At 40.6% G+C, this 144,179-nt stretch overlaps 3 protein-coding genes across 3 annotated transcripts; 1 reads left to right on the top strand and 2 right to left on the bottom strand.

Annotated features, from left to right (window-relative positions):
• The first annotated feature begins 51,678 nt into the window (after positions 1-51,678).
• On the top strand, positions 51,679-101,708 carry COL3A1 (collagen type III alpha 1 chain). Its single transcript, XM_050339946.1, has 51 exons — positions 51,679-51,872; positions 69,415-69,620; positions 71,329-71,367; positions 71,938-72,054; positions 73,697-73,768; positions 76,806-76,871; positions 77,464-77,517; positions 77,678-77,731; positions 78,449-78,502; positions 78,660-78,713; positions 79,028-79,081; positions 79,503-79,547; positions 79,729-79,782; positions 80,696-80,740; positions 81,478-81,531; positions 82,039-82,137; positions 82,261-82,305; positions 82,428-82,526; positions 83,275-83,328; positions 83,483-83,590; positions 84,769-84,822; positions 84,933-85,031; positions 85,875-85,928; positions 86,249-86,347; positions 86,503-86,556; positions 86,712-86,765; positions 87,309-87,362; positions 87,722-87,775; positions 87,971-88,015; positions 88,106-88,204; positions 88,297-88,404; positions 88,902-88,955; positions 89,908-89,961; positions 90,071-90,124; positions 90,727-90,780; positions 91,002-91,109; positions 91,281-91,334; positions 91,818-91,871; positions 93,142-93,303; positions 93,433-93,540; positions 94,324-94,431; positions 94,808-94,861; positions 95,022-95,129; positions 95,752-95,805; positions 95,922-96,029; positions 97,212-97,265; positions 97,495-97,602; positions 98,218-98,500; positions 99,016-99,203; positions 99,342-99,584; positions 100,530-101,708. Exons 1-51 carry the CDS (start codon positions 51,794-51,796, stop codon positions 100,674-100,676), a joined length of 4,383 nt encoding a protein of 1,460 aa, XP_050195903.1. The 5' UTR covers positions 51,679-51,793; the 3' UTR covers positions 100,677-101,708.
• Positions 101,709-108,228: 6,520 nt separating this feature from the next.
• COL5A2 (collagen type V alpha 2 chain) lies at positions 108,229-133,849 on the bottom strand. Its single transcript, XM_050339866.1, is given in 35 exon segments — positions 108,229-110,006; positions 110,939-111,163; positions 112,924-113,111; positions 114,125-114,416; positions 116,859-116,966; positions 117,649-117,702; positions 118,455-118,562; positions 119,815-119,868; positions 119,985-120,092; positions 120,416-120,469; positions 120,616-120,723; positions 121,697-121,804; positions 121,918-121,931; positions 121,934-122,078; positions 122,927-122,980; positions 123,196-123,249; positions 123,359-123,466; positions 124,291-124,344; positions 125,294-125,347; positions 125,469-125,522; positions 126,239-126,292; positions 126,417-126,524; positions 127,401-127,499; positions 127,920-127,964; positions 128,299-128,352; positions 128,917-128,970; positions 129,474-129,527; positions 129,626-129,679; positions 129,782-129,880; positions 130,400-130,453; positions 131,153-131,251; positions 131,963-132,016; positions 132,483-132,590; positions 133,577-133,630; positions 133,838-133,849. Coding segments are annotated over 35 exon segments (3,093 nt in total). The 3' UTR covers positions 108,229-109,859.
• Positions 133,850-136,310: 2,461 nt separating this feature from the next.
• On the bottom strand, positions 136,311-142,830 carry LOC126652757 (maestro heat-like repeat-containing protein family member 6). Its single transcript, XM_050339865.1, has 16 exons — positions 142,530-142,830; positions 141,033-141,183; positions 140,701-140,765; positions 140,442-140,591; positions 140,109-140,257; positions 139,708-139,855; positions 139,276-139,463; positions 139,049-139,186; positions 138,660-138,774; positions 138,352-138,489; positions 137,921-138,097; positions 137,637-137,792; positions 137,377-137,478; positions 137,134-137,236; positions 136,809-136,865; positions 136,311-136,510 (listed from the first exon to the last, which is right to left on the bottom strand). The coding sequence occupies exons 1-16, from the start codon at positions 142,785-142,787 to the stop codon at positions 136,311-136,313; spliced, it is 2,295 nt and encodes a 764-aa protein (XP_050195822.1). The 5' UTR covers positions 142,788-142,830.
• Between the last annotated feature and the right edge of the window lie 1,349 nt (positions 142,831-144,179).

Genomic DNA, 144,179 nt, shown 5'->3' with positions numbered 1-144,179 from the left:
AGTGCTACAGGGCACGTATCACATTGGGAGACACCTTTTTTAAGTCTGTGACTGATTGTTAGTGTAAATAGTTGTTCTAAAAGTCCCAATGCTTGGTGATACAATCCAATGCAGAATTGGTCATTGATTTATTCCTCCTGTAAAGTACCATAACATCACAGTATTTGTTAGAAGTGTACTATGTATATTTGTGGGACAGACAGTGAAGAGATACCTGCAATTCCTACCAAAAGCTGGCCTAATAATTGTGCAGTTGGTGCCAGTGTTATTGGGAAAAACTGACACTTTTGGAACAAGAGCAGCAACTGCATTATTTGTTTTATCACTTAGGACAGAATCTGTGTTTCTCTGAAATATCTAAGAAGCAGTAACAGGGCTAAAACAATGTCAGCCACTGAATTCTATGCAGTGAAAATACATTTTGTGGTTTAGAGATATAGATGCTGTTAAAAAACTTAATGAGTAAAAGAACAGGTGAACAAGCTGAAAACAATGTGCCAGTGCCACAGGATCAGCACAGAAAGATCAGACACCTGTGTGTTATCATTCAGTGGAAACTTTTATAACAGAAGCATTTCCTGGGGGCTTCATTTTGGGGAAGTCATTGTCCTTTAGTGATTTCAGATGGCACAAGAATTAAGTCAACACTAAGAGCTCGGGGAATTGCTGTTGGTTATGTTTACGGATATGTTTAACCATTTTGATTTCCATTTATGGCGCTGTGGGATTCTGCCTCGTAGTGAAAATTGTCCTTGGTTTTCACCCATCGTCCAAGACACAAAACCTTCAGATTTTCCATGTAAACATAGATGAAAATAATAAAAGGCTAAAAATAAAGAGGGTGGGCAATTAACGCTGTAAGACAGAAAGCGGGAAGAGATTTCTGAGTCAGGAGCAGAGACTAAATGTGAATGGTTTACTCTGAAAAAGCAGCTTGATGTTGTATAATTATACTTATTAATCTTCCTTTTGTTATAATAAGATGATTAGCTCTCTGATTAGTGTAAGCTAAGAGGAGTTTATTGACTTCATAGCAAGGAATCTGGCAAACAATATTCAGCATAATGACCCAAAGGTTCGTCAGCCTCCCAAAGATAAAATCAAAAATTTGCTTTTCAATACACCTTGCCCTTCTAAGTTAATTATTTGTCACTTTGTGAACCAGCAACAATATCTTTTTGTTATTTAATTAGCCAAATATGTACAACTTCTTTTCAGCTGAAACAGTAAAAGTGAAGATATATAAACTAACAAGCTCAGTTTCTTGTAGCTACAAAAAGTAAACAATACAATAACCTCAATTTTGCCATCTCACCAAACCTAATGGAGAACAGATTTGTTGTGTGAAAATGGGTAAACACTAAGGTGTCATTTCAGGGTTTGATCCTGACCATCATCATGAGCTCTGGTATGTGTTTAGCCTTCTTATTTAGGGTTTAACTGATAAAGCTAGCCAAAATATATTCAACATATCTTCATTTTAATAAAATATTCTCCTTTTGTCAAAACTGCCTGTTCTGCAAAGAGAGCTGTTTTCATTAATAGTTTGGTTTAGAAGATACTTAGTCTGGGAGACTCCTCTGGAGATTTATGACTTACCATATAGCAAAGTAATCTGGAATGTGAAAGTCACAGTCCTAAACATCTGCCAGCACTGGAGTAAGAATGGAAGGATCTTTCCTGATCAAACAAGTCAGAAAACTTATCCTTTTTCCTGTACACAGGACCTCTTCCCAGTTTCAAAACTCACATTTTTGCTTTGAAATTGTGCTATTTACGTGTAACACAGGGTAGGAAGAGCTCTCCAGAATCAGTGATTGCAGTCTTGATGTTTGCATTCTACTACTATGACTGAAGTAGAATAAATGGTTACTAAATTGATCAAATCTCTCCCCTCTCTCTCCTCAATGATATAAATCTTTATTAGTTCATACTCTGAGTTTTTTATTGTAACTTGCAGTTATTTCCTTTTGTTCTAGCTATAAACTCTGCTCTAAACAGCTGGGCTTAACTTTTTTTTTTCCCCACACCATTTAATCTCTTTAATAAACTTCTAGATTGCAATTACACTCTTTCTAGTCTTTCTTTCATCAGGCTGAACAGGCAAAATTTCATTTCACCATGTAAGACAGCGGACTGTTTCTCTGCAATTCTAAAAATCCTTCAGTCTATCCTCACTTAAATTCATCATTCTTAAAAAAGAACAATCCACACTCTGCTTGTTCAGTACTGAAGAAAGTTTCCAACGCTATCAACTCATAGTGATAGTTCATATTCCTACCATGATGATTCCTGTTGCATCCAGGTTTTAATCCTTCTCTGGTTTTACCTAATGAGATTGTCCTTATTTTTCCTGAAGTGCACTTTTATGTACTGTTCTTAGTCCCATTTCTATGGCACCTGCTGTTGAGGTATCAAACCTGTTAGGTCCTTTTTCTCTCTGTTTACTGGCAATGCTTCCCACTTTAACTCAGCGAGCTCCACAGTTTGCTTGGTGTTAACATTATAAAAATGGGCCTCAACAATTATCATTTAGGGAGTCCTATTTCCTCCTTCAACAGTGCCACCAGTTACCTCCCACTTAGCCAAACTTCCTTTCTCATAACTACCTTTGTGTCTGAAATCCAGGACAATTAGCAGTACACTGTGTGATGCAGTATTAAATACTTCAGTAGAATCTAGAAAGAGTAGATCTGTTTAATTTCCTTTGTTTTGAGTACCATCTGTTTTATGAAAGATACCCACTTAATCTGGTGTGACATGCCTTTGTGAGGTCTGTGTTTCATTCTACTTCATTTTCCACTAATGTCAGTGCTTTAAAATATTCTCTCAAATGAGCCCTGACTCTCACATACTGTTGAGGTCAGTCTAATAAGACTGGAGGTGTCTGCTGGAGCAAATTGCTTTTCCATTCCAATATGCAAGAGTAATACTGTAGGTTTGGAAATTTATTCTTGTTTTATGTCTGGTACAAAAATCTGAAAAGTTTAGTCATGCTGAAAAAAAAAATAAAAAAGAAAAAAAGAAGCAGACACTTTTTGAGGCGTTACCATCATGCTGGGAAAAAAAGATGCAGCAGCCCTTGAAAAAACATTGTGTGGGTTTTCATCATCTTTGTCATTTTTCATGTCAAATATTTTATTTTCTATTCAAACTGTTGGTAGTCTCCTTATTATCCTATATGGAGACACAACAGTGCCTATATTTGACTCAAGGTTTCAGAACAGTACAAGCAAGAAGTGCAGGAATAAAAATTACATAGACTCCCAATAAAATAGAAAAATAGGTAAGCACACCAACGACTCAAGTCAAAGTTGTGTTTAATTTTTGTGGAGAGTGAGTTCTTGAAGCCGTCACATGGTGGTTTTTCTGAACCCAAAAGTCCTATTATCCCCTACAAAAGTATATTCTTTATTAGGCCTGGCATTTCTTTTACACCTGTGGCACGTGCTTGACTCTGTAACACCAAATTTTATTGATAGGTAATCAGATAAAAATTTTTGCATTACTGGAAAGAATTATTTTTTCAGAAGTAAATAGTTGAATGTTATATTTCAGTGGGGCCTGTTGAGCCTCACTTGTTGGAGTTGTTGTGACGAGAAAAACACGAAAAGGAAAATGTCCTTAAAGCATAAAATGCAGGCCAAAAAGCTTGGTGTCTGAGTGGGTTTGAATGCGTTTTTTTCTTTCGTTAAACAATTGTTTCACATAAATAAATACTGTTCTATCCCCTGTTTTGGAAGTTTAGCTTTGCTGGTGAATATGTGAGATGGTTTTGATGCGGGTCAGGACTAACTATTTTAGTGCAACAATAAACGTGGACTTGTTGCTTTCGGATAGGGTTATGCAGGCTTTTGGTGAGTCATCTTTCATTTACAATGGAGGGAAGAGTAAGTCTTTCCAGTGCAAAAAGTGAAATTCTGCGGCTTGAATAGTGCAATTCATGAGACTTTAGCTCTTGTTTCATGGAAATCAGTAGAATCCAGAAGAGGAACAGAGAATTCTTCTTAGTGTAGCTAGCTTTGTGTGGAAATATTTAGGACAGCTCTGGATGACTCAGTGGTTGGTGGAGGATTAGTGGTCATGAGCTGTAGCATCTTAAATTCCTTTGCAGATGATCCTGTTTGGATTTCAAATATGCTTTAACTTATGCTCATTAGCTTCACACAGCTAATTGGGTCTTTCCTGAACATCTCTGCATAAGCAAGCCCAGCTGTTCTTTCAAAAGATCATGAGAAAATTCTTTTAAAAGACCCTGAGAAATTCTTTATAGTCTTTCACATGTCTGACAAGATGTCTATTATGTAGCAGCCATCCAATGTCTGTGTTAACCACAGTCTTAATTACCAGGGCAAAATGAGACTATTGCAAATAACAGCTCTGCCAATCACAAACAGCTTGTGTCACTCCATATATATTGTGTATATATATATATATTTCATTTTGTCTGATTTTCCCTGTTGCTCTGCAAGTACTAAGTAGATGTGTAACCAAGTATTATGAATTGTGTATAAGCTTTGCTGCATATTTTTGGGGGAGAAAATATGATTCTTGGTGGTATCATTGAAAGGACAATAACTCACAAACTTGCTGCCCACTCAGCCTAAATGTGGGTCATACATCAGAAGCTGGACAAAGGTAGAGAGAAAATGAATCAAATGTAAGAAAGGAGATTCAGTGTGGACACGCCTTGAAACCAACACTGACATTATTATTTCCAGAACACTTCAGGTCTCCTTACTGAGAGCCAACCCAGCATGGGTTTAGGTACCCACTCAAATATTATTTTGCATATTCTGAGCCTTCCTTGAAAATTCTGCACAGAGAAATGAGGATACAAGTAATCCACAGATTTAAGCAGCATTAGAAGGCTTGTTATGCCAGGCACAGGGATGGCAACACAAGCAAATAAGGACACAAACTCCCCTGCCCTTACTCAAACTGGCTGTCAGAGCTTGGCTTTGGCCAGAAGCTGTTTGGTGTTGTGTGATGTTCCTGTTGGGTGGTCTTAACTCACCCAGAGTGCTCTGTCCATACAATTATGGAGCTTTTGTGCTGGAGCTTTTTGAGGTGAATTGGCCTGCTTGTCGTGCAGATTAACACACATTCACACAGGAAAATAATCCACCATCAGGTGGACTCCTGACAGTGCTTACTGAAGTTGATGTGATTGCTCTGTGATATTACCTTACCATGCTGCTAATTTCCTGCAAACAGCCCCAAAGTGATGGGAAGTGAGGATAACAGGATCACCATTTAAACTGGTTTCTGATATGGAATTTTTCCTGCATGAGGCAGACTTGTGATCATATAAAGATAACACTGAGGTGGTTGTGTAAATTAAGTTGCTGCAAAACTTACATACTTTCCTAATGCTCATTAATTAGGGGGAGCAGGTTCTCTGTATTTGTTTTGTTAGTGACTTAGTGGGCACAGTCTTTTCATCATTAGCTTAACATGCAGGGCCTTTTATTAAGTTAATCTGCACCAAATTTTTGCTTGGAATGGTTCAGTAAGATGTAGTATGGCTTGTTAGTCAGCTTCATGTTGGAAGTACTGAGTGTGTGGTTCCTTCTCTTCCTCTGTTTCTTGGGAATGCAAAGGGTCATCTACCTAGTTGAATTTTACTGACAGTGGATTTGGGCAAGAAAGAAAGCACCTACAGATTATTTGAAGTATTGGGGAAAGGGGCAATCTCACCTTCATGTTTTTAATACACCCACATTTACATCACTCATTCTACCAGTTCATAAGGAATGGCTACCAAGACTGCAAACGTTCTGGACTTTCTTTGTATAAACCTGAAATGAAGTTCTGCAGCACTAAAATGAGACCCAAGTTCAAGACTTCAAAGCTCAGTATTTTGCTGGGAAAATACACCAGCTCTTCCTGTGGGCTTCCTGCAGAGCTGAAAACACAACGTGCTGAAAGGATATAAGGTTTTATATCCCTAGCTCTGCAGGGTTAGATAGTTCCAGGGATTTATAGATTTAATTGACCTTTCTAAATAACAACTAAATAGCAACTGCCCCTTGTCCCCAGCAGATGACAAGATAAATATAGGGAAAAGCCAGTCTTCCCCATGGGAGTGAACGTGGGAATTAATGTGAGGGGAAGAAACAAACCCAGAAGGCTTGCATCTTACTTTTTTTCCTGTGTTAGGATTTCAGAAATCAGTAATGATTTCTGAATTGAATGGCATGTGCCATGTGCTTTGTTTGCAAGGGGAAGGAGTTTTGCTCTGGAGTTGAAATACACCAGGTAGGTGGATTTGACAAAGGCAGATGTCAGCAATGTTGAGACAGAAAAAGGAAATTTAATAGTTGCATCTTGAACGTTCTGCAAATGCTTCACTGCAGTGAGACTGAGAGAAGTTATCTGTAGCCAGAGAGAAAGGTGACTACAAATGGGCTGAGGGTGACAGAGTGAAGACAGTGAAAAAACCCATGAAGATTGAAGAATATGTACAGGATCCAGGGAAACAGAAAGGGAGGAGACTTCTTGATCCCATCAGAATTATGATCCAGGAAAGAGGGGGGGGAATCTTTTTTTTTTTTTTTTTTTTTGAGCGTGGCAGGTGGGGGTGTTTGTTTAATTAGTAAATCTTTGGTTTTTAAAAAGGAGGTTATAGACCTACTGAAATACTGGAAGCTCATTGTAAAGAGAATTAGTCAGAGACAGAACTGCTACATAGAAATGTGAGGAGGGGAGTAATACATATTAAAAACACTAGTACTAAAAGGTGTTGCTGAAATTCCTGAAATATTGTAAGAGGCGGAAGAACAGGTGGTTACCAAATTCAGTGGCAAAGCTCTCATTAAAACCATCGAGGCCAGGTCAGACTCTTGGGACAGAAAAGGAATGGAACAGTTGGCAAATTGCAAGGATGTCAATAGGAGGAATACCTAGGTACAACTGGGATAGTGTCAAGTAAAAAAAAAAAAAAAATCCAGTACTGTTGATGTTTTTCTTGAAGCTGCCACACAACTGCTCACATACATTGGTGGCGTAAAACTAAAGATCTATACAGAATTATTGTGCTTGTTCCCCTGAAAAACATGCATATTCCAACTAGGTAAAACTGCTATTACTATTGTCACTTGGATATTTATAAACCACGTTATTATTTCATAGTCAGGAAAATATTTTAGTGATTAGCTGTGGTTGTCTGTGCTAGGGAACACCTCATTCGTTCTGTCAGATAGTCCCTTCCTGGCAGTGGAAAGGACTGCAAACTCTTTCATGTCCCAAATGGTTTTTTGGCTTGCTCTTGTGTTTTCCAGTATCTCCTTTAGGAATTCAGCTTCTTGCTTCACACTTTCCCATTTGATGTAATGGGTTGTCTGCAATGTGGTAACTGCATTTTACTTTATTTTTTTTTAAAACAGAAGATTTGTAGAGGAAAAAAATGGATTTAAATATTTGGGGGAGAGTTGAGTTGCTTCTCTGCTTCAGATTTGTGCAGAGTAGGCATTGCAGTATTTTGTCTAAAATTGATATTGTTCACTTAATTTGGAATTCTCAGTTAGGTGAATCCATGCTGTGAGTTCCTCAGAATGATATTGTTATTCCTCCTCTTGTGTTCTGTCTGTGCCAGCAACAACTTTTACTCATGTTAAGGTTCTACATACAAAATTTTTCTTTCCTTTTTTTTTTAAGGGGCTCAAAATATGCTATAATATTTCCAGTCTCCTATGTCATCATTCTCTTTTTCTTTTAAGACCTCTGCTTGTACATTTTCAAACAGCCACAGCAATGTGCTCTTAACTAATCTAATGACCTGGAGTCCTAAATACAGACAAAACTAGAGAGGAAAATGTGTATATTCATCAATTTCCTTTCTAAATTAATACATTTTTTCCCAATTTTTAAACATCCATTTTTGGAACTAAATGGTAGGCTTTCTGCATTTTCTGAATTTTGAAAAACTTGAGGGGCAAATTTAAATATAAAGCCTAAAATGAGCAGATTTAAGCACTTGCTGATAAGCATTATAATTTGTTAAAAACAGGAGAATTTGGCTTTTTTTTCTCTAATGTTCTTGTACACCAGAGAGGTCACTACTGCAATTGCAGCCGTTCTGGCTGGGTTTTTTGCAGATGCCGGATGATGGTGGTGAGGTGATCACTGAGAACACAGTGGGAGGCTGGGGCACATCTTGTAGGACATTCTCTGGTTGGGACTGGACACAGAGACTGACTCTCAGCCACCAGAACACCCTGTCCAGAGAGGGCACTCAACAATTAATTATCCGGTTCAATTTCGAAGCGTATTCTGCATTTCAGAAGACTGCTTTGTGAACCTTTTTGTTTCAAACTGCTACAGATTTGTCAAATCCAGCAAATACTTGCCTGGGGCCCTAGGATTTATGCCCGTGGGATCAAGCACAGGCTCTGTAGTCGACCAGTTCTGAAGACAGCGCCACAAAACGTTACAAAGGGTCTGCTGGCAAGACGGTCACAGCTAATAAAACATCCTGTCTTCCTCGTAATGTGTGAGTACATGGAGTACAGGAATCCCATCCTAACAGTGATCTTTCATGATTGCACTGGTAACTCCTGATTCCACTGTACTACAGCTCTTCCTCTTGGGAGCCATTCAGTGATGAGTCATTGCCCAGAATGAAAGCAGCTGTATTTTGTGTTTTGCTGTGGTTCTTAGCAGGAATATGGAGAGAGAGAGAGAGGGCACCCAAAGTATCATTATTTATTGTGAATTAAATTATTTAATACAGTTTTACGGAAAAGGTTATGTTAGACTTAAAAAAATTACAGCTTCCTTTTAATGGCTGGTCAGTCAGATGGAGTGGTGGTTTTTTAATGAGTCAATCAGTGAACAGAAAATCTCTGAAACTTTAATGCAGTTGTTGCTCAAGGGCCAAAGAAAATTCTCCTTCTTTGTGGAACCACTCAAATGTTGTCAAAAACATTTCCCTTGCATGTATATACAAAATATTTTACTACTGTATCTGGCATGGATAGACAAAGTGACCTTCAATTTTCTTGTTTACCTACCTTTAAAATGAATAGTGTAGTTACATAAACCTCATCTGTAGAATCCTTTCAAACCCTGTCCGAAAATAACATTTTCTGAAAGGAAAAAATTGCCTCACTGTAACGCTTCATGACAAAAAATATGAACAAATATTCCTTGCAAAGCAGCCAAAGGCAGGGAAACCAAATTAAAAAAAAAAAAAATGTATGTATAACTTGTAGAATTTGGAAAAGACTATGTAAGCATGGATCATTTAAAAATATGCTTAAATGTAGAAGTTTGTAAGCATGACAAATCTAATCATAATCCTTCTAGAGAACAATAGTGCACATAATAAAAAGAGCTCTCCAAAATGGAGGGGAAAAAAAAATCAATTTGGAGGGAGAAGTCAGAAAAGATGAGTTATATAAAGGGAGAGAGAACAAAATAATTCACCTGTGTGCATTGTCCACTTGGCCACAATGGTGGCTCAGCAATGCTATCTATCTATGCTATTTCACTGCACCAATAGCTGAAATTTTTATTTCCTGGTAATGCCTGAGATGAATTCTGTGTGCCTACAAATACAGAGGCAGCTCATCCACGCCTGCACAACATCCACGTCCCAGCACAGCATCAACAGGATGCTGTGTACAAAGAGAGTTGCACGACACTGTGCTTTTGCCTGACAGATTTTTTGTGCACTTCTAAACAAATTTTGTAAAAGCCAAGCACGATTTTTTTCTATCCAAGCAAGGGAAGTTATCTGGAACCAATGTTTTACAGACATCAGCCAAACTGAGGATGATTTTCCTTCCCCGCTATCGCAGTAGAAGCTGAAGTGTTCTCAAGCCATCTGTGGTGTGCTGAGCCAGAGCCTTTGGAATAAAAAAATGTGTGCTCTGACCCAGGCAGAGTCATCAGGCAGCTGATAAAGAACAACAAGTCTTTCCTAGGAACAGCTGCTACCCCGAGCCAGGGTTCAAACCTTCCCAGTGCAAGTGAGCATTGGTAGGCCCTGCTGATTTAAAGAGACCTTATTAACTCCAAAAACTGCAACACTTCTTCTGAGGAACAGTTTCCTTTGCAGACTGCTTTGAGGTTCCCAGAGGTGTGATCTCCAGTAGAGAACTTGTCTCCAAGACTGTCCTCTAAGACTAACTCCCAGCAGACCCAGCAGTTTAGTCCCACCATTTGTGTGTGTGTGTGTGTGTAAATAGCAGATTTTAAGCAGTGTGTTTCCAGTCTCTGTGGTAGTGGTAGCATCGTGTTTGCTGAGGTGAATACTCAGCTCTCCAGGAGTTTTCCAGCACGTTTTCCCAACATGGGCCAAGCAGAATGAGGTTCTGGTAATGGCACAAAGTAATGGGCAGCAGGGATAGTCAGGAGAGTGTGGCCAGTGCAAGGCAGAGACCTCCCCAGACACACAAGTTGTAGTCACATAAGATCCTTTGTCCACTGCAGATACAGCCAGTTCCTTTTATCTGCCCAGTCACATGCCTGTTATTAAATTATTGCCATCTGTTGGTTGGAAACTCCCTGCAGAAAGACAAAAAGGCCAACTACAGAGATATCTGTCTTTAGAGAATTCTGCTTTACCTTGCAAAAGCATTTTTCTCTCATAATGTGTCACTCTTGTATTATCATAACGTAAATGGCACAGTAATAGTGGTGGGAAATATTCAGAAAGATGTTAATTTTCAGACTTTCCACCTCAAATGGCTTGGCTTAATTTCTTTTTTTTTTTTTTTTTCCAAAACAGTTCCATAACTGCAGTAAAGCACAGAGGGATGTTTTTTGTTGGTTTTGTTTTACTTTATTTGTTTGTTTTGGGGTTTTTTGGGGGGGATATTTGTTTGGGGGGGTTTTTTGCTTGCTTGTTTGTTTGTTTTGTTTTGTTTGGGGATTTTTTATTGTGTGTTGTTTTCATCTGAAAATACCAGAAAAAAAAAGGAAAATTAGGTTCATGTCTTCTGCAACTTGACCTTCAGGAGGTTGTTAAGCAATATCTCCTGAAAATAAGGTCTTTTATTATTGTCAACTTTAGCACCTGAAACGATCAGGTAGTTTGGAATATCTTGGCCAAGTAACATTGACTTATGTATTTACTCTCGTGCTTGACAAGAAAAAATCTTGTCCTGTATGCAATGCGCTTTTTATTGATTATTTTTCAAATGCAAATAATGTGGGGTTTGGATCAACAGTTCAGTGCTGTGGAATTACTCACCATGCTCCCTCAGCAGTGTTCCTGCTCTATCCAAATACTCAAACATTACTTCCTACCCACCTGTAGCTGCCACTGTACAGCGGGAATGCAGCTGCAGGGATACATCTTGTACACCCCTCTGTTGAAAACGGCACATCCTGTCTCTGCACGTGAAACCTCATCCTCCTGCCAAACCAAAGCCTGCAGGTTGGATTTGTATCCCTTCACTGATGTACTGTAGGGATGGGTTGTTTCTTTTGGCTCTCATTAATCAAATTCTGCAGGGCTTCAAAGTTTCCTCCCTTTGCAGTGCTCTGCATAATGGTAGTTAACGTCAATAACTATGATTTATGATTTTTAGTAAGCATTTGTTAGGGAAACCTAGCATGTTAGAGCCTGTATTTAGCATTTTATGTGTATGATATACTATAAATTACCTTAATATTTTTCTTTGTGTCTTCCACCTGTTTACTGTGATGGTGGCACAACATATTGAATTAACTGGGGAGATGCTTCAGCTTTTAGCAGTCACTGGAGTCTGATGATCCATGAGAGGGTGAGCCATTTTGACTCACTCTGTGAAGACACAAAATTTTTTTCCATTAGTATGGTATTTAGTACTTTTTACCAAGCAAATGTCTTCTAACTTTAACTTAGTCACTTTTTAGTTCATTTTTAATTTTTAATGTGCATTTTTATCCAAAACCTTTCTTCCTGTGATTCTCGTCAAGTGTGACCTCATCAAGGTGACAGAATTTCAGAATTTATCCATTCCTTTTTCCTAATGAATTCTCTCCCGCCCCCCCCCAAAAAAAAAGGTGCAGACCATTTTACACAAGTAACCACTTTACTTAAGTAACTTCACTTAACTCATTTCCGTCTTAACCCATTTTTGTATTTCCCAAATTATCTCTATGGCTTTTGAAACCTGAGCAAATATTACTTAGAAGAGCTAAATGAAGGTGCTTTGAAATAACCATCATTACAACGGTGAAGTTTGTTGCAGAAAACAATCAAAGCTGGAGATGCAATTAAGCCCTTCTTCCCTCCAGTTCCCCCCAGATTTGTGTGCTGCTCAATGGAAACTCGTTCTGGCAAAGACAAAAACCTGTGGCTAAACATTACTGGATGAGTCACTTAAAGAGAACTGGAAAAAAAAAAAGAATGAAAAAAAACCCAAGAAAACACAAACCTCTGCTGCTTGATAAGAACAAAACTAGGTCCAGATGGTCTCTGTCAATCTTCCCATAATTGCCTGAAGAACAGCAGACAGAAGCATCCAGGGGCATGATTGCATTTTCAGTGGTTCGTGTTTTCTTGGTGCAACAGGAACTTTCAGGCACTTGGGAACCCTCTTCATCAGGTTTCTGCACAGATTAAGATCAATCAAGCCATGCTGAGCACCGTGTAGCTTGCAGAGGTGTTGATAGCTTAATAAGGATTATAACAAAAGTTATTTGAAGTAACAGTTCAATGACTAAAGACCAATGTGAATAACTGAAAATACAGGGGTGAGAACTTGCCACGACTTTGCAGAGATCAGTGCAACCCAGAGTTCCAGTTGCAGAGGATCCCTGTTGAATCCTTGGCAGGATTCCAGGGCAGATGGAGTCTCTGGAGCAATGACAAAGAGGCAAATCCTAGTAAGCACGTGCAGGCTTAGTGTTTGAAATGTTTATGTGTTCAGCAGGTTTTGGTGGATTTTCACAAGAAAAATGAAGTATGTTAGGCCACGTCCTGTGGCATTTCAACACTTGGTCCCCAGTTTGGAGATGTGAAAGGTTTTCAAACAAAGAGTATTATTCCTCTCTTTTGCTTTGCTTTCAGAAGTGCTTTGTCTAAGGTTGTTCCCTTTTCTTCTCCTGCTTCCATATCAGCGTGAGACCGTTTGGTCTTGGATGATTTCAGCATAAGGAGCTAGAACTGTACAAACCTCCAAAAGTGGAGCTGTGTGATGACACACTTGGCACAAGTGGGATAAAGATGTTGCCTGCAATGTGTGTGTATGTGTGTGAACCCGTGTTTAGGGCAGTGCCTGCCCTGCATCAGCATTGTAAATGCACTGTGCTCTCCACTATGACACTGTCAGGAAAACATCCTTGAATTAAGGAGTTAAGGGTCGTTCAAGAAACTGTGCAGTGCTACCTTTATAATTCTAATTTATGTAGATTAGAGCTTCTGAGAGTGTTGGTTGATGATTAAAACTCTGTCAAACAAGACCCTTCAAGTGTAACTTGCCGTTCTCCACTGGCTGCTGCTGTGGCCAAGCATCACTCGCCACTTCTTAATCAGTCCATTTAAATTCAGTGCAAAGGCAATGCAGGCTGGAATATATTTTTGAGGAACAATAATGTTAGGAAGCATAACTGTTTCATGGAAACCATTGTGTAAAAACAAGGGTAAATCACCTTTGAAGTAGCTCAAGTCAACGGGTTTGGGCCTGGAGTTCTTGGCTGAAACATTTCTCGCAGATTGGTGTGAAGAAGTGATTAGGTGTGGGCCAGAACGAAGTAAAACTGCTGGTAGCTGCTCTTGTGAATTATCCTACTTTGACTGCAAGCTGAAAACTGATATTGTAAGTCACAGTTTTCACCCATCAGAAAAAAAAATAAATAAAAAAGGAAAATAAGCTCTACTTAGAACTGAAGCACCAGTGTGAGGAGCACCACAGAGGGAAAGGTGTTTCGAATCGGCCTTTTAACCTGAGTTTAGCTATGGACATTGGGAGGTTTTTGTTGTTAGGTGGTTTTTCTGTTTTGTTTTTACTTGATAAAGGAGAAAAATCTTATATTCAAAAGAGGCTTTGCTTTTGAAAAGCTTGCTTGTTCTGGAAGAAAATCTGTAGGGGAAGAGGCTCAAGAAAGTGAAATGTTCATGTCTGATGTTCAGCAAGTTCATTCTACACGTTTATGGTGTTGATAGGTTGGAGATGCTTGAAAAAGCAGGTATTGAGGTGCAAAAGGCTTTTTTTGCAACAAAAGTGAACCCTCTTCTGTAACACAGCTGCATGGAAGAAGAGTTTCTTTAGTTATTAGCTTCCTTCCCAGATTAGTGGGGTTTGTGCTCATTTTGAAAAATTCTACTATGCTTTCTTGATTGCTTCCTTAGATTTATCACAGCATTGCTATGCTTCTTGGAATGTGTCAAAAGGAAGATGGGGAGAAATGGGCTCGACTTTTCAAAAACTTCACGAGGTCAGCCAAAACCCCATAATTTATAAGTTCTTTTTCCCGTTGCTTAAAGGATAAAAAGGGTGTTAAGGAAGTGTTGTGAGCATTCGTACTCAATCAATAATTTGATCTCAGGATGAAATAAAAAACTTAAGAGTTACAAGCTGATTGTTGTAGCCATATAAAGCACTGGTTTAGGTTGTTTTTGTGATGGTGGAATAGTCATCAGAAAGTGATGGTAGGATTGTCATTTGAGATATTTAAAGAATGGAGGGGGGATGGGGGGAAAAGCTTGTTCAAGCACTGCTAGAGAATAATCCAGCTCTGAATTTGGCTTTCTGCAGGATTCCATCATAATAGTTAATTCCCTGGTCAAGAGAGAGTGCCTTTTGCATCCACTGGCTGCTTGTAACATATTCCAACTAGGAAGCATAAGATGCAAAAGTTCATTCTTTACATAACTCAGATGCTGCTAAGAAACAACAAAATGCCATTAAAGTTAGATAGCAAATACCACAAGCAGCAGAATCTTCTCTTGCATAACATTCTTTCTGAAGAGTTCTGCTACAACACATTACAAACCGTAGGGGCAATATTTATGGCATACAGGGCACGTTAGGTTAAGAAATATAAATTAAAAACCATGAGGGACTTAAACTGAGTCACTCTGATTTTTCTATGGTGCATGGAGCACTCACAACATCTGTTCACACTGTGGATTGATGATGGTTTACTTCCAGCTGACAGTGGGTATAGAGCTGATCTCACACAGCCTCTCCACGTGTAAAATGCAAGTTTTTTCAAGCCAGGTCAGTCTGACTGCTGGCTGCTGTGCTTCTGCTCTCATCCTGCTTTCCAAATAACCCCTCCTTGAGACTTCCCACAAGCTGGTTGCATCTTGAACTAAGTGAAGAAAGGCTCACCCCTTGCCAGCAAGGATCTGGAGAGCTGAGAGGCAGCAGGACGGGGCAGTCAGGATCAGGACAGCAGTCAGATGGATACAGGTGCCTGCAGATTTATGTCTGCTGTATCTGTCTGTGTCACTCAGTGTAGCTCTTTGATCCCATATGAAAAGTCTTCAGTTATGATTAAACTAAACTCAAAATTTTTAGCTTTCCCAAAGAGCTTTCAAAGGAGCTAAAGTCATTGTTCTTTCTTTTGGGCTTTGACAGGCATCACAACCTTTCTACAAATGTAGAATACAGATAGTGCTGAGGGGGAGAGACAAATACAGAGAGAAGGGAGAGTAGATGTAAAAATTAGTAAAACATACTAGAATGACAATCTGTAGAGCAGATGTAAAAATCAGTAGAAATGCTACAATGGCAATCTGTAGAAATCGTCTTATGCAAATTCATCAAGGGATAAGATGCAAAGTAGAGGAATGGGTCAGGTTTGCAAAATTTAACATGAATTAGGTTTGTAAAAATGGTTAAAGAACTGTATGGCAACATGAATATTCTATAGGATCATCAAACTGATGTAGCTTCTACGAAAATTAAAATTATGATGTATTGACCTGAGGGAAAGTCTAGTGGGAGTTTAGGAGAAAATTGTTTCAAATCAAATATACACAGGTCTTCTTGAAAAAAGATTCATCAATGACAGCTGGGGAAAGTATTGTATTAAAAATGAGTCCAAAATTCCACTTATTTGGCACCCAAGAAAGGACAAATAATGCAAATTTGCTGGGTCCATGGATATCTGTGCAAAGACCCAGACCTTAACTGAAAACATCTTAGAAGAGTTCATCTTGTAACTAGGAGGGGCTGGAAGGCAGGTAGCAACTCATTTAATCCGGATAAGAATAATTTTATTTGTTGCAGAACTTGTCTTTGGAACTCGGGGCTTCGTCCCCTAGATAGCCATGTCTATGTACATAAGTAGATATGAGTAGAGTGAAAAGGGTTAAACAGATGATTGTTTATTTTTATCCTACCTGGTGTGATTTCCACGGCAGTTTGGAATTTGGAAAAGGAAAGCCAGCCGTGGAGATGTTGGCATTCCAGTGTTAACGCTTTTAAATCCGAATTGTCTGGCCTTTATTATTATTGTTTTATTTTTGGTTACTGTATTTCTCTCTGTTATAGTAAACAAGCTGTGTTTATTTTTAAAGAGCTGTAAAAATAGTTAAGTCTTAAAATAGGGGGAGCAAAACAAGGCTAAATGGGAATTCTTATTTAATACAGTCATGCACTCTAATTCCTATTTTGCACTAGGGTAGGGGCTGTTCCACAAACAGTTTTAGGGAGCATAAGTAGTCCCATTAATTCATGTTTACATAAAAATCTACTTCACTTGAAAGGTTCTTCTGCAAAACATTAGTGCCATGAGCAATGGTATTATTTTACAAATATGCAAAATTAGAAATATTTGGAATTATTTTGAGGATGTAGTTACATAGAATAGTTATGTTTAAATTCTCTCAGTTCTGGATGACATAACATGGTCTTAAAACGTGAAATGTACCCACAGTTTCTAAAAGACAAAGCCAAGGAGGAGGGGATGTGGGAGAGGATAAAAATGCCACGGAATGAAGCATCAGTTTAGCAATATCTCAACATGATAAGGAAATACTTCTGTAGCAGACATACAACTCTTCTGCAATATAAACATTAATTTTTCCCTAGGGACTTAGTTTTTCTTTCTCTTACATCTAACTTAGTGCTTCAGCAGGGCTGAAATTTATTAATAGAAAAGTATTTAAACTTTTTCCACCAAGAAACGTTCACGTGTAAAGGATAATATCTGCCTTTTTTCAAAGAGGAAATTACCATTTCTATCCATTCATTTTATTCTGAAATCTAATGAATCTTCTCCTAGGCTGAATTCTTTTTTGCTAAAAGGTCAATTTTTAGGGCATATCATACTCCCTTGAGGTCAATGGAATTAGCCCATTGGCCAGTAGGGTCAATTGATTCTGGTTATGTGTTTCAGTTCAACTTTCACTCATATAATGAAACCATTGGAGAAAATTTACTTTTAAAAATTCCACTGGTGTCTCCATTTATTTTTTTTTATTTTGGTAAATTTGGAGACTATTAAGAATGCTCTATAAAATGAAGAAAAAAATCATTACAGTAATATCCTAGAATTACTGAGAAAAACAATTTCTGTGCCCCATGGCAAAGCAGAAACACTGCTCAGAATTCTGCTGTTTTCCCTTCAAAGATGAGAGTTCTCATGATCTCTGGATGATTTAAGAACAATGCTACACATGCTGTGCACACACTGGAGTAGCAATCATAGCTTGCAGGAAAACATGTAGATAAACAGGTATTCTTTGGAGAAAAAAAGAATCAATAATCACCATGATATTATGAGAGTTTTTTCCTTTTTGTTAGTGGATCCAATACTGCTTCACTCAGAACTTTTCTGGCAGGCCAGCTAAGTGAAGGAGTGCATGATTGTTTTCTGTGAAGAAAGAGTGTTTTGAGAGGGATTCAGAAGAGGGTCTGGATGATAAACCTTGGGAAATAAGGGAAGAGGCATCTCAGGTGTATCCCCAAGAATAAAGAGGGGAGAAAGAGGGATGGAACCTGCTCATCTCCAGTCTCAGCTGCTGGACACTCTTGGCCTCTGCAGGTATCATGATTAAAGCAGTGACTGCACAATTTGTCACTGGGACTCTTTCTTTTTTGTGGGCTTCTCTGTGTCTTCCCCACTTCTCCAAACTCTGTCCTTAAAACTTCATTTTAGCCTAAAGAGTGTGGGAAAACATGAAGTGTTGGAATAAGCAGAGCCCAGGTTAGAACAGCAGGAGATGACGTTTGTAGCATTTATTATTAATGAGGGAAAAAGTAGAATTTAATGGAAAAGAAATAAATAAAAGGAAAAAAAAATTACCCAGTCGAAGAAAATCAAGGCCACAACATGTGAACAGAAAGAAACATGACACTTTATGGAAAAAGGTTTTTAAAGAGAGAATCTGTGATTTCACAAGAGTAAATCCAAACATGTTATATTTTACCCCATCTGTTTATGTTGAAAGCTAAGTAGTAGCACTCAAATTCCTATCTCTAAGAGCTTCTGAGCTCCAAAATGACAGTTGCTGTTATGTCACTGCTGTGAGTCACCCTCTTCCCTTCATACCTACCTCTAACTACTTCAGATTATTCAGTTGTCTTTCCAAATTAAGCATAATCCATAGGCAATTTAATAAATGTTTTTACTCTAAAATAGTAACAGTTTGGACATTCAGTCCTGCAAAAATGTCAGATCCTCAGCACATTTTTAATATGTCTGTCCAGAGGATTTTTGGGGCTTCTAACAGTGTTAAGCAGTGTTGTACCTGTGAGGATGATTTGGATCAGACCCGAGGTGAGCATCTGGAGCTCAAGACCCCACTCTGGAGTGCCCACTGAAGGCAGTGGAATTATAACTGGGGTGGATATCCGTGGTGGAGGGTAAACAAACAGGGAAGCAGCTGAAAGAAGGATACAGGGAAATTTTGGAGAGTTATTTATCAAAGAGAATTGTCTGATATTTGTACAAAAATAAAAATATTCGTCTTTTTTCCTTTTCTAGTGTTAAGTAGAGATGCTTTAAACATTCTAGAAGCACAAGTAAATGATGAGCCTTCTTTTAGTGCTTTATATATAATTTTCTTAGTGAATTAATTGCTCTGTTTAATGTAGTAACAGGCAATGCTTGAAATGGAATTTAGGAGCACTCACTTCCATTCTGTTCAGCTATATATGCATGGCAAGCAGGAAGAGCTAATAATGACATTTTACCACAAACAGCTTTCAATATGCTGAATTTAATTTTTTTTATTTGCTTCCCAAAATATTTTACTTAAAATTTATATTAAAAAAAAGAAACATACTGAAGAACCATAAGCTTTTCAAAAACTTAACTGATAGTCTTGGAAGTAAATTACAACTATCAAAACATTTACAATACAGCACAACAAGAAACAAGGTTTGGAAGGAATTATATATGGTTGTATATAAACAAAGCTTTGGCAACGTCAAATCAAGAGGAGAGATTAATTTGAGGGTTTGTAACTCTGTAGCTGCTCTGCAAGAATGCTTTATGCTTTTCTTGGAAGCAAGTGATACCAGCAAGTATGGGAGATGGAAGTTAAAATGGTTGGGAGTTCTGATCTGACACAGCAGTTTTATTGTACGACCAAAACCTCTTTCCCATTTTTTTTCATGCCTTGGATATGATGTTTAGTTGTGACCCACTGGCCAAATGTCCAATTCCTGCAAGAGTACAACAGGAATGAAATGTAAAAACTACCTTACACAAAAAGGCAGATGGCCACCACTGAACCCACGTTATTTCAGTGAGTGAAAACTGAGAAATCTTAAGATTGTTTGAATTTTATAATTAAAAAAACTCCAAGGACATTCCTGAACATGCAGACTTCTGGAGTGACACGAGATCCCCTACAGTTTGTGACTAATCCATAGACTGATTAGTTGCAGAATGAGATGTAAACACAATCTAAGCTTGGAACTTCTCCTGCCATTGCAATTTCGTGTTTGCAGAAGCTGCCTGAGAAAAGATAAACAGTCCTGAGAGGAGGAAAGAACTCTTTCTACTAGGCCTTATAAGATTAAATCCTGAAAGGTAACAGCATGCTTAACATCTGCTTACCAATCCATAAGGCTGGATTATAGGCTTACATTATAGAATATCTGCCAGGGGAGGCTGAAGAGCAATGGCACATCAGATCTTTTCTCTGAAAATAACCTGGAGTGTTCAGAGGTTACATCTTAGTCTGTGAAAATATAACTCTTAAATATTCTTTTCTAAGGATTTCAAAGATAACACGTTCTATGCAAAGACTGAGGGTTGATCTAGGCTGGTCTCACCAGTTATGGGAGTTCTTTGTTAGGTTCTCATTTTTTGAGTGGCTGAATTAAAATTCAGGTACAAGTGGAGATGGGATTGGTAGCCTGAGCTACCTGAGGGGTACTGAGCTACCTGAGCTGTACAAGTTACACTGCACCTTGGACAGCCCCAGTGCTGAGCATTATTCCAATATGAAAATTGATTGTAAAAATCCTATGTATTTTAAGAGTTTAGTTTTCTTTTGCTCACTTAAGACAAAATGCAAGGACTTCATGCAGTCAGTTTTGGCAGCTTAGGGGTAACTGTGTCTGTTTAGATAACCAGAACTTGCAATATTAGCGCTGTTAAAATAGGCAGAAAAATAGGATTGAAATAAGGTATGGTGGAGTGCCTACAAAACTGAAAAGTGATAGAGGATCTCTTTAAAGTTTTGTTTTGTTTTCTTTTAACAGTAGTAATAAATTCATTAATTGACCTATTTTACTGTGAACCTTGGGTGTACTGGGTCTGGCTGAGCTGGAGCTCATTCCTGGCTGGGAAAGGGAGTGATAGAGCGGCTGGGTGGGCACCTGGAGTCCAGCCAAGGTCAACCCAGCACACTGGGGAATTTCAGTTGTGGGTTTGGTTACTCTTTTTCCATACACACACATTCATGAATCGGTTTTCAGTTGGAATTTCATCGTGTTGTTCACTGATCTATAGTTATGATGCAATATGGCTTTGCAACTCGAGTGCTTCACCACGTCTGAGTTACTCTCTCCCCTAAATCCTGTGTGGTATTACCATCACAGCACACACTTTCCACATCCTCGCTGATGGTTGTGGCAAGTGCTCTGCTTGAGATGATCCACAGCATCTTCAGCCTCCAGGTGTAATGAATACTGGCTTAAATCCCGTGTTTCCCTCACCTGGAACAGCTGAAGGAACATCTGTTTGCACTGTGTACATTGTTCATGTTTGTACACTGTTGAAAGTGATAACCTGTGGCAGCTTTTCAGAACAATTTTTAATGTTGATGTTGGGCTCTGTAGTCTACCTTCTCAGAAGTCTTTTAGAGTGTCATTTTTAAACACTATTCCTCTTATATCTTTCATTATCTGAATGTTGACCCTCTGATACTCACGACTGGGAGCACAGAAATGTTCTAAAATTCACTGGAAGTGAATTATTTGATGTTACACACTGATGTCATGTTAGGCACAAATCCTCATGAGTTCATTCAGATTTTCCAACTTTACTTAAGGTCTTTCACTTCAAGGAGGTTTTGACTAAATGCAGACTGAATCAAGCTCAAATAATAGGGGAGGATATGGGGGGTGTTTACTTTGACTTTAATAGAGCTGAAGCCCCACTTTTATTCAAAGCCATAGCTAAAAAAATCTTAAACCCACTATGTGCTAGCAACACATCATGCTGAAGAAAGAACAAGGGATAATAAAAACATTATTAAACCCAGTCTTCTGCTGTATATAGGAAATTTTACCTAATAAGCAAAGACTGATTTAGCTTCTATACTTATTTCACTACTAATTCTGCTCTTGGTTTTATTTTATCCACCATTATTATAAATCTTTGGCAAAAAAAAAAACAACAAATAGTTCCCCACCTGGTATATTCCATGAGACAGGGGAAAGGAAATAGCCTTGCTGTTTGCACAGTGATGGTAAAGGCTGTGTGGGGTCAGACACTTGAGTCTTCATCATTAGAATCAATATTGCATGGGAGTGTCAGAAATATACATAAATAGCAGGATTAGTGTCTCTGAATAAAATACAGGCTGAGAAAGCCATCCCTGTAACCCTCTGAACCCCTTAAAAAGCATCAGTGATTTTCCATTCTTTCCCATAAAACTCCTTACAGCCATGGAATCCCGCTCATCTAAGAGTGCAGCTTGACTCACTGAACCAAAAGTAACGTAAATGAAATCTGCATTGCATCTGCGTTGCGTTCTAATGAATAACGTCTGCTTGCTAGGACACTGAGTCAAGGGCCTAGCTCTCCCTGGAAGGAAAATATTTGTGTGTTGCACTGGAAAAGCTGACAGGCATACATCTGTGTGCTCTGCTTCACATGCTGAACGCTAGAAATAATGCAAATTGTTGATTTGGCCGGGAGTAGGAAAAAAAAACATGGTTCGAGAATCACACCACTTTCTGCGTGACTAATTTTGAGAAGCAAATGCAAGTCTTGAGTATTTTTTTTATTTTTTTTTTAATTGAAGTCTACTTAGTCTGCCTTTCATATTTTGTATTGCTTGTGGTATCAGCTTCAGTCTGGAATGCCTCAAGCAAAGTTCAACGTGTAAATCAAGGGTTGTTTTCATCCAAGATAGATAACTGATTAGCAGAGCAGGATATGAAATAGGATATCTTAATATGGTCCGAATTTTTCATGCATTTGCATGCAGCTTTAAATAAACACTTGAGCTTCCTGAACAAGCAGCCCTGGTTACAGAGTTTGAGAGGTCTGTATGATTTATATGGGGGGGTGTTCAAAGCTCTGTAAACTTTTCTGATTTTTGAATTTCGCTGCAAGGTCAGCTCTGAATGTGGACAGACTTTAAGCGTGACACTGCACTTTCCTCTGTTCACGTGGCCCAGCTGAATAGAGACATTTGAGTAGGTACAAGATTCCTTTCAGAGTAATATGATAAACAGCACATCAAAATTTCTTAAGAAGTCATCTCCTAAATGTAAACTCTCTCATCCCTTTCATTTGTGTTTTACATATACTCACATGCTCAACAGTGGTTTTACAACTGCAATCACAATTTAGAAGGCATTTGAAAAAAGCGTGTAAAAGCACTGAAAACCAGTATGACCTTGTAACAGATGGTGGTTCAATTAATTTTCCAGTGCTCAGATTAAAAAATGAGAGTTTTGTTTGGAATACAAGGGAAATGCTTACTCACCAGGAGCAGTTGCTCGGTAGTTGCTCAGCCTGTTGCTACCAGAAGGAAGGATGGAAGATTCTGGGGTATTGAACCCTGTGGACTGGCAGGACCAGAGGAGGCCAAAATGTCAGCAAAACAGAAACAGTGTCAAAAATCCAAACTGATACTGCTTCTCCTGGTGCTGTACTTTCCTCAGGCCCTGCTCGACTGACTGTGCTGATGGCTGGGGGTCATATGCCCCAAAATTTAAGTCTCATCTTAATTACAGCACAGCATCCAAAAAAGACCTGGGTAAAGAGAACCAAGTCCAAAACTGTATTACCAACAAAAAAAAGAGAGAACAACATAGTAAAAGCTGCTGCCAGATATCACCCAGGCATCTCCTTGTTTTGATACTACAGTTCCTCATGTACCTCATGCATGCCCAGAACTGCCTTTATCTGGGTAGCTGGAACCTGTTTTCTCCCCAGACTTGATTTTGATCCAAGAACTAAACAGCTGAACAACTAAATAAGAGGGAGCCCCAGTGCAGTGCATGCCCCAGGAGCACATCTAACACGTTCTTGGGAAGCTGAGGACTTTACAGTTTTAATAGCTGCAGTAATTTAAACAGGGCTGTATGGAACACTCCTGCAGGAGTACACGTACAGGCTGCAGGGCACCCCTTTTGACCTCTGTTTATCCAGGTTTATTTTTAAAAGCTCTAAGGAAACTTCTGCTCTAAGTGTTAGGTAGACTTGCAGGTGGGGTTTCCATTTCCTTATCAACCTGAAAGGACTCATGACTTTATTTCCCCTAGGGGAGAAACTTTTGCCATTTGTTGCCTTGGGCTTTTTCAGTGCTTTCTTCTGTGTACCAAAGGCTCTTGGTTTGTTCCTACTGCAGTCCCCACAGCTTTGCTATTTGTGCAAGCAGGAGGACACCCTTGCTGAGAAACTACTGTTCACTACCATAAATTTTTTTTTTTTTAATCTGTAGTCCTCTCTGAGTTATAGATATGAAAATGTAATGTGCTACACACATGTAAAACATTTGTAGAAACAAGCGTTAAGTCACTGCAGTGACTTAATGCTAAGGTGTATAAATCATTATTTCAAATAAAAGCACTACAATTGTTATGGCCCACCTGCCAGGCATTTAAAATGGCCATAGCACAAACCAGTCTTAACAAAAAGATGGTGCTTTGTGAGTATATTTGATTTTCAGAAAATTTTTTTTTTGCTTTAAAGGAAATATTGATGCAGTTCATATGCTATGCTTTTTGTAAATGATATTGCCATCCAAACTTGATTACACTTTATTTCCTACAGCTCTGAACCCCTGAGATGGATTTTCTTTTGCACACTATGCCATTAGTCCAGTATTGGCTTCAGTAGTGTCAGTGGACACAAATGAAATCCAACGAAATCTTTTACAAGTGTTAGAAGCAAAATTTATGTTAAAGCAAGATTCAAAGTTGCTTGGACTTTGTTTCCTACTGCAAAATGCAAACAATTTCACGGAGAGTTTTTCTTACCCAGAGTCTGACAGTGAGAGAAGTGGCTGTCTGGCTTCTTTGTAGCTGATATCACTGGATCTGGGTTACAGCATCAACTGATTTCCCACAACCAATCCATGTTCTATTTCTGCTTTTTTTTGTTGTTGTTGTTGTGGGGTTTTTTGTTTGGTTATTTTTGTTTGTTTGGTTTGTTTTTTGCTTTATTTTTTTAACCTGAGTATTTTTTTTCCTGAAGTTTAAGAAGGGTAAACCAAGTCATGAGAAAAAAAATTAAATGCTGCTTTTTATGCATTAGCTTGGAAAAGATCTCTTCAGGTGCACAAACCAAAATACTTGTGTTTGTTCCTGGAACTAGTACTGCTTTAAATCTGCTTAGGTTGTTCTGCTATTTATTCTCCTTGAAATGAGATCTCTGTGTTGTAAGTACATGTTTTAAAGCTGCCATGTGGGACAAAAAGGGGCATTCTCACAATCTGCAAAATTTTTTAATATATCAGAATAATTTCTAACTTCCTTACATTTAAGTATTTCATAGCTTTCTACTTGGAACAATAGTTAATTTTTCTAGATTTAAGCATAATTAAATATTACATAAGGGTTTATAATTTCAGATGTAAAACAGGCATAACTATCATTTAATTTAGGCCATTGTTTGAGTTTCCTTCCCTCCTCTGCACTTTTGTTCATTTCTTCTCTTTCTCTTGACCGTTTACACAACATGATGTTTACAATTAAACTGTTTGTCCCAGTAATTTCGTTCAACATTTTGGATTTTTGGCATATACAGGCCTATATTTGGACACTTCTCTCTTACTTTTGGCTTCTCAATTGTGCCACACAAGCCATTGCTTCTAGCACTTGCACAGATGTGTGCATCTGTTCTGTATTAGCCTATCTTTTGGTGCTAATTAGTTGAGAAAGGAATAAAAATACTTTGATTCAAATCCTTTCAGTATTTCACCCTTAGTTGGGTGGCCAAATTTGACCGAAAATTGTATGTCCTAAATAGTCTGAACTTATATACACTCAAACCCAAATTAAAATTTTCTCAGAGAATCTATTGGGTTGGTTTTTTGGGTTTTTTAATACACATTAACTGTATTTTCTCCCAATCACCCCAGTCTTCCTTGGCATTACAGTGACAATTTCAAACAAATCTTCTTGATTTATGTTACCTCTAGGCAGGCCTCATGAAATTCCCCTGAAGCGAGACAGGAAGACGACAAGGACAAAACGATAATTTTAAAATATTTGAGTGAAAATAGGCAACTGTGGGAAAAAAAAGAAAAAAGAAAAAGAATAGTCTATGAGTTTCATCACTTAGAATATCCCAAATAGATATCATACGTTTCTTGCAGCATTTCAAATTTTTCTGCTTCCAGTCACCCCCCAGTTGGTATCAGAAGCCACCCTAAGAGGCTGAAGCTACAGCTGGTGCTTTGATACACTCCCTCATGACAACACAGTTCTGTCAGATCTGATGTCGTGAGGCAACATTTTGGTTTTCCCCGTAAATGAGAAGAGAGAGGAACAGACAGACGTGAACATTAATTTCGTCCTTCAAATCCCTTCACGCTCAGCACCACTTTCATTTCCATTAAGCCTTTTTTACTGCAAAGGAGAAGAGATCAACCCCTGGGTTTCACCTTCACGTGGACTACTGAGTGGTGACCTGGAAGTTGGGATTCTCTGCTTTACCATGAGCGGAGTCACAGAGAAAAACAAATTCTCAAATTTGTGTAGTGTGGAACTGAAATGTAACACAAGCCTGAATCCTGTGGTTTAATTTTACCCCTCTAGATGTGATCTCCCAATCACTGCATCTTTTTGTTGCTTTTTTGCTGTTAAAAGTTACCACTGCAGAGGTACAGGAAAGCTCTTACAGCAGCCAAGTGTAACCATCACCTCTATTCTCTGTTTTATTCACCTTTAAAAGATTTTGTGACTGGCAAACATTTGGATTGTCCCAAGTATTTGCTCAAGGGGTGTGCAAGGATCTGTGCTACAGAAAAATCACACTCAGTATGAGTTTATCTTCTTTGTGTCTCTAAAAGTACAACCATAATGGAAATACATCATTAGTTTTACTGCTCACTAATCTCTTGCTTAAAATCATCAGTCTCACAATGAGAAAATAGAAACACTCTTTTACACTGCAGTAGAAATGAAGCACTCAAAGAAAATACTTTGAAAGCATCCTACCCTCTGAAATCACATGTAAAATTATCAGGAATGTAAAACTGGCCAGATCCTCAAAGGTAAACGTTTTTATTCTCTCTTCTCTCATTAGGACGGTCTGTCTGTAAATAATAGAAGTAAGCAAACCTGAAGAGTGGCTTTTAGCAATATTTTGTTTCTGGTTGTGGGTTTTTAAAGCATAAATCAAATGCAAGGTTTCTTTATGCATTACACTGCCACTTAGGAAACTGTTTTCCAAATTTATGTCAGTCATAATTAATTATTTTTTTAAATACCTTTTTTCTCTTGATACTGCTTAAAATTATCGTGTATCATGGCCTGGTTCTCTCTTTCTTGAGTACTTAAATACAGTATATAATTTAACTCTAAGCCAAATCTCTGTAAATGCCATCAAATAACCTAACCTGGACTTCTATAACTAACTTTCCAAGTAGCACATTCTGATTTACTGCTTTGCTGGTAACATAGGAAGGAACAATAGGGCTAGAATTTCTTTCAGGTCTGCCTTTTAACAAAATGGGTGAAACATTCTTACTAAAAAAGTCTTTGTAGAATTTGTCATCTCTTTCCAAGATTTTTTTAAAAGTCTAAATCTGAATTTACTTCTTTTTGTTCACATATCTGTTTTTTATATAAGTAGCAAGTTTTTGGTGGGCATAGGGTAAGATTTAATCTCGCTTCACAAATTATGTCTTTCAGAAAATCTTGCTCTCTCTGGCATTTTCCATCCCAGGAGTTCAGCAGTCAGCTGGAAAGGAGTGAGAAGGGAAAATTTCTGGGGGCTGAGCAGCAAAAGTTTAATATCCAAACCTGAAAAAGACTCCCAGATGAATACAGCAAACCAGACAACCCAGTAGACACGAACTCTGGCCCATAACCTACAGATAAATCTGCTTGCATGGACAATTACCTACGCAGTCCAATGATGTCAGTGGAAATCCATGCAGAGGTAAGGATTTGTGGGCAGAAGCTTGGCTCTGCTCAGGTTAGGGAAGCTGTTCAGGTATTCCATTTCTTTGCAAAGTGAGACAGACTGCAGACTCTTGCTGCCATTCCATACTTTCACAGTAGATCGTGATTCAGTTCAAGCCACTAAGAATTGCTGGCTGTCAGGCTGAGCTGGATACTGCATTCATCCTTCACTATTGGGAAGTTAGCTCCACATCTGGGACAAGGGCATGAGTGGAATTAAGACTTTTTTCATCCTCTTATTATCTCCCTTTTCTTGCCACACAACAAAGCTTATTGAATTTTGCCCCGATTTTGGTCATGCATGAGGAGACACAGACAATGAAAAGGTGAAATTGGACTTCTAGCAGAGTTTTGTGGGATATTTGATTATTATGTAACTAAACCAAAACAATGATGCTGTAACTATTTTACTTTCATGACAAAATTCGATTCACAACTAAATTATTTATGCCAATTTATAAATGTTAAAGGCATATGTTCTATGCATACTTCATTATAATCCAGTCGTCACTTATGAAATACAGGAGAAATGTGTTTTATTCATTTGCTTCACAATGTTGTTACTCCAAACTTAGATACACATTTTGTAAGTATTTTTAGTTCTGTTTCCTCTTATTGTCTCCACTTGCTTTCTCCTGTCCTGATGTTGTACATGCTTAGCCAAAAAGCAACAGATGGCCCAATGATTACTAATGTAGAAGACTGACTTTATATGCTGATGTTTTAAGAGGAAAAAGGAGAAGTCCTCTGAATAATTCAGATTTCCTGGTATATCATCCATCACTCTATCTTTGCTTCTACTTTCTTTCTTTAACCCTCTTCGCTTCTTAAAATCTTTTTTTTCTCCCTGTGTTCAGAATGCTCTTCTGAAAGTATTTTCTCTCAGGAATCTAAGCTAGTTTAGACTAATTTTTGATGGGCCAAGGGAAAAAAAAAAAAAAGTGATTGCCTTAAATTTTGTTTGTTTCCTTTGTACTTATTGAGTTCCACAGGCAGCACCTTAATTGGTTTTTAGTATGGAGTGTTTGCTAGGAATAAATCCTGTGACTGAGGTCATGGCTGTTGTTCTGCCTGACATTTTGGGTCAGCACAGGCATCCCTTTGAAAACCTGGTTCTTCCATTCTACCACCTCTAACACAGTTGTTTGGAAGGATTATCTGTGTATACACGTTGAGATGCTGCAGTGAAGGCACATTAAAAAGCAATATAAGAACACTATGGCCACTCTAGCCTTTCCTCTTTAGCCTCTAGTAAAAAACATAGAAGGCTAATAATGTTCCAAAGCTTTCAATTCCTTATTAAAATATGCTTTTGAGTCCATTAATTTTAGCTGTTATCTGCACTGCATAAAAACCACGTAAGGAACATCATCAGAGAAAATGAGGATGGTAGCTCAGTATTTCCTGGAGCATCACTGTTGTCTCTAGTGCTTCCCATACCACAGCCTTGCAGTTCTTGCAGTGTCAACGAGGCAATGAAGGGCTCTTAGCCTCTCCAGCAGATATTTCCCTGCTTTATTCACTTTAGGAAGTCCAGACTCCTCTAAATTTGGCTATTACTTTTCTCTGGCACGGTTGAATTATTTTATAGGATGCAAACATTCCCACACTTCAGCTCATGCCTCAGCAGCTCTTCCTACAGAGCCAGAGAGGATGGAAGGCAGCCATGCAGCTGACACAGGTTGATTTAAAAGGCTGTGGTGGGAGAGAGTGAAGCAATGAGTCCTCCAAAACAGGAGGCTCTGGGAAGAAGCTCTTGCTGCTGCACGTGACTGACCTTCCCGTTCGTTCCTTCTGGTCTCTGCTAGCAGCATCTTGGCCTCCCCAGAACACACTCCCAAAAAACTTGGACTAAATGGGGAGGAAAAGCTTTTTGTCTACGCTATGCAAGCTTTTTGCTTCAGGTGTTCGTTTGCCAGTCAGAAATCCGTAAGAAACTTCTTTTTTTGCCACAATTTTTTTTCTCTTTCAAGTACTTCCCAACCTGGACTACCAGGGAAAACCTCAAGACCCTTAGACCATGCTATTTGTTGTGCATATTTATGAATTGCAACATGGATATTTGTGAATGTATGAAATGCAATTTTGGATAGATTCTTGCGAGTGTCCTGTGTCCTGTCCTTGTGTTTCCCTTCCAGCTCAGGGCATTCCATGATTCCATGACAGTTATTGCAGTTCTAACCTCCTTTTTAGTCTCTTGTCAGGATGCATAACATGAATGATAATAATGGAGAAAGACACCTTTTACTGCTTAGATTATGTGCTTGTGTTTTACTGCTAATTGGGTCGTACATGGTGAACGATGCCTCCAGGATAATCTGTGTTTTAGTCCAGCATTGTTACCTGTTGGGTGCTCTCTGCACACACAAAAAGCAGAGTGTTCCTCTAGACTGCTGTATTTCTTCTTCCAGGTTTCGTCACTGATTCATCTAAAAAGATATTTAGCCCAACCACATCATGATATGAATATCTTAGTCCAATTCTTTCAGCACACATTTTTTTTTCTTTGCATAGAACTGTCCATATCCTAATAAACAATCAGTTTAGAGTATTTAATTAAGAATATTACTTTTAACCTAATAGATCATGTTAAAACAGGTTAGTTGAAAATCCAGGAGGTATGGCTTTAGACCATGAATAGCTCCTTTATGAAATCTTGCCTGACCTAACTGGGATTATTCAGGTATTTAATATTAAGTGCAAAAGCTTTGCTGAGCTATGACCTTGTGTAAGCATAATATCCTTCTTGCTTTTACAGAATTAGGGGGAAATATGAGAAAGCTAAACAAGACAAACTTATGAAACACGTGCAGCTTCCCTGGAATATTAATCTGTAGACAAAGAAGAGAAACAAAATCAGATGCAGCGCCTAAGAAATTGAATTCAAGGTGAATGTGAGTAAAAATCTTCTCTTGACAGATAACACAGAACATTTATGATTATATTTAAGCCAGAGACTGTTTTTGTTTCCTGTTAACATTACATCCCAATAGCCCATATGGAACAAAGAGACGGTTTGCATTTTTTTGTGTGATTTTAGGACTACAAGTTGAGGCTGCCACTTTATCCTGTGGTGATGGGCTTTTAATTTTCATGTAATAGATAGTTATTCTGAAAATTTTTTGGTTTTTTGCTACTGCAATTAAACTCCCTGTGTTTAAGACACGTGAAACTAGAAGGTTGGTGCATCAATGCCTTTCCTGTCTGGGACTTCTGTATATTTTCTTTCCAGTATCCTTTTTTTTTTAATAACATAATCTTTTATTTCCAATCTCAGAAGGCAAGGCTCAAGTCTTCTGTAATCCATTAGACTCCCATGGTATCTTTTCCAAATTTCAGCCATAAATAATTTCCTATCTAATTTCTCAGGTGTGAGAACAATAAACATTTACTGTAGGCAGTCTCAGTAAAAAAATCCAGGACTATTGGCTCATGTTAACAACTTAGAACTTTTGACAACCTTGGAAGAACAAGCAATTCTAAAGCTCTCAGTTTTTAGGTTAGAATTCAGCAAATCCATGTACTAACAGATATCTGAGACTGATTATTCATTCAACATTTTGAAATTCTTATTCTTTCTGTATATCCTGATTTCTAATTTGCCAAATGTAGAAAAATACAGGTAAACTGAGGCAGGACTGTCTGATCTGTTTGTGATGAATCACCTTTTACAACCTGTATTTATTCTCTGCTTGCTTGAAATTGTCAATCTTTTGGGGGCATTAAGTATCATTTCAGTGATTAAACCTATCAGAAAACACCCACCAGATGCAGCAGGACCTGAAATGGAGAACTGAGTTGAAACAGGTAAGATTTGGGTCTGAAATGTCCATATCCCTTTCTGAACACAGCATTTTAAGCATAGCTGAGGCGGTGCACACACAGAAGGGACAACACCCCAGAAGCTTTAGCTCGTGACTAGACTAAGGTTTAAATGTTGAAAAATAAATGAAATTTAGGAAATATTTTAAAAGGACAGAGTGAAAGTATTGGTTATATGATATTGAAATAGGCAGCAGGCAATAACTAATTGTTTCTTGGTTAGAAATTCTTTTCAGAAAATTATTGTTTGTGTTTTGGTATCTTCTGATGAGTCTACCAGATGATTTCTTTTCAGCCTAATTGTTTTGAGCAACTAAAACAAACCAGCTAATTTTTGCAAAATAAAATATTCTGGACATTCTGGTAATTTCAAGCAGTCATGTGACCTTTAGGGTTATGCAACCTTGCACTATAATTTTTAAAGATTAAAAAAATTGTTAAGAAAAAAACAAACCAACAGCGAAAGAAAAAACAAGCCACAAGGAGCAACTTAAAAAATTCCAGTGATCCTGAAAAGAATGAGTTCAGGTGCAGTTTACATGAAATATTCTGGCTCTTCTTTACTGTGGCCTCACTGTTACTTATGGTGATTTTCTAAGTTGATCTTAAAACTCAGAGAACAACTCTTGTTCCTGGCTTGATGATCATTCTTCTGTCCACCAAACAGTGACAAGTTGAGCTCTTTTGGTGAGAAAACATGAAGGGAAACACTCTGTTTCTCTCCAGGCACAGGGAATTTTTGTGCTTGTGTCTCTCAGTTGGCAGAGGAGGTTTTGAGATCACCCATTGCTTACAGAACGATGATTTGAGCAGTGCTCCTCAACCTGAAAGGCAAATGCTGGAGAAAGATTCTGAGTGGTTTATGAAAATAATGAGAAGAATGAGGGAGATAAATAAGGAATGGTTCTCTGCTGCCCTGAGCTAGAGGGCATTGTACAAAACTAGCAAATGGCAGTATCAAACTATAGAAATAATTATTTATTTAAATTAACTAGAGTTAATAACCTCATTGGGCAACTATAGGACTACATGACAATATGAATAGTCAATAACTATTATAACAAAAAACAGTCAAGGTTTTGGGTTTCTGAAAGTCTGTCTAAAGCACAGAGAAGCAGTTCTCTCATTACTGAGTTCTTAAAATTGAAATCAAAGTCTTGTGATAACAGATTATTTCAGGGAATACTAGGAGAGGAATAGAGAGAGAATAAAGGAAATTATATACTTATGCATACTTTATAGTATAAGTATATAATGTAGTAACCATATATCTATGATTACAGAAATAAAACACTCTGGGTTTCATAGGTTTGTAGGGCTTTGTGTATGTCATGGTTAATGGTGACAAGAACACAACCAGAGTATTTAAAATGTTGCTTTTTAAATTTATGAGTGTGCTTAGATAGGAATAGCACATATTACTGTTTTTTCCACAATTATAGGAATTTGCAGAACTCAGAATATGTAAAAAAACCAGAATAAAACTGAAGTGCTTTCTCATAGAGAAAAGAGGAAAGGAATTTTTAATGGTGACTTTCTCTTAATTGCAGAACACGAAGCAGTCTGCCTGCATAGAAGCCAACAGCAGATGAAATTTGTAGTGGAGACAGAGAGAGCAAGACACAGACCACATAAATATGCACAGTATGTTATTTTTATTCATTCCAAAGCCTGTAATTCAGAAAAGATTTTCAGCCTGTTTTTTTTATTTACCAAATAGACCCACTTCATCCTCTTCTTCATTATTTATAAGACTAAAGGGTGATTGGCTCTATTTGTTTTCATTGTTTCTAATCAAGTCTTTGGTTAAGTGGTGTGCATTTGAGAATAGGAAAACCTTATATGGATGTAATTTTCACAACAATCTTGCTCCAAAAAGTAGTTAAGCTGGTAGTCAACCACACATGGGTCTTGTACCCTTTGCTTTTTAGTTAAGAATCCTGATCTGTTTCCTCACTAATTAACTGATGGCTTCATTTTGCTTTAAACCATTTTTTTTCTATTCTGCTTGAGGAGAAGACACTGCATTGGCTGTTTTTATTGTTTAAGTCATGTCTGCATTTTAATATCAGGTTCATTTCTTTTGATAGACTGACATGGGACTTATGGCTCATTAGTACCAAGTTGGGACAACAGCTGTTTTTTAAGGGAATGGGTTTTCCTTTCAGTTACATATTCTCTTCTCCCATTATCAACCTGTCTTATCACCATCACCTCTGGTTTAGAATTGTTTAAATCTACTCCCAGTTTACCACATGTGCTGTAATCCTGCAAGGAGTCAAACATCAGAAGTGGGACGAGGTATCTTTTATTTTCTGTTATCCTGTTCAGTGCTTTGAAATATCACCCATTGGATTAGTTCATGTCTTTTTACCCCACTCTGGAGATTTAGAAAAATAAGTAGCAGTGTAATAATTTCTAATAATGTGTATTTACTGGTTTATGAAGTGTGAATACAGTTACACAGTCTATATCTATGTGTGTTGTATAAACAACTCTTACATCCTGAGTGACCATAAATAAATACTGACATTAGCTGTGGTGTAAAACATGCATTTACTAAAATCTAAATTTCCCAAAGTCCTACTAAAATTCCTCGACAATCCTTTTGGAGAACTACTCTCTGACAAAGAAAGCAACATGAATTCAGGGAACAGTTCTATCTAGCAAAGCTGAGTTGTGGTTTTTTTCCTGGCTTCTACAACACAGACCTTTACAAAAGGTTCAATATAAAACTTAATGCTACCCACGCTGTCAGGAAATACGTTTTCCCTTAGGTAGCATCCCACATCCCCTAAGAAAACATATGGTCTAAGACATACAATCCTTTAAGACCACATCATGTTGCCTTAAATTTATCAAGAGCAGCCTTAATTTAACTGTTTATAGTTACAGGATACATGAATTCTTAACTTAGTCCTATTACTTTGAAACCCTGAGTCTTGATTTCTGAATCAACATCTTTTAGAAATCTTTTTAAGTTAGTGAGTTTGTCTCTTGCCAAACCAAGCAACAGCTGCTTCATTCATGGTATTCAGTTTGCACAGAGAACACCTCCACATTATCATCCTCTGTAGCTGCTCACAGCTGCAGAACAGCCCCATCTGAGGAGACTGGCTTTACATAGACATCTTCCAATCCAGAATGTCTTCCACAGGGCCCAGTGGTGATAAAGAAATTAAAAATGAAAGCCCAAAGCAAAAAAACAAACAGTTGTGTGTGTTAGGATCTGGAGAGGAAAACAAACAAGCAAACAAACAGGAATTTATTCATTATCTCTGGTGAAGATTGCTGTCCTTGCTAACAGCATATGGTGCTGTTATTTATAAAGATATTTACGCTAAAACCATAAAGTTTTCATGTGAGAAATGCTACTAGACTTTTGTTTTACAGTGTTGTGAAAGAAAGTACAAATAGGAATTGGAAATGGTTATGCCTAATAATTTATTCACTCCCTTTTATCCAAATCATGCACAGAATGAACTGTAGCATTTCCTAGTGATAGTGGCTCTTTTCTTGCCCACTGTTTGAGGAATGATCAGATTTCTGACTGTTGTACCTTGGAGTACCATTACATTCAGTTAATATTTCAGGTACTACATGAGTAGTAGAAAGTGGGAGTATTATCAGTGGAACATATCAGACACAAGCAGATTTTAAGGATCCCATTTCAGTAAAAACTGCACATTCAGAACAGGAAGTGTTACACAATTTACTCAAAAGCTCTGCAGTGCAGCCATTGCCTTTGTAACAAGTATTACATGAACCATTATAAAATGTTGCCCAGATTACTGAAAAATGAAAAAGTTGATGTGTTGTGTGCTGTTCTCTGCTGTTCCATCTCTGTTGGCATTTGGAGGGGGAAATATTTACTAGGTTTGCTAAATGCTGTAGTCAAAACAACCCTCTGGTTTGGCCTGCCTGTAGACATTGCCTGTTGCTCTGGATGCTCTCAAATGCTGTGTCAACAGCTCCCAAGCCTGCATGGAGAATTATTCCTCTCTCCTACAAAAGCTTGAAATTTTCCGAACAGGCTCATCAGTTTTTAATTCTTTGGCTATTGCCACTTTGTGCCATTTACAAAGTGAAGCAGAATGTATCAGTTTAGACCAAAAAAATTCTGTGGAGAAAGGGCTCTCATTTGCAGATTCTACGTGTCTTGTCCACCCTAGCTAGCAAAGACTGAGAATTTTTGCATATTCTCTTTTTTGGCTGATGCTTTTTGGATTTTGACTGGCTTAGAGTTATTGTGTCCCTGTCAGTGAAATCTTAACAGGATTCAGTTCTCAAAAGCAGGCTCCAGTAAATTTTTCATCCACATAGCAAGGTATGAGGCAGTGAAGGATCCTCGGAAGATCTATCAGAGCTACTGTAAAAACCGTAGCTTGCTACTTAAAATCCATTTGGGCATAAAGTTTTTGGACAGCAAAAGATGTGCATCCATGGTTGGATGTGCACAGTAGGTCCAAAATTTTTGCCTCTGTGCTCTCAAAGTTGTAGAGGAAACACAAATGCTTTAGTGTATAGATCTCCAGGGCCTGTTCTTCCATCTTTCCTATATCTTTTAAGGCAGTTGCAAAGAAACTGGAACTGTTTTGTTCCAAAATGTAAAAAATAATCTCATAGTTCTCTAAATAACTACTCAGGTCATTTTTGGGGGATTCTGAGTAATTTTTTCTTGTTTCAGGACTCAGAATACAAGCCCTCAGAAATTGTGCTTTGCTAAGTGTTGATGTTCATCCACCCAATCTGTTGCCTAAGCTGGTCACATATTGTGTCCCAGTAACTCCCTGTATCTTTTATTTCAGTTCTCTTTAACTATTTTAAAAGCCCTAGTGGAAAACAAACAAACAAACAAACAAAACAAATCAGCATAAATGCAGAATTGTATGAAGCACAGTTACAGAAGTGAACACAGTTTCTACACATGGTTAGAAAACATATTCAACAGTCTAAAGATATTTATGCTAAATTAGACCTTATAGGCAGAATCCACTTTTGTTTATGTATGTTTATGACATACATAAACACAGTATTTCCACAATCAGTTGCATTGTCAATCCAGTTGCTTACAACCTCTCCTAACATTAAATTCCAGCTTGCCTTGATTGCTGGGATCCATGAGAGCAAGTGAAAGAGAATCATCAACAGAATCAAGACATTCTTGTTTCAAAATACCTCATTTAACTTGAAAGGCATTTACCCAGAAAGCAGGAGACTCGGTTACAATAATTCCACTGAATCAAGAAAGTAATTTTGAACGTTGATCTTCTAATATATTAGTTACAATTATAAAAATGCCTTATTTTCATATTTGAGATAGGACATAAATCTCGAACTTCAAATTGCAAATTCTTGCCTTTTTGGTTATTTTAATAGGCTCTGGGGAAAGGGGTAGGAGCTATTCTGAGTATGAGTGCCTTAAAAGAATACCCTATATTTGAAAAAAAAATAAATAACCACAAAAAAAGCGCCCCAAAGTGAATCATCCTGAAGCTGAAACCCACAAAACTTACTTTATTTATAACATGCATTTATTGGTCATTATAATATTGAAAGTTACTGACAGTTCATGTGTTTTCTAGAAATAAGAAGCCAACTGTTCATTTTTTCCCAGGCTTTTACAGATCTCATTGCTATCTAATCTCATGTCCACAAAGCCACTGTAAACACAGACTGATGGAAAGTAAACATTGAATCCTCAGTATCAGATAAACAGAACACTGAAGATTCAAATTTTTTCCTACATAAGTTCTTCCCAACTTAATTTACAGAAAATTTTCCATATGTATCAATTTTCATGGGACTTTATAAACTTTGCATTGTTTTCTTTGACGAAGTCTAGAGTTTTGCTGTTTATACAGAAGCTTTGATCATACTTCCAGTAGATGGGAATTTGGAAAGTAAAGAAGGTGCAATAACAAAATGCTTATTATTTAATACAGAGGTCAAGAAGCAAATATTTTTCGCTTCTTCCAGAGAAAGAAATCTTTTAAGACCGATGTTTTAACTTTTAGGAGAGCTTTTGTATGATTTTTGTAAAACTTCCATGCTTCTCTGACAGTAAGACTTCCAAAAAATAGGGGAGCATTTGGGAACTTTGGTAGACATGCAGGAAAAGTTGTGTCTAAACACTGCTCTTTTGCTTCATCTCCCAGAAGCCAGGCGGGAAAAAAGCCCAGAAAATGTTATTTTTTTTTTTAATGAGTTAAGTAAAGATACTAAAAGGGCATTTGATAAATAACACTGTAGAGGAAGATGGTGAAATGTTTTGTAAGCAAAACGATGTTTGGCCAGTTGAAGATTATAGTATTAGGGAAAACCAAAGTGACGAAGTGTGAAACCAAAAGAAAAGGAGTTATGACCAACTTCATGTCCAGACACTTCTATGGGTGTTTTAGGAAAAAAAAAAAAAATTTAAGCATAGTAAAAAAATTAATAATTTTATGTATGCCAGCACAGGCAGAAGCTAATTTTTCAGATACAGTCTAGGTATCTAATACCTGGATTTTTTAACTGACTCGGAAAGTTCAGTCAGCAATAGTCTGAAATTTTCTAATTAGGAAATACCAGGGATGTTTTTATTGAAAAAGTTGCAGGAAATGATGCATTAGTACTATGTTTAAAAAAAAAAAAAAAAAAAAGAGTTATATTTCTCCCTGAGTTATCTGAATAGAAGACACAAAATAGAAATGTTGAAAATGGATATTTGAAGATGGATGTTGAACAGGACAGAAGTGTAAAACTCAGTCCAAAGTGGAAAAGGCAGATGTAGCCAGGACAAAGGAACTGCAATCCAAACATTCCAGAGAAATGTCTAAGAGCTTTTGCAAACACTCCCCTACATAATTAGTGCTTCATTTTGTGTGTTCTTGATCATCAGAGGGGTTTTCAAACTGAAGAATTCAGAGACCTTCAGCCCAATGCAAATTCCTAACCTGCTTTCACCCTGATCTTAGTTAGGCACTCAGTAACTGTTCAGTCAATGTTTTCAAATACACTAGTGTCCATTTCTTGCATAACACGAAGGTTTCTCCATGTTACTGCATATGCATATGCCTGCAGCACCAAAAATACCAGTTTATGCAGGTGAAGTAGAATAATTCTGCTCCTGATAAGTTTATGAATAAACATTGGAAAAGCTGCACACCCTAGAAAAGAAATGTCCAGGCCTTTTTTTAGGCAACATATTGGCCATGAATTTTCAAGGAACATTGAAGCAGCTTTTAAATAAACATGTCCTTCAGGAAGATCATACGCCAGAGATGCCAGAAATTTGATTATATATAGGTGGATTGATGAAAGGTTAGAAGACAGATTGATACCTCTCTGCTTCTGCTGCAGCAATGTCTAAACTAACGGGCTGGTCATTTTGTGGGTGGTTCTTTTGCTTTTCAAATTCTCAGCTGAATAGTTGTGACTCTCTCCAGGCCCTGTCCTTCCCAAAGTACACAGAAACTGGGGAAAGGATAACTAACAACTGTGAAAATAGCTTGAATATCCAAATATGCTTTCCAAGGCAGTCATCTCATGGGGCAGAGCAAACCTCTGAAAAGCAAGGATGGTTTATAATAAAATATATAAAACCATATTTATTTAAAGTAAGTTATTTATAAAAAGAGTTTTAAAAAGCAGAAGGGAGAGGTACACGTTACAAGTAGTTACATTTTTAAAAAAATATATTGTTTGTGTCACTGGGATAAACAGAGTGAAAGTTTATGCTCTCAAATAGGTTCAGATAGATCCATCAAAAGCAATTAGGAAAAAGACCTGGTCCAAGAGAACTTTTTAAAACCATAAAATTATATAAATAGGCTCATAAAATCTACAGAAAATTATAATTGTTATAGTCCTGTTCATTAAGAAATTAAAATTCATTTTTCTGATACTCCAATATGTAATTTTAACACCCTAAAAATCAACATGATTAAAAACCACATCTGATTTTCGAGGTCTTTTTATTAAGATAATTTTTTAAAGCTCAAAATTTGCACATCCCAAAGCTTCTGTATGCACGATGTTGCAAAGGGTAAAGCTCCTTGGAGCGTTTTTGTGGTAGGGTTATCAAATCCCAGAGTGTGATCTGGAGCACAAACGGGTCAGTCCTTATATATTAACTTATTTCAGACATCACTCGTTTTATTTCTTCCTTTGCCAAAATGCCTTGACTCCGGTTCAGCTCGATGGGTGGAGGTTGTCATGTGTAAAGAAAATAATGCTGCTCTGTTGTTGCTGGCTTTGCCTGGGGAGTTTGGAGGCTGCAGGCATCGGCAGAGCTCCTCCTTCACGCTCCCACAGAGGCTCTCACAGAGCAGAGAGACTCCAGGAGGGCTGGCAGGGCTGAGGTGTCAGCCTTCCTTGCATGTCTGCTCTGTCCTCGTGTGATCTGATGCTCTACTTTTCTTCCATTCGCAGAGTCCGTGGCTCGAATTATCAACCTCTTGCCCGCAGAACTGCTTGGTCTGGATCCCACCAAAACCCAAGGGTCCTGTAGTCCCTGAATCCCTTTTCCTGGTCACTCCAGCAGTGCCCATCCTACATACCTTGACAGTGCACTCCTTGAACAGCTGACACTCTGTAAGTTTCTGCAGTTACCTCTTTTGACAGGTAATTGTTTTGATGCTTAAAATTATTCGTGTTTGAAGGGAGAGCAAAAAGGCAGAACTGCCCAGTTAGCAGAGGCTAAATGGTAACTCACAGCAGACAAACCTGCTTTCATGGAACAGAGCTGGCTACAGATAAAGATCACTGGCTAAAATGTACAAAATATTTGTATTAATGGGCAAATATATCACATGTGAAAGGAGCAACTCGCAATCCTTATTTTACAGCCTCACGTGCGTGAAGACCGTTTTGCAGGACACCTGGGTTAAGAATTCTAAAGGGTCTTTAAAAAGACAAATATATCTTGTATCTGAACACTGAAAGGGTGAGAATCGAGTAGTTAATTTGAATGTGACCTAATTGTCAAAGCAAAAGGCAAAGAAGAAATACTCCGAGCTCTTTGGGGCAGACTTTTCTGTTCATGCTCCAAACGTGCTCACAGTGAAACAGCAGCACACAAGGAAGCACCGCTTTAGATGCCCTTAAATTTTTATTGTGCTAAGTAGTTTTTTTAAAAAAAAAAAATGATTAGTGTGATGACTGTGAAGCTCTGAAATGTCAAAAGAGCAAGCAGCCTCTAGTTCTTGATTCCCTCAAGATAGCTGAGAGACTGCAGGGTCAGCCAAGTGGTGACTTGTTGATGCAGAGTGTCTTGCTTGTTCCTTGCTGGCTGTCTGTGTGGTTGCTTCACAACTCTCTGGGGACAGGGGTGAGGGGTTTGGAGAGCAGGCTCTTCAGCTGTCACAGGTCGGAATAATTCATCAGAAGTCGCATTGTTGGGGGTTTTTTTCCTTTTGTCCAACTTGACTCCGGATGTTCCCGGTGCTCCCTGTTAATCAAATGATGTGCAATTGGAATGAGAACTAGATCAGGAGCTCCAAAAAAGAAATGCAGTAAGTGAAAATGGAAGGTATATACACTGTCCAAATGCTATTGGGAGCCTTAGAGGTGGCCACAGATTCCTACTGTTGGAAATAAGGCAATATGTATCAGGGTCCTATTTCTACCTCATAGTAGATGCTCTCACCAGACAATTTGATAGCAATTTTTTTTAAAAAGTCATCTTTTTTTCTTTTTGCTTTGTGCTTGTCAAGGCACAGTTTGGATGGATTTGAACCTGGATTCCCAAAGAGATCAAGGCAGCAGAGATATGGTAAGCGTAACTTTTGGGAAATCAAAAGTGCTTCGGTCGACTGTGGAAAGTCTCTTTGTATTGACATGACGGGGTTGTGATGTTTACGCTGTGTCTGACATATTCAGGTGTCTTAGGTGTTAATCAGCTCATTGAAAAGAATACACTGCATTTAAAAATTGAAGAACCCAGTGTCTTCTCATTTTCTTCTATATCCAAAATTGCTTCCCACAGCCATTCCTGAAGTGGTAGGAATAACTCTATGGTGCAAATATATCTTTCATGTGCCATTTTTGCCCGACACTTCCACAGAAGCAGAAAATAGAGAAAGATTCTTGCATGTTTGTGCTTGCTTTCCACTATTCAGCTCATTAAAAAGACCTTGTTGTGTCTATAAATGTATTTCCTATCTACTTTATCACTGGCATAATGAGCTTCTCTGTGTTTTGAACTTCTGATTCATTTTAAACAGAATCTTCAAAGTTTCCTTTCAGCTTGAAACGTATCAGAATATCAGACTTCAGTGTCAGTTCCAGAAAGAACCAGATTCAGACTTTCTGGGAAGGATTAATAGCTATTTTTCTCTTTGGAGGGGTCATTAGCTCTGCATGAATAGATTAAAGATTCCTTGCTCATTGTATTCCAAAATAGCCAGTGCACTGGGTCCAAAGGAAAACTAGTGCACATTGTTAGATTGATAACATTACAAGTTATTCAAGGTCAAATTCTTTGAATTCTTATGGTTTGAAATATTTTTTACTCTTTGCTTAGCAGAAATTTCGATCCACCCTACTTTTCTACTCTCACAATTACCACATTAAAAGAATCTTATGAATATTAAAGTATTGCTGTTGACAGCTTTGTACCTTTTCAAAGATCCTGATGAAATGAATTTTCCTAAGAGTCATTTCAAAAAGGGTTTAAAAATGAGCTCTGAAAAGACACCTCATTCTAACTCTGAAAAAGTTTTTAAAAAAATTAATGGGGGAGACTTCATTCCCATTCTTACCTACAGGAAATGTTTGATTTACTTATATGTTGTTTTTTCACCCACATGAAATTTTATTTACAGGTTAACAAAAAAGGAACACGACCAAAATCCTCTGTCAACATTTTGCATGCTGGCTGTTCATCTTCATTAAGAAACTGCTTTAAGGTAAAATTCATGGATAGTCTGATCACTAAAATTCTAGTGCCCTAAGTTTGCACTCAAGATGCACACACCTCATCCTACAGGGCACAGCTAAGAGAACCTGTTCACGTTTTCCTTTGTCTCAAGGTTCTGGTCAATATGATAAATAATGCCTGTATGCTCCAACTCCACTTGCAGAGTCATGTTCAGATCATATGCAGCTTGCCATCTTACTGAATGTCAAGTTCTCTGGGGGCTGGGTAGCTACCTCAGCCCAAACAAAATAATGCTGTAAGTAGTGTTTTATTTGTATGATAATATCATCTGCACTGAGGGGTAGGCACACTTAGGCTTTGCCATGACAAAATCCGTGAGAATTTATTTTAAACGGGAGGCACTGATGCTCAAAACTTTTTCCTCATTACATCACCAGGCGTCAGGTTTTAATCTACACAGCGTAGCTGCTACAAATTCTTACCAAATATGTCAGGAAACTTCCGTTCTCTTGATGCTTCTTGAGGATGTGCTCCCCTGCCCTTGGATCTGTCGAAGCGCACAATGCCTGCGGCAGCAGGAGTCTGGTGTGGCAGGAGGGGTGTCTGCTTTGAAGGCAGCTGTTAACACAGACAGCAGCTCCAACTGTGAGGATAATAAGGCTCTGTCCCATTAGGAGTTTATAAACCTTTCCATGATATTTCTCTGTCACTGATTTACGCAGTGACACGGAGCGGTGGCACATCACGCTTACACACTGAGCCATCTTACAGCAGAGGGTGACCACAAAGCAGCACAAAGGTCTCACAGCAATGCTTACACCTTGGGCCACCCCTCTGCTACATGTTGCAAATCTGATGCTTCTTTTCCTGTTGAAATTCCAAGGTGCTGCTGTGCATTCCTTCACCTGGGCAGCTCAGAGGGGCTTTCTCTTTCCAGCCCCCAGGCCCCAGGGCTGGGCACTTTGCCGCTTGGTTGTGCATGTGGAGGGTGTGTAAGGGAAAGCTGCAAGGCTGGATCCTTTATTCTGTTTTGCAAAGTGGAACCAAGTAAATATTCTTGCCAGTATTTTTTTTTTCCATCATTAATAACCTATAGGGCTCTTGTTTTCTGTCACACCCAAGCAAACGTGTAACGATCTTGAATCATGACAGTGCAAGGAATTCCTCTCACTGAGAAGAACAGGCAGGGAGTGAAAAACCATTCACCATTTGTATTGTAATTTTTTCTATCAGTCAGTGAAATCAGTTAGTTTGTTGATATATTTTGCATTGCCATGCCTGATTTAACTTGGAATATAAACATGAACAGCAGTGCAGTTCTCTATAGGTTGTACCCATGCACATTTTTAGAGACGTTAACCATTATAAGAATGTTATTTAAATTAATCCCCAGAAGTTTGTTCTACATTGTGACTACATGTGTGTATTTAAGAAATGTCTTTTTGTTTTTTTAAGAAATTCAGTCTAACTTATAGATCTGAATCTGGGGACCTGCCCTGCCTGGACATTGATAGAGGACCAAAGAATCTGCAGCACAAAGATCTAAGATGTTTTACTGTTTCACTCCATGGTGGCACAGTTCTGTTTCCAAATGTACCAAGAGTTTGATGGGAATTCCTGTTATGTTTCTGCAGAATAATGGTAAGTGTCATTTGGCTGGTGAGGATCAAGTTTTAAGTACGTGGCAACCTCCATGAGCTGTAATTCACTAAATATGTCACTGGGTCAGGACCATGTTTATGCTCCTATCTTTATTTTGTACTTTTAGAAATTATTCCCTCTTCTTTATGTTGTAATTTCCTATTTGATTAACACGAGGATGGCACTCAGTAAAGTTCTCAGGGATCTAGAGGTGGTAAGCATGTAAAGTAAATAGTCATTTTGAAATTTCATTGCTCTTCCAAAGGAAAATCTTTCCTCCCCTTTCTAAGTAGCTAAAATTGTCATGGATGATACATTGAGAGCTGGAAATCTCATGGTGTGAAGTGATTCTGTTCAAAATGGCAAAACATGAAGAGGCACAGTAAGGCAGCTTATGGGAAAGATTGTACAATAACAACACTGACCTCCTGGCCTTTATAAATTAGGAAGTGCATTTTCTAAATCAAAACCATCACCAGAAGCTCTGGGAATGGAAAGAGGCTTAATTCTCTGCTGTACAAAGAACCAGAGGTTTCCATAACAGTAGGTCAGGCTCTCAGTCCCGTGGACGTGTCCACTTGGTTCCATGCGTTCCCGAGAGCTGTGTGCTCTGCTGGAATGGGAACAAGCAGAAGCCAGTGGGGGAGATGTGGGGTGGGTGGCAGAAGAGATTGGCACTCTCACCATGCCAGGGAGTTGCAGAGTTTCCCAGGAGAGGTGGAATTTGAATGGTCTTTGGTTCCCACCAGGGGATCTCCTTGCAACTGAGGCTCTCCTTCTCCCTCATAATGCCAACTGGACTGGCTGGATGGTGCCACTGCAGCAAACATCAGGAAAGAGTGACCCATCCTAGACCTCCAACCTTAGAACAAAAACTAACCAGGCAGAGTGCCATTCACTGAGAGATTCTTTCCACTGCTGCTGCTTCTAACTTTTTGCCTACAAGATTTCTTCTACAGTGTGGGTCTTGGAGCTTGACTGATCTCCAGCAAGAGTTTGGTGGAATATCCCTTTGGGAACAGGGAGTTCCCAGCTGGGCTGGGAAGGTCAGGTTGCACATTTCCTCATTTATGGCATGCTCCTTATTCCTTGCCCTCAAAATCATGCCTGTGGTACTCTTCTGTAATCACAATACTCACCTTATAGTCTTGTTTTTCAATATAATCATACCAGGCTATTCACTGTTCTACCATTGAAGAAAGAAAGATGATTACACCATTCAAATATGGATTTAATTAAATGTAGCGGACCCTATTCTGATTTTTTTTGTGTGTGTAGGAAATGATGTGCTGAGAAGAATACATTCTTCTGTTAAGGAATAATAAGATTTCACACCTCAAAGCTGATTATTAAAAAAAAAAATTATATTGTTCCAAGAAAAAAATCCCTTATTTCTCCTATTATATTTATTTCTACATTTCCATGAGACACAATTGTTAGGAAAGGAGATAGAAAGCATCCCTTGTCTTTAAGAAACAAAGAGTAAATGGAACTCAAATGAGGCATAACAATTTCTTAATTCACAGAATATTTTGACTCCAATTCATTTGCATATGTGTTTCAACTAAAAATATGAAAATAATTATTATTACCACTCTTCATGCCACAGACTTTGCAGGGATGAAAATGAATGAATGTGTGGTATTTTCATTTGGTTTTCCAGATGACTCTTCCTAACTGCTTAACTTGGTCTCCAGAGTCTACCACAACCTGGTTGTTAACACTTTGGGGTGGTTTTGTGGCATCTTTTTTACTCAGAGTATCTAACAAAACTTTCCCACAGTTGCCTGTGATAGCCCAAACAGTTCTTACTGCCATACAGTTGATCTGTTTGAAGTAGGGTTTTCTTTTCCATAATATTAAAATAAAACCCACAATATAGTGCTCAACCATAAAATTGGTTCAGATTAGTAGTAAAACTACATAACTATTTCCATTTTTTTTAACAAGCTTTTTATATGCCATTAGACCTGATGTTGTCAGTACAGACCTTTAGGCTCTTAAATACCAGGTGGTGATTTTATGGATTCATCTTGAAAGGAAAGGTACTTTTACAGCTGCCTAGGAAAAGTGGAATGGATCAACCCACCTACCTAAATTAGGGTCCCAGGTTGTTGCTCTGTGCCTGACATTGGGCAGATGAATTTGTAAGCGTGGCCACTCTCCCACAGCAGATGTGTGATGGGCTCTATGACAACAGGCTGGACTTAAAGAAGAGAAAAGAATGTGACGAGGTCACGGAGCAGAAAAAAAACCCATCAAGCCCAGAGAATCCTTGCAATCAGCTCTCCAGGCCACCCACCCACCAGTGTGAGCATCATCAGGGCTGGCCCCAGCGTGGTACACTTTCCCTTCTTTCCAGAAAAGCAGCTGGATGCCGTTCCTCCGTTCTAGGAAATCAGTGTGCTCTGTGGGACACGTGGAGCGCTTGCAGTCCAGAGGAGAACGTCATACCTGCCTCGCACTGCTGGCCAGTGAAAACTGCTCTGATGCTATTCCTGATGACTGCTGCTTCATTTTTTTTTGGTTTTTTTTGGTTTTTTTTTTGCAGACTGGGATTTAGTTGTTAGTGGAAGACTCTTGTATTGCAATGTTCTCTGACCTACTTGCACATTTCCAGTGGCTTCATTTAGAACAGGGTTTGGGGTTTTTTTCCAAAATTCAATTGTTTTGCCTCGGTAATTTTTTTTTGGTTGTTTTTTGCTTCCCAGCATGTTAATACTGAACAGATCAAGAGTTAAAACATTTAATCCTGTGTCCTTCTGTTTTCTGTTTTTTCTAAAGGGTGAGTCATGAGTACGGATGGCCTTTTGTTATTCTTTGGTAAACTCAAACAAGAATATTTATTCCCTCATTAGACAAAGAAGAAATCGCCAAACAGAAAAATCCAAAATGGTGATTTTTAAAAGATCTTGGCTGTATCTTACAGCTATTGTTCTTTATTATTATTTATTTATTTATTATTTATTTATTTATTTATTTTTAATTTTTTCTTTTTTTTAAGACCAAAAAAACCAAAACCAAAAATTGGTTCAATTAACATGCTGGATTGCCCATGCCTAGAGCCTGGAACCTTTTGATGCTGATGTCCCATATGAACCAACAGCTGAAGCAGAGTACACTTGAGCTCTTCTGGCATCCACATGTACTGTCTGGAACTACAGTGAGTTGAGCACAGCCAGCAGTGGCTGATTTGCACAGTGCACCTACCAACGTGCCACACCAACCCCCAGGAAGAAAAGACATCCTACTTTTTATAATAATTCATTCTCAGTCTGCCCTTCTGATGAATTTAACATGATTTTGCTACTTAAAAATATAGCAGAACAGGGTTGGGGTTTTTTTTGTGATTATGTAAAATCACACAATCACAAATGCACAACCAAGTTCACTCTTAAATTTATAAATATTTCCCACTGTTTTATATTATTTTGGTGTGCAACAATCACAAGCTGTAGAGCACAAAAGCCATTAGGAGTCGGTCTCCTGCCAGAAAGTCTTGCAGCTGTTTCATTAAGCACTTCCTTGGGTGTATAGGACTGTGGTGTTTCTTTAAAAAGTGAATGTCTGTGCTTTTTTTCCAGTTTTACAGTGGAATTCTGGATTGGGGACAAGAAGAAAGGGTTCTTTGCAAAAAAAAATTGTGACACCTCGGTGAAAAGGAGGAGCATCCTCAGGAAGGCGTTGAGCCAGCGCTCTGAATTAAGGATTCCATCACTGGCAACAGGAGTGGGTGCGTGTTCAGTACAGAAAAGCCACGCCCTGGCCACAGATTTTGAATTCCCCAGCTTTCAGTACACCCAAAGGTCATTAAACTACTTTGGCTGATGTCCCTCCTGCTGTGAGGAGAAAATGCTGTGGGTGCTGTCTGCTTCACCCATGTGCAGTCATAATGTTGGCTCTGCCTTTAGAGCCTCCACAGCTGTGCTGTAACACAGTTAGTTCCCAACATGACTCAGATGAAGGATTTTATTTAATCTGCACAGGACTTTGGAAAAAAAAATAAAATAAAAGGAGGATTTTTGTGTGTGGAAACCTTGAGGATGTGCACAGATGAAAAAAGAGCCCATGTGGACAAGAGGCTGGATCTCAAAAGCTGATTTCCCATTTTCTCAGGATAGAAGTTCAGAAAATGGAAAAACGGGAGAAGAATGAAACCATTTCATGGACTTGGCTACCTTAACTCCTGGAATTGTCTGTTAAAGCAACAGTCATAATTCGCATTTCTTCTGGCTCACAAATGGGAATGGTTAAAAAGTGCATGGGGTTTTGGTTGTTTGTTTTGTGTTCTGGCTCTAAATTCAGCTGTTCTTTTAGGTTCTCTCCCCCACTGTGCCTTCTGTCATTATTTGCACCATTTGCAGTTCTTTATTTCTGTGAAGCTACATATTCCTTTTAAAATTTGGAGGTTCTTCACTATCATTAAAATCCAAAAAATAAATATCTTGTTCCTGACATAGGGATGACTACAGTGACAAAATCTGAAGGCTCTTTGTTCAGATTAAGGTCTCTTGGAAACAAAGAAGAGCTGCCAGCTGGTTCTACAGACCAGAACATCAGAACTTTTAAAGGTAACCCTTATACCATTTGCATGAGGACTGACCTTTCAGGGAAGGAGACCTGAAGTCACCTGATAAATATGCAGGAATATGTCTCTCATTTGTCTTTCTGAGGCAGAATGCCACTAACACAAGACTCAAACAGGCACAAGCAACCCCACCTTGGAGGAGCAGCATGAATATTCCAGTCATCTGATATAGAGATTAGTCAATAGTTTTGATCTGCATGTGGTAGATGATCTTTCATGGTATCTACAGTAGAGCACAAATATGTTCAGTATCTTCTACAACTAATTATTCCAAGGCCCTTCATCAAAAATGCTCCAGTTTACAGTGCTCCAATTTAAAAATGCTCCAAAGTACAATGAGTACTTTTTCCAGTTCAGTCCAGATGGTGAGACATTGCATCCCCAGGAAGCTGAGTATTAACCAAGAGCTACTTACTAAATAATCCAAAGCTGCCTGCAAGACACAGGAGTCAAGACAGTTTGGTTTCTAGGGGGGCTGTTTCTATGCAGAGGATGTGAAAAGGCAGCCTTTGTTCATAAAGTGTCCATGGATGTTCCAGGAAAGTGGCTGTGCCACAGTCTGCTCAGGCCATATCATTAGAAGAAAGTGGGAAATGCCAGTCAAAAGTAATTTACTCATGACAGCAAATGGCAATTTTTGCAGTGTTTTACACTAGAATGATACAATCAATTCACAACCACCGCTTAGGGAAGGTAGCACTAAATGGGAAATTCTGGTGTGGCTGAACACTTGCTATGTGTTATGTGTTTTACCAGAGCAAATATACTGCAGAACCCAAGGAAGATAAGGTCCACAGGTTGTTGTTTTTTCTGGGATGTAATCATTGAGTGATATGGATTATGCTTCTCTACCTCAGGATTCATTTCTGTACAAATTCAAGGACTAGTGTTGATACTCCAATGCCTATGGCAAATCATGGATAAATTTGTGTTCATAATCTAACTATAGACTAGAATATAACATACAATGCAAAGCTGTTAGTGAAAATAAGGAAGTCACCAAGAGCGGGGTTTATTTTTGAAAGGTTAAACTTAAGAAATGTGGAGAAATGTTTATTGTGATCAAATGGGCTGAAAACTTTGCAGAACTCAAGAAGAAAGTGGCTTTAAGTCAAAGACCATGAACTAACTTATCTTCTTTTTTTCCTTAAATGCAAACACCTATCACACAGCATTCATATATTTCATGAAAATGAAATTTTTTTGATAAACTTAATTTAGTCTAATTTTCATTCCATAGCTGAGAATGCTTGTATCCAGTGTTTGATCTGCTTGTGCATTTCTATTGAAGAGTGCCAAAGGGATAAATCTAGAATTTATCTTGAATTCATCTCTTGTTGTTTTATGTCCTGAGCATAACTCCAAAAGAGGAGAAAACCTTATAGACCCGTGCATAAAAATTTGAAGTATATTCCAGGATAGCTCAACAGGAGGCATTTATCTCTGTTGGTTGTAGCTACCTGAATGTTATAAACCAAATAATCTAATCTGTTAAGTGATATGATACTGGACATGAAAACCCAAACCTACAGGAAATACTTCTGCCATTGCAACACAGACAGCGTGGGATATTGGAAGGTACTTAATTCATGAAAGAAAACGGTGTGTAATTCCTTTGAGATATATCAAGCCATTCATACCTTGTAAGTATTTAAGACACAGAAGAAACTCTTGGCGTGTGTTGAAAGTGACATCACATTATTTATTATTATTTATTTATTTATTTATTTATTTATTTATTATTTCCTACTTCCTTCAACCTCTTCCACCTCAAGTGACCCCACCAGAAGAGCGTGTTTCAGTTTAAGTGCAGATGTATCTCAGACGAATAGGTTTGGAAATGAGACCCAGCATATATCAGATTAAATGTTCACCTCAGGCTGCTCTTATTTTGTGATGCATACAGGGATATGGGTCCCTTTTTCTGGATGGCAGTCCATGGTGCTCACGAATTACTGACAGGAGGGATGGTTGGTTCCTGGGTCACTGTAATCTCAGCAACAATAAGAACAAATGAATGGGCACCTCTACAGTTAATGGACCTGGATCACGTTGATGGATTGAGAGCAGCAATTAGTTTGGTCCTTGTTTCAGCAGAGGTGTCCTCTGTGGCAGAGTTCTGCATTCACTTTGAAGTATCCCAAACTTGCACTGAAAACTACACTGCCAGCAAAACTACATTCATAACCAAGCCTGCTTAAGCCATCTGATTTGGAAAATAAGTTTGTGGGTTGTGATCTTATACTCGGTACAGTTTTGCATGGAGCAAAGAAAGGACTAGGTTTAAAATGGATTAGTCTCAAGATTTTGTTTGTTTTTTTTTTTTTTTTCTCAGCTATACCTTCTTGTTCAAGAAGCAAACAGGCAAGAAAAAGGTGGTACTTGTTCTGCATTCCTTTCCAATGTTGTAATGACAGCATCAAACTGAACTATTCAAAAAGTTTTACTTTGAGAGATTAGTTCTTCTGATTTGGGATCTTGATCTCTTCATAATTTTTTTTTTAAATGTTTGCTTTCTCCCCAGATCACACAAAATCATGTTGCAAGGTGGAAATGGTGGCAAAAGTACTGGAACAGAAGCATTGTGATTTTCAGTCCTTCCTCTTGTTAACTCTGATTGCTCATCAGCAGAAATGTCCAGGTCTGCTCCTCCACTTCTGGGATTCTTTCAGCTTGTGCAGCCACATCAGGTATTTATTTACCTTTTATATTTTTAGAGGGAGCACTAACAATTAAAAATCCTGGTTAACATGAAAAAGTGCTTTGCCCCAGAGGCTTTACCACGGGACAGTTTTTTTCACACTAAGTGTTCAGACACAGCCTCAGCATGCATTTCACACACACACACAAAAGTTCCAGATGTGCTGTGTATCTTGTTTAGTTGACTTTCTTCTTCTGCAAAGCCAAGAGAAATATTAATCATTCATTTACTGTTAGGGGATGGGTCTTCTTCTCATGTTTCAGTCAAGGGGGTGGAAAAGTAAAGTAAGCCAATTTTTTTCCTATTTAAGGCCAAAGCTGGGGAATGCTTGTGGCTGAGTTCTGTACATGGCCCGGTGCTGGAAGGGCAGGGAACAACCGATGTTGCTATTTTGAATAGATTTTTTTTTTTTTCCCCCATTTTTATTTTTGCACAGAGAGTCTCATGTCTAATATTTAGACATGATGAGCTCTGTGCAAAAAGTAACTTTGCTCATTCTTGCCGTGTTTCAACCCTCAGTTATTTTGGCACAACAAGTCGGTGAGTAATTCAAGCTTCTTATGCTTTAATGTTTTTATTTTATTTTTTAATTATTTTTTTTATTTTTTACCAATAATTTTAGTCGCTTGTAAGAAATGTGCATTCACCAATCTCACCAGGACACTTTTCCTTCACTAATTCAGCAGCCAGGCATTTCATGGTGAAGCTGAAAGTTGCAGGGGTTTGCACTGTCATCCCAAAGGTTTCTCTTTGCTTTGCTTTCTTTACAGTTAGAAGCACTGTACAGCGCTGTCTGCCTTGGCTGCATTTGTTCTTGTTCTTACTTGTTTTCCTGCTGCAGACACCGGAGAGATTTTAAGCTATTTCTTTTAACTCTAGGAATGACATTTTAACTGTTAGCTCTGTGCTGCCTGGAAGTTTTTTTTTTGTCACAAGCTATTAAGTCTTTGCTTCCAGCTATTTTATTTATTTGAACCTCTCCTTTGTAGTTGTTTGTTTTCCACTGGCAGCGAGGGGGTTTCTTTAAACAATTTGCATGCAGAAAAGAAAGCCCGAAAATTCTAACCAGTTTTCATGAAGGAGATTTTAAGATTGATATTTGAAAATATGTCAGCTTACAGGATTTTTACTTTGGCATAGAACAGGAGGGTAAATTAATTCCCTCAGTTGCAATAGTTTGAATTGGGTATCTGCAGGCTGTTTCAGTCCCTCATGAGACTGATTAGCAGCTGATGGTATTTGGAAGTCCATGCAAGTATGTGTGTGCATGTTTTCAGAGAGCAAGAACACCAAAAACTGAGTGAACATGGAATTCAGAGTGGGGGGAAAGTACTTTGTATACAATAATTCAACTTAGAGTGAAGATAAGTGTGGTATGAGTATTTAAGTTAAACAGATGACATTCCACAAGTTCATCTGACCTTTTTTGGACGTGCTCTGTTCCTGCTTGCCAGACATTGTAAACCAGACTGTCCTTAAAACGAGACTTTTTTTCTTACATGAGAATATGAGAGACTGGCAATGCAGTGGAGGCAACGAATAACCTTACAAATAACTCGATAAGCAGCAGCCAAAGAAATTTGAGTGCTGAAGAGGAGAGCCAAATGCCTTTGAAACCACACCCTACACTGCTCTGTATGACACAAATCCCGAAAAAGGATCACTTTAGCCATTTCATGGCAAATCCTTCTCTGGCTCATCACACCTGGAAAGGCACCCCTCTGCCGAGGGGGTGGCTGTGAGTCCACCAGAAGGCAGTGGAGCAGCCAGAGCTCAGGGGGATCCGTGCATGAGCAGTTCAGGCAACATCTGCAGCAGCAGCAGCGTGCCCAGACACCAACCTCCTCTCCAAGCACAGACACAGGCTAAGCCTAAGTATCTTTAAAAGCAAAAATGAAAAAAAAAACAATGCATATAAAGATGTTCTGTAGAGAGCAAACATAATTTACTGTGAACTGAGGCTTTTCTGTTTCTGCTTGGCCAGCATATAAACTCTCTCCCCAGTAACGTTCAGTAAAGACTATAAAATTCAGTGAAGATTATGGAATTTGAGCAAATGTGTGCTGTGACTTTGCTTACAGCAGCAGATAATACACATACTGTGTGTGTTTAACATGCATTATGTGTACTTTCATATAACTTTCTTCAGAAGGATAAGGACTAAGGGACCATCCAATACAAAAAAAAAAAAGGAACATTAATTTTTTTTCTCCTAACAAACAAATCCCTTCTGAGTGTCAGGTCTCCTTCCCTCACTCTAGTAATTTCCCTGGACATTTCTGAGGTGTAAGACATATTTGACTCAAGAAATGGTAAATTTTGGTCAGAAGAACTCTATATACAAACAAAGTGTGAAGGAGTATTCTCATTTCTCTGCCACATTCCTGTTTCATGGTGTTGTAACATTTCCTTACTGGGCTAACTTCCATACTACTTACAGGGATGAGGTTAGAGAGAGAGAGAGACTGATAAATCACTAGTTATGCCTTGAAAAATTGGATTCTCTCCTCTCTTTGTAATGCTTCTTTCCACACATTTGAATGTGCTTTTCTCACAGAAAATAACCACTGAATTGAGGGAGTTGATTATTGGCATCACTGACTCACGTGCAGGGCAGCAACGGGCTGGGAAACCAAATTTTCCACGGCTGAACAGAGAATTTCCAGACATGCTAAAATGCTCTCTCTTGTCAAGAAAAATGTTTATATGGTTAGTATCAAATGCAAGTCAATATAAAATTTTCCCTGGAAAAGCCTGCCAGGAGACAAGGCTTGGCAAGATATGAAGGAAACTGCTCAGTATACACTAAGTTTAGGATAGTCAGATATACCCTTGGGCTGTGTGTTTCTTTGTCTTGCTGTAATAGCTTGGAACAGAGATTTGAGTACAGCCTCAGGCTAAACCTTCTCAAAAGCTGGGGATCTGGGTGTTGTGGAACAAGGAACACTCTGTGACTCCCGTGGCCAAAAGCTGGGTCACACGAGGAGGGTGTTTGTAGCCAGCAGGTGAAATCACCTTGGCACAATCCAGGTTTCCTGATGGCTCTCAGGTTGCTGTCAGGGGCTTTCAAGCCCTGACCGTGGTCAAGATAAAATGCCTTCTGATGGATGACAGGACACAAAGCTGGGGCTTCAGACACGACAGATGATTCAGATTCCAGCAACTGATTTCCTTAGTTCCACCTTTTGAAGGCACCTCTACATTCTGCATGTTCAACTACTAAAAAGTGTAAGAGCTTGGAATGTTTCTTTAGGAAAGAAATCCACCCTCTTCCCAGCCAGCAGGATTTGTGAAAAGCGTTTGCTGGCCTTGCAGCATACGCTCATCCCGTTTATCTTGAGTTTGTAGTCAACCTAGACAGCTACTTCCAGAAGACAGAATAAATTTTAGCTAGACAGACTGGAGATATTTGGCAGTTTCCCCTGACTACAAGAGAAGCACATCCCCAGCCCCCTTACGTGAGTGCCAAGAGTGAAGTTAGATGGATTTGGGGCTGTCTCAGCTGCATCTGCAATGCTTAAAGGACACCTCAGTCACCTGGAGTGGGACATTTCTTGTAGATACACCCAGCAGTCCTTGAGGAACTTCACTGAGGTCATCAGGAAAACTCTGCTGCTGTGAAAGCAGAGTGAGGGCACTGCCAGAAACCCTTCAGCATTATTCCAGATAATTTTTCACTCTAACGTAATTTACTGTTTTCCTTGTAATGTAAGTATTATCTTGGATGTTTGGTCAGGAAACTCATTTCTGAGGTAATGACTGAATACTAAAATACCTCTGAAAAGACTTATTGACCCTTCATATTACTCTCAGTCACAATTTACAGCTTTGAAACGAAATATAACCATTACATGTAGGTTCCAGAAGGCAGCATGCAAATGACTTTTCATTCTGAGCACCCACTTCTGATCCTTGATAAAAGGGTGATGTTTTAGGAAAACTTGTAAACAGCTGACTTGACCATTTTACTTCTTCTTCTATTAACTGGGAAGGATTAAATAGGTTATGAAGTGGATGGGTACTGTGAAGATGCAGGTTTTTTGTGAGACTCCCAGACTGTCATGCTTAGCAGTTATAGCTCCATGTAACATTGCACACGTGTGTTCTTGGTTGATAAAATGCCAATTTAAGGGTGGTGCTAACAACAGTAAGAGTTATCATTCCTCAAAGGTTTTTGGTAACACAGAAAAAGCTCTCCTCCAGAGTTTTGACAGTAAAAGCAGATGATGTGTGTCTGTGTGCCAGCAGGTAATTAACCATCATAAATAATCTGGACTATGTGAAGTAATGAAATATCAGGGGTCTACTCCTCTTCTTCCATTCTTCCTAACTGTTTTTTAGTGAGCCCATGGCAGACAAGGTTGTGCTCAGGAAAATTGAAACATTCCTTTCTGGTATGGAAAAATCATGCTAAATGAAAGCCTGGGGAATCCACCCCCTCTAAACATTAAATATATATATGTTCTTGGAAATATGACAAATTTCATAAACACATTTTATATCACACATCCCTGGAACACATTAGCCTTAGGAAAATGAGACTATTATATAACCCTTTCATTATTTCCCAGATTTATTTTTGAGTGGAGACCAAATCACCAAATCTACATAGACTGATTTTTTTTTTAAAAAGAGGAGGTGGAGTTGGAAACATCCACTGCTTAATTACAGGGGGAAGAAGCAGAGGTAGAAGGGTGTTGTCTCTGGCACAAATATTACTGTTGATGCCTCAGTCACAATAGATACAGTTGCTCTCAGTGCTGCAGATTACAAGCAGATCCTATTTCCTCTTCCAGCTCCTGCCCAAATGTTGAGGTTTGAAATAGGCAGCCAGGTGTCACTTGCAAACTCTTGGCTGATGCCAGCCTTGCACAACAGCTGGGTGCTACCTTTATTAATGCTATTTAAGAGAAAGAAGGGAGTGAATTAATATAATTTTTTTTCGTTTCACAGACTGGTTGAGAAACCAGACTGACGTTAGGCATTGTCCCAGTTATGTTATAATGTTGTTCACACAGCACCAAGGCTGTCAGGGTTCAAGAAACATCTGGACAATGCTCTCAGGAGCATGGTGGGATTCTCAGGGTGTCTGGCATGGGGTCAGGAGGTGGACTGATGGGTCACTTTCAGCTTGGCGTATTCTGTGATTCCACACCTTGTTTTAATCAAAAATCTGCAGAAAATGGGACCTACCCAGCTTCATGACTGGGACACTGTGCCGAGGGTCATTTAGCTGTACAGGTTGTCATTTAGCACTCTGGATTAAAAGCAATCTCTTCAGAGTTGAAAGGTTCAGCCTACCAGTAGGGGCTAACAATAACAAAGCAATAACTTTCCCAGCCTGGTGGGCACCAGGAAAACAGCATCGCTCCTGGTGTTTTTCTGGTAGGTTCACAGTCTGGAGAAGAGCACAAGCCACAGCAGCTCTTACAGTTGCAAGTTTTAATTTGCTGAATTGAAGTAATAAACCATCAAACCCCACAGAATTAGAAATCAGTGCAATGGTCATACCCATTAATACTCAAGATTAGGCTGTCCTTTATTCTTGCTTGTTTAAGAAACTAGGCAAAAGATCTCAGCTAAATAGAGGGACATTGTTGGCAATGGCAAAGAGGTGTTGTTAACAAAATGGGTATTTTTGGTCTTGAAGTAACTGGATTAGAGTCCCACATCATTGCAGTTCAATGTGATGGAGCAAAATTCAATTTACTATTGGCAGCACCCAAAAAAATGAAACTTAGACTTGAAAAGGGTATAATGAAATCTGTTCTGATTCAGCATTTCAACTGTTAGCTCATCTTCCCCGTAGCAGCTTGGTAAATTGTAGATTGCGTGACTTTAACATGGTTTAGAGCTCAGTACCTACCACCTGTCTACAGTTTTGAGGCATTCTGACTTTGGGTTTTGGCAAAATGGAACAAAAACTTTAGTGTCATCATTTTACCTACTGCAGTACTTTAGCAGCCTACCTCTCCTTCAAGGTAACCATCACAACATTCCTTGTACAGAAGGAGAACTGGGCACAGATGTGATTCCTTCTGCAGGAGAGGTACAAGAAGTGTTATTTCACTTCCACCCCTTCAGGTCAGGTGGTTGAGGGGACCATGGAGGGGTGCAGCAGAATTCTGCAACTCCTGGACCTCGGCATGCTGCCCATTTCCAGCCTAGGGGATCCAGTGGATTCCTCCTGGAGGGAAGGCAGTTTAGGCCATGCTTGTCACAGTGATGGAGTCTGTTTCAGAGATGCCCCATCATGACTCTCTGCTGTTGGTTTTCTGTGACCATGCTGCTCCCAGAGATGGGAACCAGTGCTGGCTTGGTTACTGCTGCACAACAACTCCTTCTCTATGGATTTTCTTTCTTCCATTGAATCTTTCTGTCCCCTCTATGGCTTCCCTGATGAGAGATGTGTTGTCACTGGAAAAATCTATAAGGAATTCTCATAGAGTATCCTGATCTTTCTCCATTCAGCACCGTCAGATGCCTTATGTTTCAGGGAAATAAGATTTCTATATGTATGTGTGGAGACCATGCTATTAATATTTCTCACACTGCTATGAGACTACATAACAATTTCTGATATTAATACTTGCATTGCTCCTGGTTATTGTTAATCAACTGCTAATATCCATAAGCAGTAAAAATTTACATTTTACAGGAGTCAGAAAATCTTAACAGAGAGACAGAGAGGTGAACTTATCCTGTCTTAAATGTTGGAGGAATGAGGTCCATCATTGACTGTAGAGGAACACATCTTTCACACAGAAGCATAATAAATATAAATTAAATTTATATTTCCAAGCAGTCGGTATTTTTCTCATCTTGTATTTCATAGGAAAGGTTCTTTCCATTTTGCTTTGAGCAAACCTAACCTACTTTCAACCACTGCTCTTATTTATTTTCACTTCAGAGCCAGTCTTGTCTCCAAGTTTGCAAAGTGGAAGCCTCTGCCTGTTTCATGTCAACATGACAATGGAAAACATGATATAACCCCCTCCAACAACAACCGCTTGTTGGCTTTAGTTTGGATAAACTTCAGCTCTGGGACTTCTGGCTTTGTTTAGTTTAGCAGAGGAGATTCCTTTCAGATTAACTCAGAGACTACTTCCATTTTCCCTCATTTACGTCAAACCCTTCATTTAAACATGAACTATCAGAATGAGGACGAAAATGGTGCTTTCTTTAGCAATGTCTGTGCATTTTCATCTTCCTTTGATTCACACAAGTGCTCCATGAAGAGGTGTCTGCCAGGGAGGAGAAAGAACACACAGGACACTGAACAGGGAGAATGTGAGGATAATGAAATTCATATATCTTAAGGCTGAATGTGGGGGTTTTATATTGAAAGCCTAGGTCTTCTCTTACAGCTAAAGAGGCACCCCAATGACTGTTAGGGAATGAGGGATGGGACTTGTAGGTTTAAGAGTTTAGCTGACTTTGTACCAGAATTGCCTTCACCATAACAACAGGAGACCCAGCCCTTTCTGCTGCTGGATTTCTCTTTCAGTCCCTGTGCATCCCATCCTCGAGGGTGGCACTGGCATCTCTTCCCTCCTGTCAGGCAATGAAAGATTTTATTCCATGTGCAAACCTTCTGTGGGCCACTGTGGTACCTTCAGGCACCGCTTTATTCCCGAGCTCAGCACTGCAAAGGGCGGCAGAATCACAGGAACATCCCTTGCACGTTTGAAGCAGTAGATATGAAAGCATGATCTGTGTCTGGAAACTGCTTCCCACAGCAGTTCAGTGCTGGCAGTTCTTGGAAAACTTCTGGACATAATTAGTTCCCACTGAAACTCCCTGCAGTTCACGCCCAGTGACCAGTCGGTGCATTAGAAGGCTGTCTGAGGCAAACATCTCTTTTTTTTCTCTCTCTTCTTTCCCTTTGTGCTGCTGCTTCTCTTTTCCTTCTTTCCATTTTCTTTTAGGAAAATAGGCAAGAGCAAAATTGCATCTCTTCTTTTTGTTTTTAAACAGACACGACAGAACAATTGCTCACCCCAACAGTGTTAATGGGAATTATGGGAAGCCCTGCTCATTGTTCCTTTGATGTTCAGTGTAATTGCCACCCTGAGCATCAAAGGAGAATAAACTACATCCCCCATGCCTTCTTGAGCTATAAACAGTAAAAATAGGATTCATATTTTCTCGGGAAGCACTTTTATGCTCATGAGAGGCTCTTTTTTTTTAAGAAAAAAAAATTATATCTTTTCTGTGTTTGGCTTTAAATCTACTGCATGGTGTTTGCTTGTTTCCCTGCAGAGCAGTAGTCATTCTGTGCCAGCTGTTTAAGAGAAGAATGTCCTAGTGAAAGCAAACAATGGGCTGTGTAGTGGGAATTGCAAATCTTTGAAAAGAGTAATTGAAATCTGCTCAGACATTTTGAAGATTCTTTGCACAATATTCTCAGCCTGTTGGTGGCTTAGCTGTTGGCAGGGTGGTCCTCTTTGTAGATCCCTCTTTTTGGTATGAACAGAATAGCATAAATACGGAGGAAGGGGAGGAAAAAAAAGAAAGAAGAGAGGTTTTCAAGATCAACTGATTATTTTCCTCTTAGAGCAGCTGAGAGAAAGAATGATATAACCATCTTTCAGTGAAGAACCAAAGAAAAACCAAACAAAACAGTACAGAGGCTTTTCATTTATCAGGTGTTCTCTGGCTCTGGCTCTTCCACTCATACCTTTTAAGGGCTGTGGCAGATAAACTGTGGAGGATCTGGTTGTGTCTGCTGAAGATGTTCTAGCCCTCCTCAGCTATGCACTGCTGTTTTTTCTCAGTCTGTGCCAGCTGGTGTTGCTGTACAGAGCAGGGAGAGCTAAATCTGTGCCAGACTTCAGGCAGCCACTTCAGTAGTAAGGCTTCTGACCTCTGATATTAATAAAAAGTCAGCTCTCTACTGATTCTACACTGCACCAAGAGTGTGAATTTTCACCTCACCAGGGAATTAGTTAGGGAGATCCTTAAGTCTTTGTATTTGAAAAATGGCCAGGCATAGGTCTTGAAACTTAAAAGTGGCCCCAAAATTAAGAAAGTTGTCTTTGGTACCCTGAGAAAACCCTCACAATACTCACTTTGGTAGCCCTAGGAAGCTGACAATTAGAACGTTGTATCCAGTGTACAAATAGCCATTTAATACCCTCTATGAGGCAGATTAGGAAGAATTTCGAGCGCTGCCATCCATATCCAACAAACTGTCTGAAATGGATGCGGGGTGAATTAGTACAAACTGGAAGAAGGAGTGAATGGATACAACTGTTTTGCAGATGAAACTAGGTTAATGATGCCCTATGCATTCAGAATCCCCCCGTGACCTCCTAAATTACAAATATCTTTAATTTTTTTGGCAGCCAAAGATATGACTCTTTTTCTTTGGACAATATGCCAGAGTAGTTTAATCCTTCACAGGAATATGAAACACAAGAACCAAACCCTTCATTTACTTCCAGCTTCTGAAATTACAGGGAAAACAATAAAATTGTGCAGGCACTTATGCTAGTGTAGAATTTGACCCCCTACTGCTTTATTCATCTCTGATGTAAATTCACTGTGGCCATGGAGTTATATTGGGGCTGACTTTGTCCGAGGTATCCGAATATACAAATGATATTACCACATGTACCATTCTGCATTGTAACGTTTCCCATCTGCTTCAGCCTCGGGAGAGAGGCATTGAATCAAGCTGATTTCTTCCAAGGCAAACCACAGAAACAGCACTGCACAAATTCGTTGGTCCTCTCACAGAGCTAAGGGGAAAGAGGGGGTCACGTCCCCCTTGAAATTTTAATCACCTGACAAAAAAAAAAGGTTTTAGTTACAAAATTAGGCAGTTTAAAACAAAAATCATACGTTTTTCCCCACGTAACCTTTGGGTTTCACCACGTGAAAAGCTTAAAGCATCTCGAATTAAGTAGCTCAGTGCTATGTAGTGCAAGCAGTAACAGTTATCTGTGTCCATTCATTCCTTTTCACGTAGCAGATCAGAAGCTGAATCTCACTTTTGTGATGCCTTGGATCTGTCAGGGTGCTTGTACAGTCTGGGAAACCTGAACACAATGTCTTTTCCAGTTTTTCATTATTCTTCCCACGACAGACTTACTGCAATAAATATTGCAAAGGATGCTCCAATGTTATAAACTATTCCTGGTCCTAGCTAAAATCAGAAACACAGAAGTATTTCTTTGAGCTATACTTTTTTTCTAAAGTTCTGACAAAATCTTGTGCTGGATTTTGTTTTCATTTTTTTCCACTTAATTGATCCTGGTAATGTTGAGCTTGAAGATATTGCTTTTCTTTAGAAATATGTTAGGTCAGCTTCTTATGGAATAGAATTGGAAGTGGTCAAGTGTTCAAAGCAAGATTACCTTTACAGTTGGATTCTGACTGTAGAAGTCTTCACTGACTACTCAAGGAGTGGGCAGGATGTGTGTTTAAAGAAGCTAACAAATCCATTAAATCATCAGCAGTCATATTAAACCTTGAATTTATGTCAGTTTCTGTTTGGTTTAAGACACAAGAGTCTTTATGCCCTTTGGCATCACTGACTAAAGACGAGAAGCACATTAAAATCAGATTACTGCAGGGTAGTAAGAATTTGTGCCAGTGCTACAAAGAAAGAAAGAGCCACAAATGAAGTGCTTGCAGCTTGTTGCTTATTTTTAGAGGGACACCAAATCGCACAAAAGGTGATGTGCCAAAAAACATTGTAATGTAAGAACAGAGGGGATGGAAAAATCTCATGGGCATTTTACCAATAACTGGAAGAGTAGCTGAAGAATTATGCAGTGATCCCTCTAAAAAGCGTTGAATGCGCTGAACTAAGATGAAATTCTTTCTTACTTTGTGTCCTGGTCTAATTCAAATGGTGATCCTTATTAAAAGATCTGATCTCTCAGGCACTGAAGAGCTGCAGTTCCCACAAGAATAATTAGAAGCTGATGTTCTTTGGGTTGATTCAAATCCCAGTAAAATCAAGCGAGGTTTTGATCAGGCAGTGATTACCCTTAACCAGGAAGGAATTATCTACATTTTGCACCTTATGGGCAAAAAGAGGTTAATCTCTACTAAATAAAGTCAGAAGTACAGAAATAACTGAGTTACAGACAGAACCTGTTGAGAGAAGACTTTGGAAAGGAAATCCCAGAATAGCATCTCAATAGAGATGTCATTCAGGAATATCTTCCTCCCTTACAAAAAACAGCATAGGCCACGATGTTGTCAAGGAATAGCTAAGAACAAAAGGAGCATAACCATCTCTTGCATCCATCAGGTGTTTTTCTGAACATGACTTTTGTAAGTCCAGAAACAGAAAGAACTCCCAAAAAGAAGTCTGCTCCATCCTGCACCTTGTATGACTCAGCCTGAAATGACAGTTCTTCCAAAACCAACCCCCACCAACTAAAAAAACAAAGAAACCTTCTTGCACTTTGTTTGCTTATTAGCAGTTTTGAAACAAGGAAACTCTTCTGCCATTGTTTCTCACCCTGGACACCAGCTTGAAGCCAGAGAGGCTGTTGTGTAACAATATCACTGGTGGGATATTGCTGGTCACTATTTCCTTGCAGCACTGCTGTGGCAGAGTGACCTTTAGAAGTTGTATGAAGCACATCATTCAAGGATGTCAGCGTGCATGCCCAAATAGAGCAATTTGTGACATAGAAATGCTGAGACAAAACAATGTGACACATTCAGCTTCTTTAGACCACGTTACCTTTGAAAAGAACAACAACCCCCAGAAGATAAAGCAGGAAAATTAGAGTTCTTGAATCACATTCTGAAAGATTAGGAAAAAAAGGCAATCATCTGCAAGAAAAACTGAGGCAATTTGTGTTTTACTTGGTAGTAAACATCCTTTCTAAAATGTTTAAAGGGTGCTGAAAGGCTGCAGCATTTGTAGCATGTAAAGACGAAAGAAGGGAACAAGAAATTATTTGTTTAAAATACAAGTACTTGCTTGTGCCAGTGCAGGCCTGGTCTTATTCTTATTTATTTTTGTAATCTGGTAGATAGAATGGTTGGGTGTCAGAGCAAGGCCAGTTTGACTGTATGACATGAGAGTTTTCAGCCTCTTCTGTACATTGCGGGTGGAACAGTGCGTGACTCCACGCCACAGTACTGCTGACAGACAAGTACTGTGTTCTGCTTAACCAGCATTCCTTTAGGCAGCTTTCTCTTTCTTGCTCTGCATGTGAGAGAAGGGGAAAACTGGGCCTGGCGCTGTGGCAGAGCTGTTCCAAGGCCAGCTTTCTTGGCAGACGAGCATCCCTCGTAGTAAGAAAGCTTTGGTTTCATTCTGAAAGCACAGGATGCACCCTTTTTTTTTTTTTTGGTGTGAAACTTGGGAAATCTGTGAACTGTTCATTCATTCTTTTCCATTCCACCTGATAGCAGTTCTTCCTGCTACACCGCTCATGGAGCAGGGAAGGATTTTTTAAGATGGACCCGGTCCGATTCTTCACAGTCAGCATTTAAGTGATTTCTGAATTGAGGTTTCTTTCCTGATACCTCTGGTCACATGATGGGCAAGCCTTACAAAATATTACCTGAAAATGTCCTAATAGGTAGGGATACCTAAACTGACCCTTAAGTCCTTATGCCCTGTGTGAAACATTTATTAGCTTGTTGTTTTAAGGCAATTCCAGCTGAAACAATGTCTGAAGGCCTTGCAGTTGAAAAAAAAAACCACTTGTTAACCCATTTCTTTTCCTTTACTTCCCCTTCTTTTCCTGACTCCCTGAAAAAGACAGGACTTCAGACTGTTTTGGGTACTCAGCACTTAACCTGAGAGGAGAGCAGGCCAACAAGCCAGGCCACTCTGGCTCAGCAAGCCAATTCATTCATTATGATAGTCCTTTTGTTTCCATTACTAACGATGGGATGGAACGAGCATGTTTGGGTTTCTTATAAACATCATCATCATACCAGACAGGGAGCCCAAACCATTTGCTTCGAGATAGACGCTGTGGCATTCTTTTCTGCTCAGTAAATGGAAAGAAAGCAGCATTGCTGCAGATGCTGGGACGGATTCCTCCATCTACTCCACTGCAGGGAAGAATAAGCAAAACTAGGTCAGAGTAAGGAAGCACAGGTTTTGTACAGTTAAAAAGCAGCAGAAGGACCCTTCTTAGATTCATCAGGCTTTGGATCCAGTCAGAGACAAGGCCTCCTTCATCTCAGTGCTTTAACCTTTACCAGATTCACCTTAAATACAGCAAAAACTGTTTGTTTGACTCATTGCATTTGTGATCAGATTCTCACAGACCAAAGCTCCTCAGTTTTGTTTCCCAAGCCATCATCAGGCCGCTGCTGGAGGACCATGAGTCACCTCTGTGTGGACTATGGCCCTTTCTGAGGCAGAACCAGACAAGTTCAAGATGTTCTTTAATTTCTGACCATTTAGTCACATCTCTGCAAGTGGGATATGTGAGTCTGCTCCTAATGCAAAAGCTGGATGTTTGCTCTATCCAGAGTGGACAAGCCTGTGGTTTTTGAGGATACTATTAGGAAATTTTTTCCTTTTGCCATGTAATTGTGGTTAAGTCACGATCACGGTGCTTGCACAAATGCAAAGCCAAAAGCAGCTACAAAACAGGTCAGCTTCTCAGTTCACAGCACTTGATAACAAATTCCCATTCACTTCACTGGGATTGGGGTTGTGTCCCATATGATATCTGTCATCCTTCAGGCCTGCCATGACCTTATTTGTTTTCCCTTGTACCCACTGGGCTCTTTTATGTACCACACTTATAGGTGCTTTGCAACTAAATGGTGATTTTCCTTTCAGTTCCCACTGTTAGCCTGCTTGAAATGGGAAATAATTCAAAACCAGCATATGACAGAGATTGTGTTGCCTCTTTTTTCTTTTATTCACTAATTTGGGCTGGCCCAGGGAAATGCTACTCACAGCAAAACCTTTAACAACATGAATGCTCAATAAACAGCATAAATGTGATGTTTTTCAGGCTTTCAAACATTTAACTTTTTTTACAGTGCACTAGAGACTGACAGAACTTCCAACAAACCATTGCAGTAACTGCCACAGAAGTGAAGTGCTGTACAGCCACCCTGCTTAGGGCTTTGGGGAGAAGAATAAGATTTTGCATTGCTATAGAAAAATACCTTGGAATTCTAATATTTTTTTAAATCTTAGGCTGGTGTGTACATTTAAGAACCAATAAGAAAAGCTGGCAAGTATGTGACTGTTATAACACAAGTCAAGAAGTAGACAAGTCAGCTTTTTTTATAACCTCATTACTCCTACGTGTTACTCGCCAGTGCTTTAGCACAAATCAGCTTTCCAAAGGATTTTGGAGCTAATGGTTAATCTTTATGAGCAATGCAAAATGCATTATGTCATAACATGCTGACACACAGATCTACATCTGAGCACAGAGGGGGTGTCTTTAACAGCCTAAGTCTTCCCAGATGTAAGTTTCCTTTGGAAACCTTTTTAATGCTTTCATTCTGCCAAAGGCCACAGCGATTTTCATTGCAGCTCTCCTAGCTTATTTCTTAATTCATTTAACAATGTCCAGAAAGTTAGAAGCGAATATGAATGTCATTATATCCATATGTCTTCGATGTTTTGTCTTCTTTCTGTTAAATGATGCCATCTACTGTAGAATAACTGAATGACAATCTTGTAAAAATGCAGAGAAATCTGCTTTATTTGCTTATTACTATAAAATCATGTCAATTGTTTTGACACATTTTGAATTTCCATTATTTTCATTTATATTGTTTACTAAAATATGGGAAGGTGAGTGCTCTCAGTGAGAAAAGCTGGTCACTGAGAAAAGCCTCTGCTGCTGTTTTGAAAACAGAATCTTTTCTAACCAGCAGTGCAAATATATGGGAAAGGTGACCTTTTTTCTGCTCCCCATCTGAGCTGTCCTCTTCACAGTAGGGCAGCAGGATCATATCTCTGAAAATAACAAAACAACAGAAAAAATCAATGAAAATGAAGTAAGGAAAAAAAATGGACATAGGAAAGTGGAAATCCTTGGATATGAATTTCCTAGTGAATAAGGACTTTGCTGTCTCAAACACATAGTTTAAAAAAATGTGGTTTTGAAAGGCTAAGAAAGTGGTACTGAGAGCTGAAAATCTGAATATTACAATTAATCAAACACATCCTTGGGCTATGGAAAGGTGTGTGCACTCTGCATCTTTTTATTTGTGTATGCAATTCGTATAAATGTCCATTGACAAGTGCAAGCAGTAGCAATATTAAGTTCTTTTAGATCCCTACTTTATCTTTATTTAACAATTGTATCTAGACTTACCCTAAAGAAAAATAATTTCTCCCCTTCCTCAATATGTTTGTGAATGAAAAGAATCTTTTAACCTGTGGACCTGGGAAGTGCTTTAAGTGGAGTGGCAGCTGAGTCGCTCTGACATGGATCTGTGCCCATCCATGCTCTCCAGGGTGCATCCAACCAGCTCCTCTGAGATGGATAACGAGCTCTAACCCCCCCAGTAGCTTGGATGGCTTTCTGCCTCCCACAGCACGTGAGGGTTTCATGTGCACAGTGAGCCACTCGTGCACTGAACTACTCAGCTTTTGCAACTTATAATTTGGTTTTTCTCAAGTCACTAGAGAGACTAGGAAGAAGATTTCATTCATATTGCTGCGCTTTTCGTTTGTAGAAAGCATTTCAGCCTTCTTGTTTGTCAGGAAGTGTTTGTCATGAGTCTTGCCAAGCCTGGAGAGCTTATTTTTTTTTCCCCAGTGCCCACACTGAAACCCTGGTTTGTGAAAAGGAGGGAGATGTTTCTTGCAGAAACAGTCAGCACTTCACTGAGCAGAGAATAAGCTTATTAACCTGGGATCCACGGACGTGGTTATGTGATGTGAGAACTGGGAAAGCAGGTAACTTTTTTAGAAACTAGACCTAACTTGGCAGAATAAGGAAGGATGTCTAGATCCTCTTCAAAGGTAGTCATTATTATGCAATGCCCTTTGAAGCAGCATCCTCTGATGCTGTGACCCTCTGTCGTGTGGGCCTGAGGAAGAGGCTGTCCTGGAAATGAGCAGTTCTTTTCCATCTCTCTTGTGCAGAATGTGAAGTTCCTTGTGAGACCCAAAAGGAAAAGGTAAATTTCTAAGTGAGTAGAGAATGTTTGAGGGGGTTGAGTTTTTATACGCCATTGGAATATTTTTGGTTTTAGGATTTTCTGTGTTGTCAAAGGAAGGTAAAATACTGGCTCCCAGCTTGATAGCAGGCAAAGATAATGTCTGAAAAGGGTTTCTGAAGCTTGATGCATCTTGTTGTTACCCTAATAAAGATAGTGGCCAAAATCAAGTCTTAATCATAAATAGTGTCAGCCTACTGACAGCCAACATTTTCTTGTTTGCTTAAAGTATAATAGAAAAAAATTGCAAAAATAAGATAAGTTGGTGTGCACAGACAGCCTGTAGGAGGGTTGAAATTGGAAAAAAAAAACCTCTCCTGTCCCATGCAGTGCCCTGCTCCAAGATCCCCACTCCAGCTCTCCTCTCAGTTAGTCATGTCTTGCTTGTATTCCCAGTCACCCTTCCAGAGCTCCTACAAGGAGGTGATGAATTTCATGGGTGAACTGGAGGAAAAAGTCAGACTAATATGGACAAGGAAAAGCAGCTGAGTGAGACACTGGGAAGGGAGCAGGGGAAAACTCATCTCAGTTGAGTACAGGGCAATAAAGAAGGTGAACTCTTCAGGTACAAAATAAAAGAGGATTCCCAGAAGATGGAAAGTGAAGTCGTGTGTTATAGGAAAGGTGAAGCGCATCTAAATATGTCCAAAGAGCCTGGGGGTAGATGTAAGAACAGATAGCCACAAATACAGAGAGAAAGGAAAACAATGCAAAGACAGAGATCAAAGATGCACTGGATGGGCGGGAGGGAGGGATGGAAGGGACTGAATAATCCACAGGGAGGGACTGCACTATAAATTTGGACTCAGTCTCATACTACATAATAATGACCATTGCAACAATTTGATGGCATTCAGAAATTTCTGCCTGGAGCCAGAGGTAATTTTAATGTCAGAGCTCTGAATTACATCTTTTTGGCATTTTGGTTTTCTTTTTGAAGGGTGGTGTGTAGTAGGTCAATTATCCTGGTATTAAAGCTTTAAGAATGATGTAGGTTCACACATAGCTCTATTTTGAGTTAGTTATGGAAAAAAACATTACAACAGGACATTCACTGATATTTATATTTGTAATCTGAAACTTGTAATAACTTCTATAAAACTAAAAATGAGCTTATAAAACTTTGTAGTGTTATTTTCGTATTGTTTTTCTAAATGACCCAGATTTCTGGATCACGATTTTTTCTTAAGAAAATACAAACCCCAAATTTAACGTTTGAAGTTGGTTTGTGTCAGTCTCTTCAAATTCATAACCTGTAACAAGGTTGATCAGTAAAACAGCTGTTGGAAGGAACTCACAAGGCCATGAGTATTACAGATGAGCAATGTTTTTTCTGAAAATACAGCCACTTGTAACATTTGAGCAGGCCAGATGACACGATAATTGCGAACCGTTTGGGGCAATTAACGTGAACGTTCTTTTAGATCCGTCACATACGTTGACTTTTCAAAAAGCACTTTGAAAACCCTTGGTGCTAGCTGTTAATGCAGGGTGCCAGTGACAAGAGCTGGTGCTGGGCAGATGGCTTCTTCCATGTGTAAGTGCTGGCACTGGCACGTGGTGGGGGCCAGCGATACAGTTGTTTGAGGAGTTTGGCACGTTCACGTTGTAGCTGCGGCAGAGAATTCAATTGCTAATTAGGCACTAACTCAGTCTGACACTAAAATTACTCCAGACTGAAGATTATCAGAGATTTAATTGGGCTTTGGATCAGCTCCAGGAAGTTTCCATTGATGTCTGTTTCTACATTCAGAGCAGACTCTGCAATTAATGTAACAGATCCTTTCCAGTGTCTGAAGGGGAGTATTTAGCCTCTTTTTTCACGTGCGTAAACTGTATTACAGTAGCAAACAAAACAAACTATCCCACAGTTTTCATGTTATTCATCTTTGATTTGGATAAAAAACATTCAAGATAATACTAAACGCTATTTTGTCTTTTTTTTTTCCAGTCACAGGATGTACCCATCTTGGGCAGGCTTACGCTGACAGGGACGTTTGGAAACCAGAGCCATGCCAAATCTGTGTGTGCGACTCAGGGTCTGTTCTCTGCGATGACATCATCTGTGATGACCAGGAGCTGGACTGCCCCAACCCAGAGATCCCTTTTGGAGAGTGCTGTCCAGTTTGTCCACAAACAACAACACCACCTCCAAGAGTGAGTTTATTCTCAGTGTTGCTTCTTTGGTGTTGCTGCCTCCTTGATCTGTGTCAACCTCAATTCATTTTGGTTTAGATGTTCTTAAACACTTTACAATGCCACTTTCTTGCTTTAGGTAAATACCTAGGATGGGCAAATTTTGGCAGATCAAATCTAAAAACCAGCTGGAACTTACACAGAGTTTTACCTTTTTTACCTAATTCGAGAATATTTCTGTATTTTATCAGAGAGTTGGTACCAGCTCTGATAAAATGCTTGTTAGTCCTTTGGGCTATGCAGCTGAAAGCTTTAAGTCTTTCAGCTCAGTTTTACACAGAAAACAGGCACAGAAAAAGAGTAGAAAGGGACAGAGGGCAGCAATTAGGCATTACATTTATCATTTTGTGGAGAAGCACAGGAATAATGTAAACACCTTATTTGTTGATCACATGCTCAATCTACATCCATGAAACTAATGCCAGCACAGAGTGAAAGAAAACTGGAGAATTTCCACACTCTACTGAGAATCTGCATTTCTTATCAACTCAATTCTACACCATCACAGAGCAAATTTCCTTTTACAGATTTAATGCAAAGAAAAGGTGATTCACACTCTACATCCCTAATTCACCACCACCATCTCGCTTATAGGCACCACCATTACATAATTATGCCTTGCAGCAACTTAAAACTCAGGAAAATCAAGGATGCTGGTACAAACCAAGGCCCCTGCCTGACCACTGCAGGGAGTGAGCCAGCTGTCCTGAGCTCTGAGGTTATCTGAACATTTCAACCCTGTTTAAGATCCAGGAGATTCTGTTAGAGTACAGAGGTTGCCACAGACACCTTGAAGATTCCTACCCAGAAGATAAGAAAGAGATGTGTGTATGGAAGAGAGAGAAGATGCATTTCTGCAGCTCTAGAGTATATCTGCTTAAGCATGAGATGTCACCCTGTGTTATTTGCACCACTCTAGTGTAACTCTACTCCTTCCAGGATTACCTGAGCTACGTCAGTTAACAGTTTGAGAGGTGTAAATGAGTGGCACATAAAAGCACGTTGGAGATTTAAGCACAGCTCCCTCTGTCATTGTGTCCAGAGATTCATTTTATCAGTTCTGGGGTTCCTGATAATGAAGGACAAGTGGGATACTTCCCCCAGCCTCTCTCTTTGATGTATGAGCCCATTGGAAGCTGTCCTGTTGACCTTGGATGGTGAGAAAATGTCACCTTGAAAGACCCAAGATAGTTTCAGCAGAATATTCTTTGCTACCACTAGCAGCTGAGCACATAAATTAAAAATCCAGACAGTAACATGTTGAAAAATAAATAAATTGGAACCATAAAGCTGAGAATTCAGAATTAGCTACATACTCACACTGAACATGCTGGACTGAGAAGGATACAAGAAAAATGTCCCTTACAGGGCTCCACAGTGGACTTCTGTTCCCACTGTGCTCAATAGCAAAGCTCCACTGATTTTATTAGGTTTTTGGCTGAAGGGGAGGTGTAATTCTACAGATGAGCCCAAAAAAAAAATGCAGATAGACTGACCAAAGACCCCATTTATTTGGTAGCTTTTAAATATACTGAGTAAGAATAAATGGAATTCATGTCATAAAACTGTATTCAAATGTTTAAATGTGCTTTGCTCTTGTTTATGCGTGCAAAATTTTTGTTTTCTTTTTATTATCTTGTTTAAATTAATTAGTTGTCTTCTTTTCCAGACTCCTGGAGAATTCCCCCGAGGTCCCAAAGGAGACCCAGTGAGTACAACTTTTTTTTCTCCACCAAGGAAATGAACAAAATCAGGCCCAGTTCCTCTAGTGTTATATATCTTATCCAGTCTGCTAAGATATCCAGCTCTCACTGATGTCTGCACTGTCTGAAGTGAAGGACTGTACCATGTAGTTATTTTGAAGTATCCCTTTAAGTTCAACAAAACTCTCAAAAATTTAAACTGGAAGAACACAGAGAGATGAGTCCAAACAATGCCACATTTGTTATGTTTTGTTATGCTTCTCCCCTGTAGCAAAATAAAAAAATCTATTACTCCACTAGCAGCATCAATTTTAGATTCAGGAGTTGAACAGTTTAATACTTCTGACATGTTTGATCCAATATCAGTTGCAATAAGGCTCCAGCAACTAAGAATTGTTTCCATGTGTGAAAATGGTGTGCTGTGTCTTCCCTGAGTGTTTGGGTGTGGTCTTGTGTTCAGCAGAGCTTTCCCACCACAGTCACACAGGCTTTGTTACCAATGCAAAGATTTGTCCTGCACTGCCCTTGCAGCTGGAGGCAGGTGACAACATCTGTATCTGTTTGTGCCTTTGCAGGGTTCTCCCGGGGTTCCAGGCAGAAATGGTCCCCCTGGCCCACCAGGACAGCCAGGGAGCCCTGGAGCTCCTGGGCCTCCCGGGATCTGCCAGTCGTGTCCCAGTATAAGTGGAGGGGTAAGTCATTGTTGTGTTCAGCTTCCACGTTGTTGTTTGTGAGCATACCAGGCAATATTGCAGGCACCTCTCCCTTGCACCTTCACAGGTGCTTTGCTTTCCTCTCTCATTTGTGCCTTTGAAAAACAGAGCTGAGTGGTGGGTGGAGTTTTCTTGTTATCCTGGGGTTTTGTCCATAAAATGTCCCCGAAGTGCAATTAAATCTCTGCCTTATCTTATTTTTTAAACTTTTTGGAGCCAGATTTGTTGCAGCACTTACGTAACTCAGAAATAGTTCTAACTAGAAAGAGCGTGTAGGAGGAATTATGCCCACTCAATGGTTAGGGAACCCTCATACTTTCCTATATTTTATGAAATGCATGTTTAATAAAAAAACGTTCCCACGAGACTAGACTGAAAAACAAGTCTTTCTGCTTGCAAGGAAGTGCCAAGCAAGTACTGTTTGTCGTGCTCCCCCTTTACTTCTGGCTCGCTGAATCTTGAATTCATTTCTGATTACCAAAGAACTTTACTAGAGCTGGCGAGGCTCAGCAGGAGAATTAATTGTAACTAAAGTCTCTGTGCAGTTGGATCTGTCCTGGATTTAAGCCCCAGGTAGTGCTTGAAGAGATGGCATTGTCTTCCATGCAATTGACCGAGCCTAGATTTACAGATGTTAAAAACTGCATGTTAAAACAATTGCTACTTTTGAATATAGGCCACTGGTTATAACTTGCATGTACAGTTCCACTCCCAGCTAAGCCAGAAACTTGAGGAAAGATACCTTGTTTTTATTTAATTCTGGAAGGGATTGCCCCTGCAGGACAGAGCTTCTGGGAGAGGTCCCAGTGGATCAGTTAACCAGTCTTAATTGACACCACAGTAGTAAAGCAAGAGAGCTACTGGCTTTGGGAGGGCTGATGCTGACACAGGAGAGGATAACAGGCTGAATTAGTCACCCATTCCAACGCTGCATCAAAGATGTGCTGTTGAATCCTGACAGGAGGGTTGTCCCTGGCCAGTGCAGGAGCTGGGTCCACATTGGTTTGGGATATCAGGCAGAACACTCCATGTATTCAACCCTTCTTGCTCAGCCACCTTATGTGCCATTACTGCACCAATGCCATATCCTTTAACTAAGTCTGCTGATATGAAATGAGTCGTTCATTAGTCACAGGTAAAAGAAATCAGGAAAATACTAACAATAAACATTTGCATTCTTTAGTGCAACAGAAAATATTTCAGCAGCTTCCTTGAGTGGCAACTAAGTCCAAAAGAAAAGAGGCTGGGAACAGAAGCTTAAAAGGAATAAAACAAGAATAAAAGGAGAGAGAATGGTAATTTTTTGGTTCAGCTGAGGCCCAGCTCTCAAGATGAAAAATGGATACACCCAGCCTAGGGAGCTAACTTTACCATGACCTCAGAAGGAAGACATTGGCTGTACTTCTGTTTTGGATGATGTAAATATATGGCAGCTGTATGTCAAGCAATATTACTCAGTAGATACAAATGAGTTATTTCCATAAATTTGCCATACCAATGTAAGAGAAGAATTACCTTATTTGTAGGAATTACCTTATTTGTAGCAATCACAATTTTTTCTTTCTTTTTTTTTTTTTTTTTTCTTTTTTTTCTGTCTGTTTTTTCTCTATTTCTTTTACAGGGTTTTTCTCCACAGTATGACTCCTATGACGTGAAGGCTGGTTCAGTTGGTTTGGGGTACCCACAGCCCATTGTAAGATGCTATAGCCTTTTTTCTGTCCTTTCCTTTTTTTAAAGAACAAAATTTCTGCTTGTAGATTATGCCTTGGATGTGTATATATCCTGATTTTAATTAAATAATATAAGTTTTCTTTTATTTATCACCTGCAAGTTGAGTGTAATGTAAGGCAGCAGTTTGGTCAGCAATATTATTCTAGAAAGTAGCTATAGATCATCTGGATTTTTTACCTTTTCACTTTCCTTCTTCAATTTCTTACCTTCTTTTTCATAATCTCTGTCTCTGATTCACTTTATTATACTACTTAAACATTTATCCTTTCTCCCTTGCATACCTTCCTCACTTATTTGCTTCATATTCTTCCACTAATTGCTTCCCTCCCTTCCACCACATTTTTATCCCTTCTACTGGCCCTTAATCTTCCTTTACACACTCAGCAGCATTCTGTCTTTACTCAGCATGATACTCCATACATCCTTACTTTTCCACAATTCCAATCTGCCTGATAAAAAGTGAATAAACCCTCTTGCAAACTGCTTTTTCATCAAGAAGTCAAAATGTTTTCACTTTGTTTTTTTTTACAATTGCCATTTTTCTTTACCCACAGCTATTCAGACTGTGTACTAAGGATGCTGTATCTGCCTGCTAGGCGTGGCCCAAGCTTTTCACAGGTTTTTTTAGTGACAAAAATAATGGATTACCTGAAAGAGATGTACCTGAGCTATACATCCCATGTAAAATAAATCTGAGCGTTGCACCTCATGATTTTCCTTTTAGGCACTGGGATTTAGAGATGTTCATCATGAAGTGTCCTTGATTCAGGCAATCTGCAATATATAGAGGATGTTGTGAATTGTTATTATTTGAGATTGGCTGCTGCTTCATTAAGCATGATCATCATTTTCAGTCCAATTCTGCACAACAAGGTTTGGGTATCACATGTTGTAACATATCCAGGCACTTCCAAGCAAATGTGTTATTTCTCAGGGTTCAGTCACAATCATCTTGTGAAGTAAAGTTTGTTAACCATGACAGCTGGTTTTCCTGAAATAGTGTAGATTATTTTCTCACCTTTATTTTAATCTGTTTATTTCTGCTTACTTCATCTGCTAATGTGATCATCCATGCATTGGTCTTCTTCAACCATCTGGTTTTGTGTTTATTTATTCATTCGTTCATACTCAGCTCCTCACAGTTTTGCCCACAGCTTATCAAAATCATCTACATTTTGCTACATATTGTCTTAATATGGGATGTGTTGAACCAGGCAGGTAACCAAGATACTCAGTTAACAACTATGGCTCTCTATTTTGGCTTTTTATTTTTCTGGCAATGATTAGTGATTTCTTGTGGACTTGAGTTAAAAAAACCCCACCAAACTACTTTATTGGGCACCCTAGAATTGCTTCAGGATTGTCTATATACTTTCAGGTCATAATGTTTTTTACTTTGCATTATACCATATGTGACTGCAAAGTAACAGCAGTTACAGGCAGACAAGACTGAAATCATTAGGAATAAATAATGTTTCTAATTAGCATTACATAGAATAAATTCTTTAGTGTTTTATAAATTCATCAATTTTCAGCTTAAATACTTAGTTTGAATAAGTGCCCAAACTGAAATGATTTGGAAGATTTATTAAAAAAAAATATATATAGCACAAATACAGCCTGTGGGTTGTTACCATGCCTGGTATTTCCTCTATCACACATCTCTCCTGTTTTCCCATGTCCTTCCTTCCACTGCTTGTAGATGGATTTTGTGCTTTACATCACAGTTTCTCATTACTTTCTCTAATAACCTCCACGTGCTGTGTCTCTTTCCACCAGTGCACATCCTCCAGCTGCGATATGCTCATTTCTTCACAGTCTGGAGATGCTGTCAGCAGGCACATCACCCCTAACTATCAGTTTATCTCCTCAGTGTGTTGCTTTTTTATAGCCATAAGTCTAATGGATTGATTGCTATTGATGAGTAGGTGGCTCTAATTCATGTTGAGTCTACAGTTATTTATACCAAATGAGTTGTAACAATTAACAGCAAGGGGACTGCTTATTGTATTCACACACTGAAGGGCACTCCATTTACCCTGACCCTGACTGCTCTGCCACTTGTTGTAAATTTCTTGTCCTAGAAAATAGTAAATATTACAATGACTTACTTTACCTGGACAAAAGACAATCTGTGAAGTAATATTAACATATTCTGACACAATATGACAAAATCCCACGAAACACATTATGTGGATAATTAAACTATGGGATGTCTTGCCAGTACTGCAGCACAAAGTGATTCTCATGTAATTCATAAATATAACTCTTTGGGCTTTATGAAACAAATGAAGAGTTTAATTTAACAAAAGCTCTCTTTGAAGAACCCCATACAGCAGCAGTAGACCACTGTGCTAACTTTCAAATGTTTTGTGTTTTGCAGCATCAAATGCTTTTGTGGTTTGTTGTTACAGGAAGTCAAAATGCCGAGGGTTTAGTCAGTCCAGACCTCCTTTCTTTCTTATGGCTTAGTACTGTTAAAGTTCAGAAAAGTTTTCACTGGTGGAAATGGTTGCCTAACTAATAGTAACAAAAATATGGCCTTAATTCAGTATACCTTCAAGGCTAGTAAAGCTCAGTTTATTCTCATTTATTCTGTTTAACAAATTAGGAGTTCCAGTTATCTATTCTTGCTGACAAGCTGAGCTGTGAGCATCCTTCTGGGTGTCTAGAGGAGGGGCATAGTGACTCAAAAAGCGAAAATTGCAGCCGTGAAAGTAGCCTGTGGAGTCTGTCAGTTAAGCTTGCAAGGAGAAACCCAGTGAAGCCTTTTCTGAAGGGACTGTAGCTACAGACACTGTATTTCTTTAGCAATGTGTATATATTTATACTGCTGCCTCTGTTCTACTGCACTTTTTGACTGGCACAGATCACTGTGAATTTTTCTCTGTTCTAACGTGTAAAAATTTATTTCACAGGTATTGATGACTATTGCAATTACATAAAGCTTTACAGTTATATACATTAATATAATTACTATTTTTTAATCTACACTATAGAGTGGCTTTCCAGGACCACCTGGCCCCAGTGGCCCCCCTGGCCCACCTGGTCACGCAGGTCCCCCTGTAAGTAAAATTAATCTTTTCATAATCACCTTGCATCCTTTTGTATGAGCTTCTCCTTTTCTCTGTCGTAAATATTAAGTATCTTTTCAACTTAGATACTATACTGAAGAATTTTATGGATAAATGTCATCCTCTGTTTATTGGGCTGTACCTTCTATGCATCACCAAGACTCAAGAGCTGAGGACAATATACTGTGCTTGCTTAAATCCATGTGTCTTAAGTCCCTGAGCTCTCTGCAAGTCTGTGGGGTCTCAGCCAAAGACTGTTTTAAGATTTACCTGTCATCCTGTTAACAACCCCAAATGTTTGGCCATACAAAAACTGAACAGGAGGTAAAGGAGAGTGGGAATCCTCATACCCACCCAGGGGTCTGATTTTTTGACATCCATCTCCTTTTAGAGGAGCAGTTTTGTTTCTGATTTTGTGGAGGCAGGTTCTGCTTGGTTCTGCTGTAAACTCACCTTTGGTCATTTGTTGACCTTTCTGATGACAATTCTCCTTTACAATTATGTGATTAGAAACTAGAACAGCACCATGAGAAATGATACCTGCAATTGCTCAAGTCTTACCTGGGTTTTTTCTGCATTATAGGGCTCTGCTGGATACCAAGGTTCCCCTGGAGAACCTGGACAACCTGGCCCTCCTGTATGTATACATTTTGTATCACTTATATGCTAAAGGCATCATCTTGCAAACATGAATCTGTGTCATCACTGGAGTGGATTGAAATTTTACAGTTCATCCTGTCTGTTTACTATAATGTATGTCAAATGATGTTGAAATTTTGTATTTTTTTTTTTTACAGGGTCCCCCAGGCCCTGTTGGAATGATAGGCCCAGTTGGTCCACCTGGGAAAGATGTAAGTTGACCATTATTCAACTTATAGAAAAAAATGTTAATTAAATGGTAAGACAGCAGAGCATATTGATACCACTGCATTTCGTCATTTTTTACATCTCCCTATTTCTCCATTTGACAACATGACTGTAAGAAACTGGATTTCCATTTACATTAGGTCTAACAATCCATTCAAAAAAAATTTCCATTTTAGCAGGCAATTTGATTGATACAGTTTTTTTAAAAAGAGAGAGAAAATATAAGCATAAAACCAGTATTTTGATCTGGTGTAAAATAAATTAGCAGTTATAAAGAAAATCAGACAGTAGTGGTAGTTTTCTGCTCCCCTTAAATCTTACTTTGAGAGTTCTAGCCCTTAACACCGTGTTTTGTGTCACACCTGGCAGTTCTGAATAGGTGTAGTACCGGGCAAGACAAACATAAATATTTTGTCCACTTTGAGTGTTTCACCAAGAAAAATAAATTTTCTGGGATCATCCCTTTCTAAAGTTTGGATTGAAATAACTTAGATATTAACTGAAATCTTGTTTAAAGTGGAGTTTTTAAATTCTGGCACTTGTTTTTCAGAAGGCAGTGAACTGTCACCCTGCTATGATTTTCCCCACTGTCTTTGGTTGAAGTTTCACCTGCTTATTCTTCATCTTCTAGAACTGGTGCTTTGCCAGTAACTGAAACAATAGCAAAACACTAACAAACAAAATTTACTTTCTTTCAATAGGGAGAACCAGGCAGACCAGGCAGAAATGGAGATCGTGGAATCCCTGGATTACCGGTATGGAAAAGCCCCCAATAACCACAATTTTGTAGTCATAGGGGTGTTTTTTCCCATTTTAAGGTAGTCAAATGAACATGACTTACAGTGAACATTGATTTGTGCCCTTAATACAGTAAATACATGATTTATAACACTTCTATATTTATGTCTTTAGGGTCACAAGGGAATCCCTGGGATGCCTGGGATGCCTGGGATGAAGGGTCAACGAGTAAGTAAACCACTTGAATTATGGTGTTGCATGGTTGTGCTCTTTCAATCATCAGTTCAAAGAGATTGAATCCTAGAATTAAAGGCAAATTTCTTAACAATGTGATCTGACATTCTGTAACAAATTCTTAAATTTTTTCTAGCTACCTCAGTTGTGGAGCTTCATCCCAAATGCCAAAAAGTGTTCCAACAGCTGAGAGCATTCATTATAAAAAATATGCCCTTTTTGGGGGCTCAATATTTTGCCAAGAAGGACCAAGTTTTACAGAATGAAGGAGGAATACTATTCACAGATATGGTTTTACTTTCCCACAGGGTTTTGATGGAAAAGATGGTGCCAAGGGTGACAGTGGTGCTCCTGGTCCAAAGGTAAAAAATCAGTGTCATCTTCGTAGTAGGTACATTAATGACCTCCATCATTTGTTGTATAGCTGTGCTTTGCCTCTCAAACAGTCATAAAAATCCAGTTAACATTAAAGAAACCCATGTAATTTCTCTATGAAAAGAATAAGAATCATTCCAAAGGAGTTATACTTTCTGAACCACATCATGTCCCACTTGTCTGGTCACAATAAACATGAGATTACAAAGTGAAGGACATGTCTGTATCATCTAACTTTGTTGCATAATACTTACAGAACTTAGTCTTTCTGATTTTTTTTTTTCCTGTTTAATATTTTCTTTTGGCACTTGTTTAGACTTCTCAGACCTCTCAAACCTGTTCCTGCTGAGGAAACTCAGCTTGATGAAGAAGTTTCATTCTGTCATTGGTGTTTTCTTTCCACAACAGGGTGAAACTGGTCTTCCTGGAGTAAATGGAGCACCAGGCCAGCCGGTAAATATGTGCATCCTGTAGTGTTCACACGTTACCTGAGTTACTCATCATCCTCTTAACTTTAATTACCCCACCACATGCATTGAACAATAGCAAGATATGCAAATAAGAGCAATGTCTATTTGCTCAGCCAAATTAATTAGGAATCCATTTAACTGACTTGTTTTCATATGTTTTCTAGGGACCAAGAGGTCCAGCTGGTGAAAGAGGAAGACCTGGGAATCCCGGTGGCCCTGTAAGTAATTGCAGCTGTTGTTCTTGTTCAGAGGCAGCATATTTGGATTCAATATGTTGAGAATTCCCTACTTCATAGCTTTCCTTAAAACAGTCATCATGCAAAGGGCTGAAGAACTATATAGCATCTATAAAATCATACAGGGAAACTCTTATTGGTCCCCAGCTAAAGATGTAACACTTCTGACTCACAACCTGTTCACCATCTTATTGCCTTTTTTTAAATGAATTGATTACACGTTCAGTGTTTCATCACATGCTCAGGTTCAGCCAAGAGCATCTGGGAGGAGGAGTGGGAGCAGAGGGCAGCAGGAGAAGGCAGAGAGAAGAAAAAAAAATGCAATCTCAGAAGTAACCTGTGGGAAAAAGACAACATTCCTCTTTGATTGGGATTAGGGAGTACATTACTGGCTCTGAAGGAATTCACAACATAATATATATATAATAACCAGCAACTTGTTTGTACAGACACTACAGTAGAGGAGTAGAGGACCTGGTCTAATATGCCTGCAAGACAGGCAACAGGATTTAAATTATACCAAATGCTTGTTAGGTTTCTGGAGTGAAATTTTAGTCTTTTATGTGAATTAGGACTGTTACTTTGAAACACACATGTATTGCAATCTTATTTATTCGCACAGATGATGCCAGCATTTCCTTAAGAAACGTGGTCAGAATATATTTTTGCATCTTGCTGTCTCCTCATTATGGTACAGGCCACGCAGAGTGTTGAACAATTCCTTCAGAAAATATTTATTTAATTATCATTTTGCAATTTCTCAGTTGAGATCTTGGTCAACCAAGTGGGAACGTAAGGACACAAGAATGTGATCTCTGAGTCATGGACATAAAAGCATGTGGGTTCTGTGTCTGGGGTATTTGTTCTGTGCTCAACACCTCTCTTCTTTCTGTAGGGTGCCCATGGCAAAGATGGATCTCCAGGAGCAGCAGGCCCACCTGTAAGACAATTTACGGATGTTTGACTTTAAGTATTCGTGTTGCTTTAGGCTAGTTACTTCTAGCTGGTGTTCTGCAGTGACAGCAAACCTGAAAGTGCTGTGTGCACTGGGTTAAGAATGACCATTTTATTCAATTGTATTTCATCACTGTGTTGGTTAAGACGCTTAAAGCACTTAAAGTGTAATAGGAGAGTTTTAACACTGTAAATCAGGGGAATGCAAAAATCCAAAAGCAGATTATTCTCAGAGAACACAGATAGAATTTCTGTACTCCGTGCAGATCAAGTTGTGAATAGTCTTATCAAATACATTTATATTAGCTGCCTGAGGTGGAAAAAAATTTTTCAACATCCTCTGCCTAGAAACCTGAGCATGTCCACTTATATGTGTGACAGCTGTATTGGCTTCTTTTTCCCTTCCTACACCTTTTTTATAATTAGAACAGATTTTGAACAGTTTTATAACTTAACCTCTGCAAGGACAGATTTCATGGTTTTTAAATCTAAAACACAGAAATTTAGCTGAACATGTCAACGTCAGAGTAACCAAGATGTAGGTGTGATACTTTAGGACCAGCCAAACTTCATCTTCTACAGCATGATTTGTATTTTCAATTTTTGCCAGGTGTTTCCTTACTCAGAGGAAAATCCCATCATCAGATTTTTTTTTTTTTAACTAAAGATTAATTCCATATGGCTTTTACCTTTTGCATTAATAGTATTTCTTTCACTTTTAAGGGTCCCCCTGGTCCCCCTGGAACTGCAGGATTTCCAGGCTCTCCAGGTTTTAAGGTATTCAGCTAAAGATGCATAATTACGTGGAACTTGGTCCTTTCTATAGTTATACAGCTTTTCTCACTGTACATCATTATTTTATAAGCCCTCATTTTTTTTTGGCTGCTATTATGCTGTTTGCAAGCCTAGAACTGATGTGCTTTCATATGTTGCATGAGTCAAACCCTATCCCCATCATCTTCATGCATGCCCACTCCAAAACAGCTTTAAGGAGTGGACCCTGTGTTCTGTGTTGGGTTGTGGCAGGGACTGAAGGGAACTTCCCACACCTTCAGGAGTTGTGCAGCTTGTCCTGGCTGGAGCACCTGGGTACCATGTGCCTCAGCACTGGGGGCACTGTCTGATTTGTCTCTTGCACTCAGGTGATGCTGGTGGTAATCTTCTTCCAAAGTCACAGATGCCACAGTAGAGGAAGACACCATTAAGCTAATACTGATTGCCCAGGAGACAAGATTCAAATGCATTCATTTTCTCATTTTACTTTTTTATTTTTTTTCTCCATAGGGTGAAGCTGGTCCTCCTGGTCCTGCTGGTGTTAGTGGTAGTCCTGGAGAGAGAGGAGAACCTGGTCCTCAAGGTCAAGCTGGGCCACCCGGGCCTCAGGTACGTAAACACCACGTGGGACCTGAGAGGTGGTTGTGTCACCTGCCCTTCACAAAGCCCTGCATGTCCTTTGGCTTAGTCCTAGGTGAGCAGCATTGCTAATTAATGCATTTCTTGTTTCAGGGCCCTCCTGGAAGGGCTGGAAGCCCCGGCAACAAGGGTGAAATGGTGGGTACTGTTCATATCACTGCCTTTTGCTGCACTGTGTTGGTGATGGGCACTGTCTGGACTGAATAGAGTCCAACACTGCCATGCTTTCTTCATCTGCATTTGCTATTCACTCTCTGTAGGGACCTTCTGGTATTCCTGGTGCTCCTGGTCTGCCAGGAGGCCGTGGTCTTCCTGGTCCACCAGGTGCAAGTGGAAACCCTGGAGCAAAGGGCAGTCCGGTGAGTAACTAATATTCATTAATTTGGTTGTGCAAACAAATATGGTGGAAGTAACTCTGAAGCCATTAAAAAAAAAAAAAACCAAAACCAAACATTGAATTCCTATTCACTTGAGATGGTCTAATAAATTATTTTATAATGAAAATAGGCAATCATTTTTATAAATATATTAATCTTTCCCACCTTTAGGTATTGCTGTATACAATACACGAAGATGACAGTAATACTTCTTTTCCTAAATTACCTATCAATTGAGAAACTCACTACAAAGATATAGTTTGTCTAAAATGGTTAGCTTGGACAAAATCTGCTGGTTTAAAATCCTAATTTCACCTGTTTAAATTCCCACAGGCTGAGTCCACAGTCCACTACATCTAATGAGTTGTACCCACTCTTATACTGTCATTTACCCCAGTGGGCTCTTTTCTGTCAGCCTTACACCACACAGAGTTCTTCGTCAGAGAAAACACTCAAGGACTTCAAGCAAAAGACTTGATGTCTGAAATAGCTCAGAAACAGGCATAAAATCTTACTCAGTGTTGTTAAAGGTTGTATCACTCCTTCCTTTACTGGATTTTTAAGGAGCCCTGTGTCTTCCACATCCAGGTTCAGCCAGTGGATGCTAATTTCTTTGCAGAATGAAAAATAATTAAAAATGAGTCAATGATTTGAAAGAAATGAATGTTTATTTCTTAATATTTTACCCTGTTTCTACCCACAATTTTAAAAGGATTTTTCTCTTGTTTAGGGAGACCCTGGGAAGGATGGCGCAAAAGGAGATCCAGGCCCCAAAGGCGAGCGCGTAAGCAATTTTAAAATGCGTTCAGAGACTTCTTCCGAGGAAGTCTGAGCTCTGAATCACTCCCCATACAAAGCCCTTTGGGTTTTGTTTTGTTTTTTTTTTTTTTTTTGAGACTTCTGCCTTCACTGGTGGGCTTGGGTTTTGTCATTGCCAGGGTGAAAACGGCACCCCAGGAGCTCCTGGACCGCCCGGTGAGGAAGGCAAAAGAGGCGCAAATGGTGAACCCGGACAGAACGGTGTTCCCGGCACCCCTGGAGAAAGGGTAAGGTGCTGCAGGTCACCTTCTGAGTTAAGGCAGAGACAGCAAATTCTGGTGTTCAAAACACTTCCAGGAGAAATTTGGCTCCTTATCTCTTCTCAGCAAATTCCAGATGTGAAGCTGGGTTGTGAAACTGGGCCGAATTCTTATCTCGCTTCTCCTGTGAACTGCAGCGCTTGGATCTATCATCTCAGCCTGAAATAAATTAATGCCTTTCAGGTTTTGATATTGAAGAAGCACTGATCTTACTTATCTGGGAGTTGTATCAAAAGATTTGTGCTGAAAAGCACCATGAAGTCTGAGAACTACAAGGGGAAATAAATAAGACAAATTTCAAAATTACTTCTCAGAGAACAAAAATAAAGTTACAGAAATTTCAGCTCTGGAAATTCTTCTATGTTCAAGATGTGTCTTTATGTCAACATCTTTACTGTCAATACATCTTAAATGTCTATAGCAGTAATATTGTCAGGATGTCTTCTGTGCTGTGATATCTTTAATGCAAACAGTCTTTTTAGCTAGTACATTCAACAGTGTTCTGAAGAGCAGTCTTACAAGGGAATCCCTGAATTGATTCATTCAACAAAATAAATAACAACATCATCACAAATTTTAGATTGCTGTTCCCATCTGAACCATCAGCAAAATTGTGCCAATCTATTTATAACTCCTAACTTAATAACTGATTGCAATATTTGCTTGAAACTACATGGAAACCAAAGATGCACAGTGAACAAATTAATCAGACTAAATACATGAGTGGGGTACAGATCAAATTTTACAATTAAAAATTTTTGCAAACAATGAAAATAGTTGTGAGTGTAAACATTAAAACAATAAAATAGAGATCTTCTCAGTGTTAAATTAGAGGATATAATACATAATTGTTCAATACTGAATATGATGTTTATTTTTGTATTAATTTGGAAAACTCATAAATAATGATGCAGAGCCAGTTAAAAAATAATAGAGGGTGGACTATAATTTTAACAGGAGGGTTATAACCAAAGAGAAAATTATCTGTAGTCCTTCTTACTATGGTAAAATGTCACTTACATATTTTTATTTTCATTAATTTTCATAATAATATTTCTAATGGTAAATAGTTTGGAAGAAAAACCCATTTACCATAACTTATTCCATGTTATCTGTGCTGCATAATTTGTTCTTTTATTTGGTAGGGCTCCCCCGGTTTCCGTGGCTTGCCCGGTACCAACGGACTTCCAGGTGAAAAGGTATAAATTTTCCCTATTAAAAGAAAACAAACAACCAACCTCCAAAATTTTGGAAAACCCATGGTGCTGGTTTCTTTGCTGTGACTTCCCAACATCTCTTTTTTTTTTAGGGTCCTGCAGGGGAGCGTGGTAGCCCAGGTCCTCCCGGCCCCAGCGGACCTGCAGGAGAGCGTGGGCAAGACGGAGGCCCAGGTCTTCCAGGAATGAGAGTAAGAAAGGCCATCCCCAAGAAAGAGAGATAAACTCTGTTAAGGATGACTCATCTGAGCTGATACGGCTGAGGGGCTTTTTGTTTAAATGCATTTCTATTTAAATTATTGTTTAAATAGACCTTAAAGTTTAAACAGTTAATATATACATTTATATATTTCAATATAGTCAAGCAGTGAAAGCAAATTAGCTGTTGGTCAGGCTTTCAAAGTACACATCAGGAAGATTTTCAGAGATGGCCTCCCATGTAATACTCACAGGATGTAAAAATATCTAAGTGTTCACAGAACAGTGGAACAGCATTCTGTGAACTACACCAAGGATTAACAACTGCTGACAACAAACGCATTGAAATTCAAAAGCCCAACTGCAGGCTGCTGGGAGCTAAACAAGATTTTACTGGAAATGAAAATGAATTATTTAAAATGCAACAAAAATAATAGGTAGGAAAATAAGTTAACCAAAAACGTTATAAATTGTGCTGCTTTTAGGTAGAGGTACACAGTCAGAATTGTTTCATTCCTCGATTTTTTTACCTTCTGAAATCAGTTTTCTTCCCAAATAATGAAAGTATACATTTTTTGTGCTTGTTGATTAATGTCCAATGTCTTCTTGATATCCAGTGCCTCTCAGGAAAAGCAATAAACCCATAATGAAAAAATACTTTATCTTTCTCCTTTTTTCCCCTTCATGGGATGGGAGAAATGGGAGTACTTTTAATCTTTATTAAAGAGGATTAAACCAAACAAGAAGGTTTTATATGTTTATATTTATGTATTGAAACTTAAGACTATCCATTTTAAACCAAAGTGAAACACTTTTTTTTTTTTCTTCAATTGCAGGGTTTGCCTGGAATTCCAGGAAGCCCTGGAAGCGATGGGAAACCTGGCCCTCCCGTAAGTACACTGTGCAAATATTTCACACTGACCTTACCCTCATCCCACAGTATCTACATGACAGGTTTGTTATCACAGACAGATTAATTGTCTCCTTTTTTCTTTGTTTTAACTACCAGAGCCCTTTATCTGTGTCATTGTAATAACAGCCTGTAAATCCTGTCATTTAGGACTGTTAAAATACAGAGTATACAGGAGATTGGTTGAAATACAAAACACATGAAGTTTTGAATGACAGTGTCTCCCTCTCCAGTTAATGGATATTCCCTTATTTCACTCTAGAGATGCCATGACTTCCTTCCTTTTCCTCCTTATCCCAGGGCAGTCAGGGTGAATCCGGACGTTCTGGTCCACCTGGCCCTCCAGGCCCACGTGGCCAACCAGGTGTGATGGGTTTCCCAGGTCCTAAGGGCAACGAGGTGAGTGGGATTTCTCCCCTTCTCCTGGGCTGATGCTTGATCAGTCAAATGTTAAAATAAATTGCTCCATACTGGGGCCATCTCATGCTGCAGCTTCAGATTGTTGGCTGCTGACCAGAACAAGTGTTTCCAATGTGATCTCTCTCTTTTGTAAGGGTGCACCGGGTAAGAACGGCGAGAGAGGCCCTGGTGGACCACCTGGAACGCCGGTAAGTTTTGTTAACATTTTGTTTAATAATCTGATAATTTAATAATTAGATAATATGACAATTTATTAATGGCATAATATTAATAATAATAATTTGATGAGTCTTATAAAAATGGTATCAACCCCTAACCATAGCCTAATTTTGTCTTTGTGCAGGGTCCTGCAGGGAAGAACGGTGATGTTGGCCTCCCAGGTCCTCCAGGCCCTACTGTAAGTGTGGTGGCCCTGTATGAGACAATGATCAATTATTGCCAAGGGGGTCTGGCATCTACAGATTGACACCCTGAATTTGGGGGAAGGAAAATACTTTTAATGATATAAAGAAATCTCCTTTAATGAAGACAAATAGAAGATCTCTTATTTGCCATTATTTTAATGAATTAATACTCAAAACTTCCGTAGGATAAACTTGAGTCAGGTACACCTGGCACAGATTGAAATGAAAAGTCAATTTAGGAGCTCTCAGAGATCTACCACCTTTTCAAACTGAAGCATATTGTTGCTCCCTTTAATGTTTATAGCAGCTCAGTCTATTATCAAATAAAAATGCATCTGGTGAATCACATCTAACAGCTGGAGTGAGAGGAGCAAATACCTGAACACCAAGATCCATTGGTCTTTGGGATTGTGCAATGCCATCATCAGATCATGAAGTGAAGGCACAGATTAGGGATGGTGTGGAGGTGTTGGTATCTTGAACTGTTGTCAGACAAGTTCATGGCTTTTTTTTTTCTGTTCATTGTTTGATTCTAGGGTGCTTCTGGGGATAGAGGAGAACCAGGACCAGCAGGCCCACCTGGCCTCCAGGTGCTGTGTGTTTATTGCTTTCTGATTCTTTTCAATAGATTAAAATACACAGAAAAGAAAAAAAAAAAAGATAATAAAGGCATCTTAACATTTACATTGCAGTGCATGTCATCATATTTTGAAGTAAGACAGACCAACCACTCGACAAAAGTTATTAATTCGTATATCATAATTGCAGGCTGGGTGGTTAATTTAGATTGTGTAACATAAAACACTTAGGTATCAAATTGGCATCTCCGCCTTTGTAAAGGATTGGAACGATTTGAGTACATATCTCTGTGTCAAAAAAAAAATGAATTACAAGATGGAAAATGCCTAACTTATCCATGTAACGTGGCTAATACTGTTCCTTCATATAGGGGTTGCCTGGTGGCCCAGGACCAGCTGGAGAAAATGGAAAGCCTGGAGAACCAGTAAGTAGTAATTGCTTTTATTTAATGAGATGTTTTTCCTATATTACATTTCCAAATTCAGTCAGTTCTCAGCTCTCTTCAGAGCAGAGAAATCTGATTTTAGTGATAATAGAGGGGAGAAACAGGATGCCAACCATAATGGAGACTTACTAATTAAAGTGCATGGATAACTTACATTTATTTTCTCATAACCAGGGGCCAAAAGGCGATATTGGAGGACCAGGATTCCCAGGCCCTAAGGTAAATAATAAGGCAACTTTTTTCAATTACACGAAAGAATTAACAAAGCATGAACCTGAAAACAGAGAATAATGCATTTCTTTGTCACAGGGTGAAAATGGTATCCCAGGTGAACGTGGTGCACAGGGTCCCCCAGGACCTCCTGGAACAAGAGGTGGGCCAGGTCCTGCTGGTACAGAAGGTGCCAAGGTACCCACAGACTTTCTTGCTTTCCTGCTATTATTATATCTCTCATTCAGGTTAATCCTGTTTTTTCTAATTATTTTTTGTTTACTCCTTAGGGTCCTCCTGGACCACCTGGTCCCCCTGGAGGCACAGGACTGCCTGGCTTACAGGGAATGCCGGGAGAAAGAGGAGCTTCTGGAAGCCCTGGACCTAAAGGGGAGAGGGTAACACAGACACACTGCCAATTTTATCCTAATTTAGTGTTAGCTTCCCACAAAGCACTGGGCTTGTTCACATCTTCACTTTTGGCCTGATTTCAGAGGTGTAGATTGTGTAGCAGTACTGTTGAGTTAGCAATGTGATGTGGGTCCTCCATGCTGAAAAATATGGGATTTTCCCCCTGGTTTAATATATGATGGATATTTTGCTGTGCTAGATCTCTTGAGGGATGGGTACATCGAACCAGCTTATAAACTACGAGAATAGTTGACACCACAGGCAAACAATTTGGCATAGGCTTCATTTTGAATCAATTTGGGTTCTTTCCCATTGAAGTTTATAGTATCTGATGCTAAATACTGGGCAGAATGTCATCCCCAACCTAAGATTTGTATGATCTCAGTAAGGAAATCTGGTTGTTGAGAGACCCTGAGCATGAGATCCTTTCCCTTCCCTTTTGGCTTGCTTTTGGCTTATGCTTTTTGCATCTTACACTTCCCAGGGAGAACCTGGTGGCAAAGGTGCTGATGGCCTTCCTGGTGCAAGAGGAGAGAGAGTGAGTAATCCCTTAACACCTAACAATTTACCACTTAGCTTCACACACTCTGCACTTGGAACATGAATAAACCTACAATTACAATGAATAAGAACCACCTAGGAGGGGTAAAGTATTAAACCCATTGTGTTGCATTCCAGCAGCGCTAAACTAGTTCTGTAAACTAAATTAGACTTAATACTAGTGTTTGTGATTGCTGTTGCTTGGGTAAATATAACAGAATTTTTTGAAAGCAAAAGATCACAGTTAATTGGGACAATGTTTTGGAGGGAAAGCAATCATACAGAAGTAGAGAAAATCTATCTGGCTGGTGAGAATGCAGGTTATAATAAGTCACAAAAGGACACCTATAAGGAACATTCTCATGCAGGACACTTCTACAGGTTGCTACATATGATATATTTTACATCTATATAGCATATACATATAAAACAGACACTTGAAATATATGCTGTATATCAAATCAGTACCTGCAAGCAGTGAATCCAACAAAATAATGAGGCATGACAAATATACCAGTGCAGCTTGGCTGAGCTGGAGGAAGTAACAAATATTTGTTTCAAACCATAAGGTACACATTAAATTGTCAAGAAAGAAAAAACTCCAGGAGCTAGTCAGGAGATATTGAATATATACTGAAGAAAAGTGCATCAGTTATTTATATGAAAAGTTAGGGCAACAGGTAACTTTTATTGTATACCATTGAAAGAGACTTCAGGTGGGTTTGGATTAGGTTTGGATGGCAGGGAAAAGAAAAAAAAAATTGGAGATCTCTTAGCTGCAAAATGGTGTCACTCCAAAACATAGTTTGAAACAGCACTCTGGCATTGTTTAAACTTCAGTTTAAATATCTTTAGCAACCTGTTTACACTGAGACACAAATGCTATTGATCAAAACACGGGTAGCATTGTCCCATTTTGATACAAAATATATTCTTTTCTCATTGTTTAGGGCAATGTAGGTCCCATCGGTCCTCCCGGTCCTGCCGGCCCACCTGGAGATAAGGTAAAGCCTCTTTCTCCTGTGATGACACGTGGGTACAGCAAAAAGTCACAGCAGTGGCTGTGTCATGGGAAGCAGACAAACAGCCAGTAACCACCTTCTTTCCTCACAGGGGGAGACTGGCCCAGCAGGTGCCCCAGGCCCGATGGGTTCCCGTGGAGGTCCCGTAAGTGACGGTGCTTTCCTTCCAGGGTAACCTGACCGTGGCTCCTGGAGCCTCGTGTAGACATCACTGCTCTACCTACCCTGTCAGGAACACAGGAGACTTGGGTTGTAAATAAACTGAGCACATTCAGCTGCTGTTGACCCTTGGGTTTTATAGGTACTAAGGTCTTCAGAAAATCAGTGCTTCTAACAGTGCAAAGGGGTCGGGGGGCTGTGCTGGTAGCTCAGGGCAAGGGTGTGAGCAATAGTGGTGTCCACCTTGTTTTACAGCTGAGTAAACTTTTAAAAATGCTCTTATTTTTTTATACATATATTGATAAAACAGCACATTGGGATCTCAGTTGGATCTGGGAAACACCATGGATTGTTCTCAGGGTTTATACAGTTGTAACTGAGATCACTCTGTCACGCTTTAGATAATCATCATATTATCAAATAATTCCTGTTCAGGAGCAACTGTAGTTTTGGAATAGGGTGTTTTTTTCCTCCAAAGGCTAATCAGACAAAGAAACTTCATCAGCATCAATAGGAGTGGTTCTCTAACTTGTATGATGAAGCTTATCTTTCTAACATCTTCCATTGCTGACATGTTGTTTTCTACAGGGTGAGCGAGGAGAACAAGGTCTTCCTGGACCTGCTGGCTTCCCTGGAGCTCCAGTAAGTGTATTTACTACTCTTTCTCTACTCAGTCACATGTTGAGCAACATGAATTTATTGGTCTACCACTACAGAAAGTGAGGGACAGAGTTCAATTGCATTCTCATTTGATTTAATATTTAAACTCCCTTCAGAAGGATATCAGGATAAGGTTTCTCACCCACAGTGGTATCACCTGCTTTTTTGAGCCGTAACAAAACAACATGATTTTTTTTATTCAGGGCCAAAATGGGGAACCTGGTGGGAAAGGAGAAAGAGGCCCACCTGGTCTAAGAGGAGAGGCTGGACCCCCTGGAGCTGCGGGTCCGCAAGGTGGCCCTGGTGCACCAGTAAGTCTTTGCCGTTCCTTTTTTGCCACAGAGAGGTTTCTTCAGCCCTCCCTCAGCCTCGAGGTGGCCGGGCCCAAGTGGGAGCAGTTGAACTGCCTGAAACTTCTTGACACTTATTATGATTTCAGTCTTTATCAAATCATTTTGCTTTCTCGACCTCCTTCCCTCTAGGGTCCACCTGGTCCCCAAGGAATAAAAGGAGACCGTGGATCTCCTGGAGGCCCTGTGAGTATCTCTTTGATTTAGTCACTGCTAAATGTCTCTCTATCTGTTACAACAAATTCAATGTAAATGAAAAATAAGGCCTTTAGTATCTGCAGTTCAAGAATAATTAAGGTGTTCTAGAAGGAGTAAATTAGGTTGAGGTGTTTAGTGATCTGGATTACATTGGTTTTAATATAAGTAAGATGACAAAATAGCTTTTGGCACAATGACCCAAGGCTCTAAAATGGTTTATCTCAACAGCTATTATATTTACTTACCATCTTTTCCAAGCTTCTCAGAGCCCATTAATTCACCTTTGAGGAGCATATGTGACCTTCTACTTCAAAAAAAAAAAAAAAGTATTAAAAAGATTTGGGAACAAAATTGTAAAAACTTGGAACTTTCAAGCAAAACAGCTAACCATAATTCTAAGTCAGCTGGTGTATAAAAATCAATTTTTCCAGTCTTCAGAAAATGACAGCTAAAAGTATTGGTCTCTCACAGGGTGCTGCTGGTTTCCCTGGTGCTCGTGGTCTACCTGGTCCCCCTGGTAGCAATGTAAGTTGTCTTATGCCCCTTTTATTCTTATTTTGGGAATATATTTATACATATATTAATATAATAAAATATATTATGCAAAAGCTTTCTGAATAAGATGTTTGGACTTAGGGGAAAAAAATCTGCAAAAGGAGTTTACTCTCCTTATTATATGGAATAGTAATTTTTCACCTAACTTACTGTCTTGATAAACCTTCTATCATGGTTTTCTTTCCAAAGACAGACTTAGTGGAGTCCTTCTCCTGTCTTCTCTCTTGCTCTTTTATGATGCAAGAAATACTCAATATTCATCTTGAATTGGTATTCACTTCCAAAGCGATATCTGAGATCTTTTTTTTTAGGTACCTATAGAATAAAATGGTATAAGATTGAATTATTTTGGGATTAACTGAAATTATTCTTAAGGCAAAGTTTGTCTCTTATGATATGGTTTCATCTGAAGTTTAATCTACCAGTGTGCAGTGTCCTGTTATAAAAATACATCCTGGTGCATCAGCTAATTCCACACTTTTATGCAATATCTGTTTGTGAAGAAAAGTTGTTTCGTAATACCCTTGCATGTTCAATGTGCACCTACTTTTGACTTGCATAGCAAAAATTAGAGTCTGACTTTTGATTCTTTAAAAATTAAGAAGATACAAAGAATATAAATGCATTTGCCCATTTTAAAAGTGAACTTTTGTTGTATGGTAACAAATATAAAGTAAAACAAAAATATTTTCTATTTGGATAAACAGATTTTTATTTTCTGTCGTAGTTACAGAGAGATGAAAATTTGCATATTGCTGAATTAAAAAAAGAAAGTAAGGGTTTTATTCAAGGTATTGTTAAAGTCAATGCAAGTCTTTCCATTGATTGGCTCAGCTAAGATTTTAATGAAAGTCATTTCATCCTGTAAATGTCCAAGACACTATGTTAAAGCTAACTGGCAGCAGTGATTTAAGAAAGCAGAAGGGTCTGCTACTCTTTCCAATTTCTGTGGCAGAGCTGTGGGTAAGGAACATGTATCCTGTGTTGGATGCAGTGCAGCCACTGGGCACCCAAAACGTGCAGGTGTTACACTATGCAAACCATCTGTCCAGACAGCAGGGATAAAAAATACCAGCTTTGAAAGTGATTCTCTTACAACACCAGATCAGATTTGGGTGCACAGAGGCTGGACCCTAAATCTGCCTTCAGGTCTGGCTGACTTTCCCAAGAGCAGTGCCAGTCTGTGTGTGCAGCTGTTACAGATAACTCAGCTCACACTTTTCTTTTTTAATCTTTTTAGGGTAGCCCAGGTCCCCCTGGTAATGCAGGGCCTGCAGGCAAGGATGGACCTCCTGGACCCCCTGGTAGTGCTGGTTCTCCTGGCGGTCCTGGACCTGCTGGAATCAGAGGTGAGCCCGGTGCACCAGGTGAAAAAGGGCCACCAGGAGCACGAGGAGAGAGGGTAAGTACACCTTCAGCCAGGGACTGTTACACCTGCAGACCAGGATTATGACTGTCAAGAATAAGCAACCAACCACCTGTGGAATGTTAAGGATGCTCATATTGACTGGTGTGACCTTTTCTTAACCAGGGGGCACCGGGGGAACCAGGTCCTCAAGGCATCGTTGGCGGCCGGGGTAACACGGGTTTGCCAGGGCTGCGTGGCCCGAGCGGTCCACCTGGCATGGCAGGAGCCAAGGTGAGAGCCATTCACTGCAGGGGTACAAAAAATAACGAGTGTGTCAAGGGGAGGAGTGTGGGAGGGGTGTTTAATGCTTTTTAGCCCAGAGACAACAGAATTTACATTATTTGCGCTTACGTCCATAAGATCAGGCTTTAGAACGTCTGGCAAACAGCAAATGTGGGATGTGAGGTTGCCTTCTATCCCTCTTATCAGAGAGTCCCATATCAGATTAGCTAGAAGTATAGAAGATGCTTCACACACTTAAGGAGAGTCGAGGAAGAGGCTGTAAACTCTCCTTAGTACAAGATCTGAGTCATAGTCTCCAAGTTGTGAGATAGATAGATACCAGTTGTGCATCTTTGCTTCATTGTCAATATGTTTCCTGCTTAAATATTATGACTCAAATAGAAAAATACTTTCACCTCCCTTCAGAAAAGGTGGTGTGAGACTTGGTTTGTATTTTATCACTAATACATGATATAGACCAGCTTTAAGTGATAGATCAGCTTTTCAATTTAACTGCTTTGACTATTGTTTTTAGGCACATAAGACATACCCATTTATTACTTCCTAGCTGACAAAAATCATTCCTTGAGCTCAATGGCATTGCATGAATATTACCAGCAATGAAAAGAAACCATTTGGCCCAAGTCTTTGTACTCTCTTGTTTAACTACGGCCCCCAAAACCACACTGGCCCATCATTTTATTAGGTGGTCTTAAAAGTTGCTACATAATTAATACACTGGTATTTCATAAGTACATTATCTGCAACAAAATCCTTTCCCTCTTTTTTCAGGGTGAAGATGGCAGACCAGGCACTAATGGTGTCCCAGGAGAACGTGGTGCCCCTGGTCCCCAAGGTCCTATTGGACAAAGAGGCTTACCTGGAGAGCCTGGCAGAGATGTGAGTGGATGTGATTCTTTCCTGCTAGCTTGTGGGTTACTAAAGGGATACTCTGGGAGGGTATAAGCTTTAAGGTTCACAAAGCCTACCTCAAGTGCCTGATGCACAGGGGCCTGGGCTCATTACACTCTCATGTGAGGTGGCATAGCCTGCTGTCTCTGCCTGTGGATATCATCTACCTCACTTGGAACTGAAGAGACTGCACTGCTTGTGTGCCTACAAAATAATGCAGGTCTTACAGATCTTTTAGTGACCACTCCACCTCCAGGAACTCTTCCTGCTAGAGAACTCCTTCTTTGATATTATTTTAGCTTGCTGGGAAACAAGCTGTTTCATCATGCAGTTCATGAACAAACTGTACCACTCTCTCCTGCAGGGTAACCCTGGCTCCGATGGCTTGCCTGGACGTGATGGATCCCCAGGAGGCAAAGTAAGAAATCCCCAGTATCCTTAGATTCCCAAATAAATGACTCATGAGATACATGACAGTTCTCTGCTGTCTAATTTGTTCCTTGAACCTCTTATGTTCAATTGAAAACACTGTTTGTATTGTGTTCTGTAAAAGGTGACATTTATTGTCCTGTCTGCAGGGTGACCGTGGTGAAAACGGCTCTCCTGGCCCTCCAGGACCCCCTGGTCACCCTGGACCTGCAGGTAACGTTGGTGCACCTGGAAAAGCTGGTGAAAGAGGATTTCAGGTAAGACCAAAGTAAATAGCTTACTGCTAATTTACTTACCTTTCCTATGGCAAAGTCCCTTTCATGCAGTAATAAAGAGGAAGTTTTGAAGAGTCTTACATTTGTTACTGTTGTAGTTTCTTGGCATTGAGGACTTCTTCTACAACAATATTGAGGGGAAAAGACATCTCGGTTTATGTTCCTGATAACTATAGAAATTAAGCTCAAAATCTGTGTACTCCATAGGATGCCAAAAAGCACGTCATCCCACCACGCCCTGTCGTGATTTCCATCCCATCTGGTGCCCTTGCAGCACAAGCAATGTTATTTATTTAAACTAAGGGAGTAACTTTGGAAGTCTTCAAGTTATTTCTCACAAGTACTGACACCAGCACAGCCTGAGCACTGAGCACCTCACCAAGTGAAGAGGGGCTCTAGTGCCTACAAGCAGCTGAGTAAGGCTGGCATTGGTAGAGAAGGGATCTGGCCATGATTCTCGCTGATTATAGAGTGTGTGAGTGTGTGTAGCTTCCCCTTGTTTCTGAGCAGCTGCTGCCTTTGAATATTCTGCTTATCTGGAAATAAAAAGGTGGTCTAGGCATCTCCAAGTGATCCATACCGTCTCATTCTTATCGTGTCACAGGGTCCACCTGGCCCTCCGGGCTCTACTGGTCCTGCTGGTGCTCGTGGTCCTGCTGTAAGTCATATTTCAAGTATTTGTGATATCATCCATTCACTATTTCCTGTTATTTGGGCATTGCTCCTATCTCCTTTTTTTTATATCTCCCTTTTACTGCAAATCTACTCTTACAGGGTCCTCAAGGTCCTCGTGGTGAAAAAGGTGAAACTGGTGAACGAGGCAGCACCGGCATAAAGGGTCATAGAGGGTTTCCTGGTACCCCTGGTCTACCTGGTCCTCCTGTGAGTATTTTGTATTGATTTGAGAACTACAGCTGTTCTTGGCTTCTGTGCTTTAGGTCCAAGGTGCCCAGTTAGCCTCAACCAATTTACTGAGGGAAGAAGAACATTATAAAGAACCTGTGTAATTTGATTGTCAAATGTGTTCAGAAGTCCAGATTCTCTGAATGAACCTGAAATAAGCATTAAAAGAAAACTGGAAGAAGCTGCTAGGAGCTGAAGCTGGATTTACTATAATCCCCTTCAATAAACATTTCGTGATTTATTTATAAAGGCTATTCTTGATTAAATTAGAAAAGGTAGAAGTATGGGTTGAAATATCTATGTCTATTAGAAATCCATCCCAGGCAGACAATTAAAGCTAGTCAGAATCCAAATACCTTTCTTCTGTCATTTATCTCTTATAGCAAATAATATTAGGGCAAAATGGGCATGAAATTGTAAACTACTGAATTGTAAACATGCATTACCAATTTGAGCAGTTCTTAATAACTGGGAGAATGGATGAGCAGGAATAGAAAGGCATTCCCTGGATATTTATGACAGGTAAAAGTTTAAAGAGGGATTTATACCCAAGAAAACTATTAATAGCATTCATGACACAAAACCAAAACTCAGTCTACCAAAGATGGCACCAATACCCACCTGCTTAACAACACAATATAATCCATTCTCTAATGTACAAGATGAGTAAAAATAAAATCTGATAAATTCTCATTTATACTATGACTGCAAGATGTTCAATAATTATTAAGCAAATGGCTGAGTTCTTTGTAAGGCATACACAGAGCAGATTTTAAATGCATTTGAAACAGGAGATTTTGTCAAATTATTTACAGTATTTCACTGGTAATATGATTAAAACTGCAGCATTTTGAACTTATAGCTACATATTCTTATTAATACAAGATTTCATCCGAAGCACACTGGTGTCAGTTGGCTTTCTTGCATATTGGATATCACATCACTAATATGTTTTCTGATAGAGAACATCTGAGGTTTTTTTCTGGTGAAGGAGTGTCAACCATTCTCTCTCATACCCAACACAGTCTTTTTACAAGAACGGGCTTCATATAATCTTAAAGATGTTTTCAATGTCTTTATTTAAGCTATGTAAGTTATAAGGTATATCCAACTAGTTGCAAAATGCAGGATGTGTATGACTGTCTTGTCTTTTCTTCACAGGGTCCCCTGGGTCCACAAGGTGCAATTGGAAGTCCAGGAGCTTCAGGTGCAAGGGTAAGAAAAACTCATTGCCTAACCTAACTGCAAGGAAAATTCAGGCTGTTTCATTTTTATATATATATACTTTTATATATTTATATATATATATGAATTTTAATTGGCCATCTTAACAGACATCAGCTGAAGAAAGAGAAAACACCTGAGAAATTTTACAGTACTTCTGAATTTGATATTACCTGATAAACTACTTTGACCACATTGTTTGTGCTCATCATTGTTCTAGGGTCCCCCAGGACCAGCTGGACCACCTGGAAAAGATGGTACAAGTGGATACCCAGGCCCAATTGGTCCTCCTGGCCCCCGTGGTAACAGAGGTGAAAGCGGCCCCGCCGTAAGTAAACGCTGCACACTCACACGGACCAACATTTAGGGAATATTGGAGAAACATAGGGTGCTCTCCTCTTCAAATGTCTCCCTCAGAAATCCTGTATTTCATGGACAGAGTTTGTGGTAGGAGGTATCTAGCTATCAATGCTAAATCCAAAAAAATACAGCTCATTTTTAGTTTAGTGTAACTGTTGGTGCACTGGGCGTTGTGTCACTTGGATGATCACTGAATTTTCCACATACAGTGGGATCTCCCTTTGTCTTCTGGAAGCTATGAAATGGATTTTCTAGACTCCTCTAGAGTGGCCAGAGCTGTGAAGGTCACTATCACAGTCTTCTGCTAAACCTAAAAGTGGCCATTCTCTGGATTTTGGCGGAAAATCCTTCTCCTTCTGACGGCCCAGACCAAAGGACAGTCACAGCTTGACAAAATGAGGGGAGAAAAATTCCAATTTTAGGAAAATACAGGCCTGGAAATTCTAACAGCCATTAAACATCTGTTTAATTGATGAATGACTAAATTAAATGCCTACTGGAGAATTCTCATTTTTTTAGGATTAGGGCAGACTTTTAGTTTTAACCTGTGATCTTTACTCTGGGATTCATTATATTCATTAAGGGTCCACCAGGCCAGCCTGGTCTTCCTGGTCCTTCTGGTCCTCCTGGTCCATGCTGTGGTGGTGGTGTGGCTGCCCTGGGTGCTGGTGAGAAAGGTCCAGTGGGCTATGGGTATGAGTATCGAGATGAGCCAAAAGAAAACGATATCAATCTGGCTGACATCGTATCTACAATGAAATCAATTAACAACCAGATTGAAAACATCATTAGCCCTGACGGGTCACGGAAGAATCCAGCTCGTAACTGCAGAGATCTGAAATTCTGCCACCCCGAGCTCAAGAGTGGTAAGTTTAGATTTTATTTTCACCAGTGGTAGCGGGTCTTGGGTGTTGGTTGTTGTGGTTGTTTTTTTTTTTTAACCTGAATATTTAAATGCAGAGATCTGCTATAAAAATTTGGGGTTTTTCAGAGCAATTATTGTGATAAAGATGATAAACATAAAAATAATTGTAAACTTTAAGTAACTATGCATTTAAACAGTATATTTCAACTCTATTCCTTACATCCTTATAAGTGAACATATGTTTAAATAATTTTAGGAAAAAAAAAAGCAGAAATATAAGTTCTATATTTATTTCAAGTGTCAGTCCCATTACAATATTCACATGAACCCAGTATATTTTTATATCATCTTATTTTCTGTGGCATCTCTTCAATCAAAACTAATATGGTTCCTAATTTTGTTCAGGAACCTGGCATAGAAATAAGCTTTACCATCATGCAGTCAGATTCTTCTCCAAATATATTAAAGTTCTTCACTTTTTTTCTTTTTTTTTTTTTTTTTTTTTTTAACCTCCAGGGGAGTACTGGATTGATCCAAACCAGGGCTGCAAGATGGATGCTATTAAAGTCTACTGCAATATGGAAACTGGTGAGACATGCCTCAACGCTAACCCTGGGACCGTGCCAAGGAAGAACTGGTGGACCGGTGAAAACAGTGGAAAGAAACACATTTGGTTTGGAGAAACCATGAATGGAGGCTTCCAGGTGAGAAATAACCACGGTGAACAGCCCGTATTGCACATCACAACCTGCTAAAAAAATAAGAGGGGGAAATAATTGCGGTGTGGACCGCCCCTAGACGTGACTGAACGCTGTTGTGTGTGTGTGTGTGCCACTCTGCAGTTCAGCTACGGGGATCCTGAGCTTCCCGAGGATGTCTCAGAAGTTCAGCTGGCCTTCCTCCGCATCCTCTCCAGCCGTGCCTCCCAGAACATCACCTACCACTGCAAGAACAGCATCGCCTACATGGACGAAGCCAGTGGAAATGTTAAAAAGGCTCTGAAACTGATGAGCTCCACGGAGAGTGAGATCAAGGCAGAAGGAAACAGCAAATTCACGTACGCTGTTCTTGAAGATGGCTGTACTGTAAGTAAACAGTTTAGTGCTGTAATTTGATAAATAACGTAGATAAATAGAGAGAGCTTTGCACGGCCCGGGCGAGGAAAGAACACAGCTGCCCTTAATAGGGGAAACAGATTCTGTACACCAGAAGATGCATTCCTGTAGGAACTGTAGAAAGTGAGGTGCACTTCCATTTAAATCTTTGCTTTACGTGTGTCTCCTTGCTTAGAAGTCAACACGGTGATGTCATAGTCAACAAGTTTCGATCCATCCCATGTCACCTCTAAAACTAGACATACCAACAAACCAAGGCTAGCTGATTGAAGCTGTGGGATGTGATTATGGGAAGGGGCAAATGTGGTTATTTTGCAAATCCAGTATTGCTTCCCCCTGCCTCCCTCACTGCAGCAGAAAGCACTGGAGCAGTAACGTCCCTGAGCATGCTGGTCCATCTGCAGCCCTTCCAGTACTACTACTGTCCACAATTTCTCCCTCCTGGTGTTTAAGGTCCCAAAGGCACAACAAACACTGCATGTCAAATTTGCCATTTAAGGATGTGTGAACATATCTACTTTGCAGCCACATTTCTTTAACACCAACATGAGGGGCCACCTCATCACCGCTGACACTCTACTGAGGCTAAAACCACTTTTACAAACAGAGTGGCCATTTGTAGCATTTCTCAGCAGTCAGGATGCTAGAACTGCTCCAGGGCACTTTACTGTCCCTCAGGGTTCCATCCTTTTTGAGCCACAAGCCCTCAAACAGCCCATAAATGAAGGATGTCTTGTCCCTACGTTCACTGCCACAGAGACTGCGACCAGTTTTCACGGGGTTGAAAGGGGCACGTTGGCATGGAAATGGAAAGCATGAAATCTGATAGATGATAAACTGTGGGATGACTTTCACATTGCCTAGCACTCATTTCTGTAACATTTTTTTTTTTCCCTTTTCTTTTTGACTTCACAGAAACACACTGGTGAATGGGGTAAAACAGTCTTCGAATACAGGACGCGCAAGACGATGAGGTTGCCCGTGGTTGATATTGCACCCATAGATATTGGTGGTCCTGATCAGGAATTTGGTGTGGACATTGGCCCAGTCTGCTTCTTATAAATCAAAGATCCTGCTCTTTCTGAAACCCCAGCAAACAGATTCACACTCCAACCATGCTCCTTTGTTTAAGCCTTGTCAGCTAGTACAGGTGACCATCTGAATCCCAGTTATTTATTAACAAAATTTCTGGGGGAAAAAAAATCAATTTGATATCAAGGGTTATTTTTTTTTTGCTATTACACAAAATACAGTAAAAATGCTTTTTTGCTCTATTTTTTTTTTACCAAATTCCATCTTCAAAACGTCTCCGTGGTGCTATAATACAACTTCAACACTTAAATAAAACAACACTGTGTTCTATTAGTTGAATGTTAGCCAATTTACAAAGCACTGATTGCTCCCAGTACCAAAGTTTACCCTTCTTTCCAAGATGCAGTCCATAAAGCTAGAAAGGCCTCCCTGTTTCAACTACCTCAACATGGACAGAAACTGGGATGGGCCTGAGTCGAACCAAAAATCAATCAAATCAATCAAAACACATTGGACCCAGTGTCAATTCCATGGAATGATTTGGTACAAAACTATCTATTTCTGTACTGATCAGCTGTGAAAAGTACAGTGTATTTTAAGAGTTTAATAATACCTTAATGTCAGTAGTCACCATGATTTTATTGTTGGATTGTATTCTGTTGTCAAAGGTGCTTCTCTACTTTCCTGTCATTGCTGGTCAAGACCACTAAAATTAGGGAAGTGTAAAAGACTAATATGATGGTGCTAGTGTATTTTTCACTCCTAACTCTGCAAGTCAGGGTTATTGACTTGCTTAAAAACCAAAAAATGTAAAAGATTTAAAGAATTGTAAATGTTTCCTGTCAAAGATAGATAGCCATTGGCATGTCACAGTCGAGAACTTTCTCCCTTCACTCTGTAAAAGTCAATAAAGATGCAAAATTGTGAATTTCTTCTGTCACGTAAACACATTTATAGTGTTGAAGGTTAACCATCTTTGTAAGCTTTTATATGGTTGTTGGTCTATTCCTTACAGAGACACATAATAAAATATCTTAATAAAACTCCTTGTTGTTTCATAAACCTGACTATCTCTTTTTTTTTTAAAAACTTTACTATTTGTATCTCTTCGTTCAAGCAAACTAACAAGGTAGGACACAACTCTGGTACCACTGATTTTTCAAAGATAATTTGTTAGAAAGAAAATTTCCTATTAGTGTGCCATAAACTGTATCCCTTAAGATTACCAGGGTTTCCTTCATACTTTTCCTATTCCTCTCCATCCAGTGGCTCCTTTTTGCAAGCCTGGTGAGCTTCTCTATCTGCACAGGTGCAGCTCTGACAACAAGGTCCAAAACAGGACCCAAGGCAGGTCAGTTTGGAGAAAATATAACCTCCCACAAAAACCCTGCCTCATTCTAAATAAATCTAAATAAAAGCTACCAGCCTTTCAGATGGCAGCGTAAATAAATGGCCCACGTCATTGCTCCACAGCCATGCATTGCTCCACAGCCCAGGATCATTAAAAGGACCCTCTAAAATAAGGTCAAACAAAAATTAAGGATTAAAAAAATAAATAAAAAAAATCAGGTTCTTAAAAGTTCTCATTGACAATTATAGGTTATGCATCCTCTGAGAATACATTCTACTTGGACCAAACAGAAAAAAAAATGAGCAGAAAAATGCTGGGTTTTAAGAAATCTCCCCAGATTTAGGGCTAAGCCAAGACACTGCCCTGCTTTGGCATTACAGAATTTGGACGTGGCATGCAGAACAAAAATAGTGAGGGCCTGGGGAGACCCTCACAGCACAAATACAGAATAAACACAGGCACAACTCTATTTAATGGCACTAAAATAATAGTGCCAGCGACTCATAAAAAATATTGGCTCTTTCAAGAAACCTCCTCATTTGATGGTGAAAATGAAATACTGTTTATGGAAGATGAGAATTCCATCTGTGTAATATTATTACATGTGTGTAATACTATTAATCTAACATAAATTATATTGAATTAGCTGATTGAAGCTGAAGTTTTGTGAAAGCAGCTGGTAAAAACTCTGGCTGCTGGAAAAATTCATTGGAAACACCTGTTCTCACTCCCCACAAAAATAGCCTTCATTATCCCCATTGCTACTGGGGCTGGTGGATGGCTGGGAACAATTACTCAACCTTAAAACTGAAGTTTTGGGGGCTATTTTCTAAAGCACATATTTAGTCAAGTCTTTCATTAGTAATTTCTTCTAATGGAAGGTGATTACCAGAACATTTGTACAAAACACAAAGAAATAACCAAGACCAACATGAAATAATTTACTTGATCCAAAATCATTGGTTTTTTTTTTTTTCAGAGGATCACCCATTAAGCTACCATGACCCTCATACATCTGTACCTTTATATCACCACATTACTCCCTGGGGAAAACAATAAAAAAAAAAAACAATAACAAAACTCACAACCCCAAAACCAAACCAAACCACCACTACCCCCTTTCTCCCTGCCAAAAATAATAATAATAATTTAAAAAAACCCCAACCAACCAACCAACCAACCAACCAAGCAAACAAAAAAAACCCCAGACAAACAAACTAAACCCTGCCTCAAAGGTTTGCCTGACTCGTACCAAGAGCTCAAGACATCACTAATTTAGGCTTTAATACTGCATTAAAACTTCACCTTTCCAATTACTCACAGGCAATCACCTAAAGGTGCAGCTCTTTTGCAGGAGACTGAGCTGGTGAAGGTGAACTGGCTGGCAAGGGGACTATTTCATCTCCTTTCTACAATCTTTATGGAAATGACCTTTAAAACACTCCAAAGCTTGACAGAAATCCAGCAAATTGTTCTCTAACAGAATAAATTTGTTATCTAATTAGACCCTAATTATAAACAAATTATAAACACCTGTGACTCACTCACTCCTCTTTTTTGGCTTGTGGAAAAAGCAGATTTCTTCTCCTGTTCCTGAAGATATTGTCCAATAATCACCTCACAGGAATGAGCAGCAACTTCACAAGAAAGATGCTCTCTTGTAGCAATGTTTTCCCTTTGTGACCACATATTCTCTCCTGGGACAGGAGGGGTTAAAACAGGTGATTCTCATCTGCAATCCATCATATTCTTCAGGTTTCTCACGATCTGTATTTGACACATTAACAAGCATCACCTCTGATTTTAAGGGGAGCTAAATTTCTGAATAGCAGGACAGCAGGTCAAACAGGATAAATCCAGTCTGAATTTGAAGCAATCGACCCAACTTCCTGGTACCCATGCAGTAATTCCTCTCTAAGTGAGACCAGCTGCCTAGTGAGTATTAAATCTTCCATTTAGCCTTTGGTTCTTGAAAAAATTAATTTAAACACCCAGAGATTAAGAGAGTGTTTAACAGTCTCATAACTACTTTGCTCAATCTCAGGCAGCTGTAGCGGAGAAAAAAAAAAAAACAAACAAGGGCACCCACCTGCAGTAGTTAAAAAAAAAAAAAAAAAGTGTTTTTTTCTCTTAACCTGTTTTTAGATTCTTTACTTGTCTTAATAGAGGGAGAAAAATGGAAAAATGTAAACTTTTCTTTGTAGTTAGTTTAAAAGTAAGGTGTATATATCCAAAACTGTGGTTTAAAAAAAGGTTCTTGACAGACAGGACTTAAATCAAGTCCCTGTTTCTCTTCCTTACATTTTAAGCATCCAGAACTGCTGTGGATGAAAACACCAACACCTTTTTTCAAGCTCTAAGAAAAGTTGATTTCAGGTACAAATTCAGGTGCATATTCCTTTGGCATATAAATTTAAAACTGCCTTGGAGATAGGAAAGAAATAATGTAGTCTACATAGTGGAAAGAGAGGCTTGAAGATGTAGGAGAGGCAACAAAAAAGCAAGGAAAGAAGTCATCCACACAATATTCACCAAGGAGAAATTTCTTTCCAACTCATGCTTTGCCATGCTAAGAGCTTTGCTAGGAAAATCTAATGTCCAGTGTTCCTTGTAGATGCTTTTTATATAGGCTGTATAGGCTTACGACAATAAAACCACATTACTGTAGTCATATAAATTCGAATATATTTCTTATTACTGATAACATATCCATTTCAATCAAGACTGAAAGCCTGATGGTTCAAAGAAAAATCTTATCTATTTCTTTACACCAGAAAAGAAATTAATAAAGCAGACTTCAATTTTTAAACTAAGTGCCTCTTTTCTGGAAATGTGAGTAATGAGATGCATAATGTCACAAAAATCTTGAGCTACAGTAATGTATGAATTTTTTTATCATGATCTAGCATTTTAATTCAACATGTGCTTGTAATCAGATGTCCTTGATTATATCTTGCCATGCTCTGAAAGAAAATCTATATAAACCTAGACGTAAAGTTCTAGAAGAGAAAGATATTTTGCAGGAGGTTTTAGGGCGTGGGAGATAAAGAGGTGTGTTCAGTGTTTCTGCCTACCTGGTTACTGGGAGGAGGTGAGAAGCAGCTCACACTACACTGAGGGATTGCTGTTCCAGGATGAATGAAGTCCACCAGAACAAAGCACCGGCGTTCTTGTCTTCCCACCTGCTTTTCATCCTGCAAAAACAGGCTCTAGGGTTGGGCCTCGAGTGTCTTCTGAAATCACTGACTGTAACCCACACTGCTGCTTTCCCATCACAGCAGCCACTTCTGCTTCCTTAGGTTGTACCTGGCAACATTAGGCTTATCCAAACTTTCTCTTCTTTCAGTATACCCTTAGCTGTAAATAACTGGATTAAAGGTCAAAACTTAAGTTTTGTTGCTGAATCCATGCTCCCCTAGAAGGCAGTCACTGAGGATTGCTTTTGGAAGCACTGGAGAGGTTGCAATATCAGCAGGGGTTTTGTGGATGTTCCCATCATAACTCACATTTCAGCTTTGCTGTATCTGCTAAAACAGCTCCAAGGTACCCGAAAAAAGCCTGCTACTTCCTCCTCTCACTCTGGGAGCACCTGCAAAGCAGAGAATAAGATTCCTAGCAGGAAATCACAGATTTGATGTGTCAGCTGGGATAAGAGTTAATTTTCTTCCCAGTAGCCGGTAGAGTGCTGTGTTTTGGATTTGGGATGAAAATACTGCTGATAACAGACTGATGTTACAGCTGTTGCTGAGCAGTGCTTACATTAAGTCAAGGCCTCTGCAGCTCCTCGTGCTGCCCTGCCAGCCAGGAGGCTGGGGGTGCACAAGGAGCTGGGAGCTGACACAGCCAGGAGAGTTGATGTCAATTGATCCAAGGGACATTCCAAACCGTACGGTGTCATCCCCAACGTATAAAGCTGCAGTGAAAGCTGGCCAGGAGCCACTGCTCAGGAATTGGCTGGGTGTAGGTCAGTGGGTGGTGAACAACTGCATTGCACATCATTATTTTGTACCTTTGAATTCTTTTATTATCGTTATTGTTTTCCTTTCCTTTTCTGTCAACCCTGGAATTTTTTACCTTTTTCCCCTCCAGGTGAGGTGAGGTGGGGGACTCCAGCAAGCAGCTGTGTGATGTTTGGCTGCTTGGTGTGGGTTAAACCACACCAAATGTGGCAGCAGGAAATGCTTTGGACATGCCCTGATTTTTGTGTGGAATCACACAGCTTATTCTTTAGAGGTTCCTGAGTCACAGTGATGGCTACAGTTGTCACAATCTTCTGTCATGGTCATATGTTCTTCGTGGCAGGGAAGATTGTACCCTTCTAAATATGTAAAAATATTTCACTGATGTTCCTAGAATTGTAATAATGTTCTTTTGTTACAGTTGGTTGGGTTTGTATCAGACTTTTTCACTCAGTTGACTAAGGAGAAAAAGCAGTTCTGGGATGTATTGTCAAATGTGAACTTGCTTGGTTTGGGGTTTTTTTTCTCTACAAACACTGAGCTGCAGCCTTTACTGGAGGAGGAAGAGTAATACATAAAGAACTAATTTTACAAGAGAAACAGTTGATAGCACACCATTCTCCGATACTGAGAACACTGATCATAACAATTTATCACATTACTTTAAAAAAAAAATAAGCCAGAGATTATAGAAAGATGGCTTCTTACTCTACTAGCAAGAAAATAAAAATGTACACAAAATTAGTGTGGGGAACAAGTAAAAAACTGACTCTTTAGTACCCTGCTCAAATTAGAGTGTGGCCTGGTATCTTAACGCTTTTCCAGACTTTCTCCCAGCAAAGGATAAAACGTGTAATATTGATAGCATAGTAGACATATTAGCAGTCAAACTAATCAAGTTTTCTCCTGTATTGTGTAAGACTATTTGCACACTTGCAAGGAATATTTTTCCTTCGTTCACATTTCTACACTTCCATCTATTTTTCCTTTTCCTTTTGCAGTTGTTTTACTCTCTTTCTGGAACCCTCTCTCAGCAAAACCAACTGCCTAGCGAGTATTAAACCTCCAGTATAGCCTTAATTTCCTGAAGGAAGGGAACAGGCAGGCAAGGAAGGAGTTTGGGAATTTTAGTTTCTAAATAAGATTTCCACGAATAATTGTCACACAAATATTGCACCACTGGTTTTGAGGAACCAAGAGAAGATGTCAGCTGCTGGCAGCCCTGGGGTGTTTCTCACAGAGGACAAGTTATGGAAAACAGAAGCAAAGACCAACTCTTGTAACTTAAAGTTAATTTAAATGCAGTCTTTGATATTATATTTTTTTAAATCACTCTAAAGTGCCTTTTTTACCAATTTTGAGTTTTGTGAGCAAGACAGAACTTCACTAATGTTATAGCTGACATTGACCTTATTTGCAATTTATCAAGTAGCATTATCAGCTCATTCATTCCATGCTCACCAAATTAAAGCTGTATTTATGTGAGACTGTGCCACATTGCCTGCACAAGAAATCCCCCTCCCCCTCTTCCCTTTTTTTTTGGCCTGCTTAAAAGATTCTACAATACTTTGAGGAACTCATAAACAGGGAAAGAGGTGCAATATGCATGTATCCCATAAACATAATCAAGAGAAGAGAAAAAGTGTGTCCAACCACTTGCATTACAACCAACCTCAGATTATTCAGGGGAATTAACATTATCTGCTATTAGATCCTTGAGAAGTTTTAGATAAGTTAACTCCTGAGTCACATACTTACAGATATTATTTCATGCTAATAAAAAAGAAATGGTGGGTTTCCTGCCTGGGTAATAAAAGCAAACAGGTAACATCAGCGTGAACCTGTCAGCTCCCTCTTCTCAGCCTCTGTATCTCTCCTGTAGGACATGCAACATGGACAACCTGGAAAACTGCCAGGCTCCAAACCTTTCAGAAGTGGGAAAGGAAGGCAAATTCTTGCCTGCTTTGCCGAAAATGCAACGCTGTGGCTTGTCCAGAGACTGCTTTCTTTAAGTGATAACTCACATGGACATTGGGAATTGGCCAAATCACATTTCATTCCGTCTTGAACAAAAACCTCTTTCTCTGGAGTCTCAAACAATCCTAGTTAGGCAGCTTGAACAGGCTTGCTGTGATGACTTCATACCAACTGGCACCTATCTGCAAAAACTGGCACAGAAGGCATGATTCAAAATACCCCTACACTCCTGTGTTTGAAGCATTTCAGGAGAATTCACTGTAAATGACACATGCAAAGAGCAACCAAACAACAATTAAATACTTCTATTTTTAATTTCCTGGAAATGAACTGATATGGGACACACTGGAGAAAGGAAACCACTTACATAGCGAGAAGCATGTATTTAATTAAATGCTTTGCAAAGATACATGAATAAAGCTGTGTGCATGACTTTCTTTAGGGATAGCCCCAGCTGTTTATTTTTTTTAAAGGAAAAAACAAACAAACAAACAAAAAAAAAAGAAAAAAAAAAAAGGAGGTGGAGAGCACAGTTGCAATAAAGAAACAAAAAAAACCTAAGTAAGTTTGTACCCACATACTTTACAAAATAAAGCATGTCAGAGGTACAAAACATTCTATATACTGAATGACCAACAAATAAATGCACTGTAACATTGTTCTCTCAAACACCATAAGCCTAACAGCTAAGCTCTGAAAATGACACTGACAGTAGGCATATTTATTTCATCAGCCTTCTATAGTCATTTAGCACCATCACTTTTTGTTGGGTTTTGTTGTTGTTTTTTTTTTTGCCCTGCCTATCTCCTTTCTTGACATAACAACAGAAGCATAGCACCTTTTAACATCTAAAATAAAAACAGGAGTATTAATTGCATCCCAACTTCCAGAGATGAGGTAGCTCATGCTAAGAAATGATGGAACTGTCCTGCCTTGACAGCTCAAGGCCAGTAAGTCAAATAACTGGTGATGCATGTCTGGATGTCAGCTAAAACCAATTAATTTCTAAACTTACTTTATTAGCAATTGGTCTGCTACAGATGTGAATGGTCTGCAATCTACAGAAACTGGCACCATATATAAGACATCTCTCTAATTTGATATGTAATGGCTTCTTAGATGGGCAAGCATTGGAAAATCAACAAGTATTTGGTTTCAGATGTATTTTTAAGATTAAGGATAATTTAATGAAATTACACCAATACATTGTGAGAAGGGAAGTCTGGCTTTAAAATTTAATATATGGGACACCCCTACTGAAAACTCACATTTCCCCCACTAGTGTTTTTACTTCATAAATTAATCATGGCTGTGGATCACTCTTCTGAGCAGACTTACATAGGAAAGTGCAGGAAAAACAATACCAAATGAAGACGATCTTGTCTGAAGGTTTTCTTCCACAAAAGACACAGATTTCTGTGAATGTCTATTTTACTGGCAACCACAGGAAGACAAAATGGAATAGAGGGAGTAGATATGACTGAAACATAGCCAAGGATTCACAGAAGTGCTCTACTTTTCTGTTATTCAGTACATATCAAAGCAAAAGAAATAATCCTTAGAGCTTTACATAGTCCCACATTAAAACTAACTATTTTGAGTACCTGTAAATTTCGAAATCATTTGAAACAAAACTGAGGAAAAAGCTTCATAAAGATTCATATTACTTTTAAAAGGTGGTCACTGATCCTCTTAAAATCGTACTGTTGCACTATAAAGTCGGTTCCAATCGCTTAAAACAGAACGTTTGTAAGTAAAATAAATATTCAAAAGGAGGCCGGGCATTTCGAAAGAGCTGTATATACAGTGCTGATCCAACATCAGCCATTACTTCAAGAGTCTCAGGATTAACTTCAATCAGTCTAAGTTCACGTGTTTAATCGCTGCTGTTGCTTGGGTAGGTGTGGTGATTTCCCCCCTTTCCTCTCACACGAAGCAAACTGGCCCGATTTCGACCCCGAATTCCTGGTCGGTGCTGCCAATGTCCACGGGTGCAATATCTATGATGGGTAAGCGCGCCACGTTCTGCGTTCGGTACTCAAAAACAGTCTTGCCCACGTTCCCATTACGTTTCTAGAAGGAAAAAAATAAATAAATAAAAAATTAGGTCAGAGGTCCTGTCAAAACCAGCCCAAATTCCAGCAGCCAGTCAGTTGTGTGATTGCTCGGAAGGATCTCAGTGTGACTTTGCTGAGTGACACACTTTCTGGGCAACAACACCACCTGCACCGCACCTTGGTTATTTTGAAATGTTTAGACCTGGCTCTCTTGCTGTTACAGTAATGAACAGACCTGTCAGACTGACACAACAGCACTGGTTTCATTTTTTTGCTCTGAAAGTCTGCTCTGTGTGTTAATATGCACCCTCACACACATCATCGTGGGCTGCACTGCTTTGAAGGACAGAGAGCCCTTAATTCATTTCAGGTGCAAAACTGAATTTAGAAATATTTGCCAGTGTCTTGTACTGGGCTGAGACTGCTATTGAACATGAAAAAATCTACTACTTGCTGGTTTCTATTCCCACTAACAATTTTTTGAGGGGGAGCATTTCCTCTTCAACTCACTGGAATACTCAATGTGTACTCCAGTGAGTATTCCAGCTCAGTGGAGGTTCCTCCACTGCACTGCTGCAATAATCTCACCCATCTGGCAGACAAATATTTGTGGTTATATCACCAGTTTGTGTAATTCCACACAGAGGTAAACAAATACGGGGAAATGCAAAATGGCAGGATTACATATCTCAAAATGTTCACTAAGTAGTAATTTGTAAATTATCTCTAAGTGAATGCAGACTTCTACTGCACAAAGCTAGAATTGTAGTAAAATACTATTTGATAGTAAAAAAGTATTTGATCAGTTACTTCTACAATTCATGATACAGTTTGGCAGCATTTTAATTACTTCCTTCTATGTTTTTTTTTCCAATTCAAGAACTGAAAAAGGACAAAAGTCCTGTTTCTCCATAGCAAATGACAGACACCACTCCCCCCCAAACTTACAGAACAGCTGTCATGCAGAACAGTGTATCTGAATCGGCTGTTTCCCTCTGCTTTGATCTCCAGGTCATTGGCCCCTTTCAGAATCACAGCTTTCTTCAGGTTCTTCACCTGGTCATCCATGTAGCCCACGCTGTTTTTGCAAAGGTAGGTGATGTTCTGGGAAGCTTCCTTCGAGAGGAGGCGCAGGAATGTCATCTGAGTGACAGCTGTATCCCCATACATGAACTGTGAAGATGAAGAGATAGATCCACTGACATCACATTAAAAGTCATTAAGAGCTCATGAATTTTCTAAGATCTGTCATTATAGTAACCCCTTTCAGACACGACTAGAGGAGCCCTATTACATAAAATCTAAGATTGGCTTCTTTTGTAATTTGCTGCCACGTGAGGACAAAGAAATGCAGGCATTCTGTAACACGGATAATTTTGAAGAATTTTGACTGTAAAGTGCATTAGAGCAACCTTGAAGCATATAAGAAATGTCAAGCACAGAAAACCCTTTTACCTGTTACATTGCAACTTTAGCAACCTATTTTGCACTTAGAAGCATCAAAAACAGCCAGAGTTTGACTATATTATATAGTCAAGTAACCATACATTTTCATAGGGTTTTATCAACTAATCAATTTGCAGAGAATTTTGACAAATGTTTTACAAAGTGTCACTGTTTCTACAAAAACAAGTAATTTTTCTCTCAATAACAAAAATCCTAAAATTCCTGAGATTTTTTTTTCCCTATCTGTACAGGTTTCATTTTATTCATGTTTTATGAATCATTGCAGCACTCAAGGATGATTAAAAGTTTATACATTCCAGTGAAAATGGAGAAGAAAAGAGAAATTCTTATTGATTGACACTGTCATAATTTATAAAATGTGGTATATCTATTGAGTAATCTCAGACACATTTATTATTTAGAATCCATAAGGAGTGCATGTGACACTTTTACACAGCTCATATTATTAGTTACCAAATCTGACAGTATTTAAAAAAATTGAAAAAAATTTTTTTTTATCCCAAGTATTCCTCAAGATCATTTATTCCACCAAAGAGCATCTAACTTACAAAACCCCTCTGCGGGCTCTGTAGTCAGTTAAACATCAATTGTGATATCTTGGGTCATGGCAAGATCTCCTGAATTTAATAATAAGTCAAAGCATCTCAAAAAAGCAATCAATATCACCTCTTAATATCATATCTTTCTTAACTGTTGAAGTTCTGAACTGTTTTCAGGAATCCAGTTGATACCAGCATATTTTTTTTTAACACACCAAATACTTAAAGATAATAACTCCCTACAAAATAACACTTGAAGATATTCTCTGCGTTTTTGATGAACTAGGAAAAAAATGGCAAAAGCTGGGTAATTGATTTTATACTTTGCACAGGATAAACTTCTGTTATTTCTTGGGATCATTAAGCCTAATTTTAGAAGTTACCACAGAGGGAAAACCCAACAGAAATGCGAGTGGAGTTTTTTCTGCCTACAGATTGATGCATTCAGCATAGATCAACCTGACATGTATAACAATCATACCTTCTTTGAAAACAAATCTATGAAGTAAGTTTTGTTATTACAGCAGTAAAGAGTTTTCTGAAAGGAAGAGTAGAACTGAATTAAAAGAGGAGAGATCTGGATCACATAGTAAGGTAAAAGTATACTTCTTTTTGAGGACAAGATAGGGATTTGGTAAAATAGGTTGCTAGAGAAGCTGATAGTTTTGAGATCAAGAGAAATAAATCTATTACAGCAGTGGTCCACTTACAGGTAATCCTGACTTAGATGCACTTACAATTGCTTTTCTGAGCTATTTCCTGTCTTTACTGTATGGTAACAACAACCAATTGAATATAAATCAGTCAATCAACACTTAAAATGTTCTCACTGTAGCAGAATCCACTCAGAGTGGCAGCTGAACTTCTAAACCAGGAGAAAATAAGGTTCACAGGAGCCAGCTCTTAACATTAACTGTATTTATTTACCTGTGATCCCCTGTTCATATCAAGGCCGTACCAAACAGGCTTTAGGTCAGACGACCTGCTGGCCCACCACGTTTTGCGGGGCACAGTAGATGGGTTGGCTGAAATACAGGTCTCTCCAGTTTCCATGTTGCAGTAGACTTTTATAGCATCTTCAACACACCCTTGGTTAGGATCAATCCAATATTCACCTACAAAGAACATAAAATGTGCCTCTAGTATATTATAAGGATTCTTGAAATAACTGTGAAGAGATAAGCAAAACTATGTTGCAACAGTGCAAAACAGGAATATATTCAGTGAATCAATCCAAAGTGTGTTTTGATGTGTCCTTCAGATATACACTATAACGTTGCTTTAAGAAACAAGCTGATCAGTATTTCTAACATTTAAAACTGGAGAATTCACACTTGAAAGCTGTCTATGGTTAAGGTTGTTTAAATTCATTGCAAAGCTTCTGATGCCTTCAAGTATACAAAGAACACACAGTGGCCAGAAGATATTTTTCTCCATGTATGAGAAACTGATGACAGCCCCTCCTAAATACTGATGTTAGAAGCAAATTTTCAGGGAATGGGGAAGAGATGGTAAGGCCTGCCACAAATTATCTCTGCCTTCCAGGCTGTCCATGTATGAGAAACTGATGACAGCCCCTCCTAAATACTGATGTTAGAAGCAAATTTTCAGGGAATGGGGAAGAGATGGTAAGGCCTGCCACAAATTATCTCTGCCTTCCAGGCTGTTCTGATTTATCCACCAATAATCCATGTAAATTAGGGAAAACCCTAAACAGCATGTTAGTGCATAACCACCTATGAAGTGCCAGTGTAGAGCAGCAGCAGAGAATTCTGGATGGAAAGCACTTGCAGGTCATTGTCCCACAGGTAGCACTTTGAGCTAATAGCAATTAAGCAAATATTCCCAACTGGCATCCCAAGTTATCTCTGCCACCATATGAGTGCTACTGCACTTATTTTAAAATACATCTGAATAAATACTGAACAACTAAATATGGGGTACATCAGAACAGATACTTCACTGGCAAGAAGAAATAACTTTTTGAGAGACGTTTTCAAGCTCCTGTTGTGAATGTCAACTTAAGCCATCACAATCTGTATTAAACACGTTTTTTCTGGTGCCCAGGTGTATACAGGGAGCAAGGCAGCATCACACAGCCCACACAGGCTGGTGTGTTTACACTCACCGCTCCTCTTGGAGGGGTGGCACAGCTTCAGGTCATCACAAGTCCGTGCTGGGTGTTTCTTGGAGCCGTCTGGGCTGCGCATGGTCTCAATCTGGCTGCTCAGTGACTTCAGCGTGGCGTGGACTCCGGGGTCTGTTTTGTTATGGTCGTCTGGGGCCGCTTCATCTTCCGTGAACTCCGGCAGAGGATCTGCCATAGCGTCATCGTAGTGGCCCATAATGTCACCAAGGGCAGCGGTGAGATGGCCTGGTGGTCCTGGAGGGCCAGGGGGACCAGGCTCACCTGGTGGACCCTAAGGTTCAAAACAAAAAGGCAATAGAGGCATAGTAAAGACTATGCACGTTGGCTGCTGTGACTTAAACATTGTCAAAACCATAGAAAGACTTTTTGTCAAACTACGAGGAAGCAACTGCCTGTCTGTGACCACTGCACCTGACTGGAATTCGGACTGTGACTGGGGACTTGAGATGAGACTGTTGTCTAATCATTTCAAGTCTGAGAAGAAGTAAACAATGCTCAGGGAAAAAGAATGTATCTGTGTTAAGAAGCAGCCCTGTATGGGCTCTGGGGGTGGTGGAGGAGAAGGGTTTTGGGGGTGTGATGGTGAAATCTCTCCACATCAAACTGAAGCAATAAACCACCACCCCCCTCCTTTTCCTATTTCTTTCTCTCTCTCTTTCTCTGTCTCATATTTACCATTAAATAAACCCCATACTATTGACTTGGGCATCTGGTCTCGTTTGTACCTTAATTCAGGTAGAGGCATTTCTAATAGTTTTAGTAACCAGATCATATCAGCAGCAAAGACAGCCACTAAAAAAATCCCAAAACTTCAGAGCCAGTCACCCTAATGCACAGGGAACAATTCAGATATAAACAATTCACCTTTTCAGGAACAGGGGTAAGAGATTAGAACCACATACAAGGCATTCTCTCTGCTTCACGTCCTCTCTGATTGTCTTAGTGCCTTGCTCCACTTTTTCTTACTCCTGATTTTAGACCTGACAGCTGGAAAAAGTCACCAAGGAACAGCCTCCTCACTCCTTTTATTTTTTTTAAGCCATCTGTCCCTTCTTGTTCAAATCTCTGCCTAACAACTTTATTTCTTAAATTCCTAACAGCTGTGAGTGATTTTTAGAGCAATCTAAAACTCCTGCTTCCCTGAGATGCCGCAGGCACATTTTCAATTAGTAAAATTTGACACTATAAACATCTCTACACATATGCAGCACAGAGCTTTCTGGCCAGAGAACCCAGGCTTTCTGTGAGACAGAACCTACATCATCCACGCTTGGAAGAGCAGGTGTTTTCCTGACTATGTTTTCCCAAATGAAAGGTTGTGAGGTCCTTCTGTCAACTTGAATTGTGACATGTGAGGAGGTAACTGAATCTTGACACAGAAGGCACCTGTTAATAAGCACATCTCTACCTACAAGCTCTGCCAGCTCTTTGGCAGCATAAAGGCTGTACCATACCTTCATTTGAAGTTTGGTGCTCTGGTGCATCAGGTAGTGGATCAGAACTAGCATTTCCTTGGAGAGTAATTACTTCAGAATTCACAACTAGTGCTCCAAATGCTTATTATAGAGCACACACCCAGACTAGCACACACTGTGTCTGGCAAAGGAAGTCTTAACTTTTATTACTTGCTTTTTGGTTCCAGTTCACAGCTGTGTAAAACCCACCATGGAAAGCAAAACTAAAAGTATTGGTATGTGATATTTCCTTTACTGTCTCATTATACAGATGAAGTATCCAGAGACATATTTTGTTTTCATGCTCTGCCATAGACTCTTCATTCAGGTCTTGACAGTGTCTTGACAGAAGTGGACATACAAATAATTGGCAGAAATTCAAATGAAATAGGGTGAATAATGAATAGGATGATAAACATCATAAGCACAGGAAATACCATGTTTTATCAGAAAGACAGCAGAAACTGCCTTTTTTGTCTTACTCGTTATTTTGTTCCATGTCTTCCACTCCTTCCCAAAAATAAGTAACACCAATTTTTTAATTTTTCACATCATCACCAAGATCACTCTTTTCTCAAATCCCTCAAATTTTCTAACTTATCTTCCTTGGAATACCCTTCCTTCATGGAATACTATTCCATGAAAGAGTACTGCAGATTGATAAATGTGGAATATGCCTGGGGCATTTAGCAAAGGCTTAGGACTTCCTCCAAAATGGTCAAACCAGTTTTCACTAGTTGTAAATCAGCTCATAGTTGGTGTCTATAAACCTCAGACCAGGCTGAAGGTCAGCTGGGTCTTAGTGTTAGAGCTGGGGGTGTTTATTTGGACTGAAGGCACAGTGGAGAGTGGGGCTGGCTGTGCTAATTCAGTGCCACCCTTGTGGCACTGCCAGCTTTGAACTGCTGCTGGTTCCACAGACACCAACTGGCCCATGCTTAGGACTGAGGTTTAAGGACCCCACTGGCCAAATGGCCACGTTAAACTACAGATCCAGCAGGATCCAATGACCGAACTGCAGAAGTAGCCCCAGGCTGGCCTAAGGAGAGCATAGGTGCATGAGACTGGGATCATCACGGGTGCAGAAGATGAAAATGAGTAAGAAATGAGCCCTTCCAATACACAATAACCCTAGAGAAACTAACACATTTATTATTTGCCCCGAGCTCGTGGGTGTTTGAGAAAGTGATGTGATGGACTGTTGAAAAAAGCTCATTATTCAAAAGTAACCTTTTCTCCCCATATTCCCACCAATTTACCTCAGGTCCGGCTTCTCCCACAGTCCCTCTAACACCAGGAGGTCCAATTGGCCCAAGTGGACCAGGACTTCCATCTTTGCCAGAAGGACCAACTGGACCTGGAGGACCCTAGAAAATATAGAAAAAAAGAAGAAACACATTTTAGCATTCAATAACAAAGTTATACAAAACAGCCCTTTATAATAAGCAATGCCTTGTCAGGAAGCAATCCAATTATTTGTGTCCATTACTAAAATTTTAAAAATCGCTGTTTTTCTTCTGTAAAAGTAAGAAGGCAGTTTCAGTGCTGCTCTTCTCTAGTGAATCACCTCAGACAACATAACTTGGATCAGCTGTATATTTTTTCCTTAACCATTCAAGTGGGATCAGTTCCAAATGCCAAAATACATACAGGCTCAGAGACATACTGTCCCTTGGGAACATCCAGGGAAGTCATCTTTCTCCTTTGTTTTTGGGATGAATGACATATATGGGGGTATGAAAGGCAGAGTAGCAATTAGCAGAGCTACTATTTATTTGGCTTTGCATCAGCTGCAGCAAAAGCATCTGCAAAAAGAGTCTGTTGTTATCCTGATCTTTTTATCTAGCTATAAACTACATTTATGCCAAAGCTTTACTGTGTTAAAAAAGGTGATGGTTCAGCAAAAGATATTAGGGTAATCACCACATGATACCAAAGTCAATAAGAGCCATTGAAATAACAGTGAAGCAGAAATAGAAGTCTGATCATGGATCAAAAATAGAAGTCTGAAATTATTCAAGCACAAAAAAGCTTAAACATCCTACTCACCCGAGGACCAAAGGGGCCTGGAATGCCAGGACTGCCTTGTTCACCAATAGGACCCTAAATAGAAGGAATTATCATTCCACCGTGACATCTGAAGCATATTCCTTTAGTTTTAAAGGACTACTGTGTGATATACAAGATTCTGGGATGAATAGGATTAAAATATACAGGAACAATGGCTAGTACCTTTTCCTTAATACCTTAGTAAATTAATAGAATTTACTGGTGCTTGGCTTTATATTAAGTTGTTTCTGCAGAAAAGCCTTAATTTCATGGCATTTAGAATCAGAGTGACTTACAAGAGACCCATTGACAGCATTAACGTGAAGTGTAACTATGATTTGGGAGTTGGGGTTTTTTACTGATGCTGTTCCTGCATGTTGAAACTTTCAGCTTTTGCACTGGAAAATGTTAGCAACAATCCCTATGGGATTTTGCATTTGTTTCCTTGACTGTAAGGAGTTTCAAATACTGGCAAAAAAGCACTCCATACTTATCTGTAACTACCAGCTTTTGTTACCACCTCGTGCTGACAAATTACAGACTGTCACTGAGCAGCCTTGCAGATGGAACAAGAATAGGAGAACACATCTCTTGCAACACCCAGGTTTATCTCATCATGCAATGGTATTGTAAAGCTGCATTAAAAATATTAGCAAGTATGGACAGCCAGGCCACCCATAAACACCTTGGGAGGAAAAAAAAAGCAACTAATTTGCTTTGTTTTCTTTTTTTAAATAACTATGTTCCTGATACATTCTTTAACTGCCAAGAAAATAAGAAAATACAGTAAAAACAGAACAACTCACAGGAGGACCAGGAAGACCTTGAAGCCCAGTGAAACCCCTGTGTCCTTTCTGGCCCCTATCACCTCGATCTCCGTTGTCACCTTTGTCACCACGAGGTCCTTGGGGACCCTGTAAATATCAGTGATGAATTGTAAAACTCAGAACTGGAAAAAAGACCCCAACCTCAAACACCCCTCGTTTGCTTTTAGACGCTGTGCTCAGACCTCTTCCCTTCTAAAGCCAAAAAGAAGGTGATGCTGGGTCAGCTCCAAGAATCTTAATGTTTTAGCAAAGAATAAGTAAAAATAAATACAGAAAATTTATGCTTAAATATAGTTAGTAGTAGTAAATTTAATCTACTTAGCTACAAAATACGGGGCGGGGGGGGAACGCAACAAATTTTTTTAAGATTTAAAAAATTCTCCAGATGTGGCAAATGATTTTGTTGATGAGATTGAAATATTATGGATCTCTCACAGGCTCATAATTATGAGAAATATTTTCAGTATGAAATCCTCCATGTTGCAATTTACTTCTTAAAGCTTCTTTCACCTTCACCATGATTTGAGTACAACTGAAGTAACATTCCTGAACTACGGACAACTCCAGTACAAATATCGTGCTTCCATTACTGTCACAATTTAATTTTCATTAGTTTTGACAGTTTCAGACTTCTCATACTAATTCAAGAATCAGTGGAAAATACGGCTTCTGCTTTCAAGTCTATATTTCTCAGCTCAAAGTAAATGCTAAATTTCTCAATGCCAGATTCCAAATATTTTATCAATGGCATAATTATTACTAACTACTCAATAAACTTTTCCTGTCTCATAAATGACATCTGCTTAGGGACAGGACAACATTGTTTTGAATTTCCCAAGTTTGCTGTTAATTTTCTGTTCCAAGCTTGGACTGTAAAAGAGTTATGTAACATAAAAAAAGATGACTTTTGTTAGCTTTCCATTTGGACTGCAGTTAGAAACTCATGAGTTGAATTAAGGCAGTTTAATGGAACAGGTGATTTTGTTGTATTTCTGCCATTTTTACCTAAAAACCTGCCTTTGTGTTCAGCATTCGTTTCTTTATCCCTTATTTAAACACAGATTCCAGCCATTTGCTAACTCAGGTCCTGCCATTATCCAGGCAGCAACACAGTCCAAATAAAGAGGCTTCCAAAGCCTTTGTTATTTCTCTGTGGAAATAACTGGAATATCTAAATGGATTTGTGCAGCTCTGCAGCTCAGAAGACTACCTGCACCCACTGGCAGTCAGAACACTGCAAGCTGCAGCCCTGTTTAGCATTCTGATCTGGGCAGAGTTTCTCATACACTTTCAGTAAAAGGTATCTCAGACAAAACAACAGTGACCAGGGACAACTTACAGGCAAACCTCTTTTTCCTGCACGACCCGGGGGGCCCATCGGACCTCGAGAACCCTGCAAAGGTGGCACAGAGGAGGCATGTGAAGCAATGCCCAAAAAAAAACCACACAGGAGAGTTTTTTGATAAACAATCAAAGCATCTCCAAAAAAAAAAAAAAAGTCTCACTTACAGTTTCACCTCTTTGACCTGCATCTCCAGGAGGACCAACAGGGCCTGGAGTTCCTGGACCCCCTGGAGAACCTGGTAAGCCTGCAGGGCCAGGTTCACCACGGTCACCCTGCAAAACAGAATGGCAACATTATTTATCTAAAGGGGACTGGTCTAGACCAGCAGCACTGCTAACCTATTTTTGAGAAATTGCAGTCTACAGAGATTTTCCTGCTGCAAGAGCTCAAGTCTGAGTTCATGGTGGCAGGTGTTCTTAGACACTTAGCCAGGTATCCTCAGCTTTGAGAGGTACTGCTTATTCAAAAACTGTGATACACTGTCAGAACAAGTTCTCCATCCAGGTTAACTGAATGAAGAAAAAAAAAAATTACATTAGGTCAATAACAAAACAGAGATTTCCAGAAGTTAAGTAAGAAAACAACATGTTCTTACACGTTCTCCAACAGCTCCATCTCGTCCAGGAGTACCGTCATTACCAGCAGGTCCCTGGAGTTATGGAATAAAAGTAGAGCTATCAATTAACTCTGTAGCCTCGCATTTCTAAAAGAAGTTAGAGTTGAAGAACAACTTTCTGGTTCAAGGAGAATAACCTCTAGTCCTTTTTTTGCATGCTGCAAGGCTCTAATACTTACTTCTGGACCAGCTTCACCTACAGGCCCGGTGGCACCTGACTGGCCGATGGGTCCTGGGGGACCTTTATCACCAGGTGGTCCGGTGGGACCTTGTTTACCTGGTGTACCCTAAGGAAAGAGGAGAAATATCAAAATTTTAATCACAAAACAGAGAAGGCACAAAAAACCTGCTGCCTGCAAAACTACTCATTAATCCAGTCTGAAGTACCGTCTACATTTGTAAATTCAAAAAGTTGATAATTCTAGAAAAAGTTCTCATAGATTTTAAGACATGTTTAATATACTGGGTATTTTTGAGAAGTTTAATTGTGTTACTTTTGAATAGGCTTTTACTGACTAGGAGCTGCACTTGAGGTTAGTCTATCTAGTAGCAACTCTCTTAAGCACACACTCCCTTGATAAATCAATATATCCAATGTCATTATCTGCAACAAGTAAGGCCTTTTAGATTCCAAAAAAAACAAAATAAAGTTTGAAATAAGTAACTTTTTGGGGTTTTTTCTCTGGCTTAACACCAACAAATCTTCTTAGCCTGGAATAATTTCTGGCCAACTTCAGCTATAAATTGACTTTACAGGTCCAGTTGTAATGGCAGATCCTCCATACCAACACTTTTACTAACAGTCTATTTAATGACTTGAATTCCTGGCTTTCCAATAAATATCTCTAAACCCTAAATTTAGCAAAGAGAGCACAAATGGCAATTTTAAAGGCTGTAGATCACAATTTATGAAATAGCAATTACAGAGTATCCACTCACATTCAATTGACCTTTAGGCACCAAAATGAAGAGTCTGGGGTTGTTTTTTCAAAGGCTCCAGTTTTAAGACAAATAGGAACATTTTAGCCAGAAGTCCTAATGCTGTTACCCACTTACCCTTAATTCAGGTTCAGACCTTCCATTATGGCAGAAACAAACCTTGCACCTCATGCATTTGCATAAGATTTATTACCTTTCTATTCTCTCTATATTTGCTCCTGTGGTTGGAGTGAGTTTTCCAGCTTTCTCCTTGTGCTGTGGGGCACCACACCCAGAATCCCACAAAGAGCTGGTGGCATATTGCCTCAGTCATTTACTTACTGCAGGACCTGGCAGCCCTGGCATGCCTCTTTCCCCTCGCTGTCCTGGCATGCCGACGATCCCCCTTTGACCAGTGGTTCCTGCTGGACCAGGGGGGCCATCCGGGCCCTGAAATCCAGAAAGGAGGAAAACACATCACTATCCTGCCAGTAGGAATAAACAACAAGGAAACCAAGCCCAGGGCTGGCCCAGGGAGAATCAGGAACACCCAGAGGACGTACCGGCTGCCCATCATCCCCGGGTCACCCTTGTCTCCAGGACCACCAGGAGGCCCGGTCGGTCCTCGGTCTCCCACGCGGCCGTGAGAACCGGGATCGCCACGAAGACCTGGGGGACCTTCTTTTCCCGGCTCACCAATAGGCCCAGCAGGCCCTGGGGCTCCCTGAGAAGATTAAAACACCTCGTTACATTGGACACCTTTCTGATCAGGACAATAAAATTCTAAGGACCGTGTTTTAATTGACTATAAATGTGCATACTCTGAGAAAGGCTGAAATGTGAATGAGCTAAAAGCCTGTGCCTCCTCAATTTTCCATTCCAAACTCCCTCCTTTAAAAGACACTTTTTTGGGTTGTTTTTCTCTTTTTTCCTTTCTTTTCACCTCAGGTGTACAACCACTGCTAGAAAACTCACTCTTGCCCATTCTTTCCACTATCATCAAGCTAAAGTCCATACCCAAAGTTTTCATTCACAGGGTGCAGATTAGTGTTTTAATAGACTTTTGCTCATTCCTTAAATACTTTTTAAAAACTTCACAGGTATACTAAGTTTTCCATAAACTTCACCCTTTGAGAAACTCGCAATGACTGCAGGTTATTTTGCTCATTAAAATATCAAAAGGCATATGAAGCATGACACAGTTTCTCTGTGGAGTTGAGTCCTCAACTTGTTGATCCACAGCTTTTTGTTTTAATTGTGGTTTTGAAAATGTTGTGATTATCATTTTGGTTTATTTTGAATTTATTTTTATGGATCTTATGAGTAACTCCAGCAATGAGATAGCTCAGCAGAGGCCCCTTTCTTTACCCTAACTTCAGTCACCACTGAAGGGACAAAAAAGTGAAAAGCAGAGGTAGATATAGGTTGGTTTTTCTGTTCCTGTAAGCAATTAAGTCATCAGAGCACTTTCAACAGCTCAAAGTCTACTTAACACAAAGAAAAGCTTCAGTCTTCAGGTTCTTAAGACCAGTTTATACAACACACCTATTAGGAATGTAACAACTGACTTACAGTAGGTCCTGGAGGCCCAACTCTTCCAGCAGATCCTGGGAATCCAGTAGCACCCTAATAAAATAAAAAAAAAAAAAAAAAAAAAGAAGCCAACCAAATATTTTAATGCCACACTTATCAAAAGAAATACAGCATTATGTGCTAGTGAGCCAACCTTATATTTACAGACTGTGAAAAAACAAGCTGAGATGAGGAATAATACACACATTACATAAAATTTCAGTATTAGGTTATCTACTGTGAGGTCACAACAAATGAAATCTACTTACAGGGGGACCCTGAGTTCCTCTACCACCTTTCAGACCAGGAACACCTGGAGGACCCTAAGAGAAGAAGAGAGAGAGAGGGGGGTGATGGTCAACACCCAGAACTTTTTAAACAAGCCAGATCAGCCCATGCCACTGGTTCTGTGATGATGTTATTCATACTTACTGGTGGGCCATGAGACCCAGCAAGACCCTGGGGTCCTGGGGATCCAGCATCTCCTTTCTGCCCAGGTTCTCCGGGTTCACCTTTTACACCTGGCTGACCATCAGGGCCCTGTAGGAAACAGTATTTAGAAGAGAAATCAGGTTAGATAATACCAAATCTGTCCAGACTAACAAAGTAATTTTGTAGGGAATTTCTATAAGGAAAAAAAAAAAACACAAGGGAACAAAGTGACCCAGAAAACACTGCATTTGCTGAACAGTTCAGATCAAGGGAGCTATAACAGTTCAGCACAGTCTTTAGAACATCAACACATGAGATTTTCTGAACATTCTGTGAAGTCAGTACTTCCATTTTAAATATTTTTTTCTTCTCTAGCTCACATTTCTCTTTTCTTTAGATTTTCTGTTTTCCTCAGCAGCTGCTACATATCTAAAATCGAAAGGAACTGAACAAAATTGTCTTTTCTAGGCTATTTTTTTTTTCCCCACCAAGGGAAGCAGGTGCCTGACTCTTTGTGAAAGGCCTGAAACAGGATACTTGGGCTGTGGGAAAGTTTAGAGTATTCCCTCCCATCTGGTCCATCAACTCATTCCAGCCTTCACTACTCATGGTGCAAATCTTCGCTACCTTCAGTGGATGACACTTTTCAACTTGCCTCATTTTAATCTCAAAGGAGCAACATTGCATACTAATGAAAATATGAAATCTGGTGAGCAATTACATAATCTTATAAAGAAAACCACTTTTCAACTGTCTAGGGCATTTATTGGCCCTTTTCTTCATTTGATATACTGATGGGAAAAAGAAACAACCCTTTTTGCAGCAAAAATGTGTCTCACGTTGCAGAGCACTGCAGTATTATTCATAATGAAGGAAATGAACTGTGTCAAAGCATGAGTAAAGGAAACTCATTAGTGTTCCAAAACACATACCGGAGGGCCAGCAAAACCAACAGCACCAGTTGGGCCATTTTCTCCTCGTGAACCCTGGTGAAAAAAAAAAATTAGAATAATTGTATTAACAACTGTCTTTTTGTATAGACTATAATTTGCAGTTAAAGATATAAGAAGGGATGTTGACTATGACGTTAAAATCTGCCATGTGGTCAAGACCATATGTAGCTCTCAAAACTTAAAGATGGAAGGCATGAACAAGCACTAAAACAGGAGAAGTTCTGCTCCCAACCCACCCCTTCCAGACAGAGCATGGTTAGCCAAAGAGCATGTACTTCATGAAACCTACCGCTCCAACCACACTGGGGAAATAAAAACCAGTAGTTCAAAGACCTCTACAAGGTCAGAATAGGCTATGAGCTGCTTCAGCTGAGCTTTCCCCACAACATTTGTTTGGAAAAGGAGGAGCTGAAGGCTGCCAACTCCAGCACTCCCTAGAGGGGTGGCAGCTGTTCCAATTTATACTGGAAATAAGACTGTTCTGATTTATGACAGGGACATAATCAATTTCAAGCAGTATGAAGGATCTAGAAGGGCTGAGCCTCTAATTCCCTAATTGAAGTCAACCCTTAAAATACTCAAAAGCACTAATAGATGGAATATGACAAGAGTTACATAACTAGATGAACTAGGAATTACCCCTGCACTTTGTCCATCTAAATATTTGTCTATGTACAGTGGCATCTGGTATGGGCATGCTTTTAAAAACATTTAAACAATTAGAAGTAGTGGCATGCTTTCAGGAGTGATGCTAAGTGAGTGCAACCCTCTGAAGTTCTCCCTAAAACAAGTATAGGAGAGAGGGTCAAAATCTGGTAATAGTTTTGCAAGTGCACAGCTACAAGTCAGAACTACAAATCTGGCTACAAAGAAAGGGAAAGAAAAAGAGGAAAATATATCAGCAAATGAGAAAAAGGCCTGGAGTTTGGATCAGTGCTAGATATCAACTTATGCCAGGCAAAAACGAAGCATGTTTACTCACAGGGTTTCCACGGGAGCCAGGAGGACCAACTAGACCTCGAGGACCTGGTTCACCCTTTAAATAAAATTAAAGGTTATTATTTCCTAGGTAACTTATTTGCTGAGTAGCAAAAGTGCTAATAAAGCCTGATGATATTAAGAAGCTTCAGTAAGGAATGGAATAAAAATCTGTTTACCTTTTCACCAGTGGGACCTGCTGGACCCATTGGGCCTATTGGACCAGGGAGACCCTTTTGAACAAATTAGGATGAAAGGAAGTTAGAGAAATGATGCTCCAAAACAGTTAATTTAAAACTTCTCATATGTTACTATTCCCACACGCTTTTTCATTCATTTGCATTCTTCTTTATCTCTGAAAAGTTCTTTTGACTCCTTTATCTAAAATTTACTTGCATTTCCTCTCCCAGTGACCAAACCCTCCATAAAAGACCTGCTTTCCTTCGTTCTCTCTTTCTTCTCATCTAACTTCACCTTCTCCTTTGGGCAGTGTTTATGGATAAGGTCTGTGACTTACTGCCCATATGGGCCTTAGTACATTCCCAGAAATTTTCACATGTGAAGCTCAGGAATGGCTGTGGGCAACTCAATCCAGACAATAGGGAGGCAGCTGCCTTAGTGCAAGACTGAGCTGGGAGGCCTGTTTTTCACCTATTGATCTCTGCCTGTTCCTTTTTTCATATTTCTTACTACAGTCAGCTTAGCCAAATCCCAGATCAACCGAGAATCCTTTCCATTGACATCTTAACTCCCATTGTCGACGACACAAAACAGGATGTCGGAACGCAGATGTCCCAAAACCGTCTCGGAGGTTGGGTAATGATAGTGACTACAAATCTGTGATGTTGCTAAGCTTAGTGTTTAACCCCATGAGCTGAGACACACACTCCACCCCCAGCACAGTAAACAATCCAGGGTGTGAAGAGAAAAGAGTGGCAGATTTACTTACTCTCGCCCCATCGTTGCCAGCTGTGCCTTCAGCACCTTTCTCGCCGACGCCGCCCTGCGGGAAACACCCAGAAAGGCTCAGTTATGGCACTGAACGCTGGACAGTTCATACCCTGAAACAACTGCAGTGTCAAGAGATGGGTGATTCTGCTCAGGAGAACAGACACAAAGAGACTCACCCTGTCACCCTTGGGGCCGGGCGTTCCAGCAATCCCTCTTTCTCCAGGCATGCCCTGAAGACCCGGTGGGCCCGGATCGCCAGGTGTCCCACTTGGGCCTGGGCTCCCCTGAAGCACAAAAAGAACAAGTTGTTGCCTATTCAGCCGAGAAGCATCTTTGTGTCTTGGCTGCAGAACGTGCTGTGCCTGCTCTGAAGTCTCTGGTGTACAGTTTTAAGTAATAATTTCATCTGAAATTTGGACTTTATTCACATCCAAATACTTTTCTTTTCCCACTGTGTTACTCAGGAAGTTCAATTGTGACACCGTAGTCCTTCCAAAGTATTTATTCACTGCATATTGGGGATGAAAAGAGGCAAAAAAAGAAACTTAAGCATGTTTCTGCCTTGACCTTGATGCCACACAGGTTTAGTACACAAGGTAGGTCCAGGTAGAAGTTGCCAGGGGCAGAGATGCTTTATTTTCCCTTTGTTTCTCACAGTTCATGCCTATTACATGTCTCACATTACTAGAGGCACTCCCTACTCGGGGTAACCTTCCTAGGCATAATCACATTGATAGCAGATGAAAGGCAGGCATGCATCTTTCAGCATTTTTTTTTTAAAATGCCCTGCCTTGCCAAGTGTCTTTGAATAAGCTGACATAGCTCTTAAAACATCGCTAGCAGGTTGTCTGCAGTTCAGAAATGGCTTTGTCCAGTTCTACTGAGAAACACGAAAACCATTTTAAACTTCATACCAATATAAATTAATACAAAATGCTGTTTCTCAACATTTAAGCACGTTGAAAGTTATTAATATTGTTATAACTGGAATAACTTCTGTGTCCTCCTAGAACCCTTATACAAAGAAGAGACCTTTCGTATTTATAATTAAAAAAGCTCTCTCTTTTATATGTTCATGCAAATGAGAAGAATTATACATTGCAAATGAGAAGAATTATACATTGCATCACTCCAGCAATGGAAATCTCCACTCAGTTTACCTTTGGACCATCGGGGCCGTGCCCTCCGGCCATACCCTTTTCACCCTGGATTCCTGATGCCCCCGGTTCTCCCCTTTCCCCTGGATTGCCACGTTCTCCCTACAAAATGGAAAATTATTGCTTATTTAGAAGTCAGGGTACAGTCTTGGTAGACAAAATAAATACATCATTAGTACAGAACTGCAGAGCCTGTGAACAAATTCTATGAAAAACTGATTCAATAAAATGCTTTTACTGTTAAAAGGGGGGGAAACAGCGTGTTGGTCAGCAAACTAAAAACTGTCATTTCCTAGTTGTAAATCGAATAATTTAGCAGCTGGTACTCAACATCACTTCAGAAGCTACAAAACCATTACAGGTGGTTGGTTTTCCAGAAACTATCTTTAAAAATGTCCACATTTAAGACCACTTTGTTGGTGGGGAAAAATGCCACTTCAGCTGTTAAGGTCCATATTATATACCAACTTGCAACCTCAGAGAACTGTTATGAGCATTTAAACTCTGAAAGAAAACACTTACTCTCGGGCCCAATGGACCAACAGCTCCAGGATCTCCAGGCACACCCTAAGCAGAACAGAACTCACTATTAGAATGAAATCATTATTCATAACCTTACAGTTATGGAAATTAGAGATAAACAGTTTCATTTCCAAAGTATTGTGAATGTAGATGACTAGTTCTAAATATTATCTGTCAATGGCAAGAGGTGATAGTCCAACTCAGTCCAAGAACATCGGATTCTAGCAATCCTTTTATCCAAAAGCAGTTCTTGGATAGCTTGCAAACTACATCAGTACATATTTTGAAATAGAGTGGGAAATTAAATTACAAAGAGAAGAAAATGTAAAATTACTTTAAGAAGTGAATTCTTTCTAATTATATGTTACACATAAATTACCTGATCACCTGGCTTTCCTCCCTCACCTGGAGGACCCGGTGGCCCAGGTAAGCCCTGTAAAAAAAAGTAAATAAAATGTTCACAAACATGATAGAAATTTATGTAAATCCAGGTTTAATTAAGACACCAAGACTATGAATGTACTGGCACACTCAGAACAAGAGTGTGCCCTCAGAGATCCCCCCAAGGGAAACAGTTTAATGAGTATTGCACCAGAGCGTTCTCCCTCCCCTAAATGAGATGACAGCCCTTCTCTGACATTTGCAGCCCTAAAAATAAAGGTCTCTATAAACAGAGATTGACTTAATTAATGCTTCATCATCAAAACAATTACTTTGCTCTATATTTGGAACATCTCTGGAAAATCTCCAAACAAAAGCTGAATAACAACAGCAGTTTTCTCAAGGGGTGCAGATCTGGCATTTAAGCCTTTGCCAGCTCAGTTGAGTGCACAGCTGACAGGAAAGTTGAGTATCACTAATTACTCTGAACATCATTGCCTCAGTTCTGAAGTTGTGCGTTGTTATATATCACTTGATTGAATTTCTCCAACTAAAGTTGATAAAGACGTGGCTGTTTATTACTTTTTCCTAACGAAATAAAAATGAATGCACACACCTGAAACCCTGTAGGACCTGGAGGGCCTTGCTCTCCTCTTTCTCCTGCCAGACCCTACAAAAAAAGAAAGTAATAAGTAAAACAGTGGAGGAATATAGGCAGGATCCACAATTTTTCTTCTCTCTGAATATGTATGTTTTCAACACTTTTACTTATCCCAGGCCAAGATATATCCTATCTATTAGATATTATTTCTTCTTAAGATCCTTCCTCCCCCCCAAAAAAAAAAGTTCTGTGGTCGCAGAAAAGAACTCAGTTCTATTAAAACCAAGAAAGGTGGGAAAAAGAACTCTGAAAATTTTGCTCCATGCACTATTTTTTGTAATGGTTAGTAAAAGGAATTAGACTACTCATATATATATATATATACATATATATATACACACACATATTTAATACAGAGCTTCCCATTTTTCTAGGACAAATTGTTCTTTAAATGTTCTTGGGACTTTTTTTGTCTGGAAGCAACAACTGGCATGAAGATAGAAAAAAAAGAAGCCAAAAGGGTAATGAATGGATGGAGTGACTGGCAGGCAGAGTGGTAAAAGCTGACTTACTGGAGGGCCAACAGGACCAGAAGGGCCAACTTCACCATCTTTACCAGGGGCTCCCTAAATTAAAATGACAAAGGAGGAAATCTTGTATGGTGAATTTACATAACAGAAAAGCATCATTTTCTGTAATCATCACAAATAACAGCCACACTCACTCTCTGTCCTGGGACGCCTGCATTGCCTGCTTCTCCAGGCTTTCCGGGATCACCCTAAGTTGAAGGAATAAATATGACAATTCTTAGATGCTTTTTTTGTCCATTAAAATCTGTGCAAATGCTTAAACAGATCTTAGGTACAGGTGCCATACTCACACTACCACCCTTTGGCCCAGAAAGGCCCATGCTGCCTGGCTGACCTCTGATTCCTATTGAACCTGCTGGACCTGGACGTCCATCTTCACCAGGAGCACCCTGCAGAGATAAAGAATTTTCCACATCAAACTATAAATAAATAACATTTATTTACAAATAAATTATAAATGTATTTATTCCTAGGCATTTATTAACCTCCAGAAAAACGTTTGCATACAGAAAGAAAATAATATCGACCTGGTTTGGTGCTCCACTTACCAGGCAAAATGTCTTTAGAGCAGACATAGTTTTAACCATACTTCTGGATTTGACCAAACACTATGCAATTGTTCTAAATGAGACATTATGTACCAAATACTTTATTGTGTCCCTAAAGAGGCAGCTAGAAAAACATTTCACCAATGAATGCTTTAAAAATGTTGCAACAGCTGCTGAACAACAGACACTGCTATACAGACAAAACTAATTTTGAAGTCAGGAACCTAAAGCAAACAACTAAAAGAGAAGATGAGCCTTAAGAAACATGGAAAACTCACGTCAATAAAAGTAATTTCAATGACGTGGGCCCTCTGAATTACTGTGGCATTAGCTGAAAAGACTAATTTTTGTAACACTTACCAAGGGGCCAAGTTTTCCTTCAGGGCCTTGAACACCTGGATTTCCTGTCAAACCCTAAAGTTGGGAATAATATTGGTGTTAGGGTTAAGCATGTATTTCTAGAGCATTAAATAAATGTAAATAATTCCAAATGACACGCACAGTTAATACCATAGTGCAAAATTCCCTGTGTCAAAGGACTTCATCCTTATCTTCACTTCACAGCTTCATCCCTTACTGTCTCTAATCTTCCCTTTTCCTATTCCCTCTGTTTTTTACTGTTACACCTCTTGAGCTTCTCACAGGCCCATCTTTATTTCTGCCAACATAACCCAGCGATCTATATCACGTCTTATCTTTTATCTCTTTTTTTATCCCTTTATGCTGTTTTCTGATATTCCAGATCGTTCTCAAATAATTTTCCTGAAAACAAATCTCTGAATGACACGCGTCACCCAACTGTGTGAGTTATCAATCACCAATTTAACGAAGGGTGGCCTTCAGTTCATGTTATCTGTGGCAATAATGTGATTTACAAGCACACTTCTTTGGGTTGCCTCAGCTCTTCTCAATCAGGGCTATTTCCCCTTTCTCAAAGACAAAACCTGTGCTTCCCAAAACCAGCAGGAAAAAAATACAGGTATTTTGGCCTTTAACCCCTCTGAAAAAAAAGTCTGCCCTTGTATACCAGCTTCTTAATTCCCAAACATTCCTTGTTGCCTTTAGAAAATGCAGAGAGCCGTGGTTTATAGCGTGCTGCTATTAATCCCTCACCCTTGCACCAGGAAGGCCGGGTTCACCAGGGCGTCCAGGATCTCCCTGACCTCCTTTTGGACCAGAAGATCCTGCTGGACCACGCTCTCCTTGGGCACCCTAGAAAGATAACCACTTGTTAACAGCAGAGACAATAAGAGAAGGCTAAATAAAAAGAGTATCTTCCACTAAGGGCCTATTTTTGCAGAGTTCCCAGTCAGCAAGGCCGTTATTATTATTGTTTTTTCCCAATTTGTTACTTAAAAGCTGTCTCACTCTTAGAGTTATATGTGAATTTTAGAATCCCTTTATTTTTACCAAGAAACTAGGAATTTACAGAAGCACAAGACAAATACTCGTGTGAATCACTTCCCTGGAAGCGTTCGAGTAGTTAGGAAAGTCAAAGACAAATGAGCCCATCTGTGTGAGGGTCAAGTCTAGAAAATTACACCATACACAAAGAAAAGGCAGTTTTTGATACAGCCGCTTCTTACAGAGCAATACATTAACAAATACAGTAGTAGAACAGGTCAAAGTCTCTTATCTATGAACATTTCAGCACGAGGGAGCCTTAAGTCAGGGACAAGAAGCAAAGCTGAGCATCACAAGAACCAAAAGTGACTTTTCCCAAAAAAATTTTAGTCTCAAAACACTCAGACTCCCTTTTGGCATTTCTAAGGTCGTTTTGATTGTTCTTCCAGTAATTTTGAGGATCTGTCCTATTTGCCCAGAGAAGATATTCTTAATGGAAAAAATTTCTTTTTATGTATCTGTACGTATGAAAATTTAATAAATGACCCAATAAAAAATGGACACTTTAATTTCATTTACCTTTGGTCCAGGCAAGCCATCGGAACCTGGAAAACCACGGTTCCCAGGAGCACCCTAGGAAAAACAATAGGCATGAGATGATTATCCTAACTTCTACAGAAGTTATTGCAAATAAAGAACCAGAATAATGGTTTGGGGGTTCCTTACAATTTTCTAACTTCGATACTTAGTCTTGGGTTTTTTTACCACTCAGAGTGGTAAAAATATCAATGTCTCATTCATGCATGCTGAACAGCTCCTTGGAAGCAAGATAACCATTTACACAGGTAAGAAAAAGGTCTGCAGATTAGCTTGTCCTGTCTCTATCATTTTCCCTACCACACCATCCTGTGCAGTGAATCCCCACATGAAAATATTCAATGTAAAAAAAACCAAAAACAATGTACAGTATTAATTTCTGTTAGGAAAATAAAGTTTGACTATAGCCACAATCAAGCTGTAAGAACATCCATGGTTAGGTCAAGAGGTTTCTTATCTTAGCAGAGCATCTTTCAAGACATCATTCCTTTGGATTGCTTACCCTCTCTCCAACAGGGCCTGGTGGACCTACTGACCCTGGATCTCCTCGAGGGCCTCTTTTCCCTTCTTCCCCAATGGGGCCAATGGGACCCTGTGGACCTTGTGGGCCCTAGTGGAGGTAAATTGCTTTTTTTAAAAAAAATCACTGTTAAGCTTACCACTTCTCAAGCATATTGAAACAGACTGCCTTCTAAACACCATAAACGTTTCTCCAAATAAAAGAGAAGAAAATAGTTTGGTTTTGATTCAGTTAAAAAATGGAGCTTTTCAGCATCTGCTTTTCTCTTTTACAATGTTTATAAGCTAATAAGTTATAATTCTGCAGTTGGGCTGTACAGTGCTTCTTACAGTCACTCATAATAATTTGTGTTTGGACAAACTACAAAGAATTCAAAATTCAGTGAGACTCTAGTAGAGAAGACAGTGGTAAGGAAACCATTACTTCACCTGTACGTTTTTTGTCATTTATTGCATGATCATTTAAGTAGTGAGAAAGGAAAACTAAAGATTGTTTGACAAGTCAAACCAACTCGAACTCTGTAGAGTCAGTTTTCTCCCAAAAGTCCCATGGTTGCAGCATGGAATTAGCCATGTTTTCAAGTAACTTTTCACAAATATTGACTGTGGGCTAAACAGTTATTCATACTGAAAACATGCAACTGTTAATATTATTTTGCATCTAAATAAACTATATCTAACATATACAAAACTTCATAAGTATTAAATGTAAGTTTAAAATAAAATGGACTGTATTTTTGGGTTAGCACACAGACCTGTGAGCTCTTAGATGTCCAGAATCATATGGATCCGTTTCATATGACATGGAGAAACTACTTCTGTGTGCTACAGAAACCTCAGTAGATGCACTAAGTGGTTTTTCTGCCCCTGAGTCCTGTCAGGACTATACTGGGTGGGTGATTTATAACAGCCAAGAACCCACTTGACCATTCATTGTTAGCCCAGGGTCTTCCACAATAGTTACTCTCATGATTATGAGCAATTAGACATTTCTTTAAAAATGTAAGGATCTACTTGAAATGTTCCCACAAGCCTTTTGTGATTCCTTTTAGTCTTACAAAGCACATGGAGACTTACAGGTTCACCTTTGGGTCCTGCTTCTCCCTTGAAACCAGGGACACCGGGGTCTCCCTGAAAACAAAGACATGAATAGCACTGATAAGGTTTGAAGTCTGCATAAATCACCTGATCAGTTTGTCAACAAGAACAGGTCACAGCAGGGCAGATTGTATACGGAGATACAATGCAGTGTGATAATTTTCACATTAAATAATTTAAAACTTAGGACTGGACAAGTCTTCCATACTTGGAGGCTATTTGCATCTCTAGGACTCTCACTCCCATCTTCATTACCTGATATCACCACCTGAGATGCCACAGATTTCCCAGCTCTCTTCAAAGCGGTTTAAAAAAAAATAAATTCACCAGCACTTGTCTCAAAGAGCTAGTCAGGTTTGACAATAAATGTTGCCTCATGATGCAAAAACAGTGATTTAAAAAAAAATAAATATATACATATAAATTACATACATATGTAAATAAAAACTCCATTAATGAGGTAAAACTTGGATTATGTATTGGTGCCTCTGCCTTGCAGTAGAGTTTCTAAAGCAGGAACTGTAACTAGAAGATTAGAGGAGTTATGGAAAAACTGAGCTTTCAGCTGAAAAAAAGATCCACTGGCTTATTTTAGAAATTATTCAACTCTTGTTCCACAACATAAACTCTGACAGTCTAACAAACTCCTTCTTTCTTTCACTGCTGGCCAGTTCAAAGTGTGCATTTTCCAGGGACTATGCAATTCAGTTTTGGCCTGATCTCACAGCTGCCACTCCAGCAGACCCATTAAAAATAAAAACCATACATATCTAGAACTTAAACCCCCAAAGCAGAACCAAGTGACTGCAGAAACAAGCCACACCACCTTATAAATGGGGGCCAGTGAACAGCAGCTCTTTCACACAGAAATGCTGTGGAGTCTTAACAACTACAAGTACACACAGTTTAAGACACTTAAACTCCAGAAAAACAACACTGAGCAGCACTACAAGAATATCAGATTCCCTCACACACCATTTCTGATTGCAGATGAAGCCAGAAAAATATAATAGACTGAGGTAGCTGTACTACTCAGCAAAAGCACTGTTCTACTGGTGTCACGGCATGCAATTCTATTGGAGTTAACTGTAACTAACCTTTTGGTTTTCTTTTCTCTTCAGAAATGTCAGGGTTTGATGTCTGTGGCAGTTGATGGACTTGGGCTTGGAATACTTGTAATTGTCACTTACATTTTGGTGTTATTATATTGGGATCTGGATTTACCATCTCAAAGTGGTTTCTGGTCTTCTGATTCTGGTTCCTGGTTTTTTGAGCCTTTGGGGTATTGATGCATTTAACTGTTTGTAGACTCAGATGGGCATAATCATTCTTGCAATCACTGCATTCCCTTGTTGCTGTTTGAAGGCAGCTTTCCATTTGTGTGTCTGTTGCTGTGTGTAAGATGAGTGCTCAACAGAGCACAGCTGTGAAAAAGAGCCCATTAAGGTGCATACTGGCACACTGGAAGGAATTAGGAAGCCCATCAGGTGGTAATTTGAATAAGAAAACCTTGATAAAGTATTGTAATCAGCAGTGGCCTTTGTATAGGTTAGGCAGAAGGGAGAACTGACCTGTTACAGTTAATGTTATTTTTAAGGAGGGAAGGAAAATTTGTATTTTGAGACTCAACCAGATAACAGGAACACCTGGGAGATGTTCCTGTCTCATCCTTGGAGATTGGAGGAACATCTCCAAGATCTTGGAGAGCGTGCAACAAAAGATGGAGTCCTATTCCCACAGAAGCTCATTGGAAACCTTCCAGTGACTTCCAAGAGGACAGGGATCCCACTTCAAGTCCAGCACAACCTCTAGAGAACATATCTGGGGAAAGGAGAACTGTGATAACGAATTTTGCAGGCTCAGTTAGGGAGCTACTGAGAACAAGACTACCTGAAGCACAGGAAACAAGAGAGAAGGGGAAGGAACAATAAACAGATGGCACTACATGGGCATGTCTAAGCTTAGATTAAAATTCCTTTCTCTATTTTTCAGTATCTTTTATGTGAGTGAGAAGGCAGTGCTGCTTTCCCCTCTACCTCTAAATTTCATGCTGTCTCTAGGCACCCAGCACAGAGCTTACATTCTACTAAATGCGTAAATTGACCTCTTATAGGCAGCACAGTGAGCCCTGGCGCACTCGGTCCATCAGCAGCCACTGACTGCCTTCACCCGAGTGGTGGAAGGGCTGGACGGAACCAAACTCAGCAGCTCTGGCAAGGCCTTGCAGAAGGAGACCTGCCACCACCCTGAGTCCTGGCAGGGCTGCTGCCCATCTCCTGCACAAAGAGCTGTGCTGGGCAGCCGCGGAGGCCCAGCGGACATGCCCTGGCAGGATCCCCTCCCCTCCGTGTCCCCAGCCAGGCCAGCCTGGCTCCCTTAAAAGTGTCCACCCCACAGCTCCAGGCTTCGCCCATCTGCTCTGCTGGACGCTTGGAGCCTTCAGCACAACCACCAAAGGCCAAGGGCACTTAGGGCACTTTCCTTTCCCCAGTGCACACCTGGCCAAGTGTTGCTGAGCACCACGACCCTTTTTCCCCCTCTTCCCCAACAAATGCCCTGTGGAAACTGGGCACCAAAAAACTCTCCTGAGACTCTGTCTATTAGAATAGGAACTTTATAATAGCAACTCCCCTGCTGCTGTAAAGAAAAGGTCTTGCAGAGCTGGGGCCTTCCTCGCACGCTCATGTGGCCCCAGCAGACACAGCTTCCCACATCAATGCTCCCCAGAGCTCTGGCAGCACAGCCAGAAACTGCCCCGCAGAGCAGCCTGGGTCTTGCAGGCCCTGCAGAGCCAGTCTCGGAGCTGCTGGAGTCTGGACGATGGAGCTCTATGGGCAGCTTTGATGACACAGCAGGTCTGAACTGCCAGGCAGGAGATAGCAGGGCTGATGTCATTCTTCAAATCTTCAAGGGCTGGATCAGGAAGGAAAAGAGTCAAGGTCAGAGCCTGCATCTCTGCCTCACCTGAGAAACCTCTGCAGCCACGGCCATCCCACCCAGCTCTTGCCGTGGCCAGGAGGGAGCAGGGCCCAACACCATCAGCCAGGAGGTGCTGCCCGTCAATGCCCCTCATGGCCCTGAAATCCCTCTCTGCTCTGCCCAAGCCATTCCTCATCCATGCAGGGAGCAGAGCCCTCCGCAGCCAGGGCAGGATTGCAGCTCCCTGCCCAGGGTCTATGCTCCTCCACCAGTCCCCGCTGCTCTCACTCACCATCAAGGATGATCTGCAGCTCCAACTCCTGTCCCCTCAGGTACCTCCCGGCGATCCCTGGGAACACAGATGCTGTCAGGGCCCCAGCGGTGTCACAGCTCCCCCCAGTGGCACTGCCAGCCCGGCCACACACCCTCCTGCCCTGGCAGGGCTGAGCCCGGGCCCTTCCCGCCTGGGGACGCCCCAGGGCTGGGCTGGCACAGGGCGGCAGCACCGCCAGGGCACTCGGGGCTCCCCAGCACAGCCCTGGCCGCATCTGCTGCCGCTGCAGCAGCCGGGGCTGGGGCCGAGCTGCAGCGGGGCGGGCAGGGACCTTGTGGCTCACCTATGAACCTGAGGGCCGCCTCTCGCATGGGCTCCTGTGGGCTCTCCAGGTACGGCAGGGCCTGGTGCACATACTCGGCCACTCTGCTCTTGTCATTTTTCAGCTGCAAAGAGCAGCAAGGCAATGGGAGAATGGTTGGCTCGAGCTCTGCCCCTTGGCCGGCTGTTGTGCCACCCCACACTCGGGGCATCGGGGCCTGCAGGCTGCTCCAGCCTCAGGCTGGGGTTTCACAGCCATCCTTACCAGGCACTCGCTGAACCTCCACAGCTCCTTCTTCCTCAGCCTCCTCTGGAGAGCTCTCCTCTTCAGGAACTCAGCCACACAAAGGAGTGTTTCCCAAGAGGCCTGCAGAGCAACAGGGACTGGCAGATGGCACTGCAGCCCAGGGCACAGGACCCGTGTCCCTGGACCAAGGCCAGGAGGAGGCTGGAGCCCAGGAGGTGCCAGGGCAGGAGGCAGCCCAGCCCCTTCCCATGGGAACACCAGGGCCCACAAGTGCTCACCTCTGCCACGTGCTGGTTCTCATCATGGCAGTGGAAGAAGAGTGGAAGCAGGCTCTGCTGTACATGTGCCTTCAGGAGCTTTTCTCCCTCTTTCTTTCTCATCATCAGCACCCCATTGAAGACGAGTATGGAGGGGAGCTGCACACTGCTGTCATCCTGGTGGAAAGGAAAAGACCTTAGCCCTGGCTTCTCCAGGCCCACCTGGGCACAAGCTTGAAAATCCAAAATCCACAAAGTTTCCTGCCAGCACCCACTGCCTGTGGCTGTGGGGCACAGAGCCTTACATTATCAAAGAGGGGCTGCAGCGCCTCAGCCAACTGCAAGGCGGTAGGGCTGGGTAGTTGGAAATCTTCATCCATGAACAGAAGACCGACTAAAGTGATGGCTTTCTTGACCACCTCTTGATATGCATCCCCCAACAGCAGCACAAGGCTTCCAGTCAGGATGCTGATTCTACTGGCCTGGGAGGAACACAAGGCTGTGCTGTGAAGCCAAGAACGGTTGCAGAGCCAACCCCGCTCGGGCAGGGCAGCCCCAGGTGCTGCCGCGGGGCCCGGAGGCCAAAGGCCTGTCCTGAAGGCCTCGGCCAGCTGAGCGGGGAGGCAGCAGAGCTGGGAGCAGCTGACACAGCTCCCAAAGCCCAACCCAGCCCAAGTGACTGCGCTCCTCAGCCCCAGGATTCCAGCATGGCTTCAGTCAACTGCCCCTTCCTCACCATCACAGGGTCCCTGCTCAGAACCACGAAGCCTCTGAGTGCCAGGCGACGCATCTCTGGGCACTCGCTCCACAGGTGCCTTGAAAGGAGCTCCAGGATGCCTTCGCCACACTCATTCACATCCACATAGGCCAGGACCTGAAAGGCACGCAGCAGTGACGGGGTGCCCGGCCGGCAGGAGCCCGGACCCGCACAGGGCTGTGCCCAGGCAGCAGCACAGGGCGCGGCACCGTCCCGGGCAGCTGCGGCTGCCAGAGGGCTGAGAGGTGGAGGCAGCTGGGCCAGGCAGCGCTCGCCAGCAGGCTCACCTCCACAAGGAAGGCCATGGCAGGGACGTCCCAGGGACACAGCTCTTCACTCAGCAGCTCCAGGAGGCACCATACAGTGCTGCAACACAAGGGTGTGCAGGCACAGCCCATCTCCCTGCCAGGGGGAAACAGGAACCGTCAACCCTCAGCTGGCTGGGCAAACCTCTGCCGGGGCTCACTCACACAGGCCTGGTCTTGGCCCACCCCCCAAGAGGGGACACATTCACTCGGGGAGGTGGCTCCTCCGCTGCACCCGCCTCTCCCAGCCTTTTCCACTCTGCTCAGCCATCCCTGGGTGACAAGGCCCTCTGGCCCGTGACCACGGCCACTGTGGGCTCTCCCATGAACAGGCAGAAATGACAGGGGCAGCAGGGACAAGGGGGTCTCACCTGGCCAGCAGACCCACTGCATAGTGGTGGGTGTCAGCATTCAGGAGTGTGTCCCAGCCACGCTTCCGTTCCATTGCCATCAAAACGGTCTCACAGCGCAGACGGCGCAGCAGGGCTTTGATGGTCAGCACTGCAAAGCTGTGTGCAGAGCAAAGCCCGCGTCATGCTGAGACCCCTGGCCCCAGCACCGAGGGCATGGCAGGCACAGGAGGACTGGCATGGAGCACCTGTTGGGCTTGGTGGGAAGGCTGCCTTGCTTCTGGCATTCCCTCCAGAAGGTGTCAACCTCCTCCAGCATATGCTCTGTGCTGAAGAACACTTGGAACAGCAGATGCACAAAGAGCTTGGGAAAACAGGTCTTCACTGCACGTGTGCAGACCAGCATCTGCAGGATCTTCCACAGTGCCACAGTTGCCTGCAAAAAGTGAAGCAGCCGGAGACAGCGCTCAGTGCTCACACATCCGTGCAGCAGGGCCCGAGCGTGGGAGGGAGAGGCCAGGGAGACACAGGAGGAGCAGCCAGCCTGGTGCCCCTGAACCAGCCCCTAACCCAGGTTTCCAGCCCAGTCCCTGAGGCAAGGAGATGCAGTACTGGGGGAGGATGAGGAGCTGCCGGGGAGGCGACGGGGGGGTGAGCAAAGGTCAGGTGAAAAAACTCACAGCCAGGGCAAAGACCTCCGTTTCATCCCCATCAGAAGTGAGCATGCTGGAGGAAGGCCAGCTTCCCAGGACAATGGCAAGTATGTTCAGCACTGCCTCTGCAGCCCTTCTTGAGGAGACGATTGTCCTCCACATGGTCACAGCAGCTCTGCGGGGTCAAAGCTCTGAGTCAGCGGGCTCTCAGCCACAGTGCCATGGCCTGGGCATTTCCCGCTCCCAAATGACAAAGCCTCAGCACCCTGAGGAGCAAGGAGGGCACATGGGAGCAGGACCCGTGGCTGGTATGCCAGGGCTGGGAAACACAGGAACCAGAGGCTCCCAAAACTCTGGGCCTGACAGGCACCTGGGACGGACTCTCCAGGGGGATGGGCTGGGGAGCCCTCAAGGCAGGGGGGCCATACCTGTCACATGATGGGGCAGAGCGCAGCAGAGTCACCACCACATCCACAGGCTGAGCCTCAACCAGACGCAGAAGACTCCTGTCTAGTCTGCGCTCAGCAGACCCATTAGCCAGGAGCCACCAGTGGATGTATCTCACCAGGGCCGGCACCTGCAAGGGCGTACGGGGGAGAGTTGGAGAGCTGCCAGAGCTGCCAACTTGCCCGGCTTCCCCAGGAAGTGCTTCCCTTCCCACCACACGCTGCTGGCCTCAAAGGCTGAGAGGGCCCAGCAGAACCCACGGGAGGGGCCGCGCCATCCCTGCAGGGTTGGAGACCTGGCCACAGGCTGCTTACTTTCTTGGCATTGGAGACACCATTCTCCACCAGCATATCCAGCAGGGCAGCACTGGTTTTGGCATTGGAGAGGGCAGAGTTTTCCATGCCCCCAGTGCCCATGGCAATGGTCTCTTCCCTCCAAATGCGCCTGGTGAATTCGCAAACCATCTGCAGGAGAGAGGAAGAAAGAGAGGGATGGGTCATGGAGAGCTCTGACAGCAGTGCCAGGCTGAGCAGGGACAGCAGGCCCAGCCCAGGCGGGGATGGCTGCAGGTACCTGTGCTGCCCTGCGGAAGCGGCCACGGGCACGGTCCTGCTCTTGTGTCTGGTGCTGGCCTGGATCTGGCAAAGAGGGATCACAGTCAGAGCTGAGGGGCTGCGGGACAGCCCGGAAAACACAGCCCAGCCCTGCGCTCCACAGGCAGGGCCTGCCCTGGGATGCCCAGTGCATGGAGCTGCCAGGGAATCAGCCCTGGCCCACATTACCCCCTCCCTGTCCCTATGGGCATGTCCATAGAGGATGGCATGGCATGGCAAGGGATGGGATGGGATGGGAAGGGGCCCAGCTGGCTGCAGCCACCAGCCCTGTGGCCCAGCTCTGCCACTTACTCTTCTGCAGGGGCTGGAACTGCTCCACTTCCCCAGGCTGCTCTTCTGGAACAGGCCCAGGCCTTTCTTCCTCTTCCCCTTCCTTCACCCGGGCCAGCTTGGGCACCCTGGGGGGGCTTTGCTCCATGTCTCTGTCTGGCTCCGTGGCTTCCTGCAGGAGAGATGGCACACAAATGCTCTGGGTCACCCAGTCCTGCACAAGTGCCTTCAAGGCTCCTTCAACACAGGAGGTTCAGGAACACTCCGGCTCATCAAGTCTGGCCACAGTGTGGCCCGGAGGGGGCATGGAGGAGTTGGAGAGGTGCCAGAGGGAGCAACTTGCCCAGTTTCCCCTAACAAGTCCTTCCCTTCCCACCACCCGCTGCTGGCCTCAAAGGCTGAGGGGGCCCAGCAGAACCCACGGGAGGGGCCGCGCCATCCCTGCAGGGTTGGAGACCTGGCCACAGGCTGCTTACTTTCTTGGCATTGGAGACACCATTCTCCACCAGCATATCCAGCAGGGCAGCACTGGTTTTGGCATTGGAGAGGGCAGAGTTTTCCATGCCCCCAGTGCCCATGGCAATGGTCTCTTCCCTCCAAATGCGCCTGGTGAATTCGCAAACCATCTGCAGGAGAGAAGGGAAGAAAGAGAGGGATGGGCCATGGAGAGCTCCAACAGCAGTGCCAGGCTGAGCAGGGACAGCAGGCCCAGCCCAGGAGGGGATGGCTGCAGGTACCTGTGCTGCCCTGCGGAAGCGGCCACGGGCACGGTCCTGCTCTTGTGTCTGGTGCTGGCCTGGATCTGGCAAAGAGTGATCACAGTCAGAGCTGAGGGGCTGCGGGACAGCCCGGAAAACACAGCCCAGCCCTGCGCTCCACAGGCAGGGCCTGCCCTGGGATGCCCAGTGCATGGAGCTGCCAGGGAATCAGCCCTGGCCCCCGTTACCCCCTCCCTGTCCCTATGGTCATGTCCACAGGGGATGGGATGGCATGGCACAGCATGGCAAGGGATGGGATGGGATGGGAAGGGGCCCAGCTGGCTGCAGCCACCAGCCCTGTGGCCCAGCTCTGCCACTTACTCTTCTGCAGGGGCTGGAACTGCTCCACTTCCCCAGGCTGCTCTTCTGGAACAGGCCCAGGCCTTTCTTCCTCTTCCCCTTCCTTCACCCGGGCCAGCTTGGGCACCCTGGGGAGGCTTTGCTCCATGTCTCTGTCTGGCTCCGTGGCTTCCTGCAGGAGAGATGGCACACAAATGCTCTGGGTCACCCAGTCCTGCACAAGTGCCTTCAAGGCTCCTTCAACACAGGAGGTTCAGGAACACTCCGGCTCATCAAGTCTGGCCACAGTGTGGCCCGGAGGGGGCATGGAGGAGTTGGAGAGGTGCCAGAGGGAGCAACTTGCCCAGTTTCCCCTAACAAGTCCTTCCCTTCCCACCACCCTCTGCTGGCCTCAAAGGCTGAGGGGGTCCAGCAGACCTGGCTTGAGGGCCCACACAATGCCTGCCCACAGGCTGCTCACTTGTGCAGAGACAACTCTCTCCCCAGCAATCTCCAGAGTGGCAGCATCGGGCAGGCGCTGAACGGGTGTGTTCTCAGCGTCTGCGATGCCCTCAGTCGTCGCAGTGTCACAGTCTGTTGTGAGCTCGGGCGCCGCGGTGTAGGAGTTTGTTGTTTCATCGGTCGCCGCACCGTCACACTTTTCTGGGCCATCGGTTGACACGGCGCCGACATCGGCCTTTGCCTCGAGCTCACTCGGCATGGGGTCAGGCTGTGCCATGACCGCACTTGATGTGATCCTGGTCCTTCTTCGTCGAATCCCAAGGAATTTCAGAAAGGCCTGCAGGACAACGAAGGGCAGGGAAGAGAGGGATGTGCCATGGAGAGCTCTGACAGCCGGGCAAGGCTGAGCAGGGACAGCAGGCCCAGCCCAGGAGGCCATGGTATCACATCTCACAAAGAGCCCTGTGACACCCTGCCCCAGTGCATCCCATTACTGGTGCCCACTTTGTCACAAAGGGCCCTGTGACACACTGCAGGTACCTGTGCTGCCCTGCGGAAGGGGCCACGGGCACGGTCCTGTTCTCGTGTCCGGTCCCGGCCTGGATCTGGCAAAGAGCGAGCACGGTCAGAGCTGAGGGGCTGCGGGACAGCCCGGAGAACACAGCCCAGCCCTGCGCTCCACAGGCAGGGCCTGCCCCGGGATGCCCAGTGCATGGAGCTGCCGGGGGATCAGCCATGGGCCCTCTTCCCCTCTCCCTTTTTCTGGCCATGTCCACAGGGGATGGGATGGGATGGGATGATGCCCATCTGGCTGCAGCCACCAGCCCTGTGGCCCAGCTCTGCCACTCACCCTCCTGCAAGGGCTGGCACTGTTCCATCTCCTCAGGGTGTTCTGATGAGGAAGCTCTAGGGCCTTCCTTCTTCTTCCAAAAGGGTCTCAGCAGGCGTCTTCCCGCCATCCCACAGTCTGGCCTTGAGGGCACCTGCAAGAGAGAGACACCTCGGAAGATCTCCGGGTCACCACGTCCTGCAGGCTGCCCTCGAGGCCACGTGCCGCAGGGATTGGACACCCAGAAAATTTCTGGGTCACCAATCCTGCAGTCTGGCCTCGAGGGCAACTGAAAAGGATACAAGCCTAGGAAAAAAATGGGTTATCAAGTCCTGCAATGGGGTCTCGAGGGCAACTGAAAGCAAGAAAAGCCTAGGAAAAACTCTGGATTATCAAGTCCTGCAGCGCAGCCTCGAGGGCAGCTGCCGCTGGGACTGGAGACACCTCACAAACGCTCAGTGTCACCAAGTCCCGCGGTCTGGCCTCGAGGACACTTGCACCACAGAAAAAACCTCCAAAACGCTCCGGTCAGTAGGAAAGAGTTGGCTACGCGGGGGCTCCGCACAGCACCGCTCTGTCCCGTCTGTCCCGTCGCACGCTCCGAGGAGCACTGAGGCGTTGCCACATCAACACCAGTATTTATATCATCCCGTGTCACAAAGGGCCCTGTTCCATCCCCTCGGCGATGCCCACCGTGTCACAAAGGGCCCTGGGACACCCTGCCACCTGCCCTGGGGCTTCCCCCAGCCCGGTCAACCTGCCCTGGGTCAGAAGGAGTCCCTTCTCCAAAGTACCTAAGACAGCCGGACGTCAATTTTAGGCACAGTTCCAAAACTAAGC

This window comes from Myiozetetes cayanensis, unplaced genomic scaffold (genome assembly GCF_022539395.1).
Source record: "Myiozetetes cayanensis isolate MyiCay16 unplaced genomic scaffold, myiCay2020 scf9, whole genome shotgun sequence".
NCBI classification, from domain to species: domain Eukaryota; kingdom Metazoa; phylum Chordata; class Aves; order Passeriformes; family Tyrannidae; genus Myiozetetes; species Myiozetetes cayanensis.
This window is presented reverse-complemented; position numbering and strand designations above follow the sequence as displayed.

Coding starts and splice junctions, on each gene's coding strand:
- COL3A1 (XM_050339946.1), top strand. CDS start 51,794: ATGATGAGCTCTGTGCAAAAAGTAACTTTGCTCATTCTTGCCGTGTTT. Junction 91,335..91,817: donor GTGGATCTCCTGGAGGCCCT/GTGAGTATCTCT, acceptor GGTCTCTCACAG/GGTGCTGCTGGTTTCCCTGG. Junction 99,204..99,341: donor CCATGAATGGAGGCTTCCAG/GTGAGAAATAAC, acceptor GCCACTCTGCAG/TTCAGCTACGGGGATCCTGA.
- LOC126652757 (XM_050339865.1), bottom strand. CDS start 142,787: ATGGCACAGCCTGACCCCATGCCGAGTGAGCTCGAGGCAAAGGCCGAT. Junction 138,490..138,659: donor CCATGGCCTTCCTTGTGGAG/GTGAGCCTGCTG, acceptor CGTGCCTTTCAG/GTCCTGGCCTATGTGGATGT. Junction 137,237..137,376: donor GGAGGTTCAGCGAGTGCCTG/GTAAGGATGGCT, acceptor TGCTCTTTGCAG/CTGAAAAATGACAAGAGCAG.